This window comes from Chlorocebus sabaeus, chromosome 24 (assembly GCF_047675955.1).
Source record: "Chlorocebus sabaeus isolate Y175 chromosome 24, mChlSab1.0.hap1, whole genome shotgun sequence".
Classification (NCBI taxonomy): Eukaryota; Metazoa; Chordata; class Mammalia; order Primates; family Cercopithecidae; genus Chlorocebus; species Chlorocebus sabaeus.
Window position 1 is genome coordinate 70,270,508 of NC_132927.1, and position 142,692 is coordinate 70,413,199.

The following is a 142,692-nucleotide window of genomic DNA, read 5'->3' on the forward strand; positions in this document are numbered from 1 at the left end:
AACAAACAGAGAGGCATGCGGCCAAGCCCTGGGCAGAGATATACAGCAGAAAGGAGCCCTTCCTCCTGGTCTAGGGAAGAATGTCCCACTTCTGGAATAGGTCAAATGTCAAAGACAACACACACACAGCCACATGCACTGAGCGTCCGGGATGTGATGGGACTCAGCCAGGCACCTACAGTCCCACCTGTGTATTCACATCTCACGCCTCAGGGTTGGGGGTCCAGAAATATGACTTGGTCTGTTCCTCTATGTGGAGAATCGTTTTCATTTCAGTGGCCCATTCCCCTTGGAGGATGTGGGATTTATGACAGCCACAGCATGATTTCTCACCAATTAAAACTCAGGAAACCTCAGGATGCCTTTACATGCACTTCGAATATTCCACAAGGAAATACATCTCCGTATACAAGGTGCCATGGGGTTGGGTCAAGGTTCTGGAGGTATGACTGGTGCTAAAGACAGGAGGGACACTAGTGGTCCCCAGGTGGTCCCCCAGCTTCTCTGGTACCTGCCAAGTTGCTCATCACCCCAGCTGGGACAGTCTTCCCAGGCCACTGTGGCTGGGTGGCCCCTCAAAGTTAGCTCAGGTTCAGTCCCTTCCAGACCCATGTGCTATGGAGGGAGTGCAGGAGAAGGGCAGAGAAGGGGCTGTCAGATTGTTTTTACTTTTGGGGGTGTTTTCTCCCCGGTAGGACGTTCCAGTGGCCTCTGTGAGACAGCTCCCTGAGGCCGGGCTGCTTTCCTGGGCTCCATGCTGGAGGCAAAACACAGGTTCCTCTGCTTCCTGCCCACCACCTGCCCCTCCCCAGCCCGACCTGGAAGGTGGGCCATAGTCACACAAGGCCCTTCCTAGGTTGCCCTCTGCCTTACCCGCTCAGTCCAGACAAAGCTCTTGTGGTCAACAGAGCTAGAGAAACTCAGACTCCAGATCCCGAGTCTTATGCTTGGACTCAGCTTCAGAAAATCAAGACCCAAGTTGTGGATAAGAGTCACAGAGCACAGAAAATGCACTTGGGGGTTGGGGGTGGATAGCAGAAGATGGGGGCTTGCTGGACACTCTGATTGCAACATGAAGGCATCATCTTGCCGCATTCACAACAACCTTCCAAGCATCACCGCATATAACAGATGAGGAAACTGAGGCTCAGAGAGGTTGGATGGTTTGTCTATGGTACCACAATTGGTAAGTGATGGCTTAGTTTATCTGACCCAGTTATGTCTGACACAAAGACCACTGCTTTTAGCCATAGCTGTATCTCCTATGATCCAAATGTTGGGGCAGAACAAGGAACCCCGCAAGGAGGGTGGAAAAATTCCCGAAAGTCTAGGTTGCTGATAGTGGTTCCTTTGGGAAGAAGCTGCTAGAAGAGTGCCCTGGATACATACTGTCCTGTAGACCAGCAGGCAACATGTCCTCGGGATGAGGACTTCTGCTCCCCTGTCCCCATACCAAGGAATCCAGCATCCCTGTATCCTCTTCTCCTCTGGGCTCCTCCCATGCTCATAATTCAGCAGTGGGGTTTCAGCCAGGCTGTCAATTCAGGCATGAAGGACCTTTGCCGGGGTGCATCACGTAGGGATGAAAACCTCGCCTAGCCCATTCACATTCTTTTCCTCATCTGAGACGTAGGGCAGCTGTCAGGTGGACAGGCTGGGTGTGTTATCCCCAGTGTCCAGATAAGGAGACCAAGTATGCCACAGGGGATGAGCCAAGGCCCCGCCTCCTTCACTGGGTCACGTTCCCATCCGAGCCTTTCCACAGAAGGGGCCAAACCACAGGCCACTGAGAGGTATCAGAAAAGTGACCACAATCGAGGACCCCAATGCCCACTCTTAAATGGGAGAATAGGGTTTACTGTCTTACTCAATCACGACCAAGCCTTTTCCCACATTTACTGCCCCTCCAAGTCCCTGGTAAATCCGAACTCTATCCAAAACTACATGTGCCTTTCCCAAAGTGATGAAGCTGGAACAAAATCTGTGGGGAAACAGCAGAGTGTTTATCAAATTAAAATGAAATATACAGGGAAACAGTCACAACATGTTAAGTGGAAAAGACAAAGCTTCCCTCTTTTGTGCAAGTGTGCATAGAAAAATATCTAGAAGGAAATGCTTCATGTTAATAAGTCGCCTCTGTGTTTTCAAAATTTTCAGCAACTACAGTGTGGAAAAAAATGGCAATATTATTTAGGTAATTGATTGGATTTGAGTTTCTGGTTGGGCAGTAGGGCCCAGCTCTTACCAAGATGGAGCATCGTTCACAAGGGTGTCCTCCTAGAGTCTATTTCAATAATTCCCTCTGTGACCGTCAACAGACAGGCCAATCCTGTCTTTGTCTTGAGTTTTGTGGACGCTTACTGGCAGCAGCAAGCTTCCTAAGACCGGGATGAGTTGAAGACCAGGGGAAAGAAAGATATTCATCAGCTTACATTGGTATTGGGTTGGTGCACCAACATAACAGCTTATCTCCAAGGTGGCTGCCATCCATTCCTTCCCTTCACATGTATGCATGCATGCGTGCCTGTGCGTGGGCACACACACATGCACACACACACACACACACGTACACACCAAACTCCACCCAAGAGGTGAGTGTATTTCTTCCTTCCCCTTGAATATTGGGTGGTCTAGTGATTGATTGAACAATAGAATGCAGTGGAAATGATGTCCTGAGACTTCCAAGGCTAGGTCATGAGATGCTTTGTAGCTGCCATGTTGTGAGGAAGCCCAAGCAAGCAACACCCAGGGCCCCTGGAGCATCTGGCACCAGACAGAGGGGTAAAGATGCCCTCTTGGAGGTGGATCCTCCACCTGAAGCTGCCACAGCTAATGCCACGTGGATCAGAGACAAACCACCCACAACTTCCTGACCCACAAACCACAAGTGATGATAAAACGGTTGTTTCGTGCCACTGGGGATTGAGGTAGTTTGATGCGTAGTAATAGTCAACCCAGACAGTCGCCAAATATTCACTGTGGTCTCAGCTGCATGCTCCTCAGCTCTCGTGTGCCATCCATGAGCTTTTTTCTGACTTTCCACTTGTCTTTGTTTCCATTTACAAAAAGAAAAACAGATTCAAACTGATTTTTTTTTTTTTTTTTTACCTCACTCTTTACAAAAGAATATATTCCCAAGTCATTTCCCAGTTCTTGGGTTTATCAGACCAGAAGCTTCTTTTGGCTGAAATTCTGTCTTACGGAAGTATTGTGATCCCTCTAACTGGAGGGACTCTTGGCTATCCTGATGTTCAGAGCCTTCATTTACTAGTTCAGGCCCCAAGAGGTTCTGTGACTTCTCTGACATCACCCAGCAATTTGGGAGCAGAATAATTCACACATTGAAAACCATGCCAGCGGGAACCATGCCCCATGGGATCAGACGTTGATGTGCTAAAGCAGAGACCCTCTCCTGGCAAAGGTGGGGACAGCGTTCAAGCATCTGACTGGAGCCTGTGGAGGGCAGGCAGTGTGACCCAGCAGAAAGAGAACTGTGCTGGGATCTGGCCCTAGCTGCTTATTAGAATCATATTACACTTACCTATGCCTGCCCCACCCCAGAGATTCTGATTTAAATCATCTGTGTTGAGGCCCAAACAGGACTAATTTTTAAAAACTTTTTATTAAAGTTCAATATACCCACAAAAAAGTACAACTTTCACAAATGTACAGCCTAGTACATTTTCACAGACTGGACACACCCAATATCTGAATCAAAAGTAGAATATTACAAGCACCCCAAGAGCTCCCCTTCCCCACAAGCCCCAGCCTCTACCCCGCCACCCACCACCTCCTGCCAGGGGTGACCACTCTCCTGATTGCTAGCAGGACAGGTTCCTTGGAACTTCGTGTGAATGAAATCATTGTGTCTCCTTTCATTTAACAACACATTGCGAGACCTGCCCATATTGTTTCATGGAACTGTAGATTGTTATTTTAATTACTGTGTAGTATTCCATGCTGAATATATCACAGTTTATTCATTCTACCGTTGCTGGACATCTGTGTGGTTCCCAGTTTTGGGCGATGATGAAGAGTGTAGCTATGAATATTCTAGTACATGTCTTTTGGTAAATATTCATACTCCTTTCTCTCGGGTATACACTTAGGATGGGGATCACTGGGTCAGAGTTTAGGCCTTCGTTCAACTTGAGTGAAACTGTCACATGGCTTTCCCAAGTTGTTGTGTCAGTTTGCACTCCCATCAGCCATGCATAAGAGTTCTGGTCACTCCATATCCTTACCAACAATTGGTAGATTCCTTTTTTTTGTTTTTTTAGATGGAGTCCTGCTCTGTGGCCCAGGCTGAAGTGCAGTGGTGAGATCTTGGCTCACTGCAACCTCCGCCTTCCGGGTTCAAGCGATTCTCTTGCCTCGGCCTCCCAAGTAGCTAGGATTACAGGTGCCCACCACCAGGCCTGGCTAATTTTTTTGTATTTTTATTAGAGACACGGTTTCACCATGTTGGCCAGGCTGGTCTTGAACTCCTGACCCCAGGTGATCTGCACACCTCAGCCTCCCAAAGTGCTGGGATTACAGGCGTGAGCCACCACACCCAACCTCCATCTTTTTTCATATTATCTATTTTGATGGGCATCCGTGGCATCTTGTTGCAGTTTTAATCTGCACGCCCCTGATGACAAATTACGGTGAGCATTTGAGCAGCCCTGACCTCAGTGATCTCTGGAGCCTTTTCGGGGTCCCTAACTTTGCACAAGCCTCACAGGCCACCCTGGGAACAGCCCTCCAGGGAGGGTTTTTGTGGGGAAACAAAGGGAATAGAAGAGGAATAAAAATGCAGAGGCAGAAACTATACAACTGATCAACCTGCAAGGGAGTGGGAAGAAGAATGTGGCCACCACAGGAAAGCCCCAGGACTCACACCTGGCACCAATGTGGGTTTCACTCTCCCAAGCCTAAATAAAACCTGCCCTCCCTTACTCTACCCCCTCACCCGGCATTATCCTCCCTGCTGACCTGTCCTATGTTTATCTCCCATATGTGTGTTGCCTGTTTCTCCCATCTAGAATACTTGGTCCTTCTGTTCACTGCTGTGTGTCGGTGCCTATAGCAGTGCCTGGCACACAAGAGATGCTCATTCCCTTAACTGTTGGACATGTGTGCTCACACTCAAGCCCATGGGCCCTGGGGCAGAATTGGGAAGGGCCTTAGTTCTGCCTGCCAGCCTGAGCCTGGCTGGTGGCTACAAAGACACACACACACACTTTATGTTTCTCCCTTCCAGACATCCCTCTCTGTTTATTTCAGCCTGAATGCCCAGGAATAAAGGGGTGCGTGTATGTATTGGAGGGGCCATTTGCAGGGCCCCACACCCAGCCGGGTCTAGGGGGAACCAAGACCAGCACATGTTTCTGTGACAGTGACACCTCTTCCAGAAGGAGGGAAGGAGAGAGTGGTGGAGGAAGAGCCAGCCAAGAGCCCCCGGGAGCTGAGCTGTGAGTCAGTGCCAAGTCCTGGGCGGACTCCAACCCAGCAATGGAACATCATCCGCTAAAATAAGCACCCCTGCGGTCCTGGCGTCCTGGCTCCCAGCCCTGGCTGCCTCTTGCTATCGGTTTATTTGGGTTTCAAATAACCAAGATGAAGATGGACAGACAGAGTCTGATCCTCACCCTGGGCATTGTGCTGAAGGGGGATGTGCAGGGGGATAGGCAGAGGCAGACAGCAAGGCATGGGGAAAGCCAGACAAAGGTCCCAAGTCCTGGGAGGGAGAAAGGAGTGTCCATGGAAGGGGAGGAGAGGATCCAGGGAAAGAGTGAGACGTCCTCTCTTCCTTCTTCAAAATGGGCCTTTGCTCTGGAGCAATCAGGAACCAGCCCCCAGCTTACCTCCCAGTTCAGAGGGCCAAGCCAGGTCCCAGAGAGCCAAGCCAGGTCCCAGGGAGAGAAGACAGTGTTCCCCATTTATTGAGAGCAGAGCAAGGGAAGAACCCTTATGCCTCTGATGGGAGAGAAGGGGCAGGGCAGCCTCCCAGCCTATGGCACTCTACATGTAGGGAGACACCCACTAGGGTGAGGCTCCATTATCCAGCAATGTCCCCTAGGGACCGGCAAAGGGCTGCCTGCCGCTCAGGGTGGCATTGGAGGCCTCCCCTCCTGTGTCTCCTGCTGTGCCCGGGCCCCACCAGGCCTAACCCTGGCCCTGTTCTCTCCAACACCCACATGCATGTAGAGGGGGGCACCAGCAGGATTTCATAAGGGTGTCACCCAAGTAAGCAGATCTGAGGAGCAAAGTCCATTGCAGGACACTGGGCTGTTTGCAGCTGGCTGGGGGTTTTCCTTCAGACAAGAGTAGCCAAGACAGAAGAGTGGAACAGAAAGAACGGGCAGAGCTATGACCTCAGTCTTCCTTGCAAGCCTCTGCTGTAAACCCCAGCCGCTCGTACAAATCTCCAGCCATCCTCGACTGGTAAGTTGTCTGATTTAGCCACTATCCCTGCCCATTTCAGCCCTTGGTAAGGACCCCTCCACAGCAGAAGCCCTGGCTTGTGAAGCCCAGGACTGTCTCTCATGAATACCTTGCCCCTGGTGAGAGTGCCTCCCTGGTCCTGGGCTTCCTGCTTGGGGGTGTGCTTGGTGAACCCCCTGCAGATGGTGTCTTCCTTATTGAAGACGCCACCCATGTGCAATCTGAGTTAGCACCACCCCATCCAGTTTCCAGCCCGGGCACTGGAGTCAGATGATCCCAGGCTGTTCCTTGAATGCTGTGGGTCCCCAGCTGCAGCCCTGCAACTCTCTGGATTCAGCTTCCTCTTCTGAAACTGGGGGAGTGATGACTCTCTCCCATGGTTGTTAGGGGATTAAATGAGATCCCAGGACTCAGCAGTAGATACCCACTAATCATACCTCTTCCTCCCCACCTGCCGTCTTCAGGACTTGAGCTGCACTTTCCTGGAGGCCACTGGCTCTATTGTCTAGCCAAGTCACTTGGTCCCCTCCAGGGCTCAATCTCATCCTGCCTGAATCACCCTTGGGAACTCAGGGACAAAATTAAACCCTGAGTGGCCCACAGGCCCAAGTTAGCTGCTGAGAACAGGTTTTCCATGAGCTGGAGCTCTCTGCTGCCCCTTGGCTGGGGGGAAAGGCCTCTCCCACAGGAGGCTAGAGTGCAGCAGCCTAGCCTTCTGGGGTGCTCTGTGGCTGGGTCGGACCATACACATCCTGCTGGATGCAACAGCTCCGGGCCATGTGGGCAGAGCTGAGGTCAGACCAGTCTCCTTCAGCACTAACTGTGATTGGCAGATGGGAAGGAGGGTGCCTCATGGACATAGTCCCTGGCTCAGCCATTCTGGAGCCTGAACTCGCAGGGAGCAAAACGATTCACCTGCTCCAGACAGGCAGCTGTTACCTATTTGGCACCTGTGTGGGGGGTGGGGGGTGCCTCCAGCTGGAAGGTAACTGCTCTCAGCTTCGCCTTTCACCCTAGGACTTGCTCCCCAGGTGTACTAGTGTGTTCTCACGCTTCTGTGAAGGAATACCCGACTGGGTAATTTATAAAGGAAAGAGGTTTAATTGACTCACAGTTCTGCATGGCTGGGGAGACCTCAGGAATCTTACAATCATGATGGAAGGTTAAGGAGAAGCAAAGACCCTCTTCATATGATGGCAGGAGAGAGAATGAGTGCCCAGTGAAGAAAGAAGCCCTTTATAAAACAATCAAATCTCGTGAGAACTAACTCACTATCACGAGAACAGGACAGAGGAAACTGCTCCATGGGTCAATTATCTCCACCCCGTCCCTCCTAAGACACCTGGGGATTATGGGAACTACAATTCAAGATGAGAGTTGGGTGGGGACACAGCCAAACCATATCACCGGGGAATCCCAAGTGACCAGTGGTGAGCATCGCAGAGGTGTCAGCCAGACCCTTGGTGAGGAAGGCCGGCATTCTGGGTGTGAGGCAGGGCTGGGATGCAGGGTTGGGTCAAGGGTCCTGATGACCTGCAGCTGGGCCACTTCTCCTTTTCCCTGTAGGTAGGAAGGGATGGGGCAGGGAACGCCCATTTACCAGCCCTCTCCTGGGATCTGGGCACTTGCACAGCCATCCAGTGAGGGAGGCTTTATCATCCTGATGTTACGGATGAGGAGCTGAGGCCCTCATGGGACTTGCCTGAACTCAGTGACGGTGGGATCTCCAGCCACGCAGCCTCCATCCTGCAGAGGACAGAAAGATCAGAACAGCCAGGAATATGAGATCTGGGAGCTCCTTGCAGCTCATGTTCCAACATCGTTTTCCTGAGGAAAGGGGAAGCGAGTCTGGAGAACAAGAGGGGCTTGTCAAGCCTTTGTAGGAGCCATGACTTCCAGAAACCCATGGAGTGCTTTTCCATAGCTTCCTCCCATGATAATCTCATCAGGCCATAGACCTTCAATTCAGGTTGTGGGGCACATTGGCAGGAACCTCACACACTGGAGAAGGTTGAGCCCAGATGGCAGGCTGGACTTCCTCATGGGCACATTCAAGATGCTTGCTACCTCCTGGAGACCCCCAGAAATGCCTAGGGGTGAGGAGGCTGTGGTTGGCAGTGGATCACAAACCTCAGGAAGCAGCCAGGGGCTTCAAGCCCAGGCAACTCGGGTGTCAATGTCATTGTGCCTCATTGTTCCCAGCCACAGAAGATCAGACTGAGGGCCACTCCCAGCACAGACTCGCTGGTAATGTGACTGCCCCAGATCCCTCTTCAGAACCCAGTGGCTGAGAGCCTAGACTCTGGAGTCATCTGCCAGCGCAACCGCTTGCTAGCTGTGTGACCTTGGAGAGCCTACTTAACTTCTCTGCCTCGGTTTCCTGATACACATTGCAGGGAGGAGGAGAATAATATCCATAGCTCACAGGAAGTTTGCAAAGATTTTATGACATAGTACCCCCAAACATTCTGTGTGTATATATATATGTGTATGTGTATTGTATATGTATACACTCATATATATACAATATGTGTATATATTAATATAATATATACATAGTATACAATACAAGTTATATATAATTTATATATAGTATTCATATATGTATATATCCATATATGTATGTTCATATTCATATATGTATATATCCCTTAGAATAAAGACTTATAAATGTTAGAGGTTGTTATTAGCTTAAACTTGCTGACAGAGACAGAGGGGATGGTGGTCAGCTGGAGACAGTGGTTCTTAACTGGGGACAATTCCTGAAGACATTTTGGGTTGCCACAACTTGGGGGAAAGGGGAGGATGTTCTTGGCATCTAGTGGGCAGAGGCCAGGGATGCTGCTAAACATCCTGCAATGCACCAGGCGGAACCCATGCCTGCCTCCCTACCCCATAGAATTAGGGCCCAAATATCCACAGTGCCATGGGGAGGAAGCCTGGCTGAAGAGCAGGGGCAGTGGGAAGTGGCTCTTAGGGAGTGGAACGGGGCCTGGGCCAAGCTGACAAAGAGGTAGCTTTGGATTTCGGGAATAGCTGCCACCACGAGAACTGAGCGGATTTCCAGCGCCTTGTGACTGTTATATAATGGGATGATTCACTGAATGGGGCTCGTAAACCAGCTCTGAAGGCCACCAGCAGGGGAACATGTGGCTGTGGTTTGAGCAGCACAGAAAGAACAGCCATAGTGACCACGTGCAGGTTGGGGGTCCTCCTTCAAGCAGGAAAGGGGAGTCCTAGGCAAGTCTCAGCCCTGCTTGTAGCTGGTGCATTCAGACACACATGCACACACACACACACACATACACACACACACACACACAGATGGTGCTTAGCTGACAGCACACCACACACACAGAGTTTACACCATTTAAGTGAAGAGTTAGTACAACAGTGGACAAATGAAGTAGTCTTTTTTTGAGACAGAATCTTGCTCTGTTGCCCAGGCTGAAGTGCAGTGGTACGATCTTGGCTCAGTGCAACCTCTGCCTCCCAGGTTCAAGCGATTCTCCTGCCTCAGCCTCCTGAGTATCTGGGATTACAGACATCTGCCACCACACCCAGCTAAATTTTGTATTTTTAGTAGAGACAGGATTTCACCATCTTGGCCAGGGTGGTCTCAAACACCAGACCTCAGGTAATCTGCCCGCCTCAGCCTCCCAAAGTGCTGAGATTACAGACGTGAGCCACGGCACCCAGCCAAACTAGTCTTATAAAAATGTTAAGTACCTGTTGAAGTCTCCTGTTTTCTACAAATACAGCACTCCATCTCTTTCTTGGTGCACATGTGTGCAGGTGCGTATGTGGATGCCCCAGTGTGTGCACGTATGAGCACATGTGAGATGTGTAAACTAACAACTCTGCAGGCATGTGAGGCACCTCACACATTGGAAAGAACTTGAGCCTAACCACCAGTGTGCTGCTCTTCACCCTTCTGGAAAGTTCTGACCCTATGCAAACCTTTCCCCTCTGCAGATCCCTGAGAAATGGAGGAAGGGAGTGCACTGTGGAGCTTGTAGGAATACAGGCCCTTCCACCCTCTGAGTGCCTCTGACACCAGATGAGCAACTGGAAGTTGCTGCATCTACCAATCTTTTTTCTCTGAGAACAAAAATTCTAATCATAAGTCAGTTGTAATTTAAATCAAGTGTACCTAAATATTTTCAAAAACAGAAATAAAAAATGGGATAATTATTTTGGAACAGTTTGTGAATCCTGGGATGCAACTTCCTGTCCCACATCATTTCAAAATAATTGGTTGTTGGGTAAAATTCAGCCTCTGGGCCTGGTGGCTCACATCTATAATCCCAGCACTTTGGGAGGCCAAGGCAGACAGAGTTTGAGACCAGCCTGAGCAACCTGGTGAAACTCCATCTCTACAAAAAATACAAAAATTAGCTAGGCATGGTGGCGTGTACCTGTAGTCCCAGCTACTCAGGAGGCTGAGGTGGGAGGATCACTTGAGCCCAGGAGGTGGAGGTTGCAGTGAGGTGAAATTGTGCCACTGCACTCCAGCCTGGGCAACAGAGTGAGACCCTGTCTCAAAAAAAAAAAAAAAGAATTCAATTAACATACATGTTTGCTGCCAATCTTTGTGCACACAGGTACTCTCATACACACTTGTGCACACGCATGGTCTTGTACACACCCGGTAAGGTGACCTTCCAGGAAGCTCAGGGCCCCCTGGTATGAGCTGACACTGGGTGAAGAAGGTGAGGGCATGAAAAGAAAGGGCATTTGATGTTGATATTTCTCATGGTCCAAAGTGGCCATCTCCATCTCCACTTCACAGCTAAGGAGATGGAAGCACAGAGATTTCAAAACATGTTTCTAGGTTCAGTCCGTTAATGCAGGGTCCAGCTTTTTCTCTTTCCTTGCCCTTTCTCCCTTACTTCCCACTTTTCCTGGTGCCACTGAAGCCGGCCACATCCCCTCCAAACTGCACTGTCATAGCTCTTGGCCTGGCTCCTGAAGAGCGTGTGACCTGGGCAGTCACATCGACAGCCAGGGCTGTGCCCCGAGGGTGGATACCCTGCAGCCCACAGGGCACTTGCCAGCCCCGGGCTCCTGGGACGAGGGCTGACTGGATGCTGGTGCACGGCCTGCCCATGGCCCTCCTGGCGGTCCAGCTGGCCTCTCCGTCTTTGCCCTGCCCTCAGGGGCTCTGGCTTTATATTTAACAACATTGCCTGGCCCATTGGGATCAAATGTCTGCTGTGCCACATGTCCCAGGAAAGGACTGCAGAGGCCTTCAGATGATCTCCAGGCTGCAGTGCCCAGAGGTCTGGTTTCTGTTCAACCCGAGGGCTGCTGCATCGCCTTTTGGGAAAGGCTGGCCTGGAGAGAATGAAAGCAGGCTACAGGTGACTGCATTTTGCCAGATCTTGGTAGGGCCTCTGCGGCCTCTGTGGTCAGCCCCAGACGACTTGCACAGCCTCCTCTTCCTCATGGCTCTGCCTCTGCCCCGTCTGTCCATCCATGTCTGGCCTGTCGAACCCTTTTGGGCTTGGAATGCCCTTTCCCTTGGGCCGTGTGGGCCCTGGGAGCGGCTGGCGTGGGGTTGGTGTGGGCGCTGGCCCAGCAGCCTGGCTCCCTCCCTCTTCCCTCCACTCTCTAGAGGCGGCAGCCCCAGGTCCTCACCTGTGACCGCGGGAGTCAGGACAGCAGCAGTGAGGCTTCAAAGAGGTAACACTCCAGCAAGTCCGTGACAGGGGCTGCAGGAGGCGAGTGCCCAATAAGTGGAACTATTATTATTTTTATCTTCAAGGCACAAATTAAATGCCACGAACCCTGCTAAGTGCCAGAAGCAGTGTCAGCTCCTGGAATATACACTTCCTACCCACAGGAGGTACAGCCTCAGGGAGGACAGAGTGGGAGGGAGGTGGAAAGGAGGGAGTGGGGGAGGGGAGGGGCCAGGAAGAAACAGTAGGGGGGTGGGGGCATCTGGAAGGAGGAGTGAGAGGAGGGGTGGGGCCAGACAGGAGAGGAGGGAATGGGAGGAAAGGGGTGGAAGGCGGGGTGAAGGTCAGGGAGGAAAAGTGAGTGGTGGGGGAGTCTAGAAGGAGGAGTTGGAGGAGGGTTGGGGCCAGAGAGGAGGGAATGGGAGGAGGGAATGGGAGGAAAGGATGGAAGGAGGGAAAGGGAGGAGGGGATGGGAGGAGGGGATGAGAAGAGTAGATGGGAGGAGGAGATGGGAGGCGAGGATGGGAGGAGGGGATGGGAGGAGGGAAAGGGAAGAGGGGATGGGAGAAGGGGATGAGAAGAGTAGATGGGAGGAGGAGATGGGAGGAGAGGATGGAAGGAGGGGATAGGAGGAGGGAATGGGAAGAGGGGATAGGAGGAGGGGATGGGAGGAAAGGATGGAAGGAGGGAAAGGGAGGAGGGGATGGGAGGAGGGGATGAGGAGAGTAGATGGGAGGAGGAGATGGGAGGAGAGGATGGGAGGAGAGGGTGGGAGGAGGGGATGGGAGGAGGAGATGGGAGAGGGGGTAGGAGGAGGAGATGGGAGAGGGGTTAGGAGGAGGGGATGGGAGAGGGAGTGGGATAGGGGATGGGAGAGGGGGTGGGAGAGGGGTTGGGAGATGGGATGGGAGGAGGGAATGGGAATGGGCCCGAGGTCCCTGTTTCCTTTCTGACTGCTGGTGGGGACCTGTTCTTAGCTCCTAGTGGCTTCTCCGGTCCTTGCCCTATGACCCCTGCCATCTCAGCAATGAGAACCTCTGTTCTCTGTTCCCATTGAATCCCTCTCACCCACCCAATCTCTGACTTCCTCTTCTACCAGGCACAGAGAAAACACTCTGCTTTTAAAGGGCTTGTGTAATCAGTTAGACCCACGGGTAATCTTCCTAGTTCAAAGTCAATTGATTGGTAAACAACATCTACAAAATCCCCATTGCCATGAAAGGTGACATGATCATAGATGTGACTGCTCACCACATTCACAGCCCCAAGGACTCAGGGGAATCCTGGTGGCATCTTAGATCTGTTTCTTTCCTGGACACTCTCCGGTCTGTTTCCTTCTCAGCTTTCGGAATACCACTCTCCTGGTCCTCCCCCTTCCTCACTTCAGCTCCTACATGATCTCCTCAGCCGTGTTCTCCTACCACCATCAGCCTTTTTTTTTTTTTTTTTTGAGACGGAGTCTTGCTCTGTCACCCAGGCTGGAGCGCAGTGGCCAGATCTCAGCTCACTGCAAGCTCCGCCTCCCGGGTTTACACCATTCTCCTGCCTCAGCCTCCCAAGTAGCTGGGACTACAGGCACCCGCCACCTCGCCTGGCTAGTTTTTTGTATTTTTTTTAGTAGAGACGGGGTTTCACCGTGTTAGCCAGGATAGTCTCGATCTCTTGACCTCGTGATCCGCCTGTCTCGGCCTCCCAAAGTGCTGGGATTACAAGCTTGAGCCACCGCGCCCGGCCACCATCAGCGTTTTTAAGAACATCAGGAATCCACCAAAAAAAGATAAGAAAGAGGGCTGGTCTAGGCCACCCAGGGAACTGGCAGAAGCCACCCCAGCACGGAATGGACTGAGTCGCTCTTAGTTCCCACTCCAGGCCAGCTTATTTTCCAGGAGCTGGGGACATCTCCTTCCAAGTCCAGTAGATGGAATGACTGCCCAGGGTCAGGTAGTCCCATGGGAGATTTTGGAAGCTCCGAGTCACCCTCTTGTGGACTGTGAGGGGGCAGCTCTGACAGATCAGGGTGCAGATTGAGGTGGGTGAGCCAGAACTGGCTCTTTCTCCAGCTTGGCTGGAGAACATTCAGGAGAGGCCTGGCCTTTGGGGCAGAAAAAGGCCACAGACACTAGATCTGGGTGTGGGCCTGCACCAGGCATGGTAATAGTGACAATAGTGATGTCTTTTGAGCACTTTCTTTGAGCTAGATGCTGAGTGCTTTATGTACACCAGCTAATTTCATCTCCACAGCAGCCCAAGGAGGTAGGTACTATTGCTAATCTCATTTCACGGAGGAAGAAACTGAGGCTGGGTGAGGGTGAGGGACTTGCCCAAGGCCAGACAGCTCATGACTGATGAGAACTGCCAAGGGATGCCTGACCTGCCCTTAGTGTTCCTTTCATCCTGAAGCACGATTCCATCAACCGTCATGCCAACATTAAGAAAGTGGTTTTAATAGCAAGAGACTTGCCGTGTGGGAAGTTGTTCAGCTGGGACTGAGGCAGGGGACACCGGAAGAGACTTATTTGGATTCAACACAAGAAAGGGCAGATGTTCTAGTGGTCACAGTGACCCAGAGGTGGATGAGGAGGCTCCCTTGGGAGGGGATGAGCTGCCCATCACTGAATATATGAAGTGAACAGGCCGTTCTCATTGACTGAGGTCCTGGTAGGACAGACAGTGTGCTGAGTGCCTTAACTGTGTCATCATCAGGCCGTCACAGCTCCATCACACAGGCACTGTTGTTGTCCCCCACTTACAGATGAGGAAACAGAGGCTCAAAGAGATTGAGTGATTCATGACGGTTACGTAGGTGGTTGGTGGGAGAGTCGTGACTCAAACCCAAAACCGTGCATCTCCAAAGCTCTGTTTGTATGCATACATCTATTGAGCGCCTGCTGTGTGTCCAGTACTATTCTTCTAGACACTGAGACTCAAGCAGGGACAATTCAGTCCCAGTCCTTGACCTCATGGAGATCACATTCCAGTGAGGAGGGAGAAAATCCACAGTAAGGAGTGCTAAAATAGAGCTACACAGGGGTGAGGTCACCAGGAGTAAGCTGGGTCGGGGGACCTGAGATGGTCAGGGAAGGCCACTCTGAGGAGGTGGGTTCTGAGCTGGGATCTGGAAGACCAGAGGGAGAGAGTACTATAAAGAGTTTAGAGACTTGTGCTCCAGCCCCAGGGAAGCACAGGTGCAACGGCCCTCGGCCAGGAAGGAGAACAGAAAAGCCACTGTGAGAAGAATGGGCAAGGGGGAGCCAGAGCATTTGGAGCCTCGTCAGCCAGGACGTGAACTTCATCTGTCACTTTTTAAAGTGGTGGTGTGCTGCAGCCAGCTCAGACCAGCTCATAAGAGCCACTGTTAAGTCTTCAGGCATTTTGCAAACCGGTTGTTAAATTGTTAGTAGCTTGAAATCGGCCATGGCGGGAGGATTGACACTACAGAAATTGATGGATGCCATAAATCTTGGCTTTTCTCCCGCTTACTGTTGACTTGAACATCACTGGTTTTGGCAGGGAAATGGGGAGATCTGGTTTTCGCTTTAAGATGAGCTCTCTCTGGCTGCCAGGTGGAGAGTAGCCTGCAGGGGACAGGAGCAGAGAGAATAGCAGGGAAAGCCAGTGCTTGCTCCAGGTGGAACAAGCGTAGGCCAGTGAAGAGAAGTGAAGAGATTCCAAAGATTTTGGAGGCAGAGTTAACAGTCTTGCCGGGCCAACCTCAACCAAGAGGTTCATAGCAGGAGGTGACAAGGTGGCATGGAGGGGCATGACTTGAACCCAGGCCTGCAGGGTCCGTAAACTCATTCTGTGGCCACACCTCAGTGATTCTTCCTAGGAAGGTGGCGGTTCTGGGATGAGAGAAAACAGCTGATGATTGCTCCTCAGCCCTGGCTCCCTCTGGTCAGAGCAGCCCCTTCCCACACTGCCTCTTGGGAGGGCGTCTCCTGAGAGCTACTCTATGGAGGTGAGGGGTGGCAGGATGTCAGTATCATAGACACCGGAAGGCCCAGCTCTCCACTGTGGCCTCTGGGACCATGACCAGAGCCTCCGTCCTCCCCCACGGGAAGGCCCTGTCTTGGGAGTACTGAGCTGGAGACAGCCTCGCAGTGTCCTAGGACCTGCTTGGGTGATTCCCCAGCTCTGGGACCTGGAGCTTTTCCTGGTGCAGAGCAAAGATGAGGTTAGGGGCACAGGGAAGTGGGTGCTGGGCCAGGCTGGGGGCCTCAGAGGAGGCGGGGTCCCAGCACAGCTTCCTGGGCCCGGGATGCCCTGGGTTTACCTCTTGTGCCAGAAATGGAAGGAGGGAACAGAGGTGGACTGCTGAGATTCTGTCTCAATGGGGGAGGAGCTATGTCGTGCCAGCTCTTAGTAAAATTCTGGCCTAATCAACAGGCCAAGTTTGTCTTCCTTGCACCCTCTCACCCATTCCCACCAGAACCACCTTTGCCAGCCAACCCCAGCAACCTCTGTCGAAGCTCCTGTGCTCTTGTGTTAGGGGATCGGGTCATTGTGATCCTCTGGACGGAGAGAGAAGAGATGGGCAGGAAACAAAACTAACGTCCATCGAATCCCTATGACGGGTCAGCTCTGGGCTGCTTGCTTTCCTAAAGGGTCAGAACAGACACTCTCTTAAAGAGTTGTGCTAGTTTAAAAGTTGCCCCTTTTCCCTGCCCCTAAGACATAAAATGTTCATTTATATCTTTCTAGACTTTCTCCTATGCACACTTGGGTTAATTCCACAAAAACGAGAAGATGCGAAGTGTTCTATGTGGATTATCTCATTTAATCCCTATGTGCTATTACCCACACTTTGCCTTTCAGGAAACTGAAGCTCAGAGAGGTCAGTGCTTTTCCTGAGGCCACACAGCTGGTAGCTCTGCCTCAACCCACAGCCCCACTCTGCATCCTGAGCGTCAATGGCTGAGGAAGGGCTGGCCTTGGCCCTGTCTGGGGGCATTTGGGGTTGTAGACCAGATGGGGTGAATTCTGCAGAAGGCCTGATCAGGCCCTTCCTTCTGCTGTGCCTGGTGACCCACGCCTGGTGGCAGATTCCAGCCCCAGGAGTCCTTGTTAAGGTTTTTGAAAAGGGGTTCTGGCCGGGCGCGGTGGCTCAAGCCTGTAATCCCAGCACTTTGAGGGGCCGAGACGGGCAGATCACGAGGTCAGGAGATTGAGACCATCCTGGCTAACACGGAGAAACCCCATCTCTACAAAAAAATACAAAAAACTAGCCGGGCGTGGTGGTGGGCACCTGTAGTCCCAGCTACTCAGGAGGCTGAGGCAGGAGAATGGCGTAAACCCGGGAGGTGGAGCTTGCAGTGAGCTGAAATCCGGCCACTGCACTCCAGCCTGGGCGACAGAACGAGACTCCGTCTCAAAAAAAAAAAAAAAAAGAAAAGGGGTTCTATTGCCATTTAATTGCAGCTTTGTCCTTGAAGCAGGTTCCCAGCTCCCAAGATTCCCAGCTGTCTGTAACAGACAGACTTGCCTTGGATTTCTCTTGCCCAAGGCCCTGGGTAGAGGCTAGTCTGGGAGTTGGGAGACCTGTGCCCTCACCGCTGTGTAACCGTGGCAGCTCCTGTCTCTCTGCCTTGATCATTTCTTTTCTTAAGTTCCTTTCACCTCCATGTAAGTGCTTGAGTCTTCCCCTAATTAGGGAAGGGTGGGGTCTGCTGGTTGGGTGAGGCTGGGGAAGGGCAAGGAAGAAGAGGAAGAACCAGGGTGGTGAAGAGGCGTCTGAGGCAGGCTGGTGGGTTTTAAGGAGCAGAATGGAGAATAACTAGGTCTAGAATCCCTGGACCTGGGTCCAAATCCCAGTGAGGGGCGTATGCAGTTATGCAGGATCCGTACTCACAAGAGTCCACATTTGGCTTTATCTTCTGCTATTGCATCTTGAAATTCTTAATTTTTGAGCAAGGAGCCCAGCGTTTTCATTTTGTACTGAACCCCACAAACTGTGTAGCCAGCCCTGTTACCTTGTATTAACTGTGTACCCTTGGGCAAGTTACTTCGCCTCATAGACTCAGTTTTCTCGTCTGCAAAATGGAGCAGTGCTACCACCACCCTAGAGGACTGTTCTGAGAATGAAACGAGAGACTCCCAGTAAAGAGTCAGGCAGTGGTGAATCCGTGACAGGACTCAATCCCTGGTGCTTGTGACAGTTACTCTTTAGGGGCCTGAGCGGGAGAAACGTCTCCCAAGGAGCCGCAGCCTCTGCCAGCCTTGTCTATTGTGCTCTCTCAGCACCTATGGGACACTTCAGGCCAAAAATGCAATTGTCACTGGAAAGCAAATAGTGCCACCATCCCCACTCCAAACCTACCTTCCCTCCCCCACCTATGGCTGTATGGGGTCAAGTGGTTTACAGACTTTAACTTCTGGGAAGTAAAGTCCTGGAATGTTTGAGCGTGGGAAGGGACGTGGGTCTGGCGCGCCTTCTCCAGCATCTGCTTCTGGCCAGAGGAGGGTCAGTGGTCTGCCTGTCCCCAGTGAAGGTCCCATACCCAGAGGTGCTAATGGAGTCTTTCCCAAGAACAGCCTCCTGCTGTAGGATCCCCTATCAATCAGCTTCAAGGTCTTAACAACTCAATCTCCCAGATGGTTCTGGATCTTGACTTTCTGGATTAATATCGGAACTATTTTCTAACAGTGAGATTTTGGGCAAGTTACTTAGCCTCTCTGGGCCTCAGTTTTGCCCTCTGTGAAATAATAGCTTTGACCTCAGTGTGTCATGAAGATGAATGAACCCCTGCATGGAAGTGCTTAGACCTGTGCCACACAAACATGAGTCACTCCCGCTGCCACGCAGCCGGCCTCACCCCTACTCTGAGCCAGAGAGCATGCTCAGAAATGCCCTGAACATTTCTGAGTGGGCAGAGATGGTGATGAAGCTGCCTCCTCCTTAAGCAGGCTGCTTTCTGAACCAGCTCCGGCTCTGTCCCTGTGACTCTTTCCAGAATTTGTTGGAAGCCAGCACTTGTTGAAAGTTCCCAGGCATCTTGGTGGCGGGAACTGAAGACTTGGGGGTGATGGGCTGTACCAGTTACAGGGCTGCAAGCAAAACAAGGCCCCTACAGAGTGGTACCCTCAACCTCTCCAGAGCTGGGGATGCAGCCCAGTTATCCCTGAGCCTCCACGGAGGAGCACCTGTGGGTTCTGTTGCTCAGCTGTCCTGATTCCCTGGGAACAGCACCAGGGTTTGCACTGGGAAACTTCCAGGCCGCACTGCAGGCTCCTAGGATATGACTGTCGGTCCAGCCAAGGGGCGGGCACATGGCCCAGGCTCAGCCAATTGGGCATCCTCTCTTGATTCTTGAGAATGGAGAAGATGATAAAAAGGGGTTGGGAAGGATTCATTCTGGGGACGCCTCCCTGAGTTCCTGCTGCGTGGATCTCCAGGGCTGCCCTGGGCCCCTGTCCTCTCTGGATTTGCAGCTGGATTGATTCTGTGCCTCCCTACAGCCTCCCGTGCATCCCTCCTTGCCCAGAGTAGCCCGGGCAGTCTCTGCTGCTGGCTGATACCCTTTGGCTCCTGCCAACACCTTCACCAGCCATGGTCCAAACCACTCCCACCCTGATAGCCCCCTTCTGCTTTGAAGGCTCTGTCTACGGTTTGCACAGGCTGTGTAAGCTATTCTGTGCCTCCGAACTTTTGTCCCTGCCATTCCTTCTGCCAGAATGCCCTTCCCACCTTCTCCTCTCATTCTCATCCTCGTGAAACACCTCGGACACTGCCGATTCTGGGGGACTCCCCCACCCCTCCTCGAACTGGGCCGACTCCTTCTCTGGGCAGCCCCAGCCCCTGAGCTCCTCTCCCTCTGCATCCATGCCGCCCACACCTGCATCCACCTCCCTGCTGAGTCTGAACCCAAGGCCAGAGCCAGGACCCTTCACCTTCATTCTCAGTTGGTGCTCAGCACATAAGCGAGGGACTCTAGGACCATGGGGAGGCAGCCCCGGGCACCTGTCAGGGACTCCTGAGTTGGCAGGGGCTGATCTCACTGCCTGCTGGTGAGGGGTCGTGAGGGGGATGAGTCCAAACCCCTGCCCCTGCCTCCAGCCCAGCCCCGGCCCTGGCCCCAGCCCCAGCCTTTGATCCAGATCTTGCCCCAGCCTTGCCCCAACTCCAACCACAGACCTGAAACCCCAGCCCTTGCTCTGCCCCCGAATGGACCCCGGCCTCTCCCTCATTCCTGGCCCCTTCTCCAGCTCAGGCCCTGCCCTGGCTTCTACCTCCTTCACCCTCTCTGGGGACCTTTCCCACCCACAGCGTTCTTCCCGAGTGGAGCCCACACTGAGCTGTGACTTCCCAGGAGTCATCTGAGGTGACCCAGCTCTGAGCCAATGGAAGCCTTTGAGGGGGAAGGCCAGGCCAGCCAGCATGGTGGTGAGTGTGGTGGGGGTGGGATGTCAGGGTGGGCATGAGGCCCAGCCCTCTCCACCCCACCGTCCCTGGTGGCACAGGTCCAGTAGCTCCAACAGGAGGTTCAGGGCCAAGTATAGGCAGGGGCAGTTCCCAGACGTGGGTCCTTCAGCTTGCTCCCACCCCCTGCACGGAGCCAGCCCTGGTCCTGAGCCACGGGTGGGGCTGAGCCTTGGGGGGCTGATGGGGAAATGCCTGAGCTGCAGCCACCAAACTCAGGTGGGATGGGGTCGAGGGAGAGTCCCAGGACAGGCCAATGGGAATTGGGCAGCCCATAAAGCAGACCAGCCTGGATAGAAAGGACAAAAATAGCCCAAGTTTCCCATGGGGTTGCCAATGCCCTTCCTCCCCATCTTCTTGGGAACGGGACTGGGCGGTGGGGGTGGGAGGTTTTAGGACCATGGAGAATCTGGCCCTCCACAGGTGGATCCTGCAATGGACACATCATGAGGACAGAAGCCAGCATTGTGATGTCACAGCCTGGCTGTGGCTTTGTGCTCCTGGAGCTGTAGGTGAGTCAGCTAGGCCCCTTCCTCCTACAGTGCCTGTCTACCTGTGTTTGATGCTTGGGCCTAGAAATTCGGTTGACTTTGTAGCCCCTCACCTTCTCTCTTCAACGCACTGGGCTGGTTCAGCAGTTGACCAATGAAGGTCATGCTTGCGTACCAGCCTTGGGCGAGTGGCCCAGGAACTGTTTGCAAGGCTGTGTTGAAGCTACTTGTAACTAGACCATCTTCCCAGCTTGACCATGAGCTTGTTTGAAGCATCTCTGCTTAGTCTCCACTGTAGTTCTGCAAGCACTGTACGAGCTCAGAGCATGTAATGTTGGTTAAGTGAATAAATGTGTGGATGGGGGTGGGTGGGCAGAGATGATAATGAAGCTGCCTCCTCCCTAAGCAGGCTGTTTTCTGAACCAGCTCTGGCTCTGACCCTATGACTCCTTCCAGAATTTGATGGAAGCCAGCACTTATTGAAAGTTCCCAGGCATCTTGGTGGCCAGGAACTGAAGACTTGGGGGTGATGGGGCTGTACCAGTTACAGGGCTGCAAGGGAAACAAGGCCCCTACAGAATGGCACCCTCAACCTCTCCAGAGCTGGGGATGCAGCCCGAAGACCTTGGACTTGGGATTTAATGAGCCCTGGGTCCTCATCCAGTCCTGCCAGATGACCTTGAACTGGTCACAGCCCCTCTCTGAACCTCTGTCTCCTTTTCTGTGAGGTGGGGATGCTAGCACTGGCTTCCAAGGATCCGAAGAAGAAGCTGCAGTTGTGACTGTTCCTTTTTGGTCTGTCTTCATCCTGTCTGGCTCACGTGGCTCCTGTCCTCCTGCGTAGCTTGTGGCAGTGGGGTGATGGCAGCCATGGACACAGGCCAGAGAGCTGGCCCAAGCAATCCTGGTGACAAGGAAGAGGACCTTCAAGAGCTGTGGCAGGAACTCTACCAGCTCCAGGCTAAGTACGCATTGTGCCAGCCCTGCCCCAGCCCCAGCCCCAATGCCTCCCTGGTGGGCTAAGTGGCTGGACTGAGCAAACATGTCCCTGAGGAGGCCAGGACAGGGGGTGGATGAAGAGGGCAGTGTGGTCTGGAAGCAAATAGGCGTGGCAGGGCTGGGCGACAGCTGTGATGGGAGAGAGAAGAGGTGTGGCTATTGCCCTTTGACCTCAGATCTTGGGTCAGTCCTGGGCCTTCTGCTGGCTGGGCCTCTACATCAGGAAGGAGGACTGTGGGTGACCATCCATCTGCACCTGTCCACTCGGCCCCTCTAAGGCCAGTCTACAAGATTGCCGCCTTGACTCTTAGTGGGGACCCTGGGTCCTCACCCCATGAGGATGGGAGGTTGGGGAGATGAAATTTCAGACTACACACAAAAACCTGAATTAGATGCAAAAGGACGTGTCTCTGCAAAGTTTTATGAAGGGCCAACCATTCCAACAGATTTTGAGGGCTTCCTGATTCCGATAAGATTTAGCACCGTCATGGCTCACAGGGCCCCATGTGATATCTGTGGGAAGGATGATATTGTTCTGCACTTTTCAGAACCATATGGATGAGAAAGGGGGGCCCACAGAGGCAGAGTGGCTTGCCTTGGGCCACTCAGAGACCCCCAGCACAGCCCCTGTTGGATAGCCAGAGAATGGGTTGGGAGCTCAGCCAGCTGGCCAGGCCACGCCCTGCTCTGGTCTCTGCCCTTGACTGCTGACCTTGGCTGGGTCCAGAACAGGTGACCTGTTGGAGACTTGCTTAGGGATTCCCCGAAGAGTCAAGTATGGCCAGGCAATAGCACGTGGCCCTCTCCCCTCCGGGGATTGGTGGGAAACCCACCTCTGATGGAACGCTCCCAATGCACTTGGTGCCCCATGCATGACCCTGGTCAGCAGCTCACATCACCCCTGCTGTAGATGGGCTACCCAGGCACAAAGAGCTGAAGCACTTGGCCCCGCATCACCAGCTAGTAGGTGCTGGCCTGTCTCCCGAGATGGGAGGCACCTGCACAGCCTCCAGAGGAGGCATCATAGACTCTGGCCAGAAAGACTTGGCCTTCAAGTCTAGGCACCTTCTTCGCTGCCTAGGAGATGCTGCTGTGGGCATTTATTTGACCTGCTTGTGGCTCAGTTTGCTCAGCAATGAAATGAAGGTGGAGAGATTCCTAAGTCTATGGCCAACTGATAAAGTGGTACGTGGCCGGCCCAGGGCAGGTCCAAGCAGGAGATCACAGAGGGTGGCCCAGGTTTGTTCATAGGGGTCCTATATGACCTGGGAGCCTCCAGGCCATGTTCTTGCATCTGGCTCTACAGGCAGAAGAAGCTCAAGAGAGAAGTCGAGAAGCACAAGCTTTTTGAAGACTATCTGATTAAGGTCCTTGAGAAAATCCCCGAGGGTACGTACGCAGCTTCCTCGGAAAGCCCTTTCTCTCCACAGCCGCCTCCTGGCTGCAGGACTGCCACACGGTGTGTGGCCTCATGGAACTAGAGCTGCTCATCTACAGAATGGGAACCCACAAAGGCCAGCCCCACAGTGGTGGGGAAGGGTGTAGACAGCCGAGTCTGACTGCTTGGTCCCAACCCTAGCTCCACTGTCGTTAACAGTGTGGCCTCTGGCAAGTTCTCAAGGCCTTGATTTTCTTATCTGTACAATGGGAAGAGCAATATTTGTGTGGACTAGATGAAGTCATCCTTTATAAGCATAGCACAGGGCCCCGCATATAGCTAGCACTTGGTAAACATTGACCATTATTATTATTATTTTGTTTGTCTTTGGATTTGTGTTTTTGTTTTGCTATTATTAACTAAGAGTATAAGGACATCTGAGATGAGGTTTTGTGTGTTGTTTTATGAGTACTGAAAACTCATTAGAAAAGGGAAGGGGAGTCACATATTTATTGTCATCATTATTATTTCAACACCATCAATAATACATAATTATTACCATTTACTAAATATGTGCCCTGTGCTAAGCTTTTTAGTAAATCTTTTTATACCCCTCCTATGAGCTTTGCAGTACTGTGTTACTCAGGCCCAGAGAGGGTAATGAACTTGCCCAGGGTCACCCAGTCAGGAAGTAGTGGTGCTGGGCTCAGACTCTGGTCCATCTGACTTCATAGCCACTGTACTAAGTGCTAGAATGAGAGGAGTTATGGAAACTCCAAAACCTCTGCCTTGGAGGTCAGGGAAGGCTTCATGGAGGAGGTGACCTTTCATGGGGCTCAAATGGGTGTAGCAAGGGAGAATGACCCTGCAGGCAGAGGGAGGGACACAAACGTAGGCAGCAGCCACAGGGCTGCCAGGTGGGTTTGGGGGTGGTGAGCTCCGGGCTGCTGGGAGATGTGGTTGGGAGGCTGGGGATATATACTGAGTAGTGAGCCAAGGAGGAGTCAGGGCTGCAGGTCAAGCGAGGGGCTTGCGGCAGACCCAGCACCCAGTGCTGCTCGTGGTTTGGGACCTTCCTAATTCAGCAGTTTTGCCTGTTCAACTCATCCAAAATGCATACCCATCAGGACTTGGTACTTGCTCACCCAGGACAGGAACAATTCCTATCCCCTTCTCAGGCTCCCCCAAGCAGCGACGTCTCCTTGAGGGCAGTCTCCTGCCTCGCTCGGTAGTCTCGATCCAGAATCCCTATCTCAGTCTCTGGCTGAACTTTCCAAGGTTGAGGCTTCCTTTGAAGTGGAGGGGGCGGGGCGGGGGGGGGGGGAGTGGGGGTGCGTGCATGGATGGCAAGCCTGGAGAGCTGCGGGACCATCCTACTGTCTTGGGGTCAGCCTGGCATGGACTGTCCTGCACCTCTCAACTTTGTGGCCCCAGACGGAATTCCTGGCCACCTTGTTGGCATGGCCCATTGCAGGGGCACCCACCCATCCGGCCATGGCGCTGTCTCCATAGGCTGCACGGGATGGGAGGAGCCGGAGGAGGCGCTGGTGGAGGCCATGGTGAAGCACTACGGGAAGCTCTTCACAGCCAGCCAGGACACGCAGAAGCGCCTCGAGGCATTCTCCCAGATGAGCCAGGCCGTCCACCGGAGCCTGGAGTCTCTAGAGGAGGGTCACAGGGCTCTCATGGCGGTAACAACTGCCTGAAGTCTGTTCCATTCCCGGTGGCCCAGGGAGCTGGGGGCGTGGGGCCCCCTTTCCTGCGCACCTGGAGGGTGCCGTGGCATAATGCTGGAGGGCCCTGGGTGGGGCTGTCGCTCCTGAGCCGCCTTCTGTATCCCCTTCCTCCCCGCTCTGCTGCCTGAGGCTCAGCTCGTGCCTAAAAGTTGTTCTGCGTGGTAAAAAAGCCATGTGTCCTGGATGCAGAGGGACTGGATCTCAGCTCCCAATTCAGCCACCCACTAGCTGTACGACTAGTTTGTATCCTCTCTGAGCCTTAGTTTCTGCATCTGTCAAATGCGGGCAACACATTCTAGCTGCTAGGGTCCTTGCGAGGCACCAACACAAACTGCCTCAAAGTCAGTGCCAGAGACATCATTTCCCTCCCCTTCCTTTGTGGTTATCTCATAATAATTAGGACTTCCGCTGGGAGGGATGGGCACTCCAGGTGGAAGAGCCTGCCCTAACAAAGGCGTGGCATCATGAAGATTCGTGCAGCCACGGGGACCGGGGACTTAGGGATCCCAGAGGAATGATCACAGGCTGGTTGGTTCACTGCAAAGGGCTACTGCGTGGTGTTTGGAGAGAGCATCTGCCCCCTAGTGGCAGCGTTGCAAGCCTGCACCACTTTGTACCATTTGGAGAATGTGATTCATTGATGGGCTGGGCACTGCGTGAAGCACTTTACGTGCTTTATCTCACTTAAATCTCACGTGAGCACCTCCAGGTAGGTGCTGCTATTCCAAAGGCTGGGACTAGAGAAAGGCAAGTCCAGCCATGCTATTCTTCCCATTTTCGGAGAAAAGTAAGCCTCAGAGAAGTGGGGCCACGGGGGTTATGTCCTGCGTCTCCTTTTCTTTTTCTTTTCTTTTCTTTCTTTCTTTCTTTCTTTCTTTCTTTCTTTCTTTCTTTCTTTCTTTCTTTCTTTCTTTCTTTCTTTCTTTCTTTCTTTCTTTCTTTCTTTCTCTTTCTTTCTTTCTTTCTTTTTCTTTCTTTTCTTTCTTTCTCTCTCTCTCTCTTTCTCTCTCTCTCTCTCTCTCTCTCTCTTTCTTTCTCTTTCTTTTTCTTTCTTTCTTTCCCTTCCCTCCTTCTTTCCTTCCTTCTTTCCTTCCTTCCTTCCTTCCTTCCTTCCTTCCTTCCTTCCTTCCTTCCTTCCTTCCTTCCATCCTTCTTTCTTTTTTTCCCTCTTTCTTTCTCTCTTTCTCTCTCTCTTCCTTTCCTTCTTTCTTTCCTTTTTTTGGGAGACAGGGTCTCACTCTGTCGCCCAGGCTGGAGTGTAGTGGCGTGATCTCAGCTCACTGCAGCCTCCGCCTCCTAGCCTCAAGCGATTCTCCTGCCTCTGCCTCCTGCATAGCTGGGATTACAGGCGTGTGCCACCACACCCGGCCTGTTCTGTATCTTTCAAATTCCTATCCCACAGGGCCTGGCTGGGAGCATGTGTTAGTTCCTTCTCATGCTGCTAATAAAGAAACACCTGAGACTGGGTAATTTCTAAGAAAAAGAGGGCCAGGCATGGTGGCTCATGCCTGTAATCTCAGCACTTTGGGAGGCCGAGGCAGGCAGATCACTTGAGGTCAGCAGTTCAAGATCAGCCCGGCCAACATACTGAAACCCCATCTCTACTAAAAATACAAAAATTAGCCAGGCATGGTGGTGTGTGCCTATAACCCCAGCTAATTGGGAGGTTGAAGCAGGAGAATCACTTGAACCCAGGAGGCAGAGGTCGCAGTGAGCCAAGATTACACCACTGCACTCCAGCCTGGGCAAAAAGAGTGAGACTCTGTCTCAAAAAAAAAATAAAGAAAGAAAGAAAGAAAAAGAGGTTTAATGGATTCACACTTCCACATGGTTGGGGTGGCCTGACAATCACGGTGGAAGTTGAAGGAGGAGCAAAGGCATGTCTTACCTGGTGGCAGGCAAGATAACTTGTGTAGGGGAACTCCCCTTTATAAAATCATCAGGAACTGGGGCTCAGGTAAACTCCATCAGCCTGGACATGCCCTTTTCTGCATCTCTGGTCCCTTGAATGGCCCCAGCCACCCGGAAGTGTTCCTTCCTCCTATCCTGTCATTAAACATACTACCCTGGGGACTCAGACCAGGGCACATGCCCTGGAGGGTTTGTTGTACCAAGATGACCCATTCCCTCTGCGTCAGAGCCTCAAGATCCGGCTATATCAGCTGCAGAAGAAGTGTCACCGCAAGCAGGAGCAGTGGTGGAAGCTGGAGCACAGCATCACTTACCAGAAGGACATTGACTTTGACGCAAACACACACACCAGCAGCAGCTATAGTGTGAGTCCAGTCTTTCAGCCTGGGGGTGGGGCTAGGGGTGGGGAGGGGGAAGCTGATGCCTCCATTGTCACTCCCAACACACACAGACACACACACACAGACACACACACACAGAGCCAGACACATAGACACACAGACACACACACACAGAGCCAGACACAGAGACACACAGACACACACACACACAGACACATACACACACACACACAGAGCCAGACACATAGACACACAGACACACACACACACAGACACATACACACACAGACACACAAACATAGACACATACACACACAGACACACACACACACAGACACACACACACAGAGCCAGACACATAGACAGACACACACACAGACACATACACACACAGACACACACACACAGACACACACACACAGAGCCAGACACAGAGACACACAGACACACACACACAGACACACACACACACAGACACACACACACAGACACACAGAGCCAGACACATAGACACACAGACACACACACAGACACACACACACACAGACACATACACACAGAGCCAGACACAGAGACACACAGACACACACACACACAGACACATACACACACAGACACACACAGAGCCAGACACAGAGACACACAGACACACACACACAGACACATACACACACAGACACACACACACAGAGCCAGACACAGAGACACACAGACACACATACACAGACACACACACACAGACACACACACACAGAGCCAGACACATAGACACACACACACACACACACACAGACACACACACACAGCCAGACACAGAGACACACAGACACACACACACACAGACACACACACAGAGCCAGACACATAGACACACAGACACATACACACACAGACACACACACACAGAGCCACATACAGAGCCAGACACATAGACACACAGACGCAACCAGACATATAGACAGACACACACAGCCAGACACATACACACAAATGCACAGAAACAGACACAGCCAGACACACACAGACACACAGAAACACAGACACAGTCAGACACACACACAGACACACACAAACACATGTACAGACACACAGACACACGCAGAGATATACATAGAGACAGACACACACACAGACGTACCTGCACCACTTACTTCTCCTTGGTGACAGTTTACTTTTGAAGGACCTCTTTTAGAGGGGTCAAATGTTACTTTACAGATGGGAAAACTGAGGCCACAGATATTTCAGGACTGAGCTGTGCCAAGAACCGGAGCCGGGATCCACCGGCCCAGTCCCAGGGCTTTGTGTTGTGCCGAGCACTTAGTCCTTGTATAATGTTTGTGGTTAATAATAAAATAATGGCATTTAAGTGAGTGGTTATTATGCACTGTCTTCAGCAACCCTGGTGTCTCGCTGATCATTCCAGGCAGTGCTTAGCACAGAGTCTGACCTGGAGTAGGTGTTCTTGAATATTGGTAAATTTTACCCACACTCATTTTACAAATGAGAAAAATGAGGCTCAGAAAGAACAAGTCATGGCCAAAGTCCATGGCCATGAATTCCAGGGATTCCAGAATTCAGCTTTGCACTGCCCCTTACTGGCCTTGGGAATGTGGTCTGGTCACCGCTGGACCCCGGTTCCTCACCATAAACGGAGGCAACAGTCTATGTTCTTCTGGCCTCAGGGACTGTGGGAGGACACTTGGGACCATGGCTTGGGCACAGGGCTGCACTGGGCACACCTTCTCTGCACAGGATGAGGTCCTGGAGTGAGTGTGAGACCTGCTCAGGTCCAGACTGACTGGGCCTCGGGGGTTCTGAGTTTGAAGACGAGGCTTCCAAGGCAAGGGGCTTAGGGAGGGAGCTGGGTGGGGGGTCACAGTCTACAGAGCCCCTTTAAGGTCTTTCTCTCTAAGCTGCTGCAGCACACCAGGATCCTGGAGGTCTGAAGTACAGGACCCCACTCCATGCCCCTTCCCAGTCCTCAGATTCTAACGAGGTATGGACCCTGATGCCTCCAGCCAGGAAACCCTTCTGAAAGGAGTTAGTCCAGCCTCTCTCTTTGCAGGGGAGGATGCTGAGGCTCTGAGGTGGGGAGGAACTCAACCAAGCCCCGCAGGAGAGGAATACAGACCATGATGAGAAGGACACTCCCGGCGTCCCAGCTCTGTCCACGACATTTTGCTGGCTGGAGTGAGCTGGGGCAGGGGCAGGGGATGCTGGGAGAGAGCCTGAGCCGCCGCCGCCTCTTTCCTGCAGGATCAGCTGCTCAGCTACATGCAAATGACCATCACCAACATGGCCCGGCAGTGCTGCCCCTCTGCCCACAGCATGCCCAAGAGCATGGATCTCTTCTCCAAGCTCAATCTGATTAAGGTAAGGATAGACAGATGGCCGCGGGGCTCCTGACTGCCCCAGGCAAGCCTCCAACTTGAGCTAGTCCTGCTCCGTAGCTCAGGTTGCATTTGTGTTTAGCCCCCCATCGGCTCTTCTTTCCATAGCTACATGGGTGCCTGGTGCAGTAAGGTCCTAAGATCTCTATTAGTCTCCCAACAAACTTGAGCACCCACTAGGTAAAGGGTCAGTGTAGAGGATGCATAGAGGAACTTCCCACCTGGTCTTTATATGTAGCTCCACTCTGACACATCACACACACACACACACACACACACAGACCCATCAACATCCACATGTGCTTTCTGCACACCAACACACATGAGACACACACAGACACACCTGCAAACAAGCACACAAACATCAACTTGCACGCACAAAGATGCAAACAGGTATGATCACACTCTTACACATATGAGTACGCTGGCAGCAGGCATTTCAGAGACTGAGGGAGCCTCTTGCACAGGGTCCTTATCTGAAACTTCACACTGTAAGTCCACTGGGCTTCTCTCCTCATTGCCCTCATCAGTCAGGATACTGTTATTGCAGTAACAGAAAACGTGATCAGATTGGCTTTGATTGACAACACAGCCTGTCTTTTTAAAATAATAACTTTATTGAGATATAATTCACAAACCATAAAATGTATCCCTTACAATTATGCACTTTGGTGTTTTCAGTATAGTCAAAATTGCATAGCCATTACCCCTGTCTAATTTCAGAACCTTTCATCACTCCCAAAAAGATACACTGCGTCTGACTGCTTTCATTTAGCATAATGTTTTCAAGGTTCATCCACGCCCTAGCACGAATCAGTGCTTTATTTTTATGGCTGAATATTCCATGGTATGGGCCTATTTGTATGGATAGAACTTTTGTTTATCCATTCATCAGCTGACGGACATCTGGGTTGTTTACATTCCTTAGGTATTATGAATATTGCTGCTATGAACATTTGTGTACAAATTTTTATGCAGAGATATGTTTTCACTTTTCTTTGGCACATACCTAGGGGTGCAATTTCTGGGTCATCTGTTAACTCTATGTTTAGCATTTGAAGAACTGCCAAACTCTTTTCCAAAATGGCTGCACCATTTACCATCCCCATGATCAATGTACGATGGTTCCAATTTCTCCACATCCTTGCCAACATTTGCTATTGTCAACCTTTTCTAATTTAGCCCTCCTAATGGGTGTGAAGTGGCATCTCATTGTGGTTTTGATTTGCACTTCTCTGATGACTAATGATGTTGAGTATCTTTTCATGCACTTATTGGCCATGTGTATCTCTCCTCTGGAGAAATATCTATTTAAATTCTTTGCCCATTAAAAAATTTGATTTTTTTTTTTTTTTTGGGACGGAGTCTCACTCTGTTGCCCAGGCTGAAGTGCAGTGGCACATCTTGGCTCACTGCAACCTCTGCCTCCCGGGTTCAAGCGATTCTCCTGCCTCAGCCTCCCGAGTAGCTAGGACTACAGGCATGCACCACCACACCCAGCTAAGTTTTGTATTTTTATTAGAGATGGGGTTTCACCATGTTGGCCAAACTGGTCACGAACTCCTGACCTCAAGTGATCCACCTGCCTCGGCCTCCCAAAGTGCTGAGGTTACAGGCATGAGCCACTGTGCCCGGCCTATTTGTCTTTTTTTAGTTGAGTTGTAAGAATTCTTTTTGCGTTCTGGATATAGGTCCCTTATCAAATATGTGATTGCAAATATTTCCTATCTTGCATGTTATCTTTTTACTATCTTGATGGTGTCCTTTGAAGCACAGAAGTTTTGAATTTTGATGGAATCCAATTTGTTTGTTTTTTTGTTTGTTTGTTTGAGACAAGGTCTCCGTCTGTCACCCAGGCTGGAGTGCAGTGGCGCCATCTTGGCTCACTGCAGCCTCCGCCTCCTGAGTTCAAGCGATTCTCCTGACTCAGCCTCCCCAGTAGCTGGAACTACAGGCATGCGCCGCCACCCCACGTGGCTAATTTTTGTATTTTTTGGTAGAGAATACACCTGGCCATGTTGGCCAGGCTGGTCTTGAACTCCTGACCTCAAGCGATCCACCTGCCTCGGCCTCCCAAAGTGCTAAGATTAGAGGTGTGAGCCACCGCATCCGGCCAAGAATCCAATAGTTTTACTTTGGATATGTGTATGTACTTGTCCTTTAGGTGTCATATCTAAAAAGACATTGCCTAATCCAGGGTTATGAAGATTTACACCTGTTTCTTGTGAGAAGTTTATAGTTGTTGCTCTACTGTTTAGGTCTGTGATTCATTTTCAGTTGATTTTTTAATATAATGTAAGGTAGGGGTCCAATTTCATTATTTTGCATGAGGATATTCAGTTGTCCTGACATCATTTGTTTAAAAAGTTCTATTATTCCCCTTTGAATTTTCTCAGTACCCTTGTCAAAAATCAGTTGACTGTAATATGAAAGTTTATTTCTGGATTCTCGATTCTATTCCATTCATCTCTATGACTGTTTCTATGCCAGTACCATACTGTCTTGATGACTGTGGCTTTGTAGTAAATTTTAAAATTGAGAAGAGTGAGTCTTCCCACTTTGTTCTTTTCTGAGGTCATTTGGCTCCTCTACCAGGGCACATCTTGTGCCATGAGTAGAAGTTTTGTGCCTGGGTGAGTTTCAGGCATGGTGTGATCCTAGGCTCAGTGGCATCATCAAAGACCCATCCTTTCCATACTCTCCTGTCTGCCACCTTTAGCATTGACTTCATCCTAAATCAGAACACGCTTACCTCATTTGAGGCAGGTTCAGTGCAGATGTCCAAACACAGGATACTTAGCTCCCCAGGAACGCTGAGGGGCAGGTCTCTTCCCTAGCGTCCAGTGCAACAGTCAGCAGTGAGCAAGCCTGTGGCTCAGTTAAGGAGGTCTTCAGGAACCTCACAGGCAGGATCGAGGCCACTGTATGGCACGACTCAGTGGGCACCATTCAGTTGAAGTCTGTGTAATTGGCATCCTTAGTTATATACAGCTTGTAACTTATTCATATCGCAAAGAAATGAGATTTCTGAGTAAGGACACATTTGTCTAAGTAGTCATAGTGTTTTAATTTCATCTTCTTCCCAAGAAAAAGGAAGAAATTATGTGGTGATGTCACAGGGTCCCAAGCAACAATCAGTTTGGGCCTCTGGATTGACATCTGTCAGTCACTCAGCCAACATAAACTGAGCCACCTGAATCTGCTCAGCATTCTGCTAGGCAACGGGAGATGGAGGCTCATCTGGTCCTTAAGAAATGAATGCCCTTCAGAGAGGGAGACTGCGGGCAGTCAGGGTGGGCTTCTTGGAGGAGCAGTGAGAAAAGGCAGGCAACCACATTCAGGAAATTACACCAGGATCTGGACTCCTAGTCATCCAACTCTGTCACTCCTGGCTGTGCCACATCAGACAAGTCACTTAACTTCTCTGAGCCTCTGTTTGCTCATTTGCCCAGTGGCATTGATATCACGTCTTTTGCAGCGCCCTTGTGAGAGTTAAAGAAGTAGGTCAGCCTTTGACGATGCTTTGGTCCCTAGGAAGTAGCGTCCAGAGGCCAAAACACTGTCAGGTGAGAGATTTATTTTCCCTCCCAGGAGTTCATGTTGGACAAAATGGAGACTGTAAGACTGATCGCACTGCTCACGGAACCCAGAGTGTGCTGGTCTTGGAACAGCCTCAGGGACCAGGGGCTCAGAAGACACTCCAAACCCTTCAGGAAATGTCCAAGGAGCTGGGTTTCCACCCCCAGGACCCCCTTTCCCAGACCCCATGCTTCAGAGTGCTCCAGCCTGTACTGACCGGCCTACGCCTTGCAGGCCCCGTAGCATCACGACTTCTCCTTACCTGCCTGCCTCCTTTTCTCACCACCAACACCTCCAAGCCAGTGGGAGAGAGTCTGGGGGCATTGAGGGGGTGGGCAGGGTCCTGGGCTCAGCTGGGGTTGGGGGTGCTGGTCCCCATCCTGGGAGATTGGCAGGGATCCAGGTAAGGCCTGCATGGGATCGGAGAGAGAGAGAGGCAGGTTCCTGAGTTGGGGGCAGCGGCCAGGCTGGAAGACCCTGGGCTGAAGACTCCCCACCTGGGATCTGGGGTTGCGTCTTTCACTTTCATGGTGGGTTCCTGAGACTGAGGAGCTTTGGACGAACGCTTGGCTATTGGGAATGTCCCAGTCACAGGATACTGTAAACAGCCACCAGGGCCGTGGGATGCATAGGAGTTCACCTTGCCCACAGCAGTCTGCAGAGCGAATGGGGGCGCTGAATGTGTAGGGGCATCTCATCACTGGCTTCCAGAAGTTGAGTACCAGGTTGGTACCTTCTGCCCATCCTGCAGGTGTCTGAGCTACCTGGAATGGATGGTGCTCTCAGGGAGACCTTGGCAAGGCAAGGCGCCTCTCTGGGCTGGTTTTTCTACCTGTAAAATTGGGAGAGAGTGCCGGACATGGTGGCTCACACCTGGAATCCCAAGCACCTTGGGAGGCAGAGGTAGGAGGATCACTTGAGCCCAGGAGTTCGAGACCAGCTTGGGCAAATAGGGAGATCCTGTCTATAAAAAATTAAACAATTAGCCAGGCATGGTGGCACACACCTGTGGTTCCAGCTACTTAGGAGGCTGAGGTGGAAGGATCACTTGAGCCTGGGAGGCCAAGGCTGCAGTGAGCCATGACTGTGCCACTGCACTCCAGTGTGGGTGACAGAGCGAGACCCTGTCTTTAAAAAAAGGGGGCGGTGGTGAGGAACTCTAAGCCCCCCACTCCAGTCTGACATTCTAAGTCAAGTTTGGAAGAGCCAGGTCTGCACAGAAGACACTTGCTTGCTTTCATTGTGCCACTGGGGTAAAATCATTTTAGCAACCACCACAGTCCCAAAAATAAGTCAGCTCTAGAGGTCAGCTGCTGTTAATTTATCTATCTAGGTAAAGGCAGAAAGTTAAGAGCAGCTGCTGAGCTGTAAACAGTGGTGAGTCAGCACATGGACTTTCAAAAGGGAGTTTTAGAAAAGAAAAGATGCTGTCAGCTGAGAACCCCGAGAGCCCGCTTGACTCCAGGTGCTGCTGGGAGAGGGTGGGGGATGAGTCAGGCTTGGCCAGGGAGCTAAACAGGAGAAGAAGGAAGGCTGATTGTGGCCAGGTTTTAAGAGTAGTGTGGTTATATTTTGGCGTGTTTTTTGTTTGTTTTCTGTTGTTGTTGTTTTTGAGACTGAGTCCTGCTCTGTGACCCAGGCTAGAATGTAGTATCTCAATCTCTGCTCCCTGCAACCTCCACCTCCCGGGTTCAAGTGATTCTCCTGCCTCAGCCTCTCAATTTGGGATTACAGGCGCATGCCACCATGCCTGGCTAATTTTTACATTTTTAGTAGAGACGGGGTTTCACCATGTTGGACAGGCTGGTCTCGAACTCCTGACCTCAGGTGATCCACCCGCGTTGGCCTCCCAAAGTGCTGGGATTATAGGTGTGAGCCACTGTACCCGGCGAGTAGTGTATTTTAAAAGGAGAACCAGGAGGGAGCCTCTGTTTCAAGTTTCTTATCTCATAGACCTTCAGAGGAAAGAGGGCACCTCAGGTAGGGCTTGAGTGGGATTTCAGAAGGAAGAGGCTGCACTACAGAAGAGCGACAGAAATGCGGGAGTAGGGACTTGCAGTTCGACTGGAGCAGGCGGAACCCCCCGAGCGGTCTGAGAAGGTGGGCTGGGGGACCATGTGGGGCCCCAAACGCCAGGCCATGAGGTTTAGATTCCATCAAGGGCGGTGCACGGGGAGCCTCACACACTCATGCCTCTCTGTTCTCTGTCTTTCCCACTCTTTCCGAAGCAAGCTAAAGTATTCCATTAACCTTCCCCAGTGCAGAGGACTAAGCGGGTGGTTCTTAGGTTTGAACACATGTCAGAAGGGCTTGTATCAATGCAGAGTGTGGGCCCAACTCCAGAGCTTCCAGGTCCTAGAATCTGCAGTTTTAACAAGTCCCCAGATACAGCAGATACTGCTGGTCCTGGGGTTACATTTTGAGAACCGCTGCTTTAGCGTAATGGCAAATCCTACGTGCTGAAGCCGGGCACTGCTCCACCGTGACCACCAACTCCCCCTGCCTGGACTTCGGAATTCCTTCTGCACGATGGGGCTGGACCGGGCATTGCAGGAGGGCTGCCCTAACCCCGTCTCACCTCCTGGCAGGTGCTGGAGAGAGCACTGCCTTCTACGCCCAGGGTGCAGTTCTCTGGCTTGTTGGCTGTGTCTTCGAGGGCTCTATGTTGTTCCGTCCCCCGTCACCTGCCTGCTGTGTACCTGTCGTACTTGATCTAGCTCAGACATTTTGTCACACTCCTCGGGGAGGAGGGTGATTGGAACAGTTGCTTGGCATGGCAATGACCTGGCCACCAATCAACATTTGCAGACAGCATCTGGGTATCTTGGGAGCTCCCAGCCTTCCCTGGGCAGGGCTGGGGCCATCAACTGGACACAGGGCATTGCGCTTAACAGCATGGCTACCTCGGGCTGCTGGTAAGTACCAGAATGCTGTTTCTCCTTTCTTGGCTTTTTACCATACAGAAAGCTCACTCCATCCTGACCCTGCACCTTCAAAGCACTTTTCTCATAGGTTCTATATTAGCTGGAGAAGAACCTTCAAGGGCATTTGGAGAAAAAATAAAAAGCACTAGTTCAGGTACCTTATGAAATGTCATTTCATCCGACCTTCCAGCTGGACCATGGGATCCCAAGACACCAATAGTCCTGGGCTTGGACATTTTGAGACCAAGAGCTCGTTACCTGCCAATGAATCCCAGCTTTAAGAACTTCAAGCATGAGAAAATTCTTCCCACAGACCATCCTGGAACAATTGGATTATTGCCAAATGGCTGCTGCTGGGGAAATTGGCTCGTGGGAGGGGGGAATCAGATTGTGTTCTTTTTCAAATTGTGTTCTATCATTCTTTTGAGCAGTGGTTTTCAAACTTTAGTGTTTCACTGAAACCACATGTGACACTTGCTAAACATGGAGAGAACTGCGGCTTCCTCTCAGAGACTCTTTCTAGGGTGAGGCCCAGAAATCTGGATTTTAAGCAATCTCCCCAGGTGATTCCAACACAGACCGCTCTCAAATCACAGGCAGAGAAACCCTGGGCATCTGAATGTCTGTCTTCCTTTTCCTTCCTTTTCTTTCCTTTTCCTTCCTTCCTCTTCCTTCCTTCCTTCCCCTTCTTTCCTTCCCCTCCCTCCCTTCCTTCCTTCCCCTCCCTCCCTCCCTCCCTCCCTTCCTTCCTTCCCCTCCCTCCCTCCCTCCCTTCCTTCCTTCCCCTCCCTCCCTCCCTCCCTCCCTTCCTTCCTTCCCCTCCCTCCCTCCCTTCCTTCCCCTCCCTCCCTCCCTCCCTTCCTTCCTTCCCCTCCCTCCCTCCCTCCCTTCCTTCCTTCCCCTCCCTCCCTCCCTCCCTTCCTTCCTTCCCCTCCCTCCCTTCCTTCCTTCCCCTCCCTCCCTTCCTTCCTTCCCCTCCCTCCCTCCCTTCCCCTCCCTCCCTCCCTCCCTTCCCCTCCCTCCCTCCCTTCCCCTCCCTCCCTCCCTCCCTCCCTTCCCCTCCCTCCCTCCCTCCCTCCCTTCCCCTCCCTCCCTTCCTTCCTTCCTTCCCCTCCCTCCCTCCCTCCCTCCCTCCCTTCCTTCCTTCCCCTCCCTCCCTCCCTTCCTTCCTTCCTTCCCCTCCCTCCCTCCCTTCCTTCCTTCCCCTCCCTCCCTCCCTTCCTTCCTTCCTTCCTTCCCCTCCCTTCCTTCCTTCCTTCCTTCCTTCCTTCCCCTCCCTCCCTCCCTTCCTTCCTTCCCTCCCTCCCCTCCCTCCCTCCCTCCCTCCCTTCCTTCCTTCCTTCCTTCCCCTCCCTCCCTCCCTTCCTTCCTTCCTTCCTTCCCCTCCCTCCCTCCCTTCCTTCCTTCCTTCCTTCCTTCCTCCCTTCCTTCCTTCCTTCCTCCCTCCCCCTCTCTCTCTCTTTCTTTCTTTTGACAGAGTCTCACTCTGTAGCCCAGGCTGGAGTGCAGTGGTGCAATCTCAGCTCACTGCAATCTCCTCTTCCTGGATTCAAGCAAGTCTCTTGCCTCAGCCTCCTGAGTAGCTGGGATTATAAGCACCTGCTTCCATGCCCAGCAAATTACTGTGTTTTTAGTAGAGACAGGGTTTTACCGTGTTGGTCAGGCTGGTCTTGAACTCCTGACCTCAAGTGATCTGCCCGCCTCGGCCTCCCAAAGTGCTGCTATTACAGGTGTGAGCCGCTGCGCCCAGTCCTGAATGTCAAAAAGAAGAAAATTTGGTCCATATTCACCTGGTCTCCAACAGGGAAGGACTTTGAAAGCATAGAACGACAGGAGTAACACCCAAAAACAATCTGGCCACATAAAAGTTACAAATACGCCCGACGCAGTGGCTCACACCTGTAATCCCAGCACTTTGGGAGGCAGAGGCAGGTGGATCACCTGAGGTCAGGAGATCGAGACCAGCCAGGCCAACATGGTGAAACCTTGTCTCTACTAAAAATACAAAAAATTTAGTCAGGCATGGTGGCAGGCACCTGTAATCCCAGCTACTTAGAAGGTTGAGGCAGGAGAATCACTTGAACCCAGGAAGTGGAGGTTGCGGTGAGTTGAGATTGCACCACTGCACTCTAGCCTAGGTGACAGAGACCCTATCTCAAAAAAAAAAAAAAAAAAAAAGTTACAAATACATCTACTTCAGAGCACATCAAAATATCAAAAGCCAATAAGTTGGGGGGAAACGGTGAGGAATTTGGGAAAGGATCAATGTTTTTGATATTTTAAGAGCTCTTAAAAAGTATTAAAAAAAAGATACCAGTTGCTCATATTCAGCCAATCATGACATAAAATGGCCTATAAACATAAAAATATTTCAACCATACAATTACTGCCTGTCAAAATAATTTAAAGCTAATAGACAAATGCTTTTAAGATAGGCTCACTGTAGAATTGTTTGCATAACCTCTCCGGAAAGCAATTTGCTAAGAGGTCTTGAGAGGCTTAAAAAATGTTTATGTTCTTTGGCTCAGTATGGTCGGCCCTCTGTATACACGGATTCCACACCTTTGGATTTAACCAACTGCAGATCAAAAATACTCCAGATTCAACCAGCCCCAGATCAAAAATATTCAGAAAAAAATCCCATCTCTACTAAAAATACACAAAAATTTATCTGAGCATGGTGACGTGCGCCTGTAATCCCAGCTACTTGGGAGGCTGAGGCAGGAGAATCACTTTAACTTGGAAGAAGGAGGTTGCAGTGAGCCAAGATAGTGGGCAACAAGAGTGAAACTCTATCTCAAAAAAAAAAAAAAAAAAAAAAAAAAAAAGCTGGGCGCGATGGCTCACGCCTGTAATCCCAGCACTTTGGGAGGCCTAGGAGGGCAAATCACCTGAGGTCAGAAGTTCGAGACCAGCCTGGTCAACTATGGCAAAACCCCGTCTCTACTAAAAGATACAAAAATTAGCTGGGCATGGAGGTGCACACCTGTAATCCCAGCTACTCGGGAGGCTGAGACAGAAGAATTGCTTGAACCCAGGAGGCGGAGGTTGCAGTGAGCCGAGATTGTGCCACTGCACTCCAGCCTGGACAACAGAGCAAGACTTTGTCTAAAAAAAAACAAAAAAAAAAAAATTCAGGAAAAAAGAAAAACATTAAAAATTAAAAATACAATTAAAAATAGCACAAAATTAAAAAAATATAGCACAATAACTATAGAGCACCATAGTATTAGGTATTAAAAGTAATCTAGAGATGATTTAAAGTATATGAGGGGATGTGCATACAATTTTACACCATTTTACAGCAGGGACTTGAGTATCTGAGGATTTTGATATGTGTTGGGGGGGTCCTGAAACCAATCCCCCACAGACACTGAGGGACCACTGAAATTCCAGCTAAGGAACTTCCGTCAGTAACACCGGCCTATTATTTGGTTGAAAGTGACAGAAAGCACAACTCAGTTTAGGAGACGAATGAAACGCATTGGCTTCTGAAACTGGAAAGTGCAGAGATTCTTGCTGGAGGCATGTTAATCAGGAGCACAATATCAGCAGGATCCAGTCGCTTCGTTTCTGGGTTTGATCGCCCAGGTCTTGGCTTTATTCTCAAGCTCAGTGTAAACAAGACGCTGCCAGCAACCTCAGGATTGCCAGCACCCTCTGAAGCTGAAGTCAGAGAAGAGAGAATGCCTCTTCCAAGCTACTCCTTGGCCAGTCTCAGGATTCACTCTGATTGGATCACCTTGGGTCATGCGCCTCTTTTTAGACAACCATTAATTAGCCAGGACTAGGCACTGTGTCATTTCTGAACTAATCTCTGTAATGAGGGGGATTCCATACTCAGGATGGCCCGGCCTGGGTCCAATTGTTGAGCTTTAGTGAGATGGAATGTCTTGTGTGGCTAGAGGCCATTCCCCGGGAGTCAGTGATGGATGCCACATGAACTACACGGACTCAAAGTAGGTGAGGGATGGTTCCCCCAAGGGGAAATCAGGGCACTGACTCACTGATTCAGAGGAGGTTGGACTTGGTACTGGGCAAACAGAAGCAAGAAATGCCCATGACAGGTGCCAACAAAGTTTCTGCACAAAGATGTTCATCACATTGTTATTTACAGTAGCCCCAACTGGAAAACCCTAAGTACCCTAGAAAAAGAGATTAATGAATTATGCCAAAACATGTTATGATTCTGCAATCATTAACATATTTTCAAAACTATTTAATGTTAGAAAAATGTACAAGGTATAAAGCTAAGTGAAAACAAAAACCAAGGAGGAGTTTTAAAAAGGTAGCATAGAAACTCAATTTCGTAAAAATTATACAAATATAAGAGTAGAAGGAAATCTACTAAAACAATGTTCTAAGCAGGAGGATCAAGGCCCTTGGGGATAGCAGCAAATATTAGACCCAACTAGTGTAGTAGATGAAATGCTCAGCGCCAATAGTATACATCCACACTCTTGCCAGGACCTCCTGGTGGACAGAATAGTCATCCCCATCTCTTGACTTGGGTTGACTGTGTGCTTTGGCCAATAAAATATCAGTGGATTATGACACAGAGGCTTAAAACATAATTGTGCAGTGCACTTACCACCCGTGAGCTCGCCCATGAAGAGAACCTGCCTCAGGGAGCCCCCCTCGTTCCAGGAGGATGAGAGTCATGTGGAGCAGACATGGGCCCAACCTGCAACTGGGATGCACCTAAATCAGTCAATCCTCAGCCAACCCACAGACTCATGAGTGAGAGACAAATGCTTCTTTTACCCGTAAGCCAGGGCAAGTTTGAGGTTGCTTGTTACACAGCATGATGGCAATAGCTGCCTCATACACCTGCACACTTGTTCAAATTCTGTGTCTTCTCCAACCTAAGCATCACCCCCTTGTGGGAAACCAGGCCATCCAAGGGCGTGGATCCTGTGTCTCAGGAATGCTGGGATGCATAAAAGCGGAGAAGAGCTCTGCCGTGTTAATAGTGGTTATCTCCAGATTGTAGGATTTTTTTATTTTCTTCTTTATACTTTTGTGTATTTTCCAAAGTTTCTGTGATTAACATGTTTTTTATAACCAGAAAGAAATACTGTATTAAAAAATTAGAAACCAACTCTTCTTGGCACCTCACTGATCCTCACCCTTGGTGTCCCCAAGAACAAGAGGAATTGTCAAATCCTTCACCCACATAACTGTCTTCAAGTCTCTGGAGAAAGGTACTTGGCCCTCCACGTATTGGGTTTTCTCAAAGTTCATTAACTCTGGTTCTTGTATGAGCACCTACGCCTGACACTGCCACCACTGGCTCCTGCTCTCTCAAGGGGTCCCCTTTGGTCTCTAACCTTAAATCTTGGTGTCCCAACCTGAGTCCTATTCTCCAGGTAAGGAGTCTGGCCAGACAGGGATTACAGGAAATATCTTGGAGAGGCTTCCCTGCCATGGCCTCAGCTGAAAAGGTGCTGGGCATTCCAGCCCCACTCCCACCCCCTTCACTGGGGGCCAGATGCCCGGCCCAGTCCTGCTCTTAGCTCAGGAGCAGCCAGGCCACTTGGGAGGCCTGTGCTCCAAGGTTGTAAGTGCCAGTCTGGCCAAAGGCACTCCATTGGAACGTCTCAAACATCTTCAAACCCATGGGTTCCCCCATTTCCCTTGACTGGAGTCTCCAGGAGATGCTGGTACTGTTGCTGTGCCCTTTGCTGCCAAAACTTGCTCACTCCTCGCTGGCAGCTGCTGCACTTTCTGTAGGACTCAGTCATGCATGGGACGCTGAATTCCAAGAGAGGGAGCCTCAGGTCCTCACCTGCTCTCCAGCACCCTGAACAGTGCACACGCTGAGGGCAGTAGCCCTGTGCCCTTTGTCTCCAACTCCCTGTGCCTAGCGGGGGGCTGACACAAAGCAGGTGGTGTTCGGTGTTGAAGGAACAGGTGCGTGTGTGCATGAACAAGGGAGTTAGGTTCTTCACGGGGTACCAGAATGCTGCTTACTGGTCACCGTGCGTCCCTGAGTTGTCCCCGCATTCTGTGAGCCAGAAAGTTTTCCCTAATCCCCTTTTATAGGAGGAAACTGCAGGTTGGTGTGAAAATGTGCCTTGTCTGAGGTTACACAGACAGTGGTTGAGCCTGGACATGAATTCAAGTGCACTGGGCTCCAAATCAAACCACCATCACTGTCACAGGACAGTTCAGTAGTAAAGGAACTGTAAGAACAAGAGCTAACATGTGGGATGCTTGCTGGATGCTAAGCTCGTTATAGCTCAGGCAGCTTTCGTAACAACCCTGCAGGAGTGTTTATCCCATTGTACAGATGAGGCTCAGACAGGTTAAGGCTTTCCCAAGGTCACACAACCACCATGTCTGTATTCCTTCAGAGTTAGAGCTCTCGGCCACTAGAGGCTGAAGGGGGCATGATAGTGAATCGTGATCTAGAGGCAGTTTGGATGGCTCAAGCGCAAATGGAAGACAGCTCACAGACGGAATCAACGGAGGAGGGTTTTATTGTGTATCCCTGCCCAGGTGTGGTCTGAGGACCCACACCATGGGCATCCCCTGAGAGCTTGTGAGAAAGGCCGAATCTGCATTCAAGTGAGGTCCCCGGGTGATCCGTGCGCGCAGTAAGGGTTGCAAGCACTGCTCTGATTTGCTCTGAGGTGGGTCTGAGTCTAGCATTGCCCTTCAGGGAGAAAGTGACTCTTGTGGACAGCTGGCATCATCCAGGGCTTCTGCTGCAGGGGCTGTGACCTACGAGACATGAGGCCCCTGGCCAGCCAACTTTCAACCCCCAGCTTGCACTGGTGTGGACACACACTCAAGCTGAAGGACACATGGCAGGATAAGCCCCAGTCCTGAGTGTGCTTTTGGGGAGGTTCCTTCTGCCCTGATGGTCGTTTTCCCATCCCTCTCTTCCCTGGCCACTTCCTGTCTCACCTCCTCCATGAAGCCTTGCCAGTTGCCCCTGCCCCAGGCAGAGAGCAGAGCTCTCCCTCGGCTTCCAGCCTCTCCCACAGGCTCCTGAGAGCACCTGCCTTGTTACAGTCATCACTTAGTTGTTTACACTCTTCTCTCCCCCACTGGAAGGAGAAGTTCTCAAGAGGAAAAGCTTTGTCTTAACCACATACCCAGAACCCAGTGTGAAGCCCAGTCCAGAACAGGCCCTCGGTAAATCTGTGTTGGACATCCTTATGTCCTCAGAACAAATGATGAACAAATGAAATTCTCAAGCATAGGAGTGAATCTCTAAGTGAACATTTTAAGGAAGGTGTAGAAGTCAAAAGTGAGGGATATTTAAGGGGGGCAGAAGAATATTAGCTACACCTTGGTCTTCGGCATCAACTGTGTCCTGTGCACAGGGCACCACCCCACCTCCCGGGATGAGCTGCCTCTCTAGCACCCCTCGGAGGAGCCCTGCAAAGCTGGCCAAGTGCCCATGAGTTTTCTAGGGGAATTACTGGGGGAAGAGTTCCCTCGCTCAGCCTCCACAGCGTCATCAATCACAGTATTTCTGTCACAGGTCACCCTGGGCTGCTGCCAAGGAATATGGAGGGAGAAGACTCATGAGTCAAGCCAAGGATGGCGTCTGTCTCCTGGGAGCCAGCAGGACTCATCCTGGGCTGAGTGCAGCCAAACAGGCCCATGGGGCCCTCAGACCCCCTGGCCCTACTGACCTTTAACATGGAATTGGGATGGGAAGGGCTAGAAAAACAGGATGGGCACCCTGGGGCGGTGTGTTTGTGTGTGTGTGCGTGTATTTAAATTACTTTCTGTCCCTAGATTATTCACAGTGGCTGGATAGATTATAACCAACTCTAGAGAATGGATTTGGGAAGATTTGACTAAAAATAAGATCTCATGGTAGCTATAAAATTGGCTGATGAGGGGGTGAGGTCGAGAGCTCTCTAACTTTCTCTTCTTTCACATAGAGCAGTGTAGCACATCACTGAAAGGATTTCAAGGCTGGGCACAGTGGCTCATGCCTGTAATCCCAGCACTTCGGGAGGCCGAGGTGGGCGGGTCACAAGGTCAGGAGATTGAGACCATCCTGGCTAACATGGTGAAACCCTATCTCTACTTTAAAAAAATACAAAAAGTTAGCCAGGCGTGGTGGCGGGCGCCTGTCGTCCCAACTACTTGGGAGGCTGAGGCAGGAGAATGGCGTGAATCTGGGAGGCGGAGCTTGCAGTGAGCCGAGATCACGCCACCGCACTCCAGCCTGGGTGACAGAGCGAGACTCCATCTCAAAAAAAAAAAAAAATGATTTCAAAAAGTTGATAGAAGACCTCTAACAATTTAAATTTTACTGTCACATCCTGCACTGGATATAATTTGGGGAGTCCTCCATAATTATTCGTTTCTGCATGATTGATTTCAATTTTTCTATTTCCTGTGAGCACCCATAAGAAATTATTTTAGGCAAGATGCTGCTACCTAGAAGATGAACAAACTTTAATTTTCTTCCAGTGAATGCTATAAAGGTAAGAATTGTGAGAGTAGAAAATCCAGTTTTGAGAGGAAAGGCCGGTGTTTTCAAGGGCAACCATCACCGATGCCCGGGCTCAGAGGGAGACACTAATTAGTTCAAGGTCTACAGCAAACAGACAGCAGAACCCAAGTCTGGCTGACCTTAAGGCTGGGATGCTTTTCCTGATCAAAGCTTCTCAAACTTTCCCCCAACATCCCTAAGGGCAAAGGAGAGCGAACTTGGACCTGCAGGGCACTGGCGCAGAGGCCGGAGGGGAAGCACAGGATTTCTTTGCAGTTTCATGTTGTGCCTGTAACAATCTCACAGTAAAATAAATTATCCAGGAAGCTGCACTTCAAGTCCCACCTGGCAGAGCTCAGAGACCTGGGACCTCTGTGGAGTAGCTGCCCTCACCCCACACAAGCCTCCACTATCTGTAAATACAGGCTCCTGTAAGTTTTTACCAACCACTCCAAGCCCAAGTTTTTCTGAGCTTTGCTCTCCAGGGGCCTGGAGCATTTCTAGAAATCACAAAGCCTCAAACTTTTCCATTTTTTGTGTTCTGGGAGATGTTATTTGGGGAATTCCCTCAGGCACTGCGCTCCGCTCCGTCTAATGGAGGCTGAGCTGCACTGATGTCCAGTTGCCCCATCCAGCCAGCCAGGCAGGCCCCCTCTCTCCTGCAGCTCCACATCCAGCCCACCACCAAGCCCTGTCCATGTCCCCTCCTGCTCTTGGACACTTTTCCACTTTTCCCCATCTCTGTGCCCTGCCTGGACCTGGCCACGCCCATCTCTGGCCTGGACCACTACAGCAGCCTCCTTCCTGGTTTTCTGCTTCCACTCTTGCCCTCTCAAACCCAGTCTCCTCACAGCAACCCCAGCAATCCCTCAAAGAAACAAATTTGGTCATGCCCACCCTCCCTCCTGCCCCTTCCATGGCTCCCTATTGCCTACATGTCAACCCATTTTCCAATGCCTACAAAGCCTGCATGGCCCTGGCCACCTCTCCAGCCTGATACGAAGCACTCCCTTTCCCCCTTTATTCCTGTGCTCCAGCCAGGCTGGCCCCTCCCAGTTGCTAGAATTCACCAGGCTTCTTTTCAGGAGGTTCACTGATGCTGTCCTAACTAACTGTAGTGTTGTCCCTTTAGCCCTTGCCTACTCCCACTCATTTATTCAGGGCATTTTTTCCTGAGTGCCTGCTACGTGCCTGGCACTGTGCTAGGCATCCAGTGTACTGTGGTGACCTAGTTCTTGCCCGCTTGGAGCTTATTATCTAACAGGTGGACAGATGCACGGGAATAATCATGAACTGTGAGAAATGCTAGGATGGGAAATAGCAAAGTGCTAAGGAAGAGACTATCAGGGTGGGGATAGGGAAGAGGACAAATGAAGCCTCTTCCAACTCATCCTTAGACCTCAGCTCAAAACTCACCTCCTCTGAGAAGCCTCCCCTCCCCGCTAGATAGGCCAGGCCCTTGCTCATCTGCTCTACAGCTCCCTGCTCTCTTCTTCCCCAGCACTTGCCACAATTTGCAATCAGACATTGATTTGTGCAACTAGAGCAGTGGGGAGGAATGTGCTGTAGAATATCTACTCTGCCTCCAGTGGGAGCTTGGGGAGGTGTCCCCAAGGCTGTGTTCATCCACACAATCACCTAGCGATGTATCATTAACCCATGCCATAGAGGAACCGACTGAGTCTGGGAATAAGAGAGGCTGTGTTAGTCATCTAATGTGGCCTAACAAATTATCCCAAAGCTTAGCAGAGCAACGACCATTTATTATCTTATTCCTATAGGCCAGGGATCTGGTCATGGCTGAGAAGGGTCCTTTGGCTCTGGGTCTTTCCAGAGGCTTTGCTCAAACTGTTAGCCAGGGCTGCAGTCTCACCTGAAGGCTCGACCAGGGAGAATCAGCTCCCAAGCTCACTCACACAGCCATTGGCAGATGAGGTTCCTCCCTGGCTGTTTGAAGTCCTCAGTTCTTTGCCAACTGTTGGTGGGGGGGTCTCCCTTGGCTCCTGGCCCTGTGAATCTTTCCATGGAGCAGCTCCTAACATAGCAATTGAGGGGGTGAGGGTGAGCCAGCAAGCTGGAAGCCACAGGCTTTGGGAGTCCTAATCTCAGAAATGGCAGCCCATCACTTTGCTGCGCTGTATTGGTTAGAAGCAAGCCACCACGTCCAGCCCACACTCAAAGGAAGAGATTACCCAAGGGCTTGAACACAGGAGATGGAGGGGGTGGGTAGTCACTGGGAACCATTTAGAGGCTACTGACCACAGAAGTCACATAACCTTCCCAAGGGCTCGTCGCTAGAATGTGTTCCAGCTGCCTTTGGGAGCTGGGCTTTCTGTGCCTACCACAGGGAGCGAGGACACGGCAGGAACAGGCCGCTTTCTCCAAGTCTAGGGACCTCCTACTACTGGCCTTGGCCTTTCTGAAAACCACAGCAAATGCACCTTCTCCCATAGAAACTAGAGATGGTTTCCTGCCCAGCCCAGGAGGCTGGATGGGTTACAAGCATTTGCCATGTGAGCTGAGAAATGCTAGTTTTCAAAACCCAGGCCCTGGGGAAACCCACAAAGGGGTGATTGGCTGGAAAACGGGCCCATCTATTACCCTCCTGGGGCTATGTGTAAACTGAAGAAGAGGTTATGCCATGGTCCTAACCCGGCCTTATAAAATGACTTCTCCTCCCGATTTTCTTGCCTCACACTTGAAAAGCCATTCATGCCTCCTCTAGGGCCCTTTCTGCGGGTTCAAGAAATCCCACAGTTCTTATGTTTCTCCTCTCAAAAACGAACTCACTGTGTATCCTGTATCCCTGGGCTAGTGGAAAATTAACTCTCAGTTATTTGGGGGAACTCCCTCCCCATCTTCACCCCCAACCCCATTGGGGTGGCATGGTCTGGGGCAACTTAGTGCAGAACAATTCGGGGTTATTTCCCCAGGAGGATGTAAGCTGAGTGACAGCAGGGACTTCCGTCAGTTTCATGCAGTGATGTGCAGTGGGTGCCTGGCACATAGTTGATGTCCAGTAACTCTTTGTGGAATGTTGAATGAATGCCTTTTGCCTTGTTGCTATAGCCCTTACCCAAAACGTGCTTCTAAGGGAGGGACAAAGGAGTGTCCGCCAGGCCAGGGGCCCGAGTTCCCTTACTCAATGCAGGCTTGTCCTCTCAGGATCCAACAAGTGGCTTGTGAGTGAGGAGTCACCGTACTGCACTACGAGTCTCCTCTGTCCTAGAACACTTGCTTCTACCCTTCCTGGTTCCAGAAACTTCTCCAGCTGGATCCACCTCCCCATTCCCTAATCTCCCCAATCCACTGTTCTTCCTAGAATGATCCTCTTAAGAACAAAAGCTTCTTTCTCACCTTTGCCCTTGGGGGTGGGAGCCAGGATAGCCATTGGCTCCAGGGCCAGCCCCCAGCTCTGCTTCCTGGGACTGAGGCACGGGAGGAGTGAGCCGAGGGCTAGTTCTAGCTCTTCTTCTTTCTGATCTTTCCCAACAGTGAAACAACACCTGAATTTGTATCTCAACAAGTTTTCCAGCTCAAGGCTGCAGGAGGAGAATGTTGACACACCCAGCAGAGGAAATTCAAAGTCTGAGTCAAGCCTGCACTCTGCTTGGAGGTGAAGTGCTTTACATCCTGGGGGCCTGGTCTTCCTACCAAGCACTCTGCCCGCAGCTGGCGGGGTGGGGAAGGCATTGTCAAGTGAATAAAACAGCACAATGTAACCAGCATCAGGAAAATGGCCGCTCTTGCCAGCATGGTGTGGCTGCCTGAAACCCCTCCGTCATAGCTCCATTCCATTGATCTAGGAGAATGGTAGACAACCCCCTTTTCAGGCACCCAGACACCATCCTTGGTGGGGCGCCTCCCTGTCACACGCAAATCTATACCAGCTAACAGAAGCCGCGAGTCTCAGGCCTCATGGTGACCTAGTCCCCTGTAGGCTTAGTCACACCAGGAGGAAGGAGACTCAGGCCCGAATAGCCACCAGGCAAAGCCCACATTTATTAGGCACTTACTGAATGTCAAGTACAATGTTAGCGCTTTTCACGATCATCTCATGTAATCTTTGAGATAGGAATGAACACTCCCACTTTACAGTCGAGGAAACCGAGGCCCAGAGGGGTATGACTTACTCAAGGAGTAATGTCATGGGAAGGGTGACATGAGCATACTTGACTCCGCTGCCCACACTCATAATTATTATAGCCTCTGGCTCCCTCCAAATCCCAATAGCAAAGGATCAGCACCAAAGGAGGACAGACGTGCTGGGGAGATTCAAAGGGATTCATGACCATCTGGGCAATCTGGGAAGGCTTCATGGACCAGGACCCAGGATTTGAAGGACAGGTGATATTTGACAAGTGGACATTCCAGGAGGAGCAAAGGTGTGTAAAGGTGCAAAAGCACGAGGAAGTTTCCCGGCCCTCAAAGCCAACCCTGTAAAGTCATGTATTATTAGACAAGTGGGGAAGTCAGGGAGAGAAGGTGAGAAAGGTGGGCTAGGGCCATATTACAGAGAATGGGATGATGTCAACCTGGGAGAGCTCTCTGGGTCTGACCAGGCTGAGAAGGGCCGGACTGTGAGTGGCATGGGCAGCAGAACCCAGCCCCCAAATCTGGGGCATCCAGCACTCAGGTATGCAGGTCCTTTGCTGGAAGACAGGACACCCAAAGCCTCCTGCTTCTCTGGACTTGTGAAGCCACAGCCGCCATTCCCAATCCCTCAACCCAGACACCTGGACAACAGGGAGAAGGGGTGCAGGAAGAAGGGAGCAAATTCATTCCAGACAGAACACATGGATCCCCTGCCATGGGCAGCCCCTAAAGATGCCGTCCACATTTTCAATGCAGACCCAGCTTGAAAACCCACTGAACCCTTCTGCAACTTTTTACTCTTCTTACCAGGATTTAGAGAGCTTACAAAGAATCCTGATTAGTTAGACTAAGGAAATTACATTTTCCCTGCTAATTGAGCTAAATTTGAGGAAATACTTTGTTACGCATACATTGAGATTCTTGTAATTCTTGTAAGATTGTGTGTGTGTGTATGTGTGTGTTTAAAGCCTTCATTACTACAAATACTAAAACAAAACAAAACATTTTTAACCACCCAGATTGTCCAACCCTCTCACTGAGTGAGGAACCAGAAGACCAGAGAGGGTCTGGGCGTTGCCTGGGGTCACACAGCAGTGAGTGGCAGAGCCCAGGGGCCCAGACTTCCTCATAGACTCCAGCCCAGTGCTCCTTCCACACTTCCGTGCTGGCTTGGTTTGGAACTGCTGGGGCCTGAGGAAGGGCTGAGAGTGGGCCCAGTGCAGCCCAACTTGAGGGCTCATCAAAACCTTGGCTGAAGAGACTCTTCACCCATGTCCCTCACCCAGATACCATGGAACCTGGCTCAGTCATTTCTCCGCAGAGGGAAGCTAACATACCTTGGAATGAGCACTGGCTGGGGAGTCAGAAGTCGGGGATCCAGCCCAACCAGGCCACTTCTTAGCTCAGCAGCACTGGGCTGCTCCTGTCACCTCTCTGGCTTTCTTGGCTGTAAAAAAACAAAGAGGAGAAACCCCCTGAAAACAAACGGGGGCCGGGGTGGGGGCAGGTAACACAGCCCCTGTAGTCACGTGCAGAGTGAATCTGAAACCAGCTCTGGAGTCACACTGCCTGGGACTGAATGCCACTTGAGTGCTATGTGACTTAGGCAGGGAACTTAAACTCTCTGTAATGTTTCCTCATCTGTGAAATAGGGATAATAATAACAGGACCTACCCCCATAAACCAGTTGTGAGGAAATTAAGCAAGATACTTCTGTATATGTGGAGAGTTCAGGATAGTACCTGATACATAGTAAGTGTTCTGCATAACTGTATAAATAACTGTAAAAAGTTAGATGCTATTGTTACTGCTCCTTGAGCCTCCATTGACCCCACACTCCCTACCCAGGACATGATACATGCTTGGAAGACTCAGATGTCTGTATGCCCAGAGCCTAGCCTCGTGCCTGGGACTTACAGAGTAAGAGTTGTGGCGGGGAGGAGGGGCGGGGCAGCAGCAGGAAGGGGAATTGCTCAATACACGCTCCTGGAAATATTAATATTGTGAAGTGGATGCATGCAATGCACTGAGCCCCCCTCCCCTACAAACTCTCCCTACTACACCCAAAGCAGCTCCTCCAGGACTCAAGGGCTGGTGAATGAATCTTTGAATGATAAATATTTCTATTTTGATGCCCATTAATAATGAGCTTGTAGGCAAGATGAGTCATCTAGACATGGTTCACGGATATCCCTACAATTCCAGAGCCACAGAGTCAGCGATCCTGGACATTCATTCATTCAACAAACATTAACTGGGTGCGTGGCAACCTACTGATTCATGAGTTAGAAGAGGGTAAAAATATTATGTAGAAGCCATACTTAATGTTATTGGCCACGTGTTCCCTAAGCGCCTATCCTCTGATCTTGTGCAAACTATACTTATGTGACCTTGTTTATGAATTAATGAGGGCCAGCTAATCCTTCAGAAGACTCCAATTTTAGGTTTGCGCAAAAGCCCTTCAGCCTTTGCAAACGAGGACCTGTCTTTCTGGGTTGAGCTAACTCCTCTGCTAGTTAAAAGCTTTCTGTGTCTTTAAAAGGGGGAGGCATCCTGTCAAATGGCCCCTAAAGCATAGGCTGAAGGCGCGTGAAGTCCCACCCACTTTCTATGACGTCCTGCATCCCGGCTCCTGATTGCCCGCCTGAGACGTCAATCGCGGGGTGTGTGTCTTCCTGGGACACAGTGGAGGTCTAACCTTTGGTTTGCGGAGCGGTCGGGTGTATTCTCCGCCGCCCCCACGCCCTCGAGGTCCCCGCCACCGAACCAGCGGCGGAGCCCGCCCGTGCCTCCCGCGGCACTCCCGCACCGGATCGCTCCTCGCTGGGGCGGGACCTGGCCTGGCGGCTCCGGTCACTATGGTCAGTGATCGTGGGGGATCGCGAAGGGGGAGCGGGCAGGGGGCGCGGTGGGCGGGGTCGCTGTCGGAGCGGGTGCACCCGCGGGACGGGGGTCGGACGTGAGGCTCAGCCCCCAGACCACCCCCACCGCGTTCCGAACCCCTGAAATACGGAGTCCGGACGGATACTGGGGGGCCAGGTCGCGCCCCGCTGTCCCCCGTGGACGTGCAGCTGAGGAGGTCCAGCTCGGCCCCGAGTCCCCGCCCCCAGCGTGTCCGCCCCAGTTGGCCCTGGGCGCCGCCTCGACTGCGCTGGGTGGGCGCCCTCGACGGAAGCAGGGACAGGGAGGCTGCAGCGCTATGGGTCGCCTCCTCTTTGTTAAGTAGCCCCCCAGTCAGCAGTCCACGGCCCCTCCCACCCGAGGGCTCAGCCGTCAAAGACCAACCCACTCCTGGGGATCTAGGAGTTGCACAGGGGACCAGATCGTCTGTCCCTACGGGAGACTAGTCCGTCTCCATTTTTGGAGTCGGGACCCACGTGGAGAGGTTGCCTCAAGTTGTGAGGCACATGAGTTAGGGGTCGGGGAAAAGAAAATACTCAGGAATCCCTGATGGAGAGTCCTGTCTGCGCAGAACGGGGCCCAGAGACCCTCTGAGCCAGGCTAACCCTGGGCTTGGGCAGGTGGGGAAACTGAGGTCAGACAGGGAAGGGCTGGTACTGATAGTGGTGGTCCTGGGACTTGAACCCAGGCCTCTGGACTCTCAGTTCAGTGCTCTTTGTGTTACATCAGCTCACCTTCCGGGTTGCTGTGGGGTTAGGCATCCTGCAGGGGACTGGGTGGGATGGCTGCCTAAGACCCTTCAACCCTGAGCAGTGGGGGAGCCTGTGGAGTGAGGGCTGAGTGTCTTGAGTCAGGGCCACACAGCCCCAGGTTCAAGTCTCACTTCCACCTCTTGGAAAGCAAAGAGGCTTTGGTTGGTCCACTCTCCCCCTCAGCACCGTTTTGCACATCTGTGTAATGGGCTGCTGTGAGAACCATGTGAGATGATTAGCTGGAGCTTTTCCTGTGACAACAGAGTCCTGGAAATGGCTGTGCACAGATGCCTGGTTCTTCAAGCTTAGCCTCCTCTCTCCTATGACTGGGCAGGAAAATGGGTCACCGCAGCAGGATGCTGCCAGGCTGAGGCACGGGTCAAAGCCTGGTCATGGCCTGGCATGATCTGGGTGTGGCATAGGCAGCCAGGGCACTCGAGCTGGGACTGTCCTTGCCAAGCCAGCTTGGGGCGTAGCTGGGGGCCTCTGGGGCATCTGGAAGCTTCCTGCTTCCCCTTGGTGCCCAAGGGTTTACCTGGTTGAGCTGCTCCTGGAAGGCAGCCCAGGTGTTTCTGCATCACCCAGCAGGGAGGGATGGAGCTGGGGTAATGATGGGCTTAGCCACCCGGGAGCTGGAGGCTGGCATGCTCTCTGGCCACCACTCGGCAGCTGAGAGCACAGCAGAGGCGGTAGCCGCTCTTTGTGCCATGCAGTGAGGCCGCTCACTCTGCCCCCTATCTTCTGCCCTAACTCAGGAGACTGGAAGTTAGAGGGCAGGTGGGGTCCAAAGCCCTCACCCCTCACCGGGGGCTTGAGTGCCTTGGCGATGGATGAAGTGGTTAACCCACTAAAATAGGATGTCTGTCTGGGAATCACAGGGGTGGAGGCAGTGCAGGGTCTGTCTGTTCCCTTCCCTTCACATGGCATTTATTGAGCACCTACTGCATGTGGGGACCATACTGGGCCCTATACTGCATGGTGGGTTTTTTATGTTGAACCTGCATTGTGTGGTTGGTGGTGAGTGTGTGTGTGTGACAGAAGGAATATTCTTGGAAAATACAGCATCTTGTTTGCTTTCCTGTTTCTACATCACTGGGCTAAGCTTGAGGAAGGGCCCCCCGTGGAAGACACAAAGCCCCTTGGGAAGGTAGGGGTGAGACAAGGACCAGGCCTCTGGCAGGGACTGCAAATAGCGAGGAGTCTCATGCACTCAAGGTGCATTTCATGTTTGGCGAATAAATGAGTCAGACATAAGCAGGAAAACCACAGGGTGCTATTGTGCTTTGTTCTGTTATTTGTCAAACAGGTCCCCAGTGGGCGCCTTTGTCAGGCCTGTGCTGGGCACTGTGACACTAATGAGAAAGACAAGGTGCCGCCCGCTCTAGGACCTCACTGCCTGCTGGCCAAGACAGCTGGATACAAGCAGTGTCTGAGCTACAGGTCATGGCCTAAGAGGCCTAAGGACTTTGGGAACACAGTGAGAGGTCAATATGCTCTGAGGGAGTGGGGGTGTTGGAAGGTTCTGCAGAGGAGGTCTTTTGAGCTGGGGGAGGTCTTTTGAGCTGAGTTGAAGGATGTATATGAGTGTTCAAGAAGGATTTGGGAAGGGTACATTCCTTCTGGTGGGTGCGGGGGGAAAGTGGGCTATCAGGCTTTGAAGCGTGGTCAAGAATGGGGAAAGGTAAACAGCCTCTGAAGATGCAAGGAGATTGAGGGAGGATTGATAGAGTCTGGAAAATTCGGTGGGGTCAGGATGTTCTGTGCAGGGCCTCACTTGTTGTGCTGTGGGGTTTGGGTTTTATTCCACCAATAAGGGGGAAACCATAACATATTTTTGACAAGTGAGAAATGGTTGACTTGGACGATCTCTCTGACAATGAAGTGGACACAGGGTTGGAGGTAGCCAGGCTGGAGTCAGAGCCTGGCTAGTCCCATGCATGCATCTGTCTATTCATTCATGCAGTGTGTGAGCTTCCCGGGCTGCCATTACAAAGTACCACAAACTGTGGTGTAGAGCAACAGAAATGGATTCTTACAGTGCTGGAGGCTGGAAGCTGAAGATCAAGGTGTCAGCAGGGCCATGCTCCCTCTGAAGGCACTAGGGAAGGTTCTGTTCCAGGCCTCCCTCCAAGCTTCTGGTAGCTCCTTGGCTTGTGGTTGCAGAACTCTGATCTTCATGGGGTGTGCTTCCTGTATGCGGGTCTGTGTCCTAATTTCCTCTTTTTATAAGGATACCAGTTGTATTGGATTAGAGGCCCACCCTACTCCAGCATGACCTCATCTCAGCTAATTACATCTGCAATGACCCTATTTCCAAATAAGATCCCATTCTAAGGTACCAAGGATTAAGAATTCAACATATGAATTTTGGTGGGGGGACACAGTTCAACCCATAACACTCAGTATACATTTCTGGAACATGGTTGTGTGCCAGGCACTGAGGTGCCAGCATTGACAGGCAGACAGAGTCCCTGCGCTCATGGAATTGGCATTCCAGTGGAGGGAGCCGTGCAGCACGCAGATAAACAGGCGAGCCTATTAGATCATGCCCTGAAGAAATAAGGGTGAGAGGGATGGGGAGGGGCATGGGAAGGCCTTTCTGAGGAGGTGACTACACCTGCATCTTGGGAAAGGCAGAGGAAGAATCCAGGTCGAAGGAGCAGCTGTGCAAAGGCCCTGAGGTAAGAATGAGTGTGTCTTTTGAAGGAACACAGAGAGGGCCACATGGGGTCAGATCTGGGAGGTCGTTGTCAAAAGATTGAGTCTTGGCCTAAGTGAGGGGGTCCATTGGAGGGCATGGAGGAAGGGCATGCCCTTGCTGGCTAAGCAGCTTGTATCGGCTGCTTGTGGAGAATGGGCTGGGATGGGGGCAGGAGTGGAAGCCAGGAGGTCCTTGGGCAGATGTTGGTGCAGCTTCCCTGGGGGGAGATGATGGCAGCTTGGACCAATGGGGAGGTTGAGGAGAGAGGAGTGGAGAAGCACGTCTGGGTCTCAGTGTGAGCTCTGCCTGGATGGAGAGGCATTCTGGGGAGCTGGAGAAGCCTGTGGGGGGTGGGGGGTGAGGTGGGCAGGAGAGCAGTCAGGATCATGCTAATTCAGTAATGTTCTCAGACTTCTGAGTGGTGAGTGGCTGTGGAGTCAGAGCTCTAGGGAGAGGTCAGGCCCAGAGAGGAAGATGTGAGGATCTGTTGGGAGGATGCTGTATGAGTTCAGGCATATTCTAAGAGGGAAGGCCTGGGCCCAGGTCAGGGTCTCTGCAAAGCCAACCAAGAACTGACCCAGGGGGTGAAGCCTCATTGCAGGGTCTTGTCACTTTTCTTAGTGGAGCAGCAGAGAAAGGACATGTAGAAGGCTGAGCAATGGCCCCAATGATGTCCACGTCCTAATCCCCACAACCTGTGACTATGTTACCGTGGCGAGAGGGGCTTGGCAGATGGGATTCAGTTAAGGATCCTGAGTTATCCAGGTAGGCGCAATGACGTAATCACAAGTGTCCTTATGAGAGCAAGGCAGAGTAATGTAGGGGGAGGGGGGCGGGTGCGTAAGCCAGGACACCTGGGAGCCTCTAGAAACTGAAGAAGAAAACAGATTCTCCTCTAGAGCCCATAGAAGGAATGCAGCTCTGTCGCTATCTTGCTTTAGGCCAGCAATACTCCTTTCGGATTTGTGACCTCCAGCACTGTCAGATCATAAATTTGTGTTGTTTTGAGACACTACATTTGTGCTCGTTTGTTACAGCAGCCACAGGAAACTCAGGGCACTTGGCTGCCCCCAAATCCATGGCTTCCAAACGTTTGTCACCGCTCACCTCATCAATACAAAACCTCTGAGGCCAGGCGCTCATGCCTGTAATCCCAGCATTTTGGGAGGCCAAGGTGGGAGGATTGCTTGAGCCCAGGAGTTTGAGACCAGCCTGGGCAACCCAGTGAGATCCCATCTGAAAAACAAAAAAACAACAACGTTGAGCACTGCATGCATACATATGTCGTATATCATACCCCTGAGTACACATCTGAGGGGACATTTCCTCCAGCCCCTGGAGCAGTCCACAGTGCTGGACCCATGGCCGCGGGCTGCTTGAGGAGTCCTTGGGTTATGTGGGCAGGTTTCAGGTATATACAGAGGCTTGGGAGGGAAAACCAGAGGAAAGTGGGGCCTTGTACTTTCCCTAAATTTGGAGGTAGGGCTTGGTCCATGGATTAGGGATGGGGTATCAAGGGCAAGCTCTCCAGCATCATGGTGGGAGTTTATACCCTGGCTCTTTCATCTCAGCTGGTGTTCCAGGGATGTAGGAGGAAGGACCAGCAGACAGATGTAGTACCGTCTCCCACCAAAGACTCAAAGCCAGTCTGAACACCAAGCCCACGTCCTAGCGCTTTCTGCTAGTTCCCAGGGTTACTGGGGAAAAGCAGTGATTAAAGAACATCCTTTTCTCACTTTGAAATATATTCCTCCACGCAAGCTGCTAAATCTGTTTCCAAGCCGCAGTGCTATCTGACTTAATTAATTAGCATCTACTCGCAAAACAGCAATTAAAGGGCTAAAGTCCTTTTAGGTGGCCTAATTAGGTCTGACAGGACATTGTCAAGATGTGGCCTGTCCTTTCTCCATAACATCCTGGAAATTTTCAGCCATGGTTTAAAAAGCAATTACAAATGAGAGCCAGCCAGGTCAAGCCTCATGCCTGATTTATGGGCTAGTAAATCGAGGGTGTGCCTGGGGTTCTCTCAGGAGCTTGAGTCTCTGGTCTTGCCAGGGATGTGGCCAGGGCCCTGCCAGTGGGGAGTGGCAAGGGACCAACTTGGGTGGAGTTGGGTCATTCTGGAGGTGCCAGGTGGGGACTCAAAGGGCCAAAGTGAGAATCCACTTGTCCCCAGGTCCCCCAATAAGCACATCTGGGACCCCTGGGGCCCTGGAGCTAGCCCAAGGTTCCATCACCTGCACCTGCAGATGGAGGTAGCCCACCCGTGAGACATTTGTAAGCAGGGGTAGCTCTTAAATAGTGTGGAGTAAAGGGAAAAAATTCTCCAGAATATCTATAGACTAATATTATGCAAACTTAAAAGGCACGCATACTTACAAGTCTGTATTTTTTAAAAGGCAGATGCATTTCATTTATACGAGGTACCTAGAGTAGTCAAATTCATTAGAGACAGAAAAGTAGAAAGGTGGTCACCAGAGACTGGGGGCAAGGGGATGAGGAGTTAGTGTTTAATGAGTAGAGATTCATCATAAGTACGTGGAAGAAAAAAATGGGTATGGGAGTTTCAGTTTGGGAAGATTAAAAGTTCCGGGGATGGATGGTGGCGATGGCTGCACTCTTGCGTGAATGTACTTAATGCCAGTGAACTGTGTACTTAAAAATGGATAAAAATAATAAAGCTTAGGCTATGTATGTTTTACCATAATCATAATAAAAAACAAATAGATCTAGAAAGACATGCCATAGAAACTACCTATAGAGGCATGGGGGGATGGAGGAATGGAAATAGGGATCAGGGATGAAGGGGACCAAAACCTGAAAAAATACCTTCCTGAGGCTGGTTTCCGCAGCATGTCCTGAGGGTATGGTGAGCTCAGCTCTTAGGAGCTGAGAGGGCTCTGAATCGCTATGTAGTCTTGTCTTGTCTTGTCTTGTCTTGTCTTTTCTTTTCTTTTCTTTTTTTTTTTTTTCTGAGATGAAGTCTGGAGTGCAGTGGTCCGGTCACGGTTCACTGCAACCTCTGCCGTCTGGGTTCAAGTGATTTTCCTACCTCAGCCTCCCGAGTAGCTGGGACTACAGGTGCCCACCACCACGCCTGGCTCATTTTTGTATTTTTAGTAGAAACAAGGTTTTGCCATTTTGGCCAGGATGATCTTGAACTCCTGACTTTGTGATCCGCCTGCCTCGACCTCCCAAAGTGCTGGGATTACAGATGTGAGCCACCGCACCTGGCCCTATGTAATATTTTCCCTTAACTTGGCTATTTTAAAGAGCTTAAATAGATTTGTCAAAAATGCAAAGTTTATGTTAATAGAGCAAGTGGAAACCTAACTTGACTTTCCTGGCATAGGTGCCACCCTCGTTCCCAATCCACCTTTAAATATTCCTCATTTTAACTGGTTTTTGTTTGTTTGTTTGTTTGTTTGTTCGAAATGGAGTATTGCTGTGTCGCCCAGCCTGGAGTGCAGTGGCATGATCTCAGCTCACTGCAAGCTCCACCTCCTGGGTTCACGCCATTCTCCTGCCTCAGCCTCCCGAGTAGCTGGACTACAGGCGCCCATCACCACGCCCGGCTAATTTTTTGTATTTTTTAGTAGAGACGGGGTTTCACCGTGTTAGCCAGGATGGTCTCGATCTCCTGACCTTGTGACCTGTCTGCCTTGGCCTCCCAAAGTGCTGGGATTACAGGCGTGAGCCACCGCGCCCGGCCCCCTCATTTTAACTGTTGATGGCAGTTTTCTGCATTGAAGTACTTATCTCTGCGTGTTGAAGATTAATTCCTTAAATCCATTCCACTCCTCCGTTGATTACCTTCTCAGACACTGCAGAGGAAATGTTGCTGATTTTGTGTCCTCCTTCCGCCATTTTGGTTTTGGTTTTGGGCAGTCCACGCACCAGCAGTATTAAATATAGTTGTTCTACTGTTTGATCTATGATTTAAAAAGACCCAAGCTATCATTTTAAGTCAGCTGTCTGTAAAAACAACAAGACTTTTATATAGTATAAACAAATTGTTAGATAAATAATGGGACTTTGGAATGAAGTCAGAGGGTGCGTGAGTGCAGAGCAGGTGCAGAGCAAATGTACAGAATCCTATGAATATTTGCTGTATTAGCACGCAGTATGAGTGCCAAATTAATTGTACAACTAGAGATTGTTATTATGCTAGTAATGTCAATCTTTCATGGTTTAGAATAGACCAAAACATGTTAACTTTTTATAAATTTGCCTTTGAAGTCAATACATCTGGCTTGGTTTAAGTTAAAAGAAAAAACACAAATGAAAATGGAATGATTTGAAACTCCGAGTCAGAGGCCTGCCCAATCTGGAGAAGAGAGACTAGCAAAGTAGAAAGGAGTTCAAGGTATGCTAGAGGCTGTCTTTCTCCTTGACACGATTAGAAGGCTTGAAGGAAGTGGAAAGGCAAATCACTTTCCTTCCAGATATCACCGATGTATTTTACCGCTGTGTCTGGATATTGCCTGTAAATCGTGTCCTGTTCCACCTGTGATGAGCATCTCTTGGTCTTGAAAACGCTGTTGTGGACACTGAGCCCCCAGGATCAGGAGCTGGATGGAGAACTTTCCTGGGGGAGGCCTCAGGGGCAGGAGGTCGGTACCTGGCCTGTTGATAAGAAGGCCCTGGGCTGCCCTGCGTGGAATGTCCCTTTGTGTTTAGCAGCCTTGATTCCTCAAGACCTCTGCGTTCTGCCTACCTAGCAGTTTGCCATGGTAGAATTTCCATGGCCTTCAGAGTCAGACAGATCTGCCTAAAATTGCTTCTTAGCACAGGGCACCTGACCTTGTCAGTAGAATGGGCATAATACCCATCTCAGGAGGTAGTTGTGAGGATTCAGTGAGATAATGGGGACATGTCAGCCTCTCTCCCTGAGCCTAGCACATAGTATGTGCACAATAATGGCACCTGTTATCACCTCATACCTCTTGGGCCTAGGGTAGCAGATCACCAGATCATCTTCCATGTGTTGACTTTCAGCCTCACACTCGCAGGGTGGCTGCTGTAGACATTGCATCTGCACTAACGGTGGGAAGAAGTAAAACACTCCCATCTCTGTTCCTTTTATCCAAAACCAAAAGCTTCCCCAGAAGTCCCCAGCAGACTTTTCATGGGTCCAGCTGGCCAACCCCAGCTACCTGACTGCCCATAGCTGCAAGGGAAGCTAGGAAAATGGGAAAGAGGTAGGATTGTTGTGACTTACCCAGTCATTTTTTATCGTGTTTTGGGATTCCATTAGTGGGGAGGAAACGGGTCATGGCCGATAAGACAGAAGCCCTCGGCACCTGCCCCCAAGTGTTACCTGATTCCTCCTGATGGTTTTCCTGTTGCTTTGCCAGGCCGCACTATGATGTCAGGGCAAAAGGAAGGAAGGAGTCTGGGGCTGGATTAATTTAGCAAAGAAGGGTGGGTACAGCATGGAAGCTTCTAGAAGCAAAATCCAGAATCCCTTCTTCCCACCCCCCAAGTGTTCGCATGCCCTGTTTCTACTTTTGGAAGCATTCTTCATCCAGTTCTTTTTTTTTTTTTTTTTTTTTTTTAAGACAGAGTCTTGCTCTGTCGCCCAGGCTGGAGTGCAGTGGTGCGATCTTGCCTCACTGCAACTTCCGCCTCCCAGATTTCAGAAATTCTCTACCTCAGCCTCCTGAATAGCTGGGATTACAGGCACGTGCCACCACGCCCAGCTAATTTTTTTTTGTATTTTTAGTAGACACGAGGTTTCGCCATCTTAGCCAAGCTGGTCTTGAACTCCTGATCTCGTGACCCACCCACCTCAGCCTCCCAAAGTGCTGGGATTACAGGCATGAGCCACCGCGCCCGGCCCATCCAGTTCTTTAGGACAATGGATTCATCCTCTATTTTTAAGCTTTCTTCTGGGAAGTTGCCCTGAATCCCATGTTTGGGGGAGATCATGTTTGGTGCCACCAGAAAGGGAGAAATGGAATAAAGTGTAAGTTCAAGGGAGAGCCCAGGACTGACTCAGGTGAGCTGAGGAGATCAGGGAGGCTTCATGGAGGAGGTAGCTTTTGTTCATTTGTTTGAAAAATATCTCACCCCCTTCTCTGTGCCAGGCCCTTGGTGAATGGAAGATGGCAGACAGTATGACAAGCTGTCATCCAGGCCCCCTAAAAACACCCCTGCCCAGTCCCAGCTTCTCCCCTGACCTGATACTGGATGCAGGGTCAGGGCCAGATGGAAGTTTGCAGTCTGTCCCATGTGGAGACAGGAGCAACAAAAGTCACTGAGGCCTCATTATCTAATCTCATGGTCCAGCTTTCTGCTTCTGTGTGCTGAGCTTTGGAAAAAGCTAATCATCAAAAATCCAGATATATTTCTTCAGGTGAAAAAAGGGGTTTGTAGCGTCACAGGGCTCCTCTCTGAGCAGGATGGTATTGGGTTGAGATCATTATCTAGTCAGTGATGAGGCTGAGAGGCTACCAGGCCACTGTGGCCGATGTGACATGAAAAAGGCCAGTTATAACTGCATGTCAACAATGATGGTGATAAATGGATGGAAAACTACATTTCTATTTATAAAAATCCCAATTAACAGTGACCATCCACCGTACTCTATTGCATAAAAATGGTCTCCTCTGGTTGTGTGCAGCAGCCAGCCTCACTTGTTTTAAGCTGTGAACTGGAAGTGGCTTTAACACCGTTTCTCTCACAGTATGTTCATGCTGCAATCAAAGCGGCTTTGGGTGGGTTGGAGGCTAGAGATGCAGCTCTCGCTTGTTTGAGCCCTGCTGACAACATAGCACAAGGCGGAGACCAGGCCCACGGGGAGCTGGCTGCTAGAACGAGGTGTCTCCTGCAGTTTCCTCCACCCCGAAGCTTCCTTTTGCAGTTGCCTCCTACCGGCCCGCCAATTTCTTCTCAGGCCTGGAGAGACCCTGCCTGTAGGAGGCGTGTCTTTCTGGGTTGGAATTGACCTAGACCTCGAGCTGGGCTGTAGTATAAACTTTCTCCGCTAGGTGGTGCATGAAGATGCCCTCCCGCCCTGTGCACCCTGAGCTCAATCTGTTGACACCTTCCCTGGCATCTCCGTGTACCGGTGCCACACAGTGCGGCCTCTTCTGGTGACCTTATCACCCCCTATCTTGATTGTTTTTCTCTGTAGACTGTGAGCCTTGTGGGTGGGGGAGTGCTAGACGTTCCTCCTTCTGTATTTCCAGCATGTGACACAGTGCTGGGCATGTGGATGTTCAGGAATTGTTGGATGAATCAAAGAATGAATGAATGAATGCATGAATGAGTGAGGAGGGACGGAAGGAGACAAAGGGCCTTATCCTTGAGCATGAAGGCTCATTAGGTTAGAGGTACACATTCTGTGAAATGAATCATGCTTCAATAACAAGATGAGTTTCCTTATAACCAGGGCTATCTCTTCACGATGGCCCTGACCCTGACGGTCCCTGTCCTGGAAATGTGGCGATCCCAACAGGCGTCTAGGATGCTGGTAACATACTCCCAGCATGAGAAGGTAGGAAGGTCCCATTCATTGTGTCTATAACTGGCAGTTCAGAGGCCACCAGCTCGCAGAGTCCCATCCGTTGCTTTTGAAATTGTCACAGCATTTCTTCCTTCCCTATCTTCCAGAGTGAAACATCTTTCAACCTAATATCAGAAAAATGTGACATTCTATCCATTCTTCGGGACCATCCTGAAAACAGGATTTACCGGAGGAAAATCGAGGTGAGGCAGAGGGCAGGGAGAAAAGCATCCTAGAATAAACAGGCTGGAGTTAGGAGTGTAAAGGTGATGCCTCTTTGAAGGCCAATAGTTTGAGCCAGGTTCCTGGGCAAATGAAAGGATTCCTAGGATATTTCGATGTTGGACATTTGCCTTAGCAATACATCCTTTCATTCCAAAAAAAAAAAAAAGGATTTTTTGTTTAAAAGTTTAGCACTATCCTAATGTTTTATTTACTCACTAAGACTTCATTACAACTCTGTGAGGTAAGTACTTTTATTACGCCCATTTTACAGCTAAGGAAACTGAGGCACAGAAATTAAATTGTGGCCATTTAGCTCATGAGTGGCCAAGCTGGGATTTAAACCCAGGCAGCTGAGTCTCAAACCACATTCGTAACTGCTGTGCTGGGAGACCTCTTGGAGGGAAAGTGTACTCCAGTGAGGCTAAAGGGATTTGTGGGAAGGCTGCAGGGATCGCTCACGGAGCAGTCACCCGTGGGTGGCCGCAGGAGCTGGGTACCCACTCTGTCCCTCTGGCAGCAGGCCCCGGCTGCTCTCTGTACTCTGCAGGGCTTCCTCTCGCTGCAGGACAGGCTTGCTCTGGCACTGGCCCCACAGGCCCTTCCCTTTGAGTTCCTCTCAGACACGCAGCACTGTTGCTGGACCCCGTTACTTATCCTCAGACACTCTGATGGGTCCAGCTTGGGTCAGATGTCCATCAGCAGCCAGGGGTAGTGGTGTGGGCATCATGTGATCGGAACGCCGCTGCAGGGGCACTTCCAGGACAGGAGCTGGGCTCTGCAGCCCGCTGACTTTCATGTCCCCCGGAGTCCTCCTGGGAGAAGAGCCAGGGGCTCCAGAGAGTCCCTGCCTCCCCACTGCCAGCTGGCCTCAGGTGGGCCCAAGTCAGCTCTGAGCCTTCTCATGGCTATGGGGGGAACACGAACTCCCAGACCCCTTGAAAACCATCCTCTGCTGTCAAAACGCTGCTTATAGTCCTGTGAGGCAGGAAAGGGGATTCCAGGCCAGTTCAGAGGGACACCTACTTATTGCTAGCAGTGGAGCTGGAGCCTACCCCTCTCGCCCCTGCTCACACATGCAACCCCCCACCCCCTACTTCTGCCAGCTCCCGATTCTCTGTGCTGCTCCCCCAGGAAGGCTTCCCCAACTTCCAAAAGCCAGTGCAATGCCACTGCCCTGTGGCACCCAGCCAGGCACTCCTTCTGTCCTCACAGTGCCACTGTTTAACTATCCATCTTCCCTCCCGGACTGTAGGCTGCCAAGGGGCAGGGACGGACACACAGGACAATGCAGTGTATTTTTATATCAGGGGGATGAATGAGGGTGGGAGGCTGAGGGGATAGCAGCCTGAAGGGAGGGAGCAGGCGTTTCCTGGGAGAGATGGGGGGCACCTGGCTAGTCCCAGCACCCAAACCACACAGAGCCGTTATTGGTGCAAATGCCCACATTTCTTTCTGTCCCCCTCAGGAACTCAGCAAAAGGTTCACCGCCATCCGCAAGACCAAAGGGGATGGGAACTGCTTCTACAGGGCCTTGGGCTATTCCTACCTGGAGTCCCTGCTGGGGAAGAGCAGGGAGATCTTCAAGTGAGTGCCGGGGCCCCCTGGGCTCTCAAGGCTATGTTCTCTGTGCTAGGTCAGCCCCAAGTCTCTTGGAGGTTTTTGTTACACTCGGGCTGGTTAACCCAGAGAGTGAGCTGAAGGGCTGCCTGGCAGAGGCGTTTGATGTTGGGGGAGCCCAGCTGCCTGCTGTGGTGGAGTTGGGGGCAGCCAAGGGGTGGAGGATGGAATCTGTGGCCTCCCAGAAGCTTTCCAGCCTCTGCTTCCACCACAGGCCTGGGTCAGCCCAGCTAAGTCGCGTGGAGCAGGTGCTTCGTGACCCAATCTGAAAAAAGAAAACACAAACAAAAAGAAGCTTTGCCCCGGTGTTCAGCATAATTCCTGTTGACCTTGGTTTGGAGTGTGTGTGACCCAGGCATTCAGCTGTCTGGGCCTGGCCCTGAGGTCATGCTGGAGAAGGTCTGTGTCCAGAGCTGCCCCTATCATCTCAGCTAGTTCAGGGCTTCTCATACCTGAACATTTGTACAAGGCCCCTGATTCTCTAGTCCATAGCAAGAAAAAAAAAAAAGCAAAGACAAACAAACCCCTGAGACCCGGCTAGGACCCAAATTCCTGTTCAGTGGGAGCAGGGCAGAGCCGGGACTGCTCTCGTCACTGCCTCCCAGGAGACGCTGATGCCGCTGGGCCTCAGCCCACACTTTGAGGAGCAAGGAGCTAAGAGACCCACCTGACTCTTAACCTTTGGGGGTCTCAGAGCCCTTAGAGGCTTTGGTGAGGGCCATGGGCCCTCCTCATCTGAGACCCGCACCCAAATGCCCTCTGGAAACAGTACGGGGGGCAGTGGGTCACAGAGCACTTCTGGCTAAGGCAGGTTTGTCACCAGCGGCATGACTGATGTTGTGGGCCAGATCATGCTCATGGTGGGGGCTGTCCTACGCATTGTAGGCTTATTAGCAGCATCCCGGGCCCCCACCCACGAGATACTAGTAGTGACCCCTTCCCCAAGTCATGACAATCAAAATTGCCTCCAGACACTGCCAAGAATCTCCTTTCGGTGGAAAAAAAGTCGACCCTATCTGGTTGAGAACTACTAGGTTAAGGCCATCATCTCCTGTTCAAAATATAGATGATCTCAAAGAGGGCAGAAGTTGAGCCATCTGTTCCTAGGCTGAACCGTTCAGATTGTTTTCCCAGTGACAGACTGGCAGAGCCCCTTATGATGAAGAGTCAGCTATCTCAAGCCATTCCCCTCCCCAACTTTCTCACAGCCCTGTGGGAACCAGCGCAGCACAGTGCAGGGATTATGACCCCAATTTCAATTCCCCATGACCCATGTGCCCTGGAGTTGTGCCACGCAGCAGCCCTGGGCTCTGAGGTCAGGCCTCACTCTCTTACTTGCTGTGCCACCTTGGGCAAGTGACCTGACCTCTCTGGTCCTCAGTTTTCATGCTTGTGGAAGGTGGACATTATAACACACTTCAGGATGCTACTGTGAGGACTCAGTGGGTGATGCTGGCCAAGCCCAATGCCTCCATCTCTCTCTACACCAGCCCACGTGCTCTGTTCACCTTTCCTCTGTCCTGTCTCCCTGCTCGTCAGCACACACGGGTGCCATGCTCAGACCCTGCTCTAGGCTGTGGGGATACTGCAGTGAACAAGAGAGACAAAAATCCCTGCCTTGTGGGGCTTGCGTCCTAATGGGAGAAGATGGACAGTACATGAGTATCATGTTTGAGGTGTCAGATGGTGATAAGTATTGTGGGAAAAATCAAGCAGGAAGGAGGCCGAGGAGTGCAAGGTCTGGCGTTGTCTGTTTCAAGTAGGGTTGGAGAGGTAAGGGTGGCAGGGCACATAGCGCCTCAGGCCTTTCTAAGGACCTTGGCTTTCAGCCTGAAGGACACGGGAGCCACCGAAGGATTGTGCAGCATGGGGACCTGCCCTGCTGGCTGCTGTGTGCAGGGCAGATGGGGGCGGAGACACGGCCAGGGAGATGTTGTTGGCGAGAGATCCAGAGAGGAGATGATCATGGCGTGAGCAGGTGGATGCAGTGGGCATGGCAAGAAGTGGGCAGGTCTAGACACCTGTGGAGGTGGCAAAGACAGGATTCGTGCCTGACTCACATGTTGGACATGGCAGAATCAAGGATGGTTCCCAGAGATTTGACCTGAGAGTTAGCAGGATGGAGAAGCCGTTTGCTGCAAGAGAGGGCTGAGGAAGATCAGGAGCTGTGTTTTGCGATGCTGTCTGAAATGTCCAGGAGTCATAGAGTGGGGGTGTCTGGTGGGCACTGGAGGTATGAGGCTGGCGTTCAGCAGGCAAGCCGGGGCACACAGGTGGTAAGTCAAACCACAAGGCTGCATGAGACCACCAGCATTTTCTCTTTCTTTTTTAAAACATTTTCTTTCTCTCTTTATTTTTTCTTAAGAGATGGGTCTTGCTATGTTGCCTAGGCTGGCCTCGAACTCTTGGGCTCAGGCGGTCCTCCCTCCTCAGCCTGCATCTTCTTACACAAAAACCGAGACCATGTCACTCACAGGCTTGAAATATGCCCCTGACCTCTAGGAGCAGTGGAAACCCCTGACACCAAGGCCCTCCACACCAGGCCCCTGCCCCTCCTACCCCATTGCCTGCCCACCCTGAGGTCTAGGCACAAGGACCCATTTATTCCACACATACCAGAGCTTGCAGGCATGACATGCCGCCTGACGCTGCCTTGGCCTAGGCAGCCCTGCCTCTGACCTGGCTGTGGGTTCCTCGGGCCCCAGGCAGGTTGCTTCACTCACTCCCCTGTAGCTCCTTTCCCCAGCTGAACAGTGGCCATAGCCCTGTCATGGACATCAAGTGATTGACTCGTGAGTACTTGGAACACTGACTGGGGTGTTCTGTGCTAGCTCTGATTGTCTGCGTCATGCATCCTCCACAACCTGCCGTCTCCCTGTGTGCAGTGTGCCCAGAGCCACCCAGGCAGATGCTTGTTCTCTGCTCAGTGCTGCTGCAGTGCTGGAGCAAGCGTGTTGCAGCAGTATGCTTGTTCCAGCCCTGGATCTTGCATACTTGCTCTAGAAGTATGCAAAGTACTTCCGTGTGCCAGAGGCTTGGAGAACACGCGCTTCCTTTGAGGGCAGCCACTGTTACTACCCCATCTTACAGATGAGCAAACAGAGCCTCATAGAGGTCAAATGACTTGCCAGAGGTCCCACACAGGCTTGTGTGCAGCCCCAGCTGTCTGAACTTGCCCCCCTGCCGAGCCCCAGTGCCATCCTTCCCCACATCCCTGGCTTGCCTCTCGGGGGTGCATGTCCTGGCCTGGGGGCTTGCCCCCTTCTAACAGGGCCTGCGACCGCGTGCTGCTTATCTCCGTGTCCCCAGTGCCTGGCACAGAGGGGCCCACAAGTCACTGGCAAGGAATGAATGTGGAATGAGGCAGAGGTTTGGGGGTGGGAGTAGGGGCAGGAGAGCTGGGAGCAGAGCAGTGCACTTCATGGCCATGCAGGGACAGAGTGGCCCGAAGAGGGTGCGGGCCCTTGGAGCGGCCCTGGAGGACTGCAGCTGCTTCCTGGAGCTGCTCCTAGTACTCTGGCCATGGGCCACCTAGGCCACAGCTGAAGACAGAACAGGGGGTGCTGATGAGGGTGGCTCCTGAGCGAGAGGCATTAGTCAGCACTGACCATCAGATCCTTGCCGTGGCCTGGAGGGGAAACCTAGGTAGGAGGTGCCACCGCAGTGGAGGCCTCATCCTCCCGGGCAGCCCTCCGTTTGCCCTCAGCACCCCTGCAGGCAAGGCGTCATCACCATCCACACTTGTGCCAAAGGGGAGCCTATGGCCAAAAGCCACAGGGAGACCTGACAGGGCTGGAGGGGACCTCGGCTAGAAGTCAGCACAGGATCCATCCCTCTAATCCAGGCACCCCACTCCGCAATCAGGACAATCTAGTCCTGGCCCAGGCAGGACTCTTAGATATGCCGGGACCAGCGAGGGGCAAGCGGCGTCTAGGCAAACACTCCTACTTCTGAGTTAGGAGACTGGCTTCCCGTCCACACCCACCACCTTCTCCCTCCTCGCCGCCCCCTGTCCTCCTACAAGGCACTAGACTTTTCCAGAGCACAGCAACTTCTGAGGTGGCCCAGGCCTCTGTAAACCTTCTGCCTCCTAGGTCCTGTCAGAGCCTCATCTCTGTTCCTAGGGAAAGTAAGGGGCTGGAGAACTAGGTGTGGCCTTAGTGTTCTGTGCCTGCCAGTTAGTCACCCAGGGCCGCTCACCTGGTCCTTGTGGGAGGCAGCCCTTCCTCCATACCTCATTGCTGCCACTAAACCTGGAGTGTCCTGGAGCCAGGGCCAGGCCCAGGCCTGGGTTTCTTGCCATGCCCCCTGAGGGTACCAGGACAGGTCCCAGAAAGGGGCTGTGCCATGAGGGGGCCTGCAGTGGGTGCAGAGAGGAACAACCCAGCATGCACAGAGCAAGGGCCTGTGGAGCGTGTCGCCAAGGGTGACTTAGTGCTGGCAGATGCTTAACAGTCGGCTTTGGGCATACGGGAGGCCTGGTGTGTGTTGTCAGTCGATTGCTGTGGTGTCAGTATTCAATATTACCATGATTGAGTCAAGCTGCCCTCATGAGGTCACTGAGTAGGGAGTTGGAAAAGATGCAAAATCACACACGTCCTTGTCATATCGTCTTTCCACCATGCACACACACACAATGCAGCTCAGTCACTAGGGTCCGGGGACTAGAGATGAGGTTGGTGGGCGCAGTGGGTTGACAGGGGGATGCACAGTTGACAATCACAGCACACTCGCTGTGTTTCCCTGTAAACACTCAGTCTACCCCCCTGTAGGTTCAAAGAACGCGTACTGCAGACCCCAAATGACCTTCTGGCTGCTGGCTTTGAGGAGCACAAGTTCAGAAACTTCTTCAATGCTGTGAGTTCACCTAGTCCCTCCTTCCACACTGGCAGAGCAGACAGGAGCGGGCCCTGGTTGGAGCCCCGCACAGCCCACAGCTCTGCTTCTCCGGGCTGGGGAAGGACAGAGGGTTGCTTCCTGCTTGTGGGGGTGTGTGGGCACAGGGAGCCCAGGGCCCTGCCCTCCCTTTGGGAGGAGGCACGTCCTTCACCCTATTCCATCTCCACCTTGTGCCTCCCTATCCAATTAGTGAAGGGGCGGGATCGAGGACTCTGACGCTTGCCACTCGGAGTGTGCATGTGAGAATGCAAACTCAGGTAGTCATGGCAGGGAGACCCAACTGCTGCTCCCTAGACGTGCCTCTGGCCTAGTGTACAAACTACAAAGTCTTGCTAACCCTGGGTTACTTAGCTTAGGCAGAATCTCAGACTGATTTTCTACTTCAACCTGAGAATCTACAAATGAAAATGCACGTGAGGGCTTCACACAAAGGGAGGGAGCGAAGGGAGAACGCAGAGGGAGGGCTGGGGCTTGCTTGGCCTCCCTAGCTGAGGGCCGGGCGGCGCAGTTTTACAGTGTGGTGGAACTGGTAGAGAAAGACGGCTCAGTGTCCAGCCTGCTGAAGGTGTTCAACGACCAGAGTGCCTCAGACCACATCGTGCAGTTCCTGCGCCTGCTCACATCGGCCTTCATCAGAAACCGAGCAGACTTCTTCCGGCACTTCATTGATGAGGAGATGGACATCAAAGACTTCTGCACTCATGTAGGTGTTGGGGTCTCAGCCCCAGCCCCGGGTTCTGCTCCTGTGGCCCTCTCCCACAGACTTCAGCACCCATCTCTAGCCAAGGGACTTGGGTGTCATGACTGCCCTTGCAATTCAAACAGAGCTAGGTCAGCAAGCTGCAGACAGGTCTCACCTGAGCTGCCTGAGCTGTGTGGCCTGAAGCAAGGCACTTCCCTCCCTGGAGATTTCCCATCTGAAAAATAAGGGATTTGGACTGGCCTGTTTACAAAACCGCAGAGTCATAGTCCAAGAGTTACATTTGCTTGACGTGTTTATGATGCGTGGTATTTACCAGAAAGAATTGCCAATATTTGAAAATTAGGCACTTTTCATAGGAATATTTGGATTTCTGTTGGAAAATCAGAAGATCCAGCCCCCAGGCCCTTGCTCTTGCAGGACAGTATCAGCAGGCACTAAGCAGCAGCTGCCCTCTCTATGTGGGACACACGCCTGCTTGCCACTGCCTCTGCCTCTTCCATCGTCTCTGCAGCATCCGGACTGGCACCCTCACTCACCAGCCTGGCCTCTGTAAAAACTTAAGCTTGAAAGGCACCCCTGGATGTCAGGGTGCCTTTTATCTCTAAGATTCTTTGATGCCCAACCTGAAAAATTTCTGCCCCCTTTCCAGCTCTGTCTAAAGTAGTAGCCTGCTCTCAGGTGTAACAACAAGGTATAGAATGGAAAAGATCCAGGTTCGATTCTTGCCATTGTAGCGATTTCTAGCTGTGCTGCCTCTCAGTGAGGCTGTTTCCTGTGTGACATGAGAATGTCCATACCCAACTCATGGGATATTGTGAAGATGATGTCCCAGCACAGAGGCTGTGACCATGACCCTGAGAGCCAGAGTTGAACTCACTTGTCCTCTGCCAGGCCTCCCTCCTAAGCTGGCTTCTTTTCATTTTGGCTCCCTTCAGGAAGTGGAGCCCATGGCCACGGAGTGTGACCACATCCAGATCACGGCACTGTCCCAGGCCCTGAGCATCGCCCTGCAGGTGGAGTACGTGGACGAGATGGATACCGCCCTGAACCACCACGTGTTCCCTGAGGCCGCCACCCCTTCCGTTTACCTGCTCTATAAAACATCCCACTACAACATCCTTTATGCAGCCGATAAACATTGATTAATTTTAGGCCATGCAGTGGAACCTGTCACCTAATGGGACTGCATTCTGAATGGAACATTCCGGCTCTTCAATTTTTTAAGCAATTTAGACTATAGCAAGAAAATGTGCAGCCTTTTGGGCAAAGCCCCTGGAACGAGGCCTACCCATTATGGACTGTGGTAACTTTTGGTGGTATTTTTAGTATTTATTTTAATGGAGGATCAAATGCTTTCTAACTGGGCCCCTGGCAGTTCCCTGTGAGGCCTGGATGGGTCACCTGCCCTCTCTGGAACTGTTTCTTCAACTGGAGGAGGGTCTTGCCTATGCTGACATTGCATTGTAGAAAAATGGGGCCTCTGGTTTCTCTTTACCAGGGGCAGTGCCTCTCTGCGGGGGAGGAAAAGCTCAAGGTTAGTTGTCTTAATGCAAGTGACTTACCAGGCCTACAGAGTCCAGTCCAGTCATTTGTTGGACTGGGCTCTGGCAGATGGCCTGTTGAGGGTCAATTTGAATGTGAGGGCTGCGGTGCGGTTTCAAACATTCATGATGGATGTATTTTCCTACCCCTAACTTAAGGAGGAAAAAAAAGACTTTCTTTTTTTGTCAAAGTCCAGAAAAGGGCCTTTAGCCTTTAGCAGGAGCTTAAATTGTTGGGGCCCCTCTACCTCTCTCAGGGCCAGAATTGCCCAATTTTTGGTGGACGAGCCCTTCAGGGTTCTGCTGTCAGCCCCACCTGGACAGAGGCTTACAAGACTAGGGTCTGGAGCAGAATCTGTGTATTTCTGTCTGGGACCAGGAAGCTGCAGCTGTCCCATCATCCCCAGCAAATCCTAGAAGTGGAGTCTGGGTACTTCACGGAGAGAGGTGTCGGCACGCACAGCCGTGGACCCAGCTGAGCAGAGCAGATGCTTTGCAAGCTGCCCCTGGCTGCTTTCTCCCTTTCCCGCTTCTGCTCTCTTTATGGACTGGTCAGAGGGTAGGTGGGAAAGAACAGACAAGCCATGGAAGTTGGCAGTGGGGAGATTTCCACCGTGGAAACTGCCTGGGAATTCAGGCCAGCAGCGTCCTCATTCGGCCACCTGGCTATGCCCCTTAAATAAGCCCCTCACCTTGCTGCCTCAGGACCTTCAAGATTCCATCCGTGGGCCGGCCGGCGCGACGGCACCAGTGGGGCCCCACACCCTGGCTGGGCGGAGGTGCTGCTAGCAACCTCTCTTTCTCTGTAGGAGGAAATGGAAAATGCAGGGTGTGGAATTGCCCTTTGCGGTCCTTCCTTAATTGAAGGCCACCTTCTCACAGGTTTCATTCTGCAGGGATTTATTGGAATCTATTGGTGCTGCTGCGTGAGTCTGCTGACAACATGACTACACAAGGACTGGGTAGCAGACTCCTCAGAGTCCTCTTGACACAAATGTGCGATTTGTGTCACTCTTCTGCCTTCGTGAAAAGCCAATAGCACTCTTAGATGTCAGGGGATTTTCGTTCCAAGCAGGGCCCCTGGTTTCCATGCTGCCCTGAGTTGGAGTTTGGATCCAAAGGCTCTGGCTAAGTCATTGTGTCACTTTTTCACAGGAATGTAAATTTGACCATCACTCTGAATTTGTTCAGTACCCCACCATGGTCTATGAGAAGTACACTGGAAGCGTGGGGGGAACACATGACATGATTTGTAAATAGCATCATCTTTGCCAGACAAGTCTCCAGAGGATCCCTGTTTCTCAACTGAAAGGTGTGAACAGACACACACATGGCCTGGATGACACCTTGGCTGTTCTGAGGGGCTGTCAGGTGGGCTCTGGGCCTTCCAGCTAGGCTCTCAAGCACAGCAGAAGCCTCACTGGCTGCTATGTCTCTGTATCTGTGGCTTGTGTGGTAACCTCAGAAGCAGAGCTGTTTGGCAGACTGGCTGGAGAAATTCCCTCTGGGAGACTTGCCTGTGCTGTGCTTCCAGGTCACAGAGCCCCCCAGAAACTCACAGGGGCCCTCTTCCCAGGAAAGAATCTATTCTATCACTTCAGAATCAGGACACTCAAGCTCTGGCAGAGGCAGGCCAAGTTACTTTCATGGTCTTACCCTCTGCTTTTCCCCTTTTTGCAAAAACCTATCAGCCAAATCCGAAACATTGCCCTTGTTCCCCCTACATTCCCTCTCAGATCTCTGTCTCAAAGGGAAAACACAGTAGATGAAAAGGTGTGGCAGGCTTTGGCAGCTTATTAAAATCTAGTCATCTGTCGATGTTACCTTGCTTGTCCACAGCAGCCAGTCACCCTGGCAGTCACACTTCCTGGATAATTCTCTACCCTCACCCCACAGAGCCATCTCTCTCCAGACCAAAAGCTGGAAGGAGAGTTGTTTTGAGAGCTTGTTTTTACAACTGCACGTTTATTATGATACTTTCTCTCCAAAGGAAACTTTATAAATCAATGGGAACAATTAGCAACAGAAAGAGCACAGTCCCTGCTTTTGACTGGGTTTCTATTTTAAGCACAAATGAGATCTCTGGAGCCAGAATGCCAGGGTTCAAACCTCACCATTGCCACTTACTAGCTGTATGATCTTGGCCAACTTCACTTCCCTGAACCCCAATTCCAAAGTTTGTGAAATGGTGACAATACCTATGTATCACTGGGTTATTGGCTAAAATGGAATGAGATTCCTTGTGTGAAAACAGCTATTATACCTGACACTCATCGTATAGGCTCTACAAAGGGATGTTCCCCAACCTGTCCTTCCCGACAGGAAGCATAGGGCACTGCAGATGGGGAAGCATGTCACCTTGGCAGTGACTCTGTGGCTTCCCAAGCAGGAGTGTCAGGGGAACCATTAGACAGAGTCTAGGAGCCCAACGCATCGCCATCCTGAGCAGACACGGGAGTGGGGAGGGGGCTGTGACTCAGTGAGTGACTTTCAGGGGCCCCAGGCCCTGCGGGATGTAGGCCAAGCCCTACAGCTTCCCTGGGCAGTAAGTAAAAACATTCTCCTAGCATTAAAATGGTTTCCATAACTACTTTTGTTCTGGCTTAATACCGGGTTCCTGGCATGCAGCCAAGAACTCTGCTTTTCCGTGGTGCTTATGTGTTGAGTAGATTAGCTGGGGAGGGATATTCCTTGTTTAATGGCAGATCCAGGACACTCAGGAAGCTCTGCCCATTGACTTCACCTTACCAGGTGAGAGTAGCACTGCTTGGAAGGCTGCTCCTGTCTTTTAAAGCCTGTCTACTTATTAGCTCCTCCACCAAAAAAAGGAAAAGAATTTGCTGTTAGAAGGCTAGGGCAGGACACTGACAGTCATCAGGATCTATGTTTGGCTTGTGACAAGTGGCTACACTCCCACGGCTCAGGTACTATTGGGGGATATTGAGCCTGCTTCCTAACCCCACTGACCTCCACTGCATCATTTGGAAAACGGAGTCTCCCTGTCATTCTCTGATAGCTGTTAGTCAGGAGCTGACCTCACAGACAGGGGCACTTTCCCCTCCTATCCAGGTCACTGGTGACACTGGGGGATGGGAGGTCACTCCTTGGCAACACTTCTGAGACTGAAGTAGTTTTCTGAACTTGTCCTGGGCCCAGAAGGAAGATACTAATCCCACCTCTGCCACTTGGCTGCTGTGTGGCGCTGGGCAAGTCTCAATCACTGGGTGTCTATATGCTCAAGTACAAAAAACACTATTAAGACTTATAGATGGGCACAATAGCTCACACTTGTAATCCCAGCACTTTGGGATGCTGAGGCAGGAGGATCACTTGAGGGCAGGAGTTTTGAGACCAGCCTAAGCAACATAGTGAGACCCCATCTCTCCAAAAAAAAAAAAAATCAGCCAGGTATGGTGGTGTGTGCCTGTAGTCCCAGCTACTTGGGAGGCTGAGGCAGGAGTACTGTCTGGGCCCAGGAGTGTGAGGTTGCAGTGAGCTGTGACTGTGCCACTGCACTCCAACCTGGGCAACAGAGCAAGACCCTGTCTCCAAAAAAAAAAAAAAAAAATTATTTCTCAGGACCTTCAAGACTAAATGCTAATTAGATAAAAGTGCCAACTATGAGGCGAGAGAGGCGACTACTTAGATCTTGGGGTATCTTGGTCCATTTGTGTATCCTCTTCAATTCCCTAGCACCCCTTGAACTAAACAGCTGTATTGTATTGTGCCCCGATAAATACCTGTTTGGAAGCCAGACAGTTATGCAGAAATCTGGGCTTCTCCCATGGTTGTGGGAGTTGTGGATACTCACCTACACTGATGCAGACAAAGCTGGGGCAGCACCAGGAAGTCCCTAGTTCTCTGGGCACACATTTATACCAGGCTGACCAAGCCTTGAGTTCCTCTTCTCCCAAGGAGCTCAGCTAAGGGAACACAGCATGGCAAGTGCTATGAAGAGGGTAAGCATGGGATACTAAGGGAGCCCCAGGAGAAGCACTGCCCCCCCCCTTAGAGGCTCAGGACTAAAGGATCCATAGCAGTGCTCTGGAATGGAGAAGACCAAAAGGCAATCCAGACCGATGGAAAAGCCTATTCTGCACAAAGGCTCAGGACAAGAGAAGGGGTGCATGGAACTGTGGGCAGGAGCCTGCTCTGTCACAGAGGAGGGGAGTGGAGACAAGGCTGGGGCTAGATCCTGAGGGCTTCACACGTCAGACCTGTGACTGTTACTGTTGACTCTGTGATGTGAGGGAAGCCTGAAGACAGCAACCTCATCCCTGCCCACCTCCCACAGTGGCTCAGACAATAGCCAAGAATTTGGGAGAGAACTAAGGAGCTATTAGGGTGCTGCTCTGGGTAAAGCAGGAACATGTGCCTCTTGAACATTCCAGCCTCTTGCTCTATCCACACTGTCCAATCTTGGCCTGCAGCCAGAGGCCTGACACTATTCCTGTCTTTTCAAGGGCTTAGCACTGTGCTGGCCCAGGAGAATCACTAAGTTAATAATGAAACAAACGACACCACGCCCCCAACCACCTTATAGCTAAAAAAAAAAAAAAAAAAAAAAAAAAATTCAGGATGACACAATGGCTCCGACCATTGTTTTTAATTTATGAAATCAAGTTGAACACACAAGAAGCCTATAAACACTGCAATACAGAAAAATTAAGCTGCTGCATAGAATTCTTACTCCAAAACAATGCAAATCTGCATGAGGTCTCTCCTGCTATGGGTGTGAGTAGAAGAGAGGGAGACGTTTTTACCTGGGGTTGATGGTGGAGTGAAACACAAGGGTGGGAGAGGTTTTGCAAATAGCCAGAGAACAGAGAGCAATGTGCAGTCACTAACACACTTGACCAGGGCAGTTAATTTGCACTTGTACTTGGCTGTGGCTGTTCCGGCTGCGGCTCCTTTGGCTTCTTTGTCTTCTTCTTCTGCTGCTTGGAGAGACAGCTTAAAGCAGACTCGCTCTTACTTGGGGCAGACACAAGCAGGGGCGGCTTGCCAGACTGAGTGGGATACTTGGTTTTCTGGCTCTCCGTAAACAGCGGCTGGGAGAGCAGGTGGCGCAGCTCCTTCTTCAGAACCTTCATCTGCTTTTGTCTCCGACGCTCTTCTTGCTGGTCAGCTTTTCCTCCTTGAAACACAATACAAAAAAGATTCTATTTACTATGGTTTGTAGAAACATTTTGTTTCCCTTGATGGATAACACAATGAAAAATGTTTTAGAACTACTTTAGGGAGGCAAGGTTCAAAAGTTCTCTGAAGAAGCCAGTGGTGGCTTGGCAGGGGCAGGGGCTGTAAATGGATAACCTCTAACCATTTGCCGGGGATACGCAGGACCGCTCTGTCCTTTTACTTCATAAAAATCCTCCAAGGCTGGAATTATGTTTATAGATGAGGCAATTCAGGCTTAGAGAAGTCACCTGGCTCACATCACAGAGCCAGCCGTCAGACAGAGCCCAGAACCCAAGTCTCCTGACTGAAGATCATTTTTCTTCCTATGACCCACCCACTTACTGCCCAGCTGGGGTTTGGTGACTTCACAAGTACAACCACCCACTGCCCCCCACCAGGAGACACTGAATGCTTCTTTGTAGCCCAGCTGTCCTGTGCCTTGCCACCAGTGCTGTGACTGCACATGGAGAGGCTGGAAGAGACAAAGGGTTCTACCTCAGCCTGTCTTCAGGAAGGGAAGCCGGGCCCAAGCCCCAACCCTGAGCCACCAGGAGGACCAGCTCACTGTCACCAAGCCCACTGGTTTGGCTCCTGGCTTCCATGCTGAGCAGAGAGCAGTTAGTCTGTCTCTGAATTTGCTGACTTGGGCACCGAGGTGTCAACATCTCTGCTGAGCCGCATCCTTGGTGGTGTGGAAGGAGCATGGAGTTCTAGATTTGGTTCTACCACTTCTTAAGACTCAGGAGCTTTCTCGAGCAGGGAACGAGCAGACTCATCACTGAAGCCTCAGCCTCTGGTCACATACAGAGTAGCAGCTCAGGAAATGCCTTGTGACAGAGCTGTTGCCCTGCAAAAAGTGCCTCTGCTGTATCTAGTTCCCATATGTAAAAAGAGAGTACTTCCTGCTGTGTTCATGTCATGAGAGTGGAGAAGATCAAATGAGATAATGGCATGGAAGTGCTTTGTCAGCTTGGAAGGCAGGTGTAGTAGGAACCATAATGACAAGTAACTTAAAATGTAGTACTTTCTATTTGCCAGGCAATGCCACAAGCACTTAACATTTTTTAACTCAATCAGTCTTCACAACAATCCCATGAAGTAGGTAGTTGACTACTTCCATTTTATGGCGGAGAAAGCTGAGACACAACAGAGGTTAAATAACTTGACTCAGTAACATAGTTAAGGCAAGGAGCCGGCATTCTAACACAGGCAGCCTGGCCAGAGAGCCTGCTCCCTTCCTCACTGTACTCCACTGCCTGTCCATGTAAGAGGAGGCAGCTGAGGGCACAAGACAGAGACAAAGGAAACAAAGACTGACCGAGGCCAGTAGGCTCATCTGGGACTAGGGCCTGTTAGCAAAGAGGGGGGAAGGACGTCTTGCTGATTCTGACAAGATCCACAGTAGTAGAGATGGTTCCAACAAGGCAAAAGTTAAAGAGAGATTTCAACTTCCTCAATTCCCGTCCCACCCAAGGGCTTACCCTTATACATGTCTTCTTCCAGCTCAATCTCCAGGGCAGCTGCTGCCTGCTCAATCCAAGAGTTGTGCAGGCAAGCCTGGAAGTTCCGATACTCAGATTTCTCAATCTGTCGAGCTAAACGGATTCGCTCCTGGGGGGAAGTAACAGAAAATACTCATCTGGAACAGAGTTCAGGCCTCTGGGAAGCAAAGTCTCACTTGAGTTGTGGTTGTGTGTTTAAGGCAGGTATCACTCTGCTGCCCAGGCTGGAGAGCAGTGGCACGATCATGGCTCACTGCAGCCTCAACCTCCTTGGATCAAGTGATCTCCCACCTCAGCCTCCCATCCCAAGCAGCTGGGAGGCACCACCATGCCTAGCTATTTTCATTTAATTTTTTTATTTTTATTTTTATTTTTTGTAAAGACAGGGTCTCACTGTGTTGTCTAGGCTGGTCTTGAACTCCTGGGCTCAAGTGATCTTTCCACCTCAGCCTCCCAAAGTGCTGGGATTACAGGCGTGAGCCACCATGCCCAGCAAGTAGTGTTTTTAAAAAGCTCTTGAGCCAGGCATGGTGGCTCATACCTGTAATCCCAGCACTTTGGGAGGCCAAGGCGGGCAGATCACCTGAGGTCAGCAGTTTGAGACCAGCCTGACCAACATGGAGAAACCCCATCTCTACTAAAAATACAAAATTAGCTTGGCATGGTGGCACATGCCTGTAATCCCAGCTACTCGGGAGGCTGAGGCAGGAGAATCGCTTGAACTCAGGAGAAGGTTGTGGTGAGCCGAGATTGTGCCATTGCACTCCAGCCTGGGCAACATGAGTGAAGCTCTGTCTCAAATAATAATAATAATAATAATAATAATAATAAATAAACACATAAATAAATAAAAAGCTCTTGAGATCAGTGGTGAGATGCAGTTCAGTTCCTATTGAAACGCATTTGTTTTGTTTCCTGATAAAAGCCCAGTGGGCAACCATTACCCGTCTGTGTGTACACATCTAAACACAACCGCTAGCTTTCCCAACAATCAACCTCAACAGCCACATCCTTTGAAAACCCTTACTGGTTCGACTGCCAACCTATAGGTAACCCAACTGAACTCTTTACACAGATGCCACAGCTCGCTTCCACAGCTGAGCTAAGATAAAACATTCCAACTCTCCCTCTAGGGGGTTTTGGGGCTGCACTGCAGAGGCAAAATGAGAAGGATCTTGTGATGTGGTTAAAGGAATCACGGGAAGCCTGGGTGGCTCCTATTCCTCCTTACTAATGGGAATTCTCTGTGATTTCCACTTTTCCAGCCTTATCTCCACCCTATTTCCCCAAACAGCTAATATTCCTTTTGAGCCAGAGAAGCCAACATTCCTTGAACTGTGCCATGCTTTTGCTCCCTCAATTCCTGGAATTCCACCTCCTCTGTACCCTTCCACATCCTTGCCAGCAGGAAGCTGGGACAGAACCTCTTCTCCTCCCAATGTAACCATATGCCCAGTAATTCCACACTGCTCCATTGTATCTGAACTTTATTCACAGCTGGCAAACCTCTGGGAAGGAGAACTCACCCCACTTTGGTCACTAATACAGTGTCCCACGGTAAGCAGCACCTACTTGGGGAATGCCTGCTGAGTTAAAACCCAAAAGACAGAATTTACTGGCACCTGCTCCAGGGATGTGCCAAACCTGTAGCATCTGCCTCAGCAAGAAATGCTAACCACACTGTCTACAACCCTCTGACAGGATATCCAGGCAGACATGACCACTGCACTGTCCGGTGAGCAAGGGGGACTTCAGGGCCAGACAAGGAAGAAATGGTTCAGGGAGAAAATGCCTCACACCTTCAGTCACTCCCCTTTTCTCTTTTCCCAGGTATGTTGCTCTCAATCCTTTCTACAAGTCTCCTTGTTCAGCTGTTGGCAGAACCATTCCTTAGTTTTCAAGGGTTTTGCTGCCAGTCCCACAGCAAGGTGCTCTGCAAAAGAGCAGCCCAATCCCTTCATTAACACTGGGGTTTTAACTTTGCTTTCTACCTTGACCACGTCCATGTATTTTGTCTGCACGGGGAATAGCGGGATGTCCTCATCTTTCTTGAGGGTTTTGTAAATCTTCTTAAAGTTGATCACATCCTCAGGCCCAATGAGCATCAGGCTGAGACCTTCACTGGCAGCTCGAGCAGTTCGACCACTTCGGTGGACATAAATCTCCGAGGTACGTGGGACCTGCCACAGGAAGAACTGGGAGATCAATACATGGCCACTGCCAAACACTGGTCCTCTCCTCAGGGCCACATCTCCAAACCGGACCCTCCTACCTCCCAGCCAGGCAGGTAGAAACTTCTGCAGCATTGTAGAGCAACCTAGCCCACCTCTCTTAGTCCCACATTCAAAATGTTCCCAGGTTTAGCCCATTCACTGTGTAGGCTCTCCCCTCCCATGCCCCTCAACCTAGTTCAGGTCCTCAAGACCATGTAGCCAGACCACAGCAGTCACTTCTTATCCAGGATTTAAGCAGCCCAGCTCCACAGACCATGTTAATCCCTGGGTTACATTTCTATATATTTATTATCCATAGATAATGTGGCATGGTTGCTGACACACCCACTGAGCCCCTGGCACACACCATTAATCAAGCACAACAGTCTTCTCCACTGGGCCCAGATAACAACTAGGTATTCTTTTCAATATAATACTTTAAGCAGCCACTATGAACTGTTCATAAGAGCTCTAGAAATGAGATTTGCCATTCTTTACTTATAAGATAAAGGCCCAACTCTTCAACCTGACACTCAGGGCCTTTAGTGACTTGCCTCCAACTTACCCCTCCAGCCTCAGCAACTATTCCTTTCCCAACACATCCCCTCTTTTCACTCTGAGCCAAGTGCCCCTGAACACTGCCCATTTCTTTGCTCCTTCCTTTAATGGCTCTACATGTCCAAATCCTCTCCACCCTTAAATGCCAGGCATCTTTTAAAAAGTACTTTCCAACCTCCCAAACTAGAAGTTACCTCTCTTCCATTGTATTTGGTAATTTTCTAATACCTTCTGCCTTAAATTATGGCTGTGGTCATCTCACCTCCTCTGCTGGATCCAATACTTCTTAGGGGCTGGGAGTGTATTTGATTCATCTTGACTCCACAAAGGTTGACCCAACTCCTTCCCCAAAAAAGGGAAGACTATAGAGATTTGCTAAACCAAAATTAGCACCTGTGATACACTGAGATATGTTTTTCTCTTCATCCTGTTTCCTGGCAAAGGAATCTCAAAAGTAATGTCTTTTTGTAAGCTAATGACAAACTACTGACCGATGGCTGATAGCCCCCTAGGTAGTTTCAGGATGGGGGCTGGTCACCAGAAAGGCCAAGGCGGGATTAGAAGGTTGGGACTTTCAGTGCTACTTCCCAAAGGCCAATGGTTTAATTAATAATCTTACCCAATGAAGTCTCCATAAATATCCCAAAAGGACAGACTTTGGAGAACTTTTGAATAAGCTGAATATGTGGACATTCCTGGAGGGTGGGGTACCCAGGAGGGGCATGGCAACTCCATGCTCCTTCCCCTATACCTCAGCCTATACATCTCCCCATCTATATTCTTTCTAATATCCTCTATAATAAACTGGTAATGTGTTTTAGTTCTGAGAGCTGCTGTAGCAAATTAATTGAACCCAAAGAGGGGGGTCAAAGGAACCCCAACTTGAAGCTGGTTGGTCAGAAGTTCCAGAGGCCCCGACTTATAGACTGGTCACGGGGAGGAGGGACATCTTGTGGGATCTGAGGCCATCTCCAGGAAGACAGCATCAGAAAATGAAACTAAATAAGAGGACACCCAGCTGGAGGCTACTGCTTGATATGTGGTGAAAAATGCCCACACGTTTGGTTACAGAAGTCTTCTGTGTTGATTGTTGTTGTGAAGTGAGAGAATGGGAAAAAGCACTTTGAGTTTGTTGTTTCACTGAAACAGCAGCCTAAAAGATTTTTAAAAGCACAAAGAGGAATTAAAGAGAAAAAATAATAATGCCATAACAGCTACCATTTATTGAGTACTTACACTGTGCTACCGGCTTCATGAGCATCAGCTCAATTTAATTCTCAGGATAACCCTATGGGGTAGCTAGCATTGTTACTTCCAGTTTACAAACGATGACACTGAAACCAGAGGTACTAAATAACTTGCCTAACGCTAACCAACTATGAAGCAGCAGACTGGGGATTCAAAGCCTGGCAGTCTGGTTCCGGTGCCCATACTCCTAACCACAGCTTTATGCTGATATTCACTAGATGCACAAATTAATATTACTGCTACTATCAATGGCAGTTAACATGAGTAAGTGCTTACAATGTGCCAGGTGGCTTCTTAAGCTCTTTATACTTAGTAACTTATTTTACCTCAAGAACCCTAAGAAGCAGGTACTCACTGCCATTTAACACATGAGAAAACTGAGATACAGAGAGATTACATGACTTGTTCAAGGTTACACAGCTGGGATTTGAGCCCAGAGAGATCTAAACTACCACACTCTTCTATTCATACTTCTCTACATCAGGGTAACCAATTACAAGCTTAACTTATGCCCATTTCACAGAAAAAACTAAGACTCTAACCTGACAATATCAAGTAGCTTGGAGAGAAGGGTTGCTTGACATCAGACAAAGCAAGGTTTTCTGGAAACCAAATCTCAGCAGTGTTCCAAAAAGTGGGAGTAGTGGGCACTCGATGCCAGTGGTATTCTCTGATGCAAGAGCTTTAGAACCAACAATTCCTCCTCCCTCCCCCAACCTTTGCCTTAAAATTTCCCGATTCAATGCAGGCAGATGCATATACATTTTCAGATGCCCCTACCTGGTAATGGATGACATGCTGGACTTTAGGAATATCCAGACCCCGAGCTGCCACATCTGTTGCCAAGAGAACACAGCTGGGGTAGAGAGAGAAAGCTTATTAATAATAACTAACAGCTATCTTTAATCAAATTCTTACCAACTGCTGAGCATCCTAAACATTACAGTCCTTACCAATACTCTGTAAGATATCACTTCTATACCCTTTTGCAAAAAAACTGAGGCTCCGAGAGATTAACTTCCCAAGGTATGTACATGGCTATTCAGTTGTGGAGTCTGGATCCAAATTTGGGACTCACTGACTCCAACTAACATGCCATACTCTGCAATGATAAAAAAACTTCCTCCAGTGAGTTAAATGAGGCCATACATATTCTGGGTCAGTGACCTCCTATCCCATCACCCTCTCACTTCCTCCCAGTGGCACAGACTTCCTTGTTCTTCCCCAAACAAACCAAGCATGCTCTCACCTCCAAGCCTTTGCACTTGTTACTCCTTAGGCCTTAAAGGGTCTTGCCTCAAATATCCATATGACTCACTTTATTACTTTCTTCAGCTCTCTGCTCAATTTTCACTTCATCAGAGAAGCCTCCCTGACCACACATACCCAATCTCTTTTCTCCAACCCTTGCTCGACTTACTTCTTAGGATCACTTGGTACACTATGGACTTACTTTGCAATTTATTATCTCGCTCTACTAGAATGTAAGCTCCATGAGAGCAGGGACTTTGCATTACTCACTGCTGTATAACCACCACATAGAAACAACCTCTGGTTCATTGTAATCACTTGATAAATGTGTTGGATGATGTTTCTCAATGTGTGGTTCATGGAAAGTCAAAAGTACTTGAGGTGCTTCAAAACATAAGATTCTGGCCCTTCAGGATCCTCACTCCCTGCATTTCTGAGCTGAGGCCGGGAAACGCAATGCAAATCCTAGTTTGTAAAACATTAAACTACTGCTCTGGGTCAAGATCAGCAAACTTTTTCTGTAAAGAGCCAGAGAGCATTTCCAGCTTTGTGAACAACATAAGTCTCCATGGCAACTATTCAACTCTGTCGCAAAAGCAGATACTGACAATACATAAATGGGTCTTGCTGTGTTCCAGTAAAACATCTACTAAAAAAACAGGCGGCAGCCAGGTGTGATGGCATGCATTGGTAGTCCTAGCTACTTAGGATGCTAAGGTGGGATTGTTTGAGTCCGTGAGTTCAAGTCTAACCTGGGCAACACAGCAAGACTCCATCGCAAAAAGGAAAAAAAAAGGTAGCAAGGAAGAAGATTTGGCATGAGGGCTATAGTTTGCCAAGCTTTGTTCTAAGCTAATCTCAGTAAACCACTGATACTACTTACCAATTTTTTAAAACAAGTAAATCAAACACTTGTTCTAAAAACTAACTACCCTGTGACCTGACAAAACACTAGCAAAGGACACTTTATAGTCTGCCTCAACTTCCCAGGCCCTCGTCTTGACAGGCCCAATCTGGACCCCATTCCCTGAGCATCAGCCTGGTCCAAAGGCAGATGGACAAAGACATCAGGAATAAGACACAGCATGGGTCCTGAGGTCCAACAGGCTTGTCTGAGGCCTCGTTCTACCACTTCCAGGCACAGAAACCTTGGGCAGACTGATCGGCTTTTCTAGACCTCATTTCTTCATCTATAAATGAGAATAGTGATAATGGTAATAAGTAGTAATAGAAGAAGAAATTATTAAAGCTAACATTGAGCAATATACATAAACTATATGCTAGAGACTGTTCTAAATACTTTACACGCATGAATTTACAATCACTTAATCTTCATAACAACCCTATAATGGGTTCTATTATTATCCCAAAAATGAGAAAATTAAATTACAGAGAAGTTAAATAACTTGACCACCTAAGGAGTAACACAGCTAGGATTTGATTTCAGGCATTCTGGTTCCAGGATCTGTGCTCTTAACCATGAATCTATTCTGCTTCCTCTTAAGGATGTTAGGAGAGTAACTGAATGTGATTCTGAATCTGAAGTGCCAGCATAGGACCTAATCTATTGTCTATATATTCAATATTATGTATTGTCACCCATATTCATTAGTATTGAAGCTTCTGTATGGCATTTAACAGCAACCAAATCCACTAAAAGAGTAACCTTGCCAAATGCTGTGCAAAAAAAAAAAAAGGCTACCTACTACTGAGATAAGGCCCCTATGACAGAAGGTGGCTTTTCTACCATTTCTCCACCACCCTGACCCCTTTTACCCCAGTAACTAACTAGAGGTTAAGCCTCTGGGGACAGTCCTAACTTACTCTTCCAGACGGGCAAACTGCTCCAGGTTTCTGAGCCTCTGCTTCTGGTGCATACAGGCATGTAGGGTCAAGGGCATGATATCAAGGACTTTGAGGAGCCCAGAGAGGCGTTTGATGCAGGAGATGCTGTTGGCAAACACTAAGCTGCGGCCTGGATACTGCATCAGGAAGTAGTACAAGTAGAAGTCTTTCTCATCAGTCTCACAATGGATCTTGGTCTCTGTTAGCGTCTCCACCGTGGCCTCATTCCTTGTGAGGTCAATGACCTTGGGCTTGCCCCTCATGCCAATTTTCTGCATAAGAAGGTCAAGTTTGGCTGTTTTGTCCATTTTCTTGGTGTGCTTCTTATGAAGGATTCGAGCAGGAGCCTGATGTACCAGGGTGAGCGTGGCAGAAAAAACAAGCGTTTGTCTCTTTGGGTTGTATTGGGAGTCATTGAGCATCTCTAGCAACTGTGAGAGCTCAGCAAAATGACCTTTCTCAACCATCCGGTCAGCCTCATCCACCACCAGGCACCTGCAGATCCAGAGAGACCCATATCATCAGTCAGTAGCAGGTTAAGAGGAATCATCTACAGCACACCCTACTCTCATCCTACACACACACACACACCACTACCACCACCACATCGGGGCCTCAACTACTCTTCCTCATGCACTCTTGGCAGGTTAAGAGGAATCATCTACAGCACACCATACTCTCATCCTACACACACACACACACACACACACACACACAGGTTAAGAGGAATCATCTACAGCACACCCTACTCTCATCCTACACACACACACACACACCACTACCACCACCACATCGGGGCCTCAACTACTCTCCCTCATGCACTCTTGGCTTTCTAAAGGCCAGGGTCTGGATGATACCACACCATGGCATTCTGCAATGGGAAGAAGGCATTGCACACACCATGTCACCTGAAGCTCATTTCAGAAAAGGCAGTGAGGGGGAAAAGAGAAGTACCATCTATTACCTGAGCTGCCGAAGGTTCCTCAAATGATAATGCTTTTCTTTAATTAATTCCCACAGCCGGCCTGGAGTGGCAACCACAATCTCAGGACAACGGCTCAGCATCCTCTGCTGTTTCTGCGTGGACATTCCACCAACCAAAATAGCAGTTTTAATTCCTATGGGACAGAAAACATAAGGGACACTCATTCAATCTGGGTGATCATTTTCTTACATGGCTGACACAGGCACCCCAGATTACCAGAGACAGTCATCAGCACAGTGTAATGCTCTAGAGCACTGCTAAAAGAGCAGGCCTGGCCAGACTGTTGGTGCCACTCCTACAGGGCTTACCAAGTCTTCTGTGATCTGGGCCCTACTTCTTCAACCTCATTTCTTTCCTGCTCCCTCCCCTCCAACCACACCAAAGAGGATGAATTTGAACCCAGGTATGCTTACCTCCAAAGCTCTGGGAAAACTGAGCACTGGTGCACCATAATGCTGAGGGGAATATGAGCTGCAGCTGTGCTATACCTCTCCTATTTCCCTCAATTATAATTATTCTGAAAGGTCCTCTAATGCCCTGTTGTTTTCTTCTCTGATGGAGAAGTTCTCATAGTATCATGCAGGTAAAGGGCTTAGCAATAGTAACAATTTGGTAATTAACTGCTTCTATTATAAAATTAAAATTCCCAGAGTGAAGACCTTCCCAGAGTGAATTCCCTGAGAGAATTAAATCCTAACTGCTTATAGCAGGGATCAGCCAACTTTTTCTGAAAGGGTCACTAGTAAACATTACTGGCCTCATAGGCCAGATGGTCTCTGTCACAACTATTAACTCTACTCAACTTCACCTTTGTAGTACAAAACTAACCACAGACGATATAAAACCAAATGGGTGTGGGTGTATTCCAGTAAAACTTTATTTACAAAACCGGACAGTTTGCTAATCCCTGCCCTGAGCATCTACTGTATCCAATAAATTTCCTATGCATCTACAATGGCACCAACTATGTATTGTCCTTGAGGGAACTGAAAAAATGTCACTCAATCAATTTTCTCTAGGGCTTGATTGTCTGGCTCACAGATGAGAATGGCTTACCCTAGAGGGCAGGAGCCACAGCTCATTCATCTTTACCAATGAGCATTTGGGATTTGCCTAGAAAGGATTTATTAAATGGAACTAAACCTCACCTGTAAACCTGGCCACAGCATCAATGTGCTGTTTGACCTGGACAGCCAGCTCTCGAGTGGGAGTCAGAACCAGTCCAAGCAGAGGACGCTTTGGAAATGCCTTACAGGTGGCGCTTTTGTCATCCGACTCTTGTTTTAGATTTCCAGTCTGCTCTTTATCAAGATTTTCCTCCTCATTCTCATTCTGTTTGGGAACAGGCTTCTCCCTGATCAGGGAAGAAGGCCCTTCACCAGCATCATCGTCACCAAAGAGCAATGCCTGGTCTGAGCCAGTGCCTCCAGTCTTGGCTCTGGCCTCGGCTGCAGTATCACTGGGCAGTGCTTCACTCTCAATTATAGTATCATCAGGCAATGCTCCAGACTCAGCTTCAGCCTTGCCTGGTGATCCAGTCTCAGCTCCGGCCTCAGTTCTGGTCTCTCCAGGTGATGCGTCAGTGTTACTTGGAGGAGGGGCAGCATTCCTCTTCTGCCACTGCAATACTGCATGAATCACTGGGATGGCAAAGGCAAGAGTTTTCCCACTTCCTTAAAAGTAAAAAACAAAACAAAATAAAAACAGTGTGAATCAACAGATGAACATACTTTAGTCTGGAATTCATTCTTTTGCACAGAATAAGGTAGCCAAGTTTACGTGACTGACCCAAAGCTCCTCCACTCTACACAGATTTCCCCAGATGGAACCAGAAGGCACAAGTAAATTAGAAACTGAGGAAAAAAAGTATGGCAGGCTAGCACTGAGGTCTTAGGTCACCAGTAATGGATTACTAATGTCCAAGAAATGAAAAAATAAAGAGATAAAGGGCAAGTTTTGGGTGTATGTGTTGTTTTTGTGAGGAGTGGGAAGCAGTAATCTACACAACACTTTCCCAAGACTTTTCTTTGGTGAGAAAGGAGGGAGTAAAAGAAAATTTTCTCAAGTTTTCAGAAAACGTAAATATAAAATTATCTTTTGTCTATGTCTGAACATTTTCAAACTGGTCTTTGAATGTACACAGAGTCCAAATCGTCTGGGTGGTTAAAACAAAACATCTCGGGCTGAGAATTTAAAGAAGTTCCAAAGTGATAATGCCCTAGGCAGAAGCCAATAAATGCTTTCTCAAGGGAGAAACCATTATTATAGATCTCCAAAAATTTTCACAATTTGCAAAGGAAACAAGCAGCTCTCAGTAAAAAATTACCACACACACAAAAATAAGATACTATAAGGAAAAGAGAGCAAAAACACATAAAACTCTTGATAAGAAGAACAGCAGACTTTTTATCAGAAACAACTAAAAGCCAGAAGACAGTGTAGCAATATTTTTTATTTGAATGCCTAAAGACAAAAAAAAAAAAAAAAAAAAAAAACCAACCTGACAATCTGTAACTCTACACCCAGCAAAATTCTCTCTCAAAACAAAATGTGAAATAAAGACTTTAGGCATATAAAACCTGAAATAATTCACCAGCAGCAAATGTGAGCTATCAGAAATATTAGTCTTTCATGCAATTGAAAAGATAATATAAAATGAAAATCTGGATGTACCCAAAGAAATAATGAGCAACCGAAACAGTAACTACGTAGGTAAATATTTAAAAACTTTTTATGGCCAGGCATGGTGGCTCATGCCTGTAATCCCAACACTTTGGAAGGTCTAGGTGGGAGGATCAAGACCAGCCTGGGCAACATAGTAAGACTCCCATCTTTAAAAAAAATTGCCAGACATGGTGGCACACTCCTGTAGTCTTCATAACTTGAGAGGCTGAGGCAGGAGGATTGTTTGAGCACGGGAGGTTGAGGCTGCAGTGAGCCATGATCATGCCACTGCACTCTAGCATGGGTGACAGAGGGAGACACTGTCTCTAAAAACAAACAAAAACCCAAAACCCCTTATTTTTCTCATTTAAACATCTTTAAAAACAATTGTTTAAAGCAAAGATAATAAAAATGTATTCTGGAATCTCTAAAACATATGAAGTATACAACAAAAAGCACAAAGGAGGAGAGAAACAAATATATTCTTGTAAGATTCTTATGTTGTATGTGAAGTAGTAAATTACTTGAAGGTAAACTATAATAAAATTAAAGATATATACTATGAACCCCAAAACAATCACTAAAAAGACATAAGAATTATAGCTAATAAGACAACAAAAAAGATAAAATGGTATCTATGCATATACATATACATATATATAAAATAGTCTCTGTCCCTAGTTCTTGATACAGTGCTTCTAAAAGCCTTGTAACTTTCTGAGTGATAGGAGCATCTTTTGTTGAAATATTTGGTCTTAGTCCTCAGTTGCTGATATAAAACCTTGTGAGACTTTCAGCTGCCTCTCCCCAATAACCTTCAGGGAGGGAAGAAGGGACTGGAGACTGAGCTCAGTCACTAACAACCAATGATTTAATCAATTATCAATCATGCCTATGCAATGGAAACTCCACAAAATCTCTAAACAATGGAGTTCGGAGAGATTCCTGGGTGGTCTCCCCAGGGACGATGGAAACTCCATGCTCTATCTCTCCTGACTTCCAACCCTGCCCCATACCCTTCCCTAGTCTTCTCATCCATCTGGCTGTTTCTCAGTTACATCTTTTATAATAAATTGTTAAATGCAAGTAAAGTGTTTCCCTGAGTTCTGTCAGGCATAGCAAAGTGTTGAACCTGAGGAAGGTGTTGTGGGAATACCCAATTTGTAGCCAAGCTGATCAGAAGTACCAGTATTTGTGATGAGCATCATTAATGGGGGCAACCTTGTGAGCTGAGCCCTTAACCTGTAAGGAATGACACTAACTCTAGGTAGATAGTGTCTGAATTGAACAGAATTCACACACACATACACACACACACAATTCAGTGCCAAAGAAGGAAACGAAAAAGAGCTGGGACTAATAGAAAAGTAACAGAGTTAAACCCAACCATTGATGTGGCTCCCAGGAGGCAGGACTAGATTGCAGCTCCTGAAAGAGCAGTAAGCGGAGGCTTGCACTGTGAGTTTTAGCTCCAGATTGACTGCAAGAACAAACCAGTAATCCCAAGAAGACCCACAGACCCTCTGAAGGAAGTGGACTGCTCCTGCAGGACCCAGGAGACCCCCAAATACTGTGAGTGCCCCAAATGTGGAGAGGAGGGAGACCCTCCTCTCCCAAACGCACACCCCCACTGGAGAAGCTGAAGGTCCGTTTGCGGGAGAAGTTTCTGACTTTACCTGAACCTGAGTCAAGTTAGAGAGCTGAGCGAAATACAGGGGTAGAGGAAGCAGCAGAAAGGCCCTGGGAGCTCGCTGGGTCCCCAAGCAGCCCATTCCTGCCTGGCACCACAGGGATCCATTTAGCAGGTGGCCAGAGGAGCAGGGGGTAAAACTTCACAGAAAGAAGGCATTCTGTAGCCAAACTCTGTAACAATTTGATGTAACAATCTGAAGAGGACCAGAAGCCTCCCGGCCAGAACTTGGGGGGAGAGCAGGAATCCAGACTTCATAGGCAGGGGAAGAACTAAAGCCCTTTTCTTTCACAGCTGGAAAGTGGATAGCCTTGGGCAAGTTTTCAAGCCCTCCCCCTGGAAACAGACAGGGGCTGTTGGGGAAGATATGGTGAGAGTGAGACCTGCCCTTCAGTTTGTGAGGGAGTTGGGAGCTGGGTGAGGCCTGTGACTGCCGGCTTTCCCCCATTTCCCTGACAACCTGCATGACTCACCAGAGGTAGCCATAATCCTCCTAGGTACACAACTCCAGTGACCTGGGAATCTTACCCCCATCCCCAAAACAGCCACAGCAAGACCCACCCAAGGAAAGTCTGAGCAGGTGTAGACCTGCCCCCACCTGACGGTCCTTCCCTATCCACCTTGGTAGTGGAAGACAAAGGGCATATAATCTTGGGAGTTCTAGGGCCCCACCCACCGCTGGTCCCTCTCCACACTATAGCTGATGCTTTCTGGCAAGTGCCACCTCCTGGCAGGAGGCCAACCAACACAAAAATAGAGCATTAAACTACCAAAGCTAAGGACCCTCAGAGAGTACAATGCATCCTCTGCCATCTCCACTGGAGCAAGCGCTGGTATCCATGGCTGAGATCCCCATAGCCGGTTAACATCACAGGACTCTGTGCAGACAACCCCCAGTACTAGCCCAGAGCCGGGTAGGCTTGCTGGGTGGCTTGACCCAGAAGACAGACAACAATCACTGCAGTTTGGCTCACAGGAAGCCACATCCAGAGGAAAAGGGGGAGAGTACTACATCAAGGGAACACCCCATGGGACAAAAGAACCTGAATAACAGCCTTCAGCCCTAGACCTTCCCTCTGAAAGAGCCTACCAAATGAGAAGGAACCAGAAAACCAACCCTGGTAATAAGACAAAACGGGGCTCTTCAACACCACCCCCCACCAAAAAAAAAATCACACTAGTTCACCAGCAATGGATCCAAACCAAGAAGAAATCCCTGACTTACCTGAAAAAGAATTCAGGATGTTAGTTATTAAGCTAATCAGGGAGGGACCAGAGAAAGGTAAAGCCTCAATGCAAGGAAATCCAAAAAATGATACAAGAAGTGGAAGGAGAAATATTCGAGGAAATACATAAAGGCAGAACAATAAAAAGGAAATTCTGGACATACTTTTAGAAATGCGAAATGCTGTGGAAAGTCTCAGCAATAGAACTGAACAAGTAGAAGAAATTCAGAGCTCAAAGACAAGGTCTTCAAATTAACCCAATCCAAGAAAGACAAAGAAAAAAGAATAAGAAAAAATGAACAAAGGCTCTAAGAAGTCTGGGATTATGTTAAATGACCAAACCTAAGAATAATTGGTATACCTGAGGAAGAAGAGAATGCCAAAAGCTTGGAAAACATATTTGGGAGAATAATTGAGGAAAACTTCTCCAGTCTTGCTAGAGACCTAGATATCCAAATAAAAGAAGCACAAAGAACACCTGGGAAATTCACTGCAAAAAGATCTTCGCCTAGGCACATTGTCATCAGGTTATACAAAGTTAAGATGAAGGAAAGAATTTTAAGAGCTGTGACACAGAAGCACCAGATAACCTATAAAGGAAAACCTATTAGATTAACAGCAGACATCTCAGGAGAAACCCTACAAGCTAGAAGGGACTGGGGCCCTATCTTCAACCTCCTCAAACAAAACAATCTTCAACCAAGAATTTTGTATCCAGCAAAACTAAGCATCATATATGAAGGAAAGATACACAAAATAAACAACCGCTTTCAGATAAACAAATGCTGAGAGAATTTGCCATTTACCAAGCCACCATTATAATAAGAACTGCTAAAAGGAGCTCTAAATCTTGAAACAAACCCTGGAAATATATCAAATCAGAACAACCTCTTTAAAGTATAAAGTAAAAATCACACAGGGCGCAGAAATACAAGTTAAAAAGTAAAAAGAAAAAACAAAACTAAAGTACACAGGCAACAAAGAGCATGATGAACGCAAGGGTACCTCACATTTCAATACTAACATTGAATGGAAATGGCCTATATGCTCCACTTAAAAGATAAAGAACTGCAGAATGGATAAGAACTCATCAACCAACTATCTGCTGCCTTCAGGAGACTCATCTAACACATAAGGACTCACATAAACTTAAAGTAAAAGGGTGGAAAAAGGCATTTCATGCAAATGGACACCAAAAGCAAGCAGGGGTAGCTATTCTTATACTAGACAAAACAAACTGTAAAGCAACAGTGCTTAAAACAGACAAAGAGGGATATTATATAATGGCAAAAGGCCTTGTCCAACAGGAAAATATCACAATCCTAAACATATATGCACCTAACACTGGAGCTCACAAATTTACAAAACAATTACTAACAAACCCAAGAAATGAGACAGACAGCAACACAATAATAGTGGGGGACTTCAATACTCCACTGACAGCACTAGACAGGTCATCAAGACAGAAAGTCAACAAAGAAACAATGGATTTAAACTACACCTTGGAACAAAGGGACTTAACAGATATATACAGAACATTCATCCAACAACCGCAGAATACACTTCTGTTCAACAGTGCATGGAATTTTCTCCAAGACAGACCATATGACAGGCCATAAAACGAGCCTCAATAAATTTAAGAAAAGTGAAATGACATCAAGCACTCTCTCAGACCACAGTGGAATAAAACTGGAAATCAACTCTAAAAGGAACCTTCAAAACCATGCAAATACACGAAAATTAAATAACCTGCTCCTGAATGAGCATTGGGTCAAAAACGAAATCAAGATGGAAATTTAAAAATTCTTCAAACTGAATGACAATAACGACACAACATATCAAAACCTCTAGGATACAGCAAAGGTGACACTAAGAGGAAAGTTCATAGCCCTAAACGGCTACATCAGTAAGTCTGAAAGAGCACAAACAGGCAATCTAAGGTCACACTTCAAGGAGCTAGAGAAACAAGAACAAACCAAACCCAAACCCAATAGAAGAAAGGAAATAACCAAGATCAGAGCAGAACTAAATGAAATTGAAACAAACAAACAAAAGATAAATGAAACAAAAAGTTGGTTCTTTGAAAAGATAAATAAAATTGATAGACCATTAGCAAGATTAACTAAGAAAGAAGAGAGAAAATCAAAATAACCTCACTAAAAAACGAAACAGGAGATATTACAACTGACACACTGAAATTACAAAAGATCATTCGAGGCTACTATGAACACCTTCACATAGATAAACTAGAAAACCTAGAAGAGATGGATAAATTCCTGGAAAAAAAACAACCCTCCTAGCTTAAGTCAGGAAGAATCAGATACCCTGAACAGACCAACAACAACCAGCAAGACTGAAATGGTAATTAAAAAACTACCAACAAAAACAAGTCCAGCACCAGAAGGTTTTGCAGTAGAATTCTACCAGACATTCAAAGAAGAACTGTTCCCAATCCTTTTGACACTATTCTACAAGATAGAGAAAGAAGGAACCCTCCCTAATTCATTCTACGAAGCCAGCATCACCCTAATACCAAAACCAGGAAAGGACACAACCAAAAAAGAAAACTACAGACCGATATCCCTGATGAACATAGATCCTAAAATCCTTAACAAAATACTAGCTAACCAAATTCAACAACATATCAAAAAGTTAATCCACCATGATCAAGTGGGTTTCATGCCAGGGATGCGGGGATGGTTTAACATATGCAAGTCAATAAATGTGTTATACCATGTAAGCAGAGTTAAAAACCAAAATCACATGATCCCAATGGATGCAGAAAAAGCATCAGACAAAATCCAGCATCCCTTTACAATTAAAACTCTCAGCAAAATCTGCATACAAGGGACACACCTTAATGTAATAAAAGCCTTCTACGACAAACCCACAGCCAACATAATACTGAATAGGAAAAAGTTGAAAGCATTCCCTCTGAGAACTGGAACAAGACAAGGATGCCCACTCTCACCACTCCTCTTCAACACTGTCCTAGAAGTCCTAGCCAGAGCAATCAGACAAGAGAAAAAAATAAAGGGCATCCAAATCAGTAAAGAGGAAGTCAAACTGGCACTGTTTGCTGACGATATGATCGTTTACCTTGAAAATCCTAAGGACTCCTCCAGAAAGCTCCCAGAACTCATAATTCAGCAAAGTTTCCGGATACAAGATTAATGTACACAAATCAGTAGCTCTTCTATACATCAACAGCAACCAAGTGGAGAATCAAATCAAGAACTTGATCCCTTTTAAAATAGTTGCCAAAAAAAAAAAAAAACCAAATGCTTAGGAATGTAACAAAGGAATCAAAAGACCTCCACAAGGAAAACTACAAAACACTGTTGAAGGAAATCATAGATGACAGAAATGAATGGAAACACATCCCATGCTCATGGATGGGTAAAATCAATATTGTGAAAATGACTCTACTGCCAAAAGCAATCTACAAATTCAATGCAATACCATCAAAATACCACCATCATTCTTCACAGAATTAGAAAAAACAATTCTAAAATTCATATGGAACTAAAAAAGAGCTTGCATAGCCAAAACAAGACTAAGCAAAAAGAACAAATCTGGAAGCATCCCACTACCTGATTTCAAACTATACTATAAGGCCATAGTCACCAAAACAGAGTGATACTGGTATAAAAATAGGCACAAAGACCAATAGAACAGAATAGAGAACCCAAAAATAAACCCAAATACTTACAGCCAACTGATCTTCGAAAAAGCAAACAAAAACATAAAGTGGGGAAAAGACACCCTTTTCAACAAATGGTGCTGGGATAACTAGTTAGCCACCTATAGGAGAATGAAACTGGATCCTCATCTCTCACTTTATACAAAAATCCACTCAAGATGGATTAAGGACTTAAACCTAAGACCTGAAACTACATAAATTCCAGAAAATAACACTGGACAACCCCTTCTGGACATTGGCTTAGGCAAGGATTTCCTGACCAAGAACCCAAATGCAAATGCAATAAAAAACAAAGATAAATATCTGGGACCTAATTAAACTAAAGAGCTTTTGTACAGCAAAAGGAACAGTCAGCAAACTAAACAGACAACCCACAGAGTGCAAGAAAATCTTCACAATCTATACATCTGACAAAGGACTAATATCCAGAATCTACAGCAAACTCAAACAAATCAGTAAGAAAAAAACAATCCCATCAAAAAGTGGGCTAAGGACATAAATAAGACAATTCTCAAAAGAATAAAATGGCCAGCAAACACATGAAAAAATGCTCAACATCACTAATGATCAGGGAAATGCAAAGCAAAACCACAACGCGATACCACCTTACTCTTGCAAGAATGGCCATAATCAAAAAAACCAAAAAACAGTAGATGTTGGCAGCCAGGCACGGTGGCTCATGCCTGTAATCCCAGCACTTCGGGAGGTTGAGGTGGGCAGATCACCTGAGGTCAGGAGTTCGAGACCAGCCTGGCCAACAAATGAAACCCCATCTCTACTAAAAATACAAAAATTAGTCAGGCATGGTGACAGGCACCTGTAATCCCAGCTACTAAGTAAGGAGGCTGAAGCAGGGGAATCGCTTGAACCTGGGAGGTGGAGGTGGCAGTGAGCCAAGATCATGCCACTGCACTCCAGCCTGGGCAACAGAGTGAGCCTTTGACTTGAATGAATGAATGAATGCCAGGCGCAGTGGCTCATGCCTGTAATCCCAGCACTTTGGGAGGCTGAGACGGGCAGATAACATGAGGTCAGGAGTTTGAGACCAGCCTGACCAACATGGAGAAACCACGTCTCTACTAAAAATACAAAATTAGCCGGGCATGGTGGCGCACGCCTGTAATCTCAGCTACTCGAGAGGCTGAGGCAGAAGAACTGCTTGAACCCAGGAGGCAGAGGTTGCAGTGAGCCGAGATTGCATCACTGCACTCCAGCCTGGGCAACAAGAGCGAAACTCTGACTAAAAACAAAAACAAAAACAAAAAAACAGATGTTGGCATGGATGTGGTGAACAAGGAACACTTTTACGTCCTGGTGGGAAAGTAAACTAGTATAGTCATTATGGAAAACAGTGTGGAGATTCCTTAAAGAATTAAAAGGAGAGCTACCATTTGATCCAGCAATCCCACTACTGGGTATCTACCCAGAGGAAAAGGAGTCATTATACGAAAAAGATACTTGCACACATATGTTTATAACAGCACAATTCACAATTGCAAAATCGTGGAACCAACCCAAATGCCCATCAATCAACGAGTAGATAAAGAAACTGTGGTATATTTAGGACGGAATACTATGCAGCCATAAAAAGGAATGGATTAACAGCATTTGCAGTGACCCAGATGAGATTGGAGACTATTATCCTAAGCGAGGTAACTCAGGAATGGAAAAACCAAACATCCTAGTTATCACTGATATGCGGGACTAAGTTATGAGGACACAAAAGCATAAGAATGATACAACAGACTCCAGGTACTTGGGGGGAAGAATGAAAGGGGGGCGAGGGATGAAAGACTACAAATATGGTGCAGTGTATATTGCTCGGGTGGTAAGTGCACCAAAATCTCACAAATCACCACTAAACTGGCACGGTGGCTCATGTCTGTAATCCTAACACTTTGGGAGGCCAAGGCAGGCAGATCACTTGAGTTCAGGAGTTCAAGACCAGCCTGGCCAACATGGTGAAACCCTGTCTCTACTAAAAATACAAAAATTAGCCTGGCATGGTGGCACATGCCTGTAGTTCAGCTACTTGGGAGACTGAGGAAGGAAGACAGCTTGATCCCAGAAGATGGAGGTTGCAGTGATCCGAGATCGCACTGTTGCACTCCAGCCAAGGTGACAGAGCAAGAAGACTCCGTTTCAAAAAAAAAAAAACAAACAAAAAAACTTGCTCATGTAACCAAATACCACCTGTACCCCAATAACTTATGGAAAAATAAATTTTAAAAATAAACATCTAAACACAGAAAAGGAAAATTTTAAAAAACAGAAATGTGAAAAAAATAAATCAGGTATGCTATCAGTCAAAAAATAAATACGTAAACCCAGCCATTACAAATAATCATTAAACATAAATAATTTCAATAACTTGATAATTCTTTTTTTTTTGAGATCCTGTCACCAAGGATGGAGTACAATGGCACGATCTCGGTTCGCTGCAACCTCCACTCCCTGGGTTCAAGCAATTATTGTGGCTCAGCCCCCAAAGTATCTGGGACTACAGGCACGTGCCACCACGCCCGGCTAATTTTTTGTATTTTAAGTAGAGACAGTTTCGCCATGTTGGCCAGGCTGGTCTCGAACTCCTGGCCTCAAGTGATCCATCTGCCTTGGCCTCCCAAAATGCTGGTATTACAGATGTGAGCGACCATGCCTGGCTTCAATAATTCAACTGAAAGACAGAAACTGTCTGATCAAACAGCAAGACGCATTTATATGCTGCCTATAAGAAATTCACCTTAAATATAAAGATATAAATAAGGGAAAGTAATACTATGGAAAAACACACACCATGCTAACATTAATCAATAAAGCTGGACTGGCTGCATCAATATCAAAGTACATTTTAGAACAAAAAATATTACCAAAGAGAAAGAGGGCCATTTCATAATGAAAAGAAGCCAATTCATTTAGAGGATATAACAACAATCTAATGTTTTAATCCATAAAACATTTATTCACATAAACTGATCGTCAGAATGCATGAAACAAAAACTAGTAGAACTGCAAGTAGAAAATTGTCACTCAAGAAAAAAATAAGAGGCCAGGCGTAGTGGCTCATACCTGTAATCCCAGCACTTTGGGAGGCCGAGGCAGGTGGATCACGAGGTCAGGTAATCCAGACCATCCTGGCTAACACAGTGACACTCCGTCTCTACTAAAAATACAAAAAATTAGCCAGGCATAGTGGCGGGCGCCTGTAGTCCCAGCTACTTGGGAGGCTGGGGCAAGAGAACGGTGTGAAACCGGGAGGCAGAGCCTGCAGTGAGCCATGATCGCGCCACTGCACTCCAGCCTGGGCAACAGAGCAAGACTCCATCTCAAAAAAAAAAAAAAAAAAAAGAAAGAAAAGAAAAAGAAAAAAAATAACTAACACAAATATCTCTAATCTATTAAACAAAGTCAATTTGTAGTCAAAAATCTTCCTACAAAGACAAGTGCTGGCCCAGATGAATTCTACCAAACATTTAAGTTGGGGATAAAATGTCAATCCTATACAAATTATTTCAGAAAACTGAACAGAATACTTCAGAAATCATTCTGAAGCTATATTACTGATTCCAACACCAAAAACATTACAAGAAAACTACAAATATCCCATGAACCTAAATTCAAAAATTCTCAACAAAATTTTAGCAGATCAAATCCAACAATATATAAATACATTGGTATATTGTGACCAAGTTCAGTTTATCCCAGGAATGTCAGTCTAATTTCGTATTTGAAAATGTCATTCATCATACTGACAGACTAAAAATGAAAAACCACATATTTCAATATATGCAGTAAAAACCATTTGAAAAATATCCAACATCCATCCCTGATAAAACCTTTCAGCAAATGAGAAATCAAAGAGACTTTCCTCAACGTGATAAAAACCATCTGCAAAAAACCTACAGCTAAGATCAGACTTAATGGTGAAAGACTAAATGTTTCCCCCAAAAGATCAAAAACAAAGCAATAATGCCCACTTTACCACTACAATTCAAAATTCTGCTAAAGGTGTTAGCCACTGCAATACAACAAGAAAAATAAAAGGCATCCAAGACAGGATAATGATCATCTTTGCAGAAAATACTGTGGAATCCTCAGAAAACTACTTGGTGGTACTAAATTGCAGGACGCAAGATCAATATACAAAAATCCATCATATTTCTACTTATTAGCAACAAACAATTGGAAATAAAAAATTTTAAAATACCATTTACAATAGAATCAAAAATACAAAATGCTTAAGGATAAATCTAACATAAGATGTGAAAAATCTATATACTGAAAATTATAAAACATTGCTGAGAAAAGTTAAAGACCTAAAGAAATGGAGAGATACCATATTCATAGACTGGAAAATTCAATATTGTTAAGATGTCATCTATCCTCAATTTGCTCTGTAATCAACAGAATCCCAATCCAAATATCAGCTTCCTTTTTTTGTAGAAATTGATTAAACGGATTCTAAAATCCATATAGGAGGGCAAATGCCTACAACAGTCAAAATAACTTTAAAAAAAAACAAAGAGGACTTATACTACCTTTAAGACTTATTATAAAGCTAGTATAACCAAGAGAGTAAGAAACTGACATAAAGACTAGACAAGCAGATCAACGGAAAACAAAGACTCCAGAGGAAGACCCACACCTATATGGTCACAGACTTTCAACAAAGATGCAAAGTCAACTCAGTGGAGAAAGAATAGTTTTTCAACTAATGGTGCTGGAATAATTAGACAGCCATATGCGGAAAAACCCACAAACTTTGATCCATACTTCTCACTCTAAATAAAAGTTAACTCAATAGGGATTGGAGACGAAAACATAAAACCTAAGTCTATTAACACTTCTAGAACAAAACACTTCTAGAACAAAACACAGGAGAAATCTTTGTGATCTTGAGTTAGGCAAAGGATTCTTAGATAAAATACCAAAGGCACCAAAAGCATAAATTCATAAAAGACAAAGCTAATTTGGATTTCACAAAAATAAAACCTTCTGCTCTTTGGAAAACACTGTTAAGAGAACAAAAAGGTGAGCCACAAACTGGGAGAAAAATTTGCAAATCTCACATTTGATAAAGGACATGTATCTAGAATACACAATGAACCCCAAAACTCTACAACAGAACATCCCAATTTTAAAATGGGTAAAATAATTGAATAGACAAATAAGCATATGCTAAAATGCTCAACATTGCTAGTCACTAGGGAAATGCAAATTCAAATGACAAGGAAATAATACTAAAATTTTAAAAGTCTAAAATAAAATTAAAGACCGAGTATAGGGCCGGGCGTGGCGGTTCACACCTGTAATCTCAGCACTTTAGGAGGCTGAGGTGGGCGGATCACAAGGTCAGGAGTTCACCACCAGCCTGGCCAACATGGTGAAACCTCATCTCTACAAAAACTATGAAAAAAAATTAGCCGGCCATGGTGGCAGGCACAGCTACTCGGGAGGCGGAGGTTGCACTGAGCCGAGATTGCACCACTGTACTCCAGCCTGGGTGACAGAGTGAGACTCCGTCTCCAAAAAAAAAAAAGGGGGGGGGGGAGAGAGAAGAGTGAGAGTGAGAGAGAGAGTGTGTGTGTGCGTGAAAGAAAAAAATGCAAATTAATTTATAGTGATAGAAAGCCTAAGAAAGCCTATCAGTGGTTGCCTGAGGAGGAACAAGAACTGAGGGAGGGAGGGATTACAAAAAAAACCAGGGCATCTTTTTGGGGGTAATGGATATACAGTTGACCCTTGAACACAAATTTGAATGTGGGGGTCCACTTATACACATTTCTTCCACCTCAGCCACCCCTGAGACAGCAAGACCAACCCCTCCTCTTTCTACTCGGCCTACTCACAGTAAAGATGAAGATGAACACATTTATGATGATCCACTTCCATTTAATGAATGGCAAATACATTTTCTGTTCCTTACGATTTTAGTAACAGTTTTTCTCTAGTTTATGTTACTGTAAAAATAAAGTATATAATACAAAATATATGCTAATAGACTGCTTATGTTATCTGTAAGGCATCCAGCCAAAAATAGGCTATTTTAAGTTTGGGGGGAGTTCAAAATTATACATGGATTTTTGACAGCATGGAGGACCGGTGCCCCTAATCCCCACATTGTTTAAGGTTCTATTCGTTATTGCATGGGCAATGGTCTGTTCACAGCCCCAAATGGATGACTTATCCAAGTCGTTTTGAATTCTGGACTTGTAGATTCACAACCTGACAGGAACTGTGGTATAAATCCAAATGTCAATCTCTGGCCACAATGGCTCACATAAACCTTGTTTCTGCCTTCCAGGGACTTATTTCCAGGACTCTGCTGCACATATCAAAGCAGTGTAGCAGAATGCTTAACACCACACAGAACTAGCCTGGAATCCAGACACTACCATTTCAGTCGTGTAATTTTAGGGAAGCTGTCTATGCTCTGTGAGGTTGAGTTTTCTCATCTGTAACATGGGAATAATGGTACTTACCTCAGGGTGGTTGTGACAACCGACCTCATCAACATAAAGCACTTAACACAGTGCATGACACATCTTAAATGCTCAGTAAATGTTCTAAGTTATAATCTCCATTCCCCTTTCCTGTGGGTTCCTCACTCTTCCACCTATATGACTGTCACAGAACCTCATCAAGAGTTTCCTGACCACTGTTCCAGAAACCCAAAGCACAACGTGTCTATTGAACACTTAAAATGTAGTTACTCTAACCTGACATGTGCTGCAAGTTTAGTAATTTATTACTAAAAATTAATTAAAATTTTAAAATTGTTTAAAAACTTAAAAATTTAGTAAGAAAATGTAAAATATCTCACTAGTTTTTTTTAACTTTTAAAAAATGTGGCTCCTAGTAAATTTTCAATTACACACGTGTTTTACATTATACAATCACCGTTCTGTAACCGTGGGTTCTGCATCTCGGGGATCGACAATATTCAGGGGGTAAAAAAAAAAAACTGTATCTGTACTAAACACCGTACAGACTTTTCTTGTCATTATTTCCTAAACAATACGGTGTAACAATTTACATAAGACCTACATTGTATGAGGTATTGTAAGTAATTTAGAGATGATTTAAAATATACAGGAGGATGTGCATAGCTTATATGCAAGCACTACACCATTTTATATCAGACTTGAGCATCCCTGGATTTTGGTATCCAAGGGAGGTCCTGGAACCAATCCTCCATGGATATCAAGAGATGACTATATGTATTTCTAACGGACACTGCTGGTCTAAACAAACCAATAGTTCCAGGCAGTACTAGTTCCTCCCCCAAGTCAGTAGTCTAGTTATCCAGCAAAGCCAACCTGTCGTTGCTTCCAAAAGTCTTGCAGGAACCTCACACAGCCTAGTCCTAACAGTCACGTCATAGCTGAATCTGTTTACAAAATCCACCCAATGACTATCCACCACACTCAAATCCTTCCAATGACAAGAAATCCATCAACTCCCAAAGCAGCAACCCTTTTCACCTTTGCACAACTCCTGAGAATTAGACAGTTCTTTCTTATACTCATGAAGATCTACCTCTCCAGAGGGCTGATCTTAGCCTTACCTTACCCCTATGAGTCATTCAGAAAAGGCTCAAGAACAGGAGAAACTACCATTTGCAGACCACTTCCAATGTACAGTGTAAGCTTTAGCTTACTGTAGCATTTAAACCTCACAGCAATGCAAGAGGTGGAAACTGTTATCTCCATTTGGTTGATAATGGGGTCTACAGAGCTGAGAGAGATAAAAGTGATGGCTAGGGTATCATTCAGGAAGAGCATATTTCAAACCAGAGGGGCTGACTTCTAAACACCTTTATTCAGCGTTGCTTTTGTGGTTATGTTCTCAAGATTCTTCTCTCTCCCAATTATCTGGCTTATTAGTAGCTATGGGCTCAATCCAGAAGCAATTCTGCCTTGGCCGGAGTTGCCCTTACCTGTCTCAGCAGCCCCAAGGATGTCCAGTCTGTCACGGATGGCAGGTGCCAAGGTCAGGGCTTGGATTGGTGTGGGTGCAGAGAAGCCTAGAAAGCTGAGTGCTCGGAGAACCGGCCTGGGAACAAACAGGTCCTTCCAAGCTGACACATCTGCCTTCTGATCATGAACTTCAGGAATCCATGTCTTCACTTTTTTGGGCACCTTAACAGCAGTGCTCTGAGAAGGCTCCAAACCTTTTTTCCCTTTATTTTTCTTCTTTTTTGGAGCAGTTTGGACCAGGTTTTCTGATGTCTTCTCTCCAGCCTCCGGATCATCACAAACCATGCCATCTCCCTGGGCCTCCAGCTCAGAATCTTTGACTTCAACCTCTTTCTGGGTACTAGTTCCTTCAGTTGCTACATTTTTACTTTTCTTCAACTTGATCTTTTTCTTTGGTGAGCTAGACTCTCCCTCCTCCTCTTCTTCTGAAACAGCTTGTGCCTTTCTCTTGGGTGCCTCCTTTGAGAAGAGACTGGAGGGATTCTTGCCAGGAGAGACCAACTGGTAATCTGTCAATTCCTCAAAGCATACCAAATCATCCATCTGTCCATCTGCAAACATATTTGGGTCAATCTTCACTTCCTTCCATTTTCCCACAACTTTGATTCCCTTTGTCTGAAATTTGCCATAGTTTGATGCCTTTGGCCTTGATTTTGTGTCCTTCAACTTCATGGTTGCTGAAAAGGAGACACATGTTCTATTAGGTTGGTGTCTGAGAAGCAGAGGGTTCTGATGCAACAAATATTTTCTAAGCAACTAGGCCCTACAAAGAACTGAGGATACAAAGACGGCTATCACACAGTTGCTCCCACCTAGAGAAGAACAAAGAAGGAAATACCACAGAACAGACAGCTTTGCCTGAAACACAGGGTACACATGTGATGGAACAAAGACGTATGAGCTAGACCTGGTTTGAATTCCAAATTCAACACTTACTGCGTGTGTGACCTTGGATAGTGCCACCCACTCCTCTCTGAACTTCAGTGTTCTCGTCTATAAAAAGGGGGGAAGAATACCTAACAATATCTAAGTTGTATATTTTGTGTAAATAAAGGAAATTATGTAAAGCACAGAGGATGAAGCCTGCCACACATAAGCCGTTCTGAAGGCAGAGTAAGAATCTGAGGGGTTTTTCTTGTGGGGGCAGGAGGGGTGAGCTTTATTAAAAGCGCATTGCGCTTGCTTCCTTCTCAAGCCTTGCCTGAGAGAGCAAATGCCTGCTCCACCATCCCTTCCTTTGCCAAGCGTCTTAAAACCCATCCAGCTTTTTCATCATATTTTAAGTGGCTTAATGGCCATTTAGGCCCAACTCGTTTGGGTGGAACTCGATCCAGGTTTTTCCTTTTCAGAAAGTCCAAGGAAGACAACAAGTTCCGTGAAAAAGACCAAGGTAAATCTTGGTTCAAATCCGGATCCACCACTCGTCAGCTGTGGCTCTGCGGTGGACGTATCCATCTCTGAGTCTCTATTTCCCCGTCTGCACAATGGGAATAACGAGGACATTTGTCCCACAGAATCGTTATACGCCACTACGAAAAAGTGACGCACGTCAAAAACCGCTGAGCATGGCGCCCGGCGAGGAGAGCACGTTCGCACACAGTGCCCGCCCGACCCGCTGCGCTACGGCAAAAAAACACGCGGGGTTCAGCGAGGAGAGGGCGGGGGGTGCCACGCGAACCGGGCGAGGACACGGGGAGCGTCAGGCAGAGTAGAAGGGCCTCGTGTTTCCTCGTGACGCCGGTCTCGCGCGGCGCTCTCGCTTTGTCTCAGGCACGAACGCGCGCACGAAACCGAGAAGCCGAGGCCGTCAGGCCCTGATGCCCGGACAAGGAGCCCAAGGCGCGGGGACCATGGCACGCAGCTCGGTTGGACGGCTTGGGCCGGCGGCCGCCCTCTCTGGACCCGGGAACCCACCGGCCCAGAGAGACCTGCGAATAGGAACCCGGGTTCCTGGCCTCAGCCCCCCTCCAGAGTCGGCTCCAGCCCCGCTCGTTTTGGTACTCACCGTGTGGAGACGCCACGGCAGCTCCGTTGGTCGCCGGTCAGGAACCTCAGAAACTGCCGCTGTACCTCAGCTGCAGAAGCAACTGCAGTTCCGGGGCGGGACCTCCACACACTTACTCGTGCACGCTGCGGAGGAAGTCCCACCCCTATGGCAAACTCAGCTATCTGATTGGCTGCCTCGCGAACCAAAGCTGTGGTGATGGGAGAGCTGGCTTGGGGCGCTGGCCCCTCCTCTTCCAGCTTTGCTCCTCCCCGCTTAGGGAAAGGCCACAGAAGGTGAAGTTCTGTGTGCTTCCTCCGACTAGAGACTTTGTCAGGTACCACACAGTAACGTGTTTTCTTTTATTTTTGGTGTAGTTTTGTTACCAGAAAGGGGTCCCGATCCAGACCCCAACAGAGGGTTCTTGGATCTTGCGCAAGAAAGAATTCAGGGCGAGTCCGCATAGCAAAGCAAAAGCAAGTTTATTAAGTAAAGTGGTGAAAGTGCGGCTACTTCGTAGACGGAGTAGGGCGTTCCCGAAAGTAAGAGGACGTACGCGTCCATCGTAGGGAGATGTATTCTGCTACAAGGGTGACCTGTGATGAGTGTTCCTTGTATTGTAATTGTTTGGGGCCGCCGTGAACTGTGCCCGTATAAGACGACAAACTTAATTGATAAATGTTGTGTGTGTTCAGACTAATCCCCTGACAGGCCGTTCTCACTTCTCTCTCCCTTTCTTTGGGACTCTATTCCCTGAGACACAATAGTATTGAAATTAGGTCAATTAATAACCCTACAATGGGCCTCTAACTGTTCAAGTGAAAGAAAGAGTCACACATCTCTCACTTTAACTCAAAAGCTAGAAATGGTTAAGCTTAGTGAGGAAGGCTTGTCAAAAGGCAAGATAGGCTGAAAGCCAGGCTGAAAGTTTGCACCAAAAAAGGTAGCCAGTTTGTGAATGCAAAGGAAAAGTTACTGAAGGAAATTAAACATTTTACTCTAACGAACACATGAATGATAAGAAAATGAAATTGTTTGTTGCCGATTTGGAGAAAATTTTAGTGATTTGGATAGAAAATAAAACCGGCTACAACATCCCCTAAAACCAAAACCGAATCCAAAGCAAGGCCCTGATTCTCTTCTGTTCTGTGATGCCTGAGAGAGGTGAGGAAGCTATAGAAGTTTGAAGCTAGAAGAGATTATTTCATGAGGTTTAAGGAAAGACGCCATCTCCAGAAACATAAAAGTGTAAGATGAGGCAGCAAGTGCTGATGGAGAAGCTGCAGCAAGTTATCCCCAAGATCTAGGTAAGATCACTGATGAAGGTGGCCACTGAACAACAAGTATTCAGTGTAGACAGAACAGCCTTCTATTGGAAGAAGATGCCACCAAGGACTTTCATAGCTAGAGAGGTCAATGTCTGGCTTCAAAGGCCAAGCTCACTCTTTTGTTAGAGGCTAATGCAGCTAGTGACTTTAAATTGAAGCCAGTGCTTGTTTACCATTCTAAAAATCTTAGGTCTCTTAAGAATTACACTAAGTATAATCTGTCTGTGCTCTATAAGTGGAACAACAAAGCCTGGATGACAGCACATGTGTTCATAGCGTGGTTTACTGAATATTTTAAGCCTACTGGTGAGGACTACTGCTCAGAAAAAAGATTTCTCTCAAAGTATTATTGCTCACTGAAAATGTGCATAGTCACCCAAGAGCTCTAATGGAGATGTATATGGAGATGAATGTTGTTTTCATGTCTGCGAACCAAGATCCATTCTTCAGCCCATGGATCAAGAAGTAATTTTGCCTTTCAAGTTTTATTATTTAAGATACATTTTGTAAGGCTATGGCTGCCATAGATAGTTATTCCTCTGATGGATCTGGGCAAAGTAAATTGAAAACCTTCTGGAAAGGATTAACTATTCTAGATATCATTAAGAACATTTGTGATTCATGGGAAGAGGTCAAAATATCAAAATTAACAGAAGTTTGAAAGAAGTTGATTCCAGTTCTCATTGATGACTTTGAGAGGTTCAAGACTTCAGTGAAGGAGGTAACTGCAGATGTAGTTGGAAATAGCAAGAAAACTGAAATTACAAGTGGAACCTGAAGATATGACTGAATTGTGGCAATCTCATGAGAAACTTGAATGATGAGCAGTTCCTTCTAATGTATGACCAAAGAAAGTGGTTTCTTGGGATAGAATCTATTCCTGGTGAAGATGTTGGGAACACTGTTGAAATGACAATGAAGGGTTTAGAATATTTCATAAACTTAGTTGATAAAGCAGTGGCAGAGTTTGAGAGGATTGACTACAATTTTGTACATTCTACTGTGGATAAAATGCTATCAAACAGCATCACATGCTGCTGAGAAATCTTTCATGAAAGGAAGCATTAATCCATGCAGCAGACTTCATTGTTGTGTTATTTTAAGAAATTGCCACAGCACCTCCCCTTTCAGCAACCACCACCCTAATCAATCAGCTGATTTCAGAAAAAAAGAAAAGTATATTATGGCAGAGGGGGACACAGTCAAAATGTTAATAATTGGTGAATTCTTGGTGCTAGAGTAAGGGTACGTGAGTGTTCATTGTACTATTCTTTCAACTTTTTTGAGGTTTAAAACTTTTCAAAATAAAGAGTTGAGTAAATTGTTTTGATTTAAAATTATGAATTAAAAAAGAAATTGGTTTAAGCCAGGTGTGGCGGCACATCCCTGTAGTCCCAGCTATCTAGGAGGCTGAAGAGGGAGGATTGCTTGGGCTCTGGAGTATGAGTCCAGCATGGGCAACATAGAAGACATCATCTTTAAAAAAAGAAAAAGAAGGAAAGAAATAGAGTCAATTTTCATTTTTAAAAATGGGGGAGGGGGAGATGCCAACCAAGAGCAAAATGATGGCAAAGGTTCCTTTATAGTAGTGGGAACATAGGTATTTTTTTCTTCTTCTCAATATTCTAATTTTAAAAAATAGTTAAAATAAACTATTTTAATGTTATTCTTCTTCTACAGATGAGAAAACAGACGCAGGACGATTAATTTGCCAGAGTTATACAGCTAATGTTACAGAGCTCAGACCTGACTCAGAGCTCCATAACGTTAATGGGGTGCGGTGGCTCACACCTGTAATTCCAGCACTTTGGGAGGCCCAGGTGGGTGGATCACTTGAGCTCAGGAGTTCAAGATCTGCTGAGGTGACATGGTGAAACCCCGTCTCTACAAAAAATACAAAAATTAACTGAGCTTGGTGGCATACACCCTTAGTCCCAGCTACTTAGGGAGCTGAAGTAGGAGGATTGCTTGACCCCAGGAGGTCGAGGCTGCAGTGAGCCATGTTCATGCTGCTGTGGGATAATTAAGGAATCAGAGAGACCGAGGGGTTGAGGAAGAATTACTTAATTATTTAGGTGCACTAACCCAGTCAGATTAACATCCAAAGGACTGAGCCCTGAACAAAGAGTCAAGCAACCTTTTAAGCATTTCGTGGGGCAGGGGGAGATTTGTGCAGGCAAAAGCATATTACAGAAGCGAGAAACAAAGACAGCTATTCAGCTGAGACCTGCATTACATTATTTTTTACTTCTCAAAGAACAACATGTTTTGCGACTTGAGATTATCTGTTTAGTGACCTTGCAGCTACACAGCTAGAGAAACAGAGTCTTCACAATGCCTGGGAAAGGGAGAGATAAGACTCACTAGCCTCAGAAAGAAAAACAGGCAGTTAATTTTAAAGGACTCCAGCCCTTTCTCTTCCTCAGGGGGAATTGGGTTTTCTTACATACAACTGAGTTTTTGCTTACACAGTTTTTAATTTCTTTTAATTCCTGTTCCATTTCCCTCTTTTGGTATTTTTTATAACAAAGGTGTTAATAGAAAGCACTACTATTTGCCACCTCTTTATGGAGCTGAGCTGCTGCTTCTCCTGGTAGCGGCTAATATTTGGTTAATGCCATGAAATTTGTGGTAGTGTGCCGCGTTACTACTGCATCTATAGTTAAGTGAATACTCCTAATAAACAGGGGTAAAAAGCAAGGGAGGATGAGGCAGATGTCAAAAATAAACATACCAATGAGGGTTTTAAATCCTCCAAAGGTTGAGAACCGTCTTCTAAACAAGGAATCCAGAGACCATCCGGCCCAAGTCTGAACTGGAACGTGGGCCAACTTGCGCATTCTAGCTGTGATTATGCTTCTTTTATTTTTTTTATAAACTGGATATCCTAAGAGTCCCCCTTGCTTCAGAGGAATTCAAAAGAGGGATGGCTTGATTGTTTCTAACACACATGCCCTTGTCCATTTAGCCGGCAGTTGCCGATATGCCCATGCTCCACAGATTCAGTATAGGCCAGAGGGCGTTTTCCAAGCATTTGGAGCCTCTAGCTGATACCAAGAGTGGCTTAGAGTAGAGAATCGAGAGAAAAGGTTTGGATCTGCTAAGTAGGAGTCTTCTGGGTGTTTCTTCATAGAGTTTTGTTTTAGTCTCATCATAATACTGTTGCCCTAGGCAGGTTGTTTGTCCTACTGCCTCTGTGAAAGCCTTTCCCCAATGGGCGATAGAGTATTTTCCAAGTATGGAGATTTTTAACAACCAAACACTGGCAGAGGCTGTTGGTTTACTGGCAGGATTAGGCGAAGTGAAGTTATCTTGTGGCATTAATTTCTTAGCCTCCCATGGTCACTGGTCCCCTATATTAGTTCTTCCACATACATAGCATGAGGAAATTTCTAAGCTGCCAGCTAGGTTTTCAGCTAGTTGAGCAAGTAAGTTTTTGGTTGATGGGAAAGCTCAGGCGCTGACTGATCAAAATGCTTGTAGAATGACTTATGGACTCGGAATTGCGGGGTTGGACACATTTGATTCCTTCTAGTCTTTTTGACAATTAGTAGTGGAACTCCAAGGTCTGCTCCTTGTCTATCAACTCGTAGTAGTGATGTCTGTCCTGTACACCAAAAAGGTAGCTCTGGCTTTAAGATAGTAAAATTTAAAGGATTGCATGTTCTTGTCTTATAGTTTGGTTTGGTTGACATACTACTTCGCAGAATATATAAATATATAAATATTGGAGCTGTGTTAGCGTTTACCACTGAATGTTACAGTCTGGGCATCCGATTTGTGGTTCTCCGTACAGATGTTCAGGGCTGCCCCTGCTAAACCTGTCTTGTGTTAAACTATTGCAGACCGTTTCTGGTTGTATGGGTAGGTTTTTAACTTGGTTCCTGTACATTTATAGTAAGTACGGTACAGTAGAGTTTTGACTACGGTATTCCTTACCCAGGTAGTATGTACACAGTGTGGACATCTTTCTAAAGAATTCTCACTTTCTAGCATAGGCAGAAATGGTAACAACATCAGTGTATGTAGTAGAAACATGCTTATACTACACATGGGCGTGCAAACCTCCCTCTGGGCATAGACATTTGCAGCATTTGCAATGATAACAACAGAACAATCAGTATTGACAGAATTATAACTAGGCTTATAAATTGTATTCACATTTACTTATCCGGAGATGGTCCTCTTAGCTTCGGCTGTGCGTTGACTAGTCAGCTTCCAGGATGTGACTAGAGCAGAGCTTGCAGGATCCTCAAGCTTCAGCCATGCGTAGACTGACCAGCCTCCGGTGTGGTCAGAGCAGGGCAATTGTCCTTCTTACCGGTAGTTGGGTTTCGCCGTAGGACTATTTAGATGGAGTGATCTGGGTCTTGTTGGCTAATCCACTGGTTATCGTCGGGAATCACTGCTGCCACTGGTTTCAGCCGGCTATGGTGAATCTAAGGTGTGACACCTGCAACTTTAACAGCAGTGGAAGTAGACGTGATTACAATATGAGGCCTATCGTATGTGGGTCCTAGAGTGGTTGGATTCCATTTTTTAGCTTAAACAAAATCCTTAGGTTTGAAAGGGTGTGCTGGGTCTATTAGACTTACAGGCATTTTTCTATACCTAGCCACGCATTTTTACATAGCCATACTTAAAATCTGCATTTGCCTTCTTAAAGTTAGTTCCTCTAGTTTACAGAGATTACCTTTAATCTGTCTTATGATGGGATAAGGTGGCCGGTCGAATAAAATCTCACAGGGCGAATACCCAGTTTGTTTGGTGGAGGTGCACCTGATTCAGAGGAGGACCATGGGCAAGACCTGATCCTACCTTTGATGAGTTTCTTGACACAATTTTTTAGTAGCTGTTCGAGTGTCCAGTTCCTCTGTTCCACCTTCCCTGAACTCTGTGGTCTGTAGGCTGTGTGCAGTTTCCATTTGATCTTTAAAAGTTGAGTCAGCAGTTGTACAACTTCTGCCACAAATGCCCCAAATCTTGGTATGGTATCTTTTAGTAGCACCTTTGTCACCTCTCGTGCCTTTTAGTTCTGGTGGAGAAGGCCTCAACCCACCCCGAGTAGGTGCAAACAAACACTAGCATATACTGGTAACCTCCTGCTCGAGGCAACTCAGTAAAGTCTACAGGCAGGTTCTCACAAGGCACAGCTCCCACTTCTTGTATTCCTGGGGGTCGAGTAGGTCCTTGGATTATTCCAGGCACAGGATAGACATTGTTCACGAACAGCACGGATGATGGCAGAGAGCCATGGCACATAGAAATGCCAACCTATCAAAGTTTCTAGGGCCATCCTCCCAATGTGTGTTCCTTGATGGATCTGCTTCACAAACCTTGGGGCTATGGTTTCTGTGACAGCTAGCCTCCCGTCAGAGAACCACTACCATCCGTCTTTAATATATTTTTCTGATTCCTGACCAAACCAAGCTTTTTCACTTGAAGAGTAATTGGGTACCTCTGAGAAAGGAGGCTCTATAAGGAGAGGCATTGCTAGAGTTCTTTCTTCAGGTAAAGCCTTGCACATTACTGCCTGCCAAGCCTCTCGGTCTGCCTTTTTGTTGCTCTGTGCCTCATAGCTTTTCCCAATTTGGTGTCCTTTGCAATGGATGACAGCCACCTTCTCTGGAGCCCATGTGGCTTCTAATAATTGCAAAATTTCCTCTCTTTTTTTTTTTTCCCTTTAGTAGTGAAAAGTCCTCTCTCTTTGTATATTGCCCCAAGGGTGTGCAGGGTTGCAAAAGCATATCTTGAATTAGTATATATGTTTACTTTCTTCCTCTTGGCCAATAACAGTGCTCTGGTTAATGCTATTAATTCAGCCTTTTGAGCGGAAGTCCCAGAAGGTAAGGCTTGAGCCTCGACTATCGAGTGTTGGGTCACTACTGCATACCCTGCATATCACAACCCATCTGTTATGAAACTGCTACCATCAGTATTCAACATTTGGGCTCTCTAAGGGGTTGTCTCCGAGATCTTCCCGGCTCGAGAACACTTCGTCCACCGTACTTATGCAACAATGGGGAAGGTGCTGTCAGCAGTGAGGCAACCTACCGTCCTTCCAATCGGGTTCTTCCACAGGCAGCAGGGTAGTTGAGTCCAAGTTATTTACAGTCTCCAGTGTTATCTGGGGATTTTCACACAGAAGCCCTTGATACTTTAGCATTCTAGAGTTGGACAGTGGTCGATGTCCTCTTTGCTCCATTAAGGTGACTACAGCATGTGGCACCCAAACTATTAACTTCTGACCTAGGGCTAGCTTGTTGGCACCTTCTATAAGGATTGTAGTAGCTGCCAACGCCCTGAGGCAGTGGGGCCAACCTAAGGCCACCAAGTCCAGTCTTTTGGATAAGTATGCTACCAGCCGATACCAAGAGCCCAACAACTGAGTTAAGACTTTGACTGCCATTCCCTTTCGTTTATCCACATACAAAAAGAAGGGCTTTTTACATCTGGCAACCCTAGCACCGGGACTTGGATGGCTTCCTTTATATCTTTGAAGGCCTTTTCCTGTTCCTTTTCCCATAGGAGGGGCTCTCTTTCTTTTCCTTTGGGAGCCTCAGATAAGGGCCTTGCTATAAGGAAGAAATTTGGAATCCAGATTTGGTAGAATCCAGATTCGACTGAATCCTGCTGCACTTAGAAATTCCCTGACGTGCTGCCTTGTAACTGGGGTGGGCAGTGCACATGCAGCCTCCTTGCGTGCACTTCCAAGCCTGTGCTGGCCTGTATTCACCGTTTGGCTTGCACACAGGCAGCAGGGGAGTATTCCAGGAGGACTTGCATTTCACTATAATCCTATGTTCATAGAGTCGATTTAAATGTTTTGTTATGCCATCAATTGCCTCTCCCGGTAGGGGGGTATTGATGGACTTGTACTGGGGCAGCATGAAGGTTAAGCTCTACTACCACCAGGGGTCTGTTTACAGCAAGTCCAGGAGGGTTGTCCTCAGCCCATACACCTGGTACCTTGAAAAGCATTCCCCACATATTGTGTAGGTCCGGCTCTGGCAGCCTCCTGGTACACAGTTCATAGAGCTGCCGTTCCTCAGTTCTTGAGGCTGAGTCAATACCATTGCCTTAGACCTTCCAAACTACAGTGTCATATTCCCTTTAGGTGTAAAGGAAATTTGTGCAGTTTCTGGAGTAAGTCTCTCCCTAACAAAGGCACTGGACAATTTGGCATATATAGAAACTCATGCTGCACTTCTTGTCCCCCAATAACACATCTCCTGGATTTGCAAAAAGGTCTCTTTTCTTTGGCCCCTGTAGCCCATATGATAGTAGCACAGTTCTTTGTGTGTGTGTCGGGGGGAGGGGGCGGTGGGGGGCTAATTGGGTGAGTTACCACAGAGAAATCAGCACCAGTATCGACCAAAAAATCCATTAATCGGCCCCCTACTTCCATAAAGACTATAGGCTTCCCAGGGCCTAAAAGGATGGATCCCTGTCTGTCTCAGTTCTCCAAATTCTCGCGCCCCAGTAAGCCGCTCAGATCAGGGTCTGCCTTTGAAGCACCACAACTAGCAACTGAACGCTGCACTCGGTTGTTAAACCATTGACCATTCTCCTTATTCTTGTGACATTTATCCTTCTAGTGTCCTTTCCTTTTGCACTGTGCACATTAGTCTCTCTCTAGCCTCAGCTGGCTTTCAAACTCCTGTCCAGACTAGCCTTTTCCATGACTGTGTTCACACCTGCGTCCATGCCCCGTTGCAAAGCCAGCTTCTCTTCCTATAAGGGCTGCTGCTAGTAAATTTCTCTGTGGTAACTCACCCAGTTAGTGCCCCCCCCCACACACACAAAGAACTGTGTGGGCTACAGGGACCAAAGAAAAGAGACCTTTTTGCAAATCCAGGAGATGTGTTATTGGGGGACAAGAAGTGCAGCATGAGTTTCTATGTATGCCAAATTGTCCTTTCTTAAGCCTCCGATCAACTTTCTTCTTTGCCTCCTTGTGGGCGGCAAGCCACCCAGGTGCCGAGGCAAGAGATCGAGGGCATGAGCTGTTCCAGTATAATAAAATATATAAAATAAGAATAGTTATACTAGGTATAGATCATAGATATGATTATATATGAATATCATTAATCATTAGTTTGTAGCAATTACTCTTTATTCCATTATTATAATAATCCTTGCTCTACAATTATAACCTAGGAAAAACCAGGCCATACAAAGATAGGAGCTGAGGGGACATAGTGAGAAGTGATCAGAAGACCGGAGTGCGAGCCTTCTGTTATGCCCGGGCAGGGCCACCAGAGGGCTCCTTGGTCTAGCGGTAACGCCAGTGTCTGGGAAGATGCCGGTTGCCAAGCTGACCTTGGTCTAGCGGTAGCATCAGTGTCAAGGAAAAACACCCGCTACTTAGCAGACTGGGAAAGGAAGTCTCCCTTTCCCTGGAGGAGTTCAGAGAAGACTCTACTCCACCTCCTGTGGAGGGCCTGACATCAGTCAGGCCTGCGCACAGTTGTCCAGAGGCCTAACCGTCTCCCTGTGATGCTGTGCTTCAGTGGTCACGCTCCTAGTCTGTCTTCATGTTCCATCCTGTACACCTGGCTCTGCCTTTTAGGTAACAGTAGCAAATTAGTGAAAGTACTAAAAGTCTCTGATATGCAGAAATAATGGCGTAGGCTGTGTCCTCTCTCTCTCTCTCTCTCTCTCTCTGTCTCTCCGCCTCGGCTGCCAAACAGGGAAGGGCCCCCTGTCCAGTGGATACGTGACTCATGTGACCTTGTCAATCACTGGAAATAACTCATACTCCTTACCCTGCACCTTTTCCTTGTATCCAGTAAATATCAGTGCAGCCTGGCATTCGGGGCCACTACCGGTCTCCATGTCTTGGTGGTAGTGGCCCCCGGGCCCAGCTGTCTTTTTTTTTTATCTCTTTGTCTTGTGTCTTTATTCCTATAATCTTTCATCTCTGCACCCAGGGAGAAAACCCACCAACCCTGTGGGGCTGGACCCTACACCTCCTGGTCTCAGTTAATGTACACCTTGGTAGCCACTTTAATAAGCTGAGTAGTATTCATGCCTATGGAACTTCTGACTTCTGCAGTTGATGCCTGATATCTCCTTGGGCCTGTCTTAGAAATGCTGTATCCACCATGCACTGATTTTCAGCAGCCTTAGGGTTAAACGGAGTGTACAACCAAAATGCTTCACAAAGTCTTTCTTAAAATTCATTGGTGCTTTTTTCTGCACCCTGGAGCACCTCTGAGATTTTTTTATATTGGTTGCCTTTTTCTTTTACCATCCTTTAGCCTTTGTAGAAGTGCTTCTCAGCACTTTTGTAGGTGCTGAAGCTGGACTGCATCATCTGGGTCCTAATGGGGGTCCTCTTATCCTCTTACGAGGCATAAGCATAACTTGGGCATGGCTTGACCTGAGACGGCCTGCCTGACTTTTCCAGCCTTTCAGTTTAACTTCCCGGAGCTCTGACTTCTCCTTCTCGGGTGAGTCAAGGAACCTGTATCTGTTTGAACTTAACTCCTTAGGGGCGGTTAGCCTTGGTAAAGGGGGGTAGATTGGAATGTAGTGAGGAGGGATCTCTATTCCCTTCTGTGGTTCTTGCAAAACCAGTTTTCTCTTTCCTGAGACTTTTCTTTTGTCTCCATAGCTGCCCATTATCCCTCCATAGCTTCATCCCAGAATCACCTCTAAATCCTTTTTACAAAATTTTAACATGCACTTCAGGAGTTGGTTTTGACACTTTTCCTCCCATTTCCTCCCTTGCGACATACTTTCAGTCTCACTTTCAATTTCAGGTCCACCAGGCCGGGTCCTATTATGGGAGTTTCGGACACTGCTCAGCCAGGAACGTGCCTTCCCCTCTCACAGCCTGCTGTGGTCACGGAGCTGGTCCTATCAGCTGTATACAATGTCCTAGGTCTGATTTCCCCCACACTCGCCTGGGAGCACACAGCCCACACTAAGGGATCTGTGCCTCCCCACATCATTCCCTTCATTGGCCTCTCCCGAGACCATCTCTTTCACACACCTCTCCTGCCCCAGGACTCCTCATCAGATGAAACGAGCCTCTCTCGTGTCCTGGTTAGGTCCACATTCACATACATACACCACTCCCAGTTGGGGTGACAAGCCACTCTTGCCACCCTGCCAGCAAGCTCTTCCTTGCTGCACTTGCCACTCTTTCGGCCCATTATTTACCACCAGTGAACCACTTTCACTTGTTAGGGGGACACGAGGTTCATAAAAATTGGCAGGCCACTCCTGCCACCCCCAGCCACTCTGGGTTGGATTAGTGGTTGGTCCCTGGTCCCCTATGAGACGGCTTTCCTGCCTTGGGCCTTTTCTCCTTACTGTGGTCCCTGAAGTGCTGGTATCATCCTGCAGCCCCGCCTCTGGTTCCGTTGCACTGCTGGGCAGGGCACCAGGACACGGGGAGAGCCAGTCTCCATCCAGGTGAAGCTCCCCCGCGGCACACCTTGGATACCGGGTCTCCCCCAGCCCCGGGGCCCTAGTCCCGCAGGCAAATTAGACAGTAAATCTGCCGACTCCAATCCCCATGTGGGCTGTGGGATAATTAAGGAATCAGAGAGACTGAGGGGTTGAGGAGTTATTTAATTATTTAGGTGCACTGACCCAAACAGATTAACATCCAAAGGACTGAGCCCCGAACAAAGAGTTAAGCTAACTTTTTAGCATTTTGTGGGGTAGGGGGAGATCTGTTCAAGGGAAGCATATTATAGAAGCAAGAAACAAAGACAGTTATTCAATTGAGACATGCATTACATTATTTCTTACTTTTCAAGGAACAACATGTTTTATGACTTGAGATGATCTGTTTAGTGACCTTGCAGCTGCACAGCTAGAGAAACAGAGTCTTCACAATTCTTGGGAAAAGGAGAGATAAGGTTCACTAGCCTCAGAAAGAAAAACAGGAAGTTAATTTTGAAAGACTCCAGCCCTTTCTGTTCCTCAGGGGGAATTGGGTTTTCTTACATACAACTGAGTTTTTGCTTACACAGTTTTTAATTTCTTTTAATTCCTGTTCCAATGCCACTATACTCAGCCTGGGTGACAAAGCAAGACCCTGTGTGGGGAAGAAAAAAAAAAAGTAATCAAGATCAAGAAACCCTGTAAGGTCTCCCATCCCAGCACTTTGGGAGGCCGAGACGGGCGGATCACGAGGTCAGGAGATCGAGACCATCCTGGCTAACACGGTGAAACCCCGTCTCTACTAAAAAATACAAAAAACTAGCCGGGCGAGGTGGCGGGCGCCTGTAGTCCCAGCTACTCGGGAGGCTGAGGCAGGAGAATGGCGTAAACCCGGGAGGCGGAGCTTGCAGTGAGCTGAGATCCGGCCACTGCACTCCAGCCCGCGTCTCAAAAAAAAACAAAAAGAAAAAAAAGAAACCCCATAATGAGTCCCAGTTTCCAAGGGACCTATACAGAAGCCTCCATTGCCAGTGGCTGGAGTGGGAGTACTTATGAATGTGTTGATCGCCTTTCCAAAAAGACTGAAGGGTAGATGTGGGCTGAGAGGAACCAAGAATGCCTATGGAGATGTTGGAACAGTTGAGCTCATAAAATTGCCCAGCAAGAAAATGGCTCATCTAGCTAGGTAGGGCATCTAGAAGGGTGGGGGAAGCAGATTGCCTGGAGTCAGGTCTGAGCTCTGTAAACGTGAGCTGTGTGACTCATAAAATTGGAATGGTTGAGCTCATAAAATTCCCCAGCAAGAAAATGGCTCATCTAGCTAGGTAGGGCAGCTAGAAGGGTGGGGGAAGCAGATTGCCTGGAGTCAGGTCTGAGCTCTGTAAACAGCTGTGTGACTCTGGCAGATTACTTACTCTTCCTGCATCTGTTTCCTCATCTGTAAAATGAGATTAACATTGTTGAGAAGATTAAATGTAAATGCAGGTAAAGTTCTCGCTGCAGTGCCTGGCGCATGGTGAGCTCAATTGACCTTAGCAATTCGTTTGGTCATCACACATTTCCTTCTAAGCATATACATACTCTTCATATAGTATAAATATGAAAAGGTGGCAAGTTAGGGGAAAACACATTTCGGCAAAATGTCCCACAGTGTTAAGTAGTTGTTTTAAGGTGATAGAATTGAGTGTAATTTTTTCTTTTCAATATTTCAATTTTAATGTGATTATTTTAATTATATATATTGTAGGGAGGTATAATTAATGTACAATAAAATGCAGAGTGCAGCTTTTCAGTTCAGTGAACTTTAATATTTCTATTTCATCATGTAAGTAATGCACAAAACAAGATAAAGAACATTTCCATCACCCCAGAAAATTCATTCATCCCTATTTCCAGTTAGTTTTTATCCCTACCCAGAACACGATTATATTTTAATTTAAAAATTAATTGGCAACTATTTCTTAAATGGGAACCATTTTGGTATTTTCATTTATTGTAAAAGTGACTTATGCCTGAGGCATTGTAATTCATCTAGCACCAAAAAACATACATATGTATAAGCATTCTACATGGGTGATATAGTTTGGATATTTTTCCCCACCCAAATCTCATAGTTGAATTGTAATCCCCAGTGCTGGAGTTGGGGCCTGGTTTGGATCATGGGGGCAGATAGCTCATGAATGGCTTGGGCCATCCCCTTCGTGATAATGAGCTCTCACTCTGAGTTCATGTGAGATCTGGTGGTTTAAAAGTGTGTGGCGCCTCCCCCCAACTCTCTCTGACTCTTGCTTTCACCATCTCATGTGCCTGCCCGCCTTCCACCTTCTGCCATGATTGTAAGCTTCCTGAGGCCTACCTAGAAGCTGAGCGGATGCCAGCACCATGCTGCTTATAAAGCCTGCAGAACTGTGAGCCAATTAAACCTCTTCTTTAAATAAATTACCCAGTCTCAGATATTTCTTTATAGCAATACAAGAATGGCCTAATATAATGAGGTCTTCCTTTACCACTGTTTTGTAAGTTGCCTCTTTCACTCAACAATACCTAATGAACCATTCCCCATTGCCAAAAAATATAAATCTGTGACCAGGGACGGATCCAGGCTATTTAGGGACTTGAAATGTACATAATTGGTCAAGCAGACAGCTGAAAAAAAGAGAGTTATAATTGAACATACCAGTAACACTACTATGTCACCCCAAACCAGGGGAAGTATGGCAGAGGGAAGCCAGATTGGAAAGCAATTACAAGACAACAGCCCTAATCAATTACTCTTAGAAGAACTTACTTTTGCAAGTAATAATAATAATAATAACAAAAAAATGTGACCAATGGCTAGAGCTGCTCTTAGGGTCTTGGAAGGAGCCAGTGTAAGTGAGAGTCCCTGAACTCAGGCTTCTTTTGCTTCGAGGTAAACCCATTTCTGCTTCTATCATCAGTGGCTACATAAAATTATTTACATAGGGGTATACAATTTTATTTATTCAATTTTTGTTACTTCACACTTCTGCTGTGTCAACCTAAATAACAGAGAAAAGCCCTGACATTTATTTGAGAATACAGCACTGCAGTGGGAAAATTCATGCCATAGTAAACTATGTACATATTCAAGGATGTAAAGGAAGACAAAGGTTTTTAAAGGAAAAATGAAGACAGTTATGTAATTGTTTTGAAGCCAGATTGGAAAGCTATTAAAAGACAACAGCCTGAATCATTTACTCTTAGAAGAACTTACTTATACAAATAATAATAATAACATGTTTGGCTATAAGAATTAATAGCAAGGGTGACAACAGTCTGAGGTTGGGCAGGTAGTTTCTGGGCAGATGTGCTCACTGAAGTATTTTTTGTATAAGGTTGTGATGGCCTTTGTGCAAGATTGCAATTTTTGCAGATGATAGTTTTGTCCTCAGACATACAAAAGCGTGAAAACCCTCTCTTCATGGATTTCACTAGCTGTATTAGTCAGAGTTTGGGTATCTTTTTTTTTAAAACACAAGCAACTCCATTTTGACTCTGACTGCTTTTATAGCTGTCATCAAAAACACTGTGATCATCATTCATGTGCAGATATTTGTGCACATCTCTGATTCTTTTCTTGTGATGAATTCCAAGAAGTAAAATTTCTAAACCAAGTAAGCTTTCACTACATGCTGCCAAATTGCTGACCAGAAAGTATGGGTTAGAACACGCCATACCAAGCAGTGAATGAGGATCACTATTCCTTGCCTCATGCAAACACCGCGTGTTCCAGCTATTTGCTTCCTGAGGCAGATCATAAGGATGCAGTCACTCAGCTCTGTTTCATGCTCTGCTGTGAACCCTCAAGGATAGAAAGCTGATGACTCTACTCCCCTGGCTTCCCCATACACCAATTCTGCAAATGACCTGAATTGTGCCAAGCTGACTCCCCTGTGCAAGGATGTGAAGGTGGGAGGGACACAGGGGCTGTGCTTCTGCTTCTACTGCCAAGCATTGTAGTAGGGACTTGGTTTTCTGCAGTAGCAGAAGCAGAGTCCCAGGATCCATTTCTTACCTTACTATGTGAGGTGCAGAAGGTGAGGTATCATCTTACTGGCATAGATGCCCCAGAGCCAACAGGTGTGGCAGTGGCTTCCCGATGTCCCAGATTCATGATCATGGCACTGGCTGAAGCATTCTTGGTTGCCCACTTCTAGGGTGGGGCCATTCCTGGAACATCAGCCTAGACCCTCCTCCTCTAATCCTGGAACGATCTTATAGTCACCTAATTCCCTGTGTCAAAACCCACTCTGCTTAGGTTGGCCGGAGTAACTTCTGTTATCTGCAGCTGAACTCTGACTAACAGATGCATGTGACACACATACAAAATGTCACCTCCTTTAAATAATTCTTTTTCTATTAGTAAGATTGACCATCTTTTTAAGTGTCTATTAGTCATGTGTAATTCAGTCTTGGGGAGCTGTCTCTTCTAGTATTGGGAGCTCCTTGTTAAAGGCAGTTCCTTTTCAAAATTGATTCATAAGAAAAACTCTGTTTGAATTGGGGATACTAATCGTGCAAAGGTATTATTTTGTTTGGTTTGTTTTCCCTTCAGTAGGTCACTTGTCTCTTAAACTTCATGATAAATCCATTTTTAACTGAGAGGGACTTTGTTCATGGTGTTTGTTTGTTTGTTTTGGTGATTTTGTTATTTTTATTTTTAGAGACAGGGTTTTCCTCTGTTGGCTAGGCTGGAGTGCAGTGATTGGGTCATGGCTCACTGCAGCTGTTAAGGGATAGAGGTCCCGATCCATATCCCAAGAGAAGGTTCTTGGATATCACTCAAGAAAGAATTTGAGGTGAATCCATAAAGCAAGAGCAAGTTTATTAACAAAGTAAGGGAATAAAAGAATGGCTATTCCGTAGCAGCTTGAGCTGCTTGAATGATAATACTTATAGTTATTTCTTGATTACATGCTAAACAAGTGGTGGATTATTCATGAGTTTTCGAGGAAAGGGGTGGGCAGTTCCTGGAACTGAGAGTTCCTCCCCCTTTCAGACCATATAGAGTAACTTCCTGATGTTGCCATGGCATTTATAAATGATCATGGTGCTGCTGGGAGTGTCTTTTAGCGTGCTAATATATTATAATTAGTATATAATGAGCAATGAGGATGACCAGAGGTCACTCTCATCAACATCTTGGTTTTTGTGGGTTTGGGCTGTCTTCTTTACTGCATGGTATTTTATCAGCAAGGTCTTTGTGAACTGTATCTTGTGCCTATCTCCTAGCTCATCCTATGACTAAGAATGCATAACCTCCTGGGAATGCAGCCTACTAGGTCTGAGCCTTATTTTACCCAGCTCTTATTCAAGATGGAGTCACTCTGGTTCAAATGCTTCTGACATATTACCCCCCTCCTTTTTACAAGGGAACCCTTAATCCTAAGGGTTGTAGAAGTATGTAGATCCATCTTCTGCAGCTTCTTCAGACTGAATAGGGGTGATGATATTCCTGCCTAACTATTAGGATCTCTTGTATTCAGGGTACAGTGCAGCTCAGTCAGAAAGTGTCAGTATGGCAAGGACCATTCGTAACTCTTGAGTTCTGACAAAAGGTGATATCTGGAAGATTAGTAAGTGTTCAATTTAAGAAAACATTGAATAAGCTCATGCTACATTTCTATACAAAGAGTACAACAGCAACATATTCCACAGCAGTAAAGTAAAATAAGCAAAATTATCCCAAGTAAACTAAATAAGAAGGCTTTCCAGGAACTGGGCAATTGTTGGAACCAAGCTGATATGGGGGTCTCTAGCTGATTCCAATATGTGCCCAGAATTAGAATATTGATCCAGATTTTTACATTACCCATCCCTCTTGTTTCTTCTGAGCTGCAGCCAGAGATCACTGATTGGTTCACAGGAATAAGCAGGGTCAGTCTAAATTACAGAAGGAAACTCAAAAACAACTGATGAGACTAGAATTTAATAACAGGTGTACCATCGTTTTTGAAACATAATTTTTCTCTCTCCAGTCCTCATTTTAATTTAAAACAAATCATAATTATGACAGATTTGGTTTATTATACCTGGCCTGATTATTTGCATAAAGTGCAGCAAGAATGATTATTTTTCACATAGGCTTTCTAAATTGACTTTGGTGGAACTTGGTTCCATAAAAAGAATCTCAGATAAGACATTTTTAAAGCTGAGGCCAGCCATGGGTTGGTAGCAGATACCTGTGAGTTTGGGTAAATTCCTCTCCTTAAGAGGTTTCAAGATAACTTGGGGTTCTTGGTCCTGTCAGAAAGTGACATTCTTTGGTCAGGAACCCTGTACAGTGACTGTGTAGGCAAGGTATGAGGCTAGTTTTCCCAAGGGGCTTTTATTGTCTCTATAAGTCAAGTTTGATTCCTTAAAGGAAAGCATCTCATTACAGTCAAAGCCTTGGTAAAATAACCAGTCTCTCCAATTGTGTCCAGTTGCAAAATGAAATGGATTATTATTGTACTTATGCAGATAACTATATTGCCATAAATTAAGAATATGCAGTTTCCAAATTCTGGAGAAATCAGTTAGAGAGAAGCAAATATACTCCAAATTTTGTTCACAGGGGTATACTTTACTCAATTATCAAAAGTCGTAAATAGCTCAAAATAAAAGGTTTTTTTGGCTCTGTAAAAGAACAGCAAAAAGTCTAAAAGATTGGTTCAGACTTCTATTAGTTTAGTTCATGCAGTTAAGTCCTGCTCTCTTTGATGCTCATGAACATTTCAGCTCTCTAGGAGAGTCCTGAAAGATTTTCTCTATTCTAATGTCACAATGTCCAAAGTTATCAGAAACCTGCATTCAGGAGCATCTGTCAAAGTCCTATAGCTGATTAAAGGTCACCTTTTAAAGAGGATCAAAACAAGATAACAATTGCCTGTGGATGACAAAAAGTTTTAGGACAGCCGCTATTATAGCCACAATTGGCTAGGAATTGTGGTTACTTCTATGGCATACAACAATTTTGCATAACAATTATAACTATTAATAGCATACACTAAGTCATATCATGATTATAGGAGTTTCCCGTAATTTTAGAACATGTACCAATAACTTAGTTATACCAATACAGCCCAAGGAAAGCCACTCAACCATTTCATATTTAACCATGCTTCCTATATGATTTTTATACCAAATAAGCCAAAGAAGTCATTTTTGGACTTCAAGAGACCTAATATCTAAAAGATTAATTAGGAGATCAGAAGAAGACATAATTTATAATTTGATTTTGGAGATTTTGTCAAATATCAAAGGTTTAAACCATTTGAGGCCAGGCGTGGTGGCTCAAGCCTGTAATCCCAGCACTTTGGGAGGCTGAGACGGGCGGATCACCAGGTCAGGAGATCGAGACCATCCTGGCTAAGATGGTGAAACCCTGTCTCTACTAAAAAAATACAAAAAACTAGCCAGGCGTGGTGGCGGGCACCTGTAGTCCCAGCTACTCCGGAGGCTGAGGCAGGAGAATGGCGTAAACCCGGGAGGCGGAGCTTGCAGTGAGCTGAGATCCGGCTACTGCACTCCAGCCTAGGCAACAGAGCGAGAGTCCTTCTCAAAAAAAAGGAAAAAAAAAAAAAATTTGATATTATAAAATCAAATCCCAGGTCACCATAAGTCATTAGCCAAAACAATAACTCAAAATGTTTTAAAAGACAAAACCTTTACTCATTAATAGAGGGAAGATTTAGCTTTCCAGACAATCTGTTTCTTTCCTTTCTCTTCTTGTGTCTACAGTTTATTCAAAAGGCAAACAAAATCTTTTTTTTTTTTTTAATATAACATGAAAATCAGCTGGGTGCGGTGCCTCACACATGTAATCCCAGCACTGTGGGAGGCTGAGGCAGGTGGATCACCTCAGGTCAGAAATTTGAGACCAGCCTGACCAACATAGTGAAACCCCGTCTCTACTAAAAATACAAAAAAATTAGCCAGGCGTGGTGGCGAGCGCCTGTAATCCCAGCTACTCAGGAGGCTGAAGCAGGAGAATCACTGGAACCCAGGCAGCAGAGGTTGCAGTGAGCCGAGATTGCACCACTGCACTCCAGCCTGGGTAACAGAGTGAGACTGTGTCTCAAAAAAAAAAAAAAAAGAAAAGAAAATCTTGTTTAAGAGAGAAAGCCAGATTTCACCCTTTGCATTAGTGTACTATTGATGTCAAACTCAATTCTTAATAAAACCTGCTGGGCGTAGTGGCTCACGTCTGTAATCCCAGCACTTTGGGAGGCCAAGGCAGGCGGATCACGAGGTCAGGAGTTCGAGACCAGCCTGATCAACATGGTGCAACCCCGTCTCTACTAAAAATACAAAAATTAGCCAGGTGCGGTGGTGCACGCTTATAATCCCAGCTACTCAGGAGGCTGTGGCAGGAGAATTGCTTGAACACAGGAGGCAGAGGTTACAGTGAGCCGAGATTGTACCACTGCACTCCAGCCTGGGTAACAGAGTGAGACTCCATCTCAAACAAAACAACACAAAAACAAACAAACAAAACCTTATAGACCAATAAATCAGTTTGACTATAAGGCAAGATTCTCATAAACCTTTTATAACCTCTTACAAATTTTTGTTAAAGAGAAGATCAGTGCTCTAAGAAAAACCTTGTTGTGCTTTTATTCCAATGTTCAATTTACAGAAAAACTGAAGAATACCTAATATGGTTTAGCTGTTTCCCCACCCAAATCTCATCTTGAATTGTAGCTCCCATAATTCCCATGTGTTGTGGGAAGGACCCAGTGGGAGATAATTGAATCATAGGAGTGATTTCCCCCATACTGTTCTCGTGGTAATGAGTAAGTCTCACAGGATCTGATGGTTTCATGAGGGGTTTCCCTTTCCACTTGATTTTTCATTTGCTCTTTGTCTGCCACCATGTAAGATGTACCTTTTGCCTTCCACCATGATTGTGAGACCTCCCCAGTCACATGGAACTCTGAGTCCATTAAACCTCTTTTTCCTTTTGTTTTGTTTTTTTTTGTTGTTTTTTTTTTTTGAAACGGAGTCTTGCTCTATCGCCAGGCTGGAGTGCAGTGGTGCAGTCTTGGTTCACTGCAACCTCCGCCTCCTGGGTTCAAGCAGTTCTCCTGCCCCAGCCTCCCAAGTAGCTGGGACTACAGGCACACACCACCATACCCAGCTAACTTTTGTGTTTTTAGTAGAGATGGGGTTTCACCATGTTGGCCAGGATGGTCTTGATCTCTTGACCTTATGATCCTCCCTCCTCAGCCTCCCAAAGTGCTGGGATTACAGGCGTGAGCCACCACATCCGGCCCTCTTTTTCTTTATAAATTACCCAGTCTTGGGTATGTCTTTATCAGCAGCATGAGAATGGACTAAAATGATACCCCATTCACTTTAGCCAATATGTTCACACAGAATATTTTTTACAAGATTAATCTTCCACAGACCTTTCACAATTTGCTCAAACTTTCAGCTTGTTCCTATATAACTTAAAGCAATCCTTTAATTCTTTAATTTAGGCAAAAAAAAAAAAAAAAAAAAAAAAATCCACATTCCCATGCCTTCTTATAACCTTTTATCAAAAATACATTTTACTTTCCTTACATACCTTGCATGTAAAACTGTTTTTCCAGTCGTCTCAAGTACATGTTATACTGTTAACTCTTAGGAACTTTTTAATTTTTGGTGAAAAACCTGGTAAGTAAGGGTCAGATAGAAAAAAGTTCCTCTTCAAAGGTTTGGCTTGTTCAGCATCCTTTTTCTTTGTTCCCTACCTCCAAGGCCAGACTAACTTCCTTATCCTTTGTGCCTCCCTGTCTTGGTTCCAGTAAACAACTTTCCCACCAGTCCTTATCTACAAAGCCCACATCTGATACCCACTCTGTAAATTACCCCTCCTGTTGCAATGGCTCTTCCCACTAAAACTGCCCTTCCTGCCAGTGTAACTACATTCCTGCACCTTTCAAGCTAGCCAGTCAGGTTCAGCTTAGATCGTGTGGTCCAACTCTCCAGTCAGTGGAGGCAGGACACAGTAGCAGGGACAAGCTGTGTTAGGAATAAAAACCCCCTTCCCTCCTTTGTTCCGTGTGCTCTCATGGCTACCAGACCTGCAAGCAGCACCCCTTCTGCAAAACTAACTTTGCTTTGCTGAGAAATCTTTTGTTCAAGTGCTTGTTTTCTTTGTGACCCCGAACTTTACTTCCAACAGTAAGCAGTTTTAATTATATACTAGGTATGGAGCCTAGGACACTAGACAGAAGTGCATATAGGGTCTGACTTCAGCATAGCCAGGGGACATGGCTAACTCCACCAAATGTCCCAAGGCCTTACCTAGAATCAAAGGCTCCAAAGTAGGTAAGTGAACATTTTTCAAAAATCAAAGAAGCAGTTTATGACCTTAAAGTGTTTAGCAAACCTAATATCTGACCTGCCTAATTTAGACCAAATGTCTATTTTGTAGACATTCTTATTTTACCAATAATCTTTAAAACTATCTTTATTTCCCAAAGATTACTTAAGTCAAGTGAACTAAGAGGTAAGAGGCCTTACATTTTTACTTTTCTGACAACATATTTTATTTAAGTCAATTAATCAGAGCTTTTTCATATAAACATTATACATGTAACACATATAAATACAGAGACAGACAGAAGAAGATCCAGTAGTTGTAAGATTTTTTATTGCCAGTTTCTTAATTGGATTATGGGCTTCTGGGTTCTGTCCCCTCAATGGCAGAAACTAAGAGAAAGTACTGCCACGTGATTACAAGGTTGAGCTCCCAAGGACATAAAACAAAGTGAGAGGGAAACCTCATCCAGTTTTTTTGTTTGTTTGTTTCAGGAACCTCCCACCAGGAGTTAATGTTAGGCCTCTGAGCTCAAGCTAAGCCCAAGCTGCTGCTTTGCTCTGACTTCACTCTGGATTTGGCTCGAAGTCTTCCTCGTGCAAGGTCCAAGCACCCTCTCTTGGAGTCTGATTGGGACCCCTTTCTAGTAATATACTCCTGGTGAACCACGAAAGGACGATATTGAGGAGACCCCTGACCCAAAGGAAATAGACTGCAACACCAATTGGCTGACTTTGGGTAAGTGGTGGGGTACATTTTACCTGGGTAAAGGATGAGATTGGGTTAGAAGCCCAACTTAGGGGAGTTAGAGTCGCTCCTAAGACAGAGAGGGTTAAAGACCCCTCTTAATAAAAGGCAAGGATGCTTGACGAAACTTGGGTTTGAGGCCCAATTTAGGAAGGTTAGAATCCTTCCTAAGATTGAGGGAGTCAGAGATCCCTCTCAGTAAAGTCTCTCTTGGTTAAAAATGGATTTGGCACTATGAGGTATTAACTGCTATTCTCTTTGGGTTAATTTGCCTTGCACTCTTTGCTGATGGATGTGGGTGGCAGGATTAAGCATGTAGAGGATCATGGGACATGGGGAGCTTTTTTCTCCCTAAAGGGGGAAACTTGATAGCTGATCCCTTCAGGATGACAAGGGGCCGCCTGAATTTTTGAGTCAGTGTTGCTGCAATGAGATGTCAGCTAGAGTCATAGGAAATGGGGAAGGAGTTGCCATAGATGCCCTCCTGTAGGAATCTCAGTCCACCAGCTTCATCCCACCCCCACCACACCGCTTGGCTCAACCTTCTAAATTGTCAGTATGAAGGCACATGTCCCTGATGGAGTCTATACTGTACCCACATTGTCAGAAAAGGGGCACAGTGTATGATAGGAGATAAGGGACTGCACTTCTGGTATCTGGGCCTCAGTTGGTTTGTTTCAAAATGCAGCAGTAGGATTAGGTCACTCTCAGGGGTCCCCAGCGCTAGGTTATAACTGACTGGGTGGCACAGGTTCATGCTGGCCTCATGCTCTTCACAGAGGTCTCCTGGCTCAGGCTCCTGGCTCCAGCAGGTATAGGCTCAGGCCCGCCTATTTCCAGAGTCCGCTGCCTGTGCCCTGCCTGTTGGCCCCAGAGCTCTCACAGCCTGAGTTAAGTTTCATTTCTCCGGGTGCTCCTCCCTTGCTGTCCCAGGGCCCAATCAATAATGTCCTTCTCCCCAACACACCCTTGCTGGGCCTTCCCACCTCTACAGCGGGGCCAGCTGGGGCAGGACAGCAGAAACAATCCTTTTTTGTTGTTTTTAATTTGGATAAAATACACATAAAATTTACCATCTTGATAATGTTTAATGGTCCAATTCAGTAGAATTATGTACATATACATTGTGCAACCATCACTGTCATCCATTTCCAGAACTCTTAATCTTGTAAAATTGAAACTCTGTACCCCTTAAACAACAACTCCCCATTCCATGCTCTCCCCAGCCCCTGGCAACCACCATTCACCATTCTACTTTCTGTCTCCATGGATATATCTGTTCCAGGTACCTCATATCATTGGGATCATACAGCATTTGTCTTTTTGTGACAAACATATTTCACTTAGCAGAATGTCTTCCAGGTGCATCCTTGCTATAGAATATGTCAGAATTTCCTTTCTTGCGAAGGCTGAATAATTGTATATATTATATTTTGTTTATTCATTTGTCTATTGATGGATGCTTGAGTTGCTTCCATCTCCTAGCTATTGTGAATAATGCTGCTATGAACATGGGTGTATAAATATCTTTTCAAGACTATGCTTTCCATTACTTAGGGCATTTATCCAAAAGTGGGTGTATGGGATTATAGAATTCTATTTTTAATTTTTTGACAAACTGTCATATTGTTTTTCATAGCAGCTGTACCATTTTACATTTCCACCAACAGTGCACAAGGGTTGCAATTTCTCCACATCCTTCCCAACACGTGTTGCTTTCAGATTTTTTGGTTGTAGCCATCCTAATGTATGTAAGTTGATTTTGATTTTCATTTCTCTAATGATGAATGATGTTAACCATCTTTTCATATGCTTGTTTGCTGTTTGTATATCTTCTTTGAGAAATATCTATTTGAGTTTTTTTGCCCATTTTTAATTGAGTTTTGTTGTTGTTGTTGAGTTGTAGTTCTGGATATTAACTTCTTATAAGATATATAATTTATAGATATTTTCTCCCATTTTGCAGGTTGCCTTTTCACTCTGTTGATTGTGTCCTTTGATGCACAAAGGCACACTTAAAAAAAATTTAGAGACAGGATGTCACTCTGTTGCCCAGGCTGGAGTGCAGTGTCATGATCATAGCTCACTGCAGCCTAGATTCCTAGGCTCAAGCAATACTCCAGTTTCAGCCTCACAGGTAGCTGGGACTGCAGGTATATGTGACAGCACTTGGCTGATTTTTAGAGACTTTTTTAGAGATGAGGGTCTTGCTATGTTGCCCAAGCTGATCTGGAACTTCTGGCCTCAAGCGATCATCTTGTCTTAGCCTCCCAAGTAACTGAGATTACAGGTGCCAGCCACCATTCTGAGCCTTAGGCATACTCTTTATCCATACATCTTTTTATGAAATACTCAGTGTCTACTTGATCTCCGGTTTGGGCCTAGCATTAAGGGAGGCAGCAATGAATGACTCCTGACTCGTGTTAGTCAGTTTTACATTTCTATAAAGGAATACCTGAAGTTGGGTAATTTATAAAGAAAAGAGGTTTATTGGGCATGGTTCTGTAGGTTTTACAAGCATTGCACCAACATCTGCTCAGCTTCTGGTGAGGCCTCAGGAAGCTTTTATTCATGGCAGAAATGGAAGGGGGAGCAAGTGTGTCATATGGCAAGAGAGGGAGCAGGAGTGAGAGGAGGAAGTGCCAGCCTCCTTTAAACAACCAGCTCTTGCATGAACACATAGAGTGAGAATTCATTCATTACCATGGGGAGGGCACCAAGCCACAATGAGGGATTTTCCCCCATGACCCAAGCACCTCCCACCAGGCTCCACCACCACCATTGAAGATCACATTTCAACATGAGAATTGGAGGGGACAAACATCCAAATCATAGCAGTCCTTGACTTTAGAGAGCTCTGAATCCAGCAGAGGAGACAGAGAACAACATTGCATTGTGGGAACTTCTGTGGCAGAAGGAATATAGTGGACTCACATTTGAGAGCATAGGTGGGGGTGTAGTTGGTCAAGCGAGACTGGGAATGTGTGATCAGGGAAGTCTTCCTGGAGAATATATAAGCTGGTGAGGTCCTGAAAATTTTCCTGGATCTGGCATGCAAAGGATCAGAGTCCTAAAAGAGCAGGGAATGACTTCTATTTGTCCCCCAGGAGAGAAGCATAGCTGGATATTGGCAGCAATAAGTTTAGGGAGAGGCAGAAGCCAGTTCATGGAGGACTTGCTTATCCTGTGGGCCATACAAGGCTGTTGAGGGGTTTTAAGCAGATGGGTAGGTCAACACCATGACTTTTCCCTGTACCTCAGCAGCCAATAGATACGTCTCCATTCAGTGTTTTATATTCCTGATGCTTGGGTTGCTTCTATCTCTTAGCTATTGTGAATAATACTGCTATGAACAAGGAAGTATAAATATCTCTTCAAGACTATGCTTTCAGCTGGGCACGGTGGCTCACACCTGTAATCCCAGTACTTTGGGAGGGCAAGGTGTGTGGATCATGAGGTCAGGGGTTTAAGACCAGCTTGACCAACATGGTGAAACCCCATCTCTACTAAAAGCACAAAAATTAGCCGGGCAAGGTCACACATGTCTGTAATCCCAGCTACTCAGGAGGCTGAGGCAGGAGAATCGCTTGAACCTGGGAGGCAGAGGTTGCAGTGAGCAGAGATCACGCCACTGTACTCCAGCCTGGGTGACAGACCGAGACTCTATCTCAAAAAAAAAAAAAAAAAAAAAAGACTATGCTTTCAATACTTACGGTATTTACCCAAAAGTGAGTTTATGGGATTATATGATAATTCTATTTTTAATGTTTTTATAGTCCCAGGAGGGATGCAGAGTCCTTTATTAATGCAGCCTTATCCAAACCAGATCCTGAATAAAGTCAAAACTCAACCAACAGGTGGAAGTCCAAGAATCTGAGTGGAGACTCACCGAGGCGAAGGGGCCAACCATGGGAAAGGAGAGTGGGTGGGGCTCAGGTGGATATTGCACATAATTCTGGGGGCTGCTGGTCCTTCTGAGGTGAACTACTCTCAGCTTCCACCAAGTACAAACCATGCAACCCCAGATGAGTCATTTGAGCAGAGTTAGAGCCTGGGATTCCTCCCCCTCTAAAGCGGGGCCCATGGTATCCTTGGGGACTTTTGCAGGGAGTATGTCAGCTGAGCTGTGTCTCATTCCTCAAAATTATTTGACAAACGCTGATAGCCCATCCACTGAGTCAGAAGCTTTTGAGCTGCTATAAAGCAGTGTCCTCCAATGCAATGGGCAAAACTAAAGAAAATCGTAATGTTTCCTGTCACCTGCACCACATTTCAAGTGCTTAACGTGGCTACCTTAGTAGACAGTACAGAAAACAAATGTGGCTATGATTGCAGATGGCACTGCTGTGGAGATTTTGGGGAGCCCTAGAGGACCCCTGCATGCTGCTGCAGGGCCCTCAGGGCCTCCATCCCCTCACCTCTCTGGAAAAGCAGCTCTGATATTGTCTTCTGTCAACCCTGTGCTTGGAGAGATTATATTTTCCTTGCCAAAAGGGAAAGTGTGAAGACTGCTGTTTGCGTCAATGGATTTATTTTACATTAGGGGAGCAGAGGCGCAGGGAGGGCCAGTGAGCCCTCGATGGTGTCTGTGAAACAGGCATAAACAAGCCTGGGATTCAGGTTCTCCTGGGAGCCGGTTCACTGGCCGCTTTCCACGTTGACTGCCCTTGTTTTGGGATCCCATACCTGCTCTGAGTCTTTCCAGAGAGCACAGCAGACCCCTCCCCCTCATCATCGCCACAGGAAGATGTCAGGGAGGTCTGGGGGACTCTGTCCCATGGGGCCAACCCCAAATTTCCACTTCCCGCAGTTGTGACTGTGGGGACTGTGCCTGTGGAGCTCGGTGCCATGGGCTTCACCTCGGTAAGAATCGCCGTGTCCTCCATAGCAGTCAAGATGACACCTACAGCGGCCATTGCCAACAGGGGCGGAGTTGCCGCGGGCAGTCTGGTGGCTACTCTGCAGTCAGTGGGTGAGTGTTCTGGACAGGATGACCAGAGCCAGGAGATGATCCAGCCCTGAGGCTGAACCCCAGGGAGGCCTCTTCTCTCCCTGCACGTCCGTGATCCTCTGCCTCCTGGGCCCTTTGTCTTTCTGTCACTGTCCCCTCTTCTGGTTGGAGGGGGGACCAGGGGTGCAGCCTTGGAGATCTGTGTTCCTGGTGAACCCTACAAAACCCAGGCATGTCCCTCCCCTCTCTGGGCCTTTGGAAGATAAGGAGCCTGCCATTTCTCAGAGGGTCTACCCTGTTACTGGGATTCCCCACCAGAGTTATTGCCTCCTCTCCGGCCACTGGCCTGCAGCAGCCCCTCCCAAAGCAGAAATCCTAGGGTTTTAGGAAGTAGAGGCGGAGAACAGGGTTGGGCTGCCTGGGCCTCAGGCCTCCGGAGGGACCCAGGGTCTCTGGCCTCCAACCCCCTGTTAGGAGCTGCTACCCCTCCCTGTGCCCTGTGCTCACCCTCTCTTCTCCCACAGAGGCAGCTGGACTCTCCGTGACATCCAAAGTCATCCTGGGCTCTGCTGGGACAGCTCTTGGGGCCTGGCTGGGTTCACCCCTTCCACTCCCCCAGCTGAACACCACACTGAGGCAGGGAGGTGGCTCTCTTGGTGGAGATGACTCTCCTGGGCCTCTGGATGACAGTCTTCCAAAGGACAAGTCCCCTACTCCCAAAATTCTTCAAGGAAGCATGAAAAATAAAGATGCTGGTGATCTTCTCCTAGTGTCAGTTCTCTGTTCTTGTGGTCAGGATAGGGTACATCTCTGCTGCAGGAGTGCTGAACAGGGAGGGACTCAAGATGAAGGAGCATGGGATGTCCGTGACCAGAGCCAGGTCTGGCCTCAGGTGTTCCACTCATTCTGTGGTCCTGAGCAGGTCATGTCTGCCCTTTGAGCCTCAGTTCGCTGCTCTTCCGATGGGAGAGTCAGGCAGAGTCAGCGTTATAGGATGGTGTGGCTCTTGGGTCATTGCTTGAGCCATTGACCCTCAATTACGAAGCCCTTTGTCCTCACACATGACTGATCCCTCCCTTTCCCACCTAGGACTCAGGGTGTGGCTGTATGATTACTCTAGAAGTTCAGCAACACTGCATTTGCCTGGTCTGTGAGCCTTTGCCGCACAGGTAGAGAAGTTTCATTCCTCCAGGGAGCTCTGTCCCTCTCAGCACACAGCCCAAGCTCCTCAGTCCCCAGGTGAGCAGAGCCCGTGAGGATGGACAACGGGCTGGGGCTCCTGAGAAGCAGGCCAATGCAGAACATCCATTTCCAGAGACCTACTATGTGCCTGGCCCCAGATCAGGTGCCAGCTGTCCTATGCACACTGACCTGGCATCTGCCACCTGGCACCTGCCTGGCCGTGAGGATAAGTAAACCACACTTGACTTCTGGAAGGCCTGTTTAGACTCGACCTCTGACCTCAACGTTAGTCCCATTCTGGGCTATTTGACCTTCACACTTATTTTTCCTTTACAGCTGTATTCCCACAGGACTTTCCCTGGGATGCTGGCTGAGCTGACTCCCACAGCTCCCAACGGGCCTCAAGGCTCCATCCCACGTGATCGTCCTGGCTACAGAGGATCACAGAGGTCCACCTCTGCCCAGGGTGCACAATGCTGGGGAAGCCAGCCCTTAACCAGTGATGTTAAGGGACTTGGGGTAAATTACAGAAATGACCACATTCTCTGCCCTTTCAGCATGGCTGTACAGCTCCTCCCATCAAGAGGTAGGGATTTCTTTCCCCTCCCTTTGAATCTCTTCTGGCCTGGGGAGTTGCTCTGGCCTGGCGGATAGAACACAGTGGAAGTGATGGTGTGCTAATCTTGAACCTAGTCCCTAAGAAACCTTGCAGCCTTCTGCTGTACCTCCCGGACCCCATCACTGCCATGAGAACAAGCCAGGCTGGGCAAGCACACAAAGTTCATTCATTCCAGACAAGACCCCAGACATGGCAGCACGCCCAGCCAAGTTCTGCAAAGCCGACCTGCAGCTGACTGCAGATAGGTGAGGGGCCCAGCCGAGACCAGAAGAACCACCTGCCTAGATTGCTGACCCACAGAATCAGGAGCTACATAGCTTTTTTAAGCCACTAAATTGTGTGGTCACTTTTTATCCAGCCATAGGTGACTGACAACATAAGACAATGTGTATAATCACTGAAGAGGATCAGGCTATATGGCTTGTAGGACGGAGAAGGAAGCGATTGATTCTAATTGTAGCAACCTGGGAAGACTTCCTGGAGTAAGGGCTGTTTTACCTAAGGATTATGGAGTTGTAAGTACCAGAAACTTGATCGCAACTTGCTCAGAGTTCAAGGGACTTCATTGCTTTACAAAATGGAAAGGTCCAAAGGTAAAGTATGCTTCAGGAAGGGTTTGATTCAGCAACACGGATGCCAAAGACCTGTCTTTTCTATTCTTCGTTTCTGAGGCATCGGCTTCATCCTGTGGCTGCCAGCTCTTGTGGTTATAAGACAGCTGTTAGCAAGTTCTGGGAGCTACCTTCTTTATTCATGTCTCCCAGAAAGAACATTTTTTCGTGTACTTCCTCCTGAAAAGCAAAGAAACATCTTTCCCAAATACCTCTAGTAAATGTTCATGCTGCAATCTTAAATGGAGTCATTTACTCTTTCCTAAAACCCTTTAGTTAGGCCCAAAGGATGAGTGGGGTGTGATGACTGGTTTAAGTCCACCTGGGCTCACCTTTAGAAAGTGCAAAGAGAGCCCATGCCTCTGATACACTCATAGGTCAGGGCAGGGGCTCCTGTACCTGAAAGAGGAGGTTTCTGTTTCAAAGAAGAGAGGGGGGTAAGAGACACTGAGTGCACACACAGTGTCCTGTACAGACAGCGTGGCCGTTGTTCTCAGGGAAGACGGCGCCTCAAGGATCCTTGGGGGAAACCAAAGCGGGCTCCCACCAGGTTCACTGCTTCTTTCTCTGTCTTGTTATCCTCACCACTCCGGCCATTAAGGAAGAGCACGCCAGACCCGAAGGCAAGTGGACAGTAGGTCACTGTCTTTTTATTTTTAACTTTACAATATGGGATTATATTATTTGCTAATGAAAACCAACATTTTATTACATTTTAATTACTTAAGAGATCTTGAAGTAGCTTCGACTCTTAAAAATCTGAATTCCTATAGGTAAGGCTAAAGCCCCTTTGGCTCTGATAAGCATCCTTGCCCCTCGTTACAGCCCCTACTCCCACTCTCAGAAGTAAAGCACTGCTGCAATTTCTTATGTTCCTTTCCAGGGACCCCCCTTTTATACTGTGATAAAAATTCATAAAATTTACCATCTTGACCATTTTTTTAAGTACAGTTCAGCAATGTTAGGTATATATTCACGTTGCTGTGAAACATCTCCAGAATTCTTTCATCATGCAAAACTGAAACTCTGTTCCCATTAAACAGCTCCGCTCTACCCCTCCTCCTGCCCCTGGTAACCACCATTCTACTTTCTGTCTTTGTGAATTTGACTACTCTAGGTACCACTTATTGGCGGAATTATATAGTATTTGTCGTGTGTGTGTATGTGTGTGTAGACATGGCTTTTTTTCCTCCATGTTGCCCAAACTGATCTCAAATTCCTGGGCTCAGCTGATCCACCCACCTTGGGCTCCCAAAGTGCTGGGATTACAGGTGCGAGCCACCATGCCTGGCCAAAACTATATAGTATTTGTCTTTTTGTGACTGGCTTATTTCACTTAGTATAATGTTCTCATCCATGAGGCAGCATGTGACAGAATCTCCTTCCTCTTTAAGGCTGAATGACATTCCATTGGATGCATCGATCACATTTTGTTGATCCATTCACCCATCAGTGGACACTTGGGCTGCTTCCACCTCTTGGCTGTTGTGCATAGTGCTGCTATGTACGTGGGTATGCAAATCTCTCTTTAAGATCCAGTGTCTTAGGCCGCTTGCACTGCTGTAACAAAATACCATAGACTAGGTAGCTTATAAAACAGAAATTGATTTCCCACAGTTCTAGAGCTGGGAAGTACAAGATTAAGAGGCGTCAGCCCCCTTGGTGTCTGGTCAGGTCCCTTCCCTGGTTTGTAAATGGTGCTTTCCTGGTTTGTAAATGGTGCTTTCTCTGTGTCCTCATCATGGTAGTGGGCTAAGGCAGCTCTCTGGGGGCCTCTTTTATAAAGGCACGAATCCCATTCATTAGGGCTCTGCTCTCCTGATTTAGTCACCTCCCAAAAGTTTCATCTCCCAGTACCATCACCTTTGGGGTTATGATTTTAACATATTTGGCGGGGGCATAGCATTCAGACCATAGCACCCCGCTTTCAATTCTTTGGGGTATATACCCAGAGGTGGGGTTCCTGGACCATATAGTAGTTCTCTTAATTTTTAAAGGAACTTCCATACTGTTTTCCATAGCAACTGCCCCATCTTACAATCCCACCAACAATGTACAACGGTTCCAATTATATAAGGGCCAACACTTTTTATTTTCTGGTTTTTTGATAGCAGCCATCCTAATGGTTATGAGGTGGTATCTCATTGTGGCTTTGATATGCATTTCCCTAATGATTAGTGATCTTAACTTTTCATGTACTTTTTGGACATTTGTATATCACATTAGTTCATTTTGCACTGCCGTAAAGGCATACCTGAGACTGGAGACTGAGTACTTATAAAGAAAAGAGGTGTATTTGGCTCATGGTTCTGCAGGGAGCATGGCACTGATATCTGTTCGGCTTCTGGAGTGGCCTCAAGAAACTTGTACTCACAGTGGAAGGCAAGGGAGCTGACATCACATGGTGCGAGAGCAACAGGAAGGCAGGAGGTGCCAGGGTCTCTTCTGCAGTCAGATCTTGCAGTAACTAATAGAGTGAGAGTTAACTCATTACTGTGAGGACAGCGCCAAGCACCCCCATGACCCTAACACCCACGACTAGGCCTCATCTCAAACACTGGAGGTTACATTTTAACATGAGATTTGGAGGGGGCAAATATTTAAACTATAGCATAGATCATCTTTGGAGAAATGCCCATGTAAGTCTTTTGCCCATTTTATTGATATATGACTTATTATTGTTATTATTTCAGATGGAGTTTCACTCTTCTTGCCCAGGCTGAATGCAAAGGCGCAATCTCGGTTCACTTCAACTGCTGCCTCCTGGCTTCAAGCGATTCTCCTACTTCAGCCTCCCAAGTAGCTGGGATTACAGGCACACACCACCACGCCTTGCTAATTTTTTGTAGTTTTAGTAGAGACAGAGTTTCACCATGTTGGTCAGGCTGGTCTTGAATTCCTGACCTCAGGTGATCCGCCTGCCTCAGATTCCCAAAGTGGTGAGATTACAGGCGTGAGCCACCACTCTCGCTTTTGCTCATTTTAAAATTGGGTTATGTGGTTTTTTGTTGTTGAGTTGTAGCATTTTTTTGTATACTCCGAATATTCACTCTTCATTGCCAAGTCCAATGTTATGAATAATTTCCCCTATGTTTTCTTCTAGGAGTTTCATAGTTTTATGGCTCACATTTGGGCAATTAGTTCTCCATGCCCTTTTAAAGTTATTTCTGTGGATAGTTGATAGAAGAGATACATAGGTATCTCCACAGAAAATATTTTTATGTAGTTCTGTTATATGCATTTTTATTGCTACGATTTTGTTTAACCTAATACATACTGTTCTGATGTTGGCTTTTTTATATTTTATAAGTCTTTTAAAATTATTTTTAATTGCTGCTTAGTATTCTATGGTAATGATCCACCACATTTTATTTTGTCTTTTCCCTTTTAATGGTACTTGTGTAGCTGGTTGCTAAAGGAACATTTCCTACTTTGGAGGAATTACTTTTCTTCTTATTATTATACTTTTAAGTTCTAGGGTACATGTGTACAACATGCAGGTTTGTTACATAGGTATACATGTGCCATGTTGGTTTGCTGCACCCATCAACTCGTCATTTACATTAGGTATTTCTCCTAATGCTCTCCCTCACTCAGCCCCCTCCCCGCAACAGGCCCAGTGTGTGATGTTCCCCTCCCTGTGTCCGTGTGTTCTCATTATTCAATTCCCACTTGAATAATGAGTGAGAACATGCGGTGTTTGATTTTCTGATTTTCTGTACTTGTGATATTTTGCTGAGAATGATGGTTTTCAGCTTCATCCATGTCCCTGCAAAGGACATGAACTCATCCTTTTTTATGGCTGCATAGTATTCCATGGTATATATGAGCCACATTTTCTTTATCCAGTCTATCATTGATGGGCACTTTGGTTGGTTCCAAGTCTTTGCTATTGTGAATAGTGCCACAATAAACATACGTGTGCACGTGTCTTTATAGTAACATGATTTTATAATCCTTTGGGTATATACCCAGTAATGGGATTGCTGGGTCAAATGGTATTTCTAGTTCTAGATCCTTGAGGAATCACCACATTGTCTTCCACAATGGTTAAACTAATTTACACTCCCACCAACAGTGTAAAAGTGTTCCTATTTCTCCACATCCTCTCCAGCATCTATTGCTTCCTGACTTTTTAATGATTGCCATTCTAACTGGTGTGAGATGGTATCTCATTGTGGTTTTGATTTGCATTTCTCTGATGGCTAGTGATGATGAATGTTTTTTCATATGTCCGTTGGCTGCATAAATGTCTTCTTTTGAGAGGTGTCTGTTCATATCCTTTGCCCACTTTTTGATGGGGTTATTGGTTTTTTTCTTATAAATTGGTTTAAACTCTTTGTAGATTCTGGATATTAGCCCTTTGTCAGATGGATAGATTGCAAAAATTTTCTCCCATTCTGTAGGTTGCCCTGTTCACTCTGATGATAGTTTCTTTTGCTGTGCAGAGGCCCTTTAGTTTCATTAGATCCGATTTGTCTATTTTGGCTTTTGTGGCCATTGCTTTTGGTGTTTTAGTCATGAAGTCTTTGCCCATGCCTATGTCCTGAATGGTATTGCCTAGGATTTCTTCTAGGGTTTTTATGGTTTTAGGTCTTACATTTAAGTCTTTAATTCATCTTAAGTTAATTTTTGCATAAGGTGTAAGGAAGGGATCCAGTTTTCCCAGCACCATTTATTAAATAGGGAATCCTTTCCCCATTGCTTGTTTTTGTCAGGTTTGTCAAAGATCAGATGATTGTAGTATGTGTGGTGTTATTTCTGAGGCCTCTGTTCTGTTCCATTGGTCTATATATCTGTTTTGGTACCAGTACCATGCTGTTTTGGTTACTTATCCTTGTAGTATAGTTGAAGTCAGGTAGCGTGATGCCTCCAGCTTTTCTTTTTGCTTAGGATTTTCATGGCAATGCGGGCTTTTTTTTGGTTCCATATGAACTTTAAAGTAGTTTTTTTTCCAATTCTGTGAAGAAAGTCATTGGTAGCTTGATGGGGATGGCATTGAATCTATAAATTACCTTGAGCAGTATGGCCATTTTCATGATATTGATTCTTCCTATCCATGAGCACGAAATGTTCTTCCATTTCTTTGTGTCCTCTTTTATTTCATTGAGCAGTGGTTTGTAGTTCTCCTTGAAAAGATCCTTCACATCCCTTGTAAGTTAGATTCCTAAGTATTTTATTCTCTTTGTAGTAATTGTGAATGGGAGTTCACTCATGATTTGGTTCTCTGTTTGTCTGTTCTTGTACAGGAATGCTTGTGATTTTTACACATTGATTTTTGTATCCTGAGACTTTGCTGGAGGAGATTTTGGGCTGAGATGATGGGGTTTGTAAATATACAATCATGTCATCTGCAAACAGAGACAATTTGACTTCCTCTTTTCCTAATTGAATACCATTTATTTCTTTCTCTTGCCTGAGTGCCCTGGCCAGAACTTCCAATACTATGTTGAATAGGAGTGGTAAGAGAGGGCATCCTTGTCTTGTGCCAGTTTTCAAAGGGAATGCTTCTAGTTTTTGCCCATTCAGTATGATATTGACTGTGGGTTTGTCATAAATAGCTGTCCCTTAGTATTTTGAGATATGTTCCATCAATACCTAATTTATTGAGAGTTTTTAGCATGAAAGACTGTTGAATTTTGTCTAAGGCCTTTTGTGCATCTGTTGAGATAATCATGTGGTTTTTGTCATTGGTTCTGTTTATGTGATGGATTACATTTATTGATTTGCGTATGTTGAACCAGCCTTGCATCCTAGGGATGAAGCTGACTTGATCATGGTGGATAAGCTTTTTGATGTGCTGCTGGATTCGGTTTGCCAGTATTTTATTGAGGATTTTCGCATCGATGTTCATCAGAAATATTGGCCTAAAATTCTCTTTTTTTGTTGTGTCTCTTCCAGGCTTTGTTATCAGGATGATGCTGGCCTCATAAAATGAGTTAGGGAGGATTCCCTCTTTTTCTGTTGATTAGAATAGTTTCAGAAGCAATGGTACCAGCTCCTCTTTGTACCTCCAGTAGAATTCAACTGTGAATCTGTTTGGTCCTGGACTTTTTTGGTTGGTAGTCTATTTATTACTGCCTCAATTTCAGAACTTGTTATTGGTCTATTCAGAGATTCAGCTTCTTCCTGGTTTAGTCTTGGGAGGGTGTATGTGTCCAGAAATTTATCCATTTCTTTTAGATTTTCTAGTTTATTTGTGTAGAGGTGTTTATAGTATTCTCTGATGGTAGTTTGTGTTTCTGTGGGATCAGTGGAGATATCCCCTTTATCATTTTTTATTGTGTCTATTTGACTTTTCTCTGTTTTCTTCTTTATTAGTTTTGCTAGCTGTCTGTCAATTTTGTTGATCTTTTCAAAAAAACCTGCTCCTGGATTCAATGATTTTTTGAAGGTTTTTTTTTTTTGTATCTCTATTTCCTTCAGTACTGCTCTGATCTTAGTTATTTCTTGTCTTCTGCTAGCTTTTGAATTTGTTTACTCTTGCTTCTCTAGTTCTTTTAATTGTGATGTTAGGGTGTCTATTTTAGATCTTTCCTGCTTTCTTTTGTGGGCATTTCATGCTGTAAATTTCCCTCTACACATCGCTTTAAATGTGTCCCAGAGATTCTAGTACATTGTGTCTTTGTTCTCATTGGTTTCAAAGAACATCTTTTTTTCTGCCTTCATTTCATTATTTACCCAGTAGTCATTCAGGAGCAGATTGTTTAGTTTCCATGTAGTTGTGTGATTTTTGAATGAGTTTCTTAATCCTGAGTTCTAATTTGATTGCACTGTGGTCTGAGAGACAGTTTGTTGTGATTTCTGTTCTTTTACATTTACTGAGGAGTGTTT

General features: G+C 47.6%; 4 protein-coding genes across 5 annotated transcripts; 3 read left to right on the plus strand and 1 right to left on the minus strand.

Annotated features, from left to right (window-relative positions):
* Positions 1-20,733: 20,733 nt before the first annotated feature.
* Positions 20,734-37,958, plus strand: CCDC197 (coiled-coil domain containing 197). 2 transcript variants are annotated; one of them, XM_073010824.1, is made up of 7 exons: positions 20,734-21,320; positions 21,747-21,983; positions 23,324-23,406; positions 24,908-25,086; positions 27,270-27,407; positions 29,640-29,756; positions 33,365-33,619. In XM_073010824.1, the coding sequence occupies exons 2-7, from the start codon at positions 21,880-21,882 to the stop codon at positions 33,566-33,568; spliced, it is 825 nt and encodes a 274-aa protein (XP_072866925.1). In that variant the 5' UTR covers positions 20,734-21,320; positions 21,747-21,879; the 3' UTR covers positions 33,569-33,619. The 2 variants fall into 2 exon arrangements, with proteins under 2 accessions (XP_072866925.1, XP_072866926.1); XM_073010825.1 differs by lacking the exons at positions 20,734-21,320; positions 33,365-33,619 and adding an exon at positions 37,914-37,958 and having other exon boundaries at positions 21,762-21,983.
* Positions 37,959-51,427: 13,469 nt separating this feature from the next.
* Positions 51,428-71,885, plus strand: OTUB2 (OTU deubiquitinase, ubiquitin aldehyde binding 2). The gene is made up of 6 exons (XM_007987680.3): positions 51,428-51,696; positions 62,807-62,902; positions 64,390-64,508; positions 69,314-69,398; positions 69,949-70,143; positions 71,079-71,885. The coding sequence occupies exons 1-6, from the start codon at positions 51,694-51,696 to the stop codon at positions 71,283-71,285; spliced, it is 705 nt and encodes a 234-aa protein (XP_007985871.1). The 5' UTR covers positions 51,428-51,693; the 3' UTR covers positions 71,286-71,885.
* A 4,390-nt stretch (positions 71,886-76,275) lies between these two features.
* On the minus strand, positions 76,276-105,855 carry DDX24 (DEAD-box helicase 24). Its single transcript, XM_007987681.3, has 9 exons — positions 105,729-105,855; positions 103,684-104,400; positions 87,613-88,137; positions 86,444-86,597; positions 85,459-85,974; positions 83,164-83,239; positions 80,356-80,544; positions 78,344-78,473; positions 76,276-76,821 (listed from the first exon to the last, which is right to left on the minus strand). The coding sequence occupies exons 2-9, from the start codon at positions 104,393-104,395 to the stop codon at positions 76,550-76,552; spliced, it is 2,574 nt and encodes an 857-aa protein (XP_007985872.3). The 5' UTR covers positions 104,396-104,400; positions 105,729-105,855; the 3' UTR covers positions 76,276-76,549.
* A 22,600-nt stretch (positions 105,856-128,455) lies between these two features.
* On the plus strand, positions 128,456-138,394 carry IFI27L1 (interferon alpha inducible protein 27 like 1). The gene is made up of 4 exons (XM_037984434.2): positions 128,456-128,486; positions 130,166-130,246; positions 133,306-133,467; positions 133,971-138,394. The coding sequence occupies exons 3-4, from the start codon at positions 133,344-133,346 to the stop codon at positions 134,384-134,386; spliced, it is 540 nt and encodes a 179-aa protein (XP_037840362.2). The 5' UTR covers positions 128,456-128,486; positions 130,166-130,246; positions 133,306-133,343; the 3' UTR covers positions 134,387-138,394.
* Positions 138,395-142,692: the final 4,298 nt, after the last annotated feature.

Bases quoted from the DNA above. Each gene is read 5' to 3' on its own strand.
- OTUB2 (XM_007987680.3), top strand. The intron at 64,509-69,313 runs GTGAGTGCCGGG...ACCCCCCTGTAG, and splicing joins AAGAGCAGGGAGATCTTCAA to GTTCAAAGAACGCGTACTGC. The intron at 69,399-69,948 runs GTGAGTTCACCT...CGGGCGGCGCAG, and splicing joins TCAGAAACTTCTTCAATGCT to TTTTACAGTGTGGTGGAACT.
- DDX24 (XM_007987681.3), bottom strand. From the start codon at position 104,395: ATGAAGTTGAAGGACACAAAATCAAGGCCAAAGGCATCAAACTATGGC. The intron at 88,138-103,683 runs GTAAGGGCAACT...TTTACTTTTAAG, and splicing joins CCTTGGGGCTGCTGAGACAG to GAAGTGGGAAAACTCTTGCC. The intron at 86,598-87,612 runs GTGAGGTTTAGT...TCTGTCCCATAG, and splicing joins TGCTGTGGCCAGGTTTACAG to GAATTAAAACTGCTATTTTG.
- CCDC197 (XM_073010824.1), top strand. From the start codon at position 21,880: ATGGCAGCCATGGACACAGGCCAGAGAGCTGGCCCAAGCAATCCTGGT. The intron at 21,984-23,323 runs GTACGCATTGTG...CTGGCTCTACAG, and splicing joins CTCTACCAGCTCCAGGCTAA to GCAGAAGAAGCTCAAGAGAG. The intron at 23,407-24,907 runs GTACGTACGCAG...CTGTCTCCATAG, and splicing joins CCTTGAGAAAATCCCCGAGG to GCTGCACGGGATGGGAGGAG.
- IFI27L1 (XM_037984434.2), top strand. From the start codon at position 133,344: ATGGGCTTCACCTCGGTAAGAATCGCCGTGTCCTCCATAGCAGTCAAG. The intron at 133,468-133,970 runs GTGAGTGTTCTG...CTTCTCCCACAG, and splicing joins GGCTACTCTGCAGTCAGTGG to AGGCAGCTGGACTCTCCGTG.